This window comes from Chelonoidis abingdonii, chromosome 4 (assembly GCF_003597395.2).
Source record: "Chelonoidis abingdonii isolate Lonesome George chromosome 4, CheloAbing_2.0, whole genome shotgun sequence".
Taxonomy (NCBI): Eukaryota; Metazoa; Chordata; order Testudines; family Testudinidae; genus Chelonoidis; species Chelonoidis abingdonii.
This window is the reverse complement of record NC_133772.1, coordinates 37,437,425-37,581,603: the sequence shown is the minus strand read 5'-3', so window position 1 is coordinate 37,581,603 and position 144,179 is coordinate 37,437,425. Positions and strand designations below refer to the sequence as shown.

At 45.8% G+C, this 144,179-nt stretch overlaps 2 protein-coding genes and 1 long non-coding RNA gene across 7 annotated transcripts in view; 1 reads left to right on the top strand and 2 right to left on the bottom strand.

The window, feature by feature from the left end:
- LRRC56 (leucine rich repeat containing 56) overlaps positions 1-19,902 on the bottom strand; it is a 109,466-nt gene extending 89,564 nt beyond the window's left edge. Inside the window, exons 1-3 of the mRNA XM_075065068.1 lie at positions 19,727-19,902; positions 15,002-15,076; positions 613-778 (exon numbers count right to left, since the gene is read on the bottom strand). Coding sequence (XP_074921169.1) covers positions 613-768 — 156 coding nt within the window. The 5' untranslated portion in view covers positions 769-778; positions 15,002-15,076; positions 19,727-19,902. The remainder of the gene's footprint in view (positions 1-612; positions 779-15,001; positions 15,077-19,726) is intronic.
- A 23,176-nt stretch (positions 19,903-43,078) lies between these two features.
- Positions 43,079-59,123, bottom strand: LOC116820758 (uncharacterized). Its single transcript, XR_004372719.2, has 3 exons — positions 58,977-59,123; positions 50,960-51,090; positions 43,079-43,764 (listed from the first exon to the last, which is right to left on the bottom strand). It is a non-coding gene; the product is annotated as an uncharacterized LOC116820758 (long non-coding RNA).
- Positions 59,124-59,289: 166 nt separating this feature from the next.
- Positions 59,290-135,476, top strand: HRAS (HRas proto-oncogene, GTPase). Of its 5 annotated transcripts, none has more exons than XM_075065062.1 (7): positions 59,290-59,706; positions 98,756-98,825; positions 117,296-117,449; positions 125,518-125,696; positions 128,859-129,018; positions 132,119-132,243; positions 135,196-135,476. In XM_075065062.1, the coding sequence occupies exons 3-6, from the start codon at positions 117,339-117,341 to the stop codon at positions 132,236-132,238; spliced, it is 570 nt and encodes a 189-aa protein (XP_074921163.1). In that variant the 5' UTR covers positions 59,290-59,706; positions 98,756-98,825; positions 117,296-117,338; the 3' UTR covers positions 132,239-132,243; positions 135,196-135,476. The 5 variants fall into 5 exon arrangements, with proteins under 5 accessions (XP_074921163.1, XP_032629314.1, XP_074921162.1 ...); XM_032773423.2 differs by lacking the exon at positions 98,756-98,825 and adding an exon at positions 110,442-110,588 and having other exon boundaries at positions 59,350-59,706; XM_075065061.1 differs by lacking the exon at positions 98,756-98,825 and adding an exon at positions 64,757-64,801 and having other exon boundaries at positions 59,350-59,706.
- The last annotated feature ends 8,703 nt before the right edge of the window (positions 135,477-144,179 follow it).

Below are 144,179 nucleotides of genomic sequence, written 5' to 3'. Positions count from 1 at the left end.
ATTTCAATGCATCATTCTCTTACAAGAGGCTGCACCAAGATCATTTTCCCTTGTCAAAAAGCATAACGGCTTTCAATTATACTTTGAGAGAAGTGGAAAACCATAGGCACTTTGATAAATATAGAAAGTACGTAAAATACTTTCAGTACTTTATAATTGGCTCTCAAAACTAACATATAGGCAAGTGAGAGTGGCGTTTGGATGATTTTACTCTATTCAGGAATAAAAATTAATTTAAATTACATTTCCAATTTCCACCACACAGTCCATGTAGAAATCCCTCTTCTGATGTTCTGATAGAACTCAGTGCACTTTAGAAAGAATTAATTAGATTTGGTTTGAATTATGATTATGCTACATGCATTATTTTATGCCTGCCTCACTAGGTCGATAACAAACATGGAAGGAACTACATGGGTCATATTTATATATGAAACAGACAAATGTATATGTTAAATGATCTTAAGATAGAGGTCACTTTACATGAAATTCTAATTGTCAGCTATTCCATATTTATGCAATCTTGATTAAAGTCGTTAACAAGCAAGGATAATGTGACTATATGCTAGTGCGCTCCTCGCAGCTGCATTACAAAAACAAGAGGCAACTCACCAGTTTACTGGGGGAAAGGTATTCATCCATAAGTAGCTCTCCATCATCTTTAACCAATGGGCTAGGATTCAGGAGACCTTGCCACCTCAAATCAGTCACCCGGACTGTGGCTGAACCTGGACGGAAGACTCTGCCAAGGTTCCAGTTTAGTTCCATTTCGATATGGCTTAAGCAATAAAACAAAAACAAGAACTAGTTTTCTTTTTCAGTATTTACTACATACTCTTAGCAAAGATTAATTTGACTTATCTTGAGAGTTGGCAGGATTTCTACAAGGCACTATAAATGATGAAAAACAAACAGAAACTAAACTGATACAGAATATGATACCCAAGCAACTTCAACCTTATTCCATTACACACATTGAATCTATTTCCCTCATGTTAAATATCTTGTCAAACTGTCTTAAATGGGCTATCTTGATTATCACTACAGTTTTTTTTTCTCCTGCAGACAACAGTTCATCTTAATTAATTAGCCTCTTAGAGTTGATTGGGCAACTCCCACCTTTTCATGTTTTCTGTATGTATATATATATCTCCTCACTATATGTTCTATTCTGTGCGCCCGATGAAGCGGGCTGTAGCCCGCTAAAGCTTATGCTCAAATAAATTTGTTAGTCTCTAAGGTGTGTGGCCTGGTCTACACTACACATTTAAACCGAATTTAGCAGCGTTAAACCGATTTAACCCTGCACCCGTCCACACAATGAGGCCCTTTCAGATCGATATAAAGGGCTCTTTAAACTGGTTTCTGTATTCCATCCCGACCGAGAGGAATAGTGCTCAATCGGTATTGCTATGTCGGATTAGGGTATAGTTGGCTGCAAATCGACAGTATTGGCCTCTGGGGATATCCCACAGTGCACCACTGTGACCGCTCTGAAAGCCATCTGAACTCGATGCACTAGCCAAGAGACAGGAAGCCCCGTAAACTTTTGAATTGCATTTCTGTTTGCCCAGCGTGGAGCTCTGATCAGCATGGGTGGCGATGCACTCCCAATCCAAAAAGAGCTCCAACATGGACCATACGGGAGATACTGGATCTGATCACTGTATGGGAGATAAATCTTTCTATCAGAGCTCCGTTACAGAAGACGAAATGACAAAGCATTTGAAAAAATTCCAGGCTGTGATAGACAGAGGCCACAGCAGGGACTCGGCACAGTGCTGGTGACAAGCATAACAGAAGCCAAAAATCAAAGGACGCTCGTGAGGAGGAAGTGGGACTGAGGACTCCAACTATCCCACAGTCACTCTGAGTCTCCGAAAAGCATTTGCATTCTTATCTGGCTCCCAGTGCCTGAAGGGTCAAAAACATTGTCCGGGGTGGTTCAGGGTATATCTCGTCAATATCTCCCCCCCCTCACGCCCCGTGAAAGAAAAGGGAAAAATATCATTTCTCGCCTTTTTTCAATGTCACCATATGTCTACTGCATGCTGCTGGTAGACGCGGCTGCTTGCTGAACGCAGCATCCCCTCCCCTCCTTTCTTGATGGCAGACAGTACAAAATGGTGGCAAACTGTCATCAGCCCGTGAGTGCTCCTGGCTGGCCTCAGGTAAAATGGGAATGACTCCCCGTCATTCCTGCAACAGTGCAAAAATGCTGGTAAACCGTCCTCATCATAGCAGCTGCCGCTGAGCTCCATCGGCCCCCTGCACCTTTCGTGGTCTAAAGGAAAGATTCTGTACATCCCTGGACTCATAGCAGTTGGAGGCTGCCTCCCCTCATTTTTTTCTTGCTAAAATCAGCGTTTCTTATTCCTGCCTTCTTTATTAATTCATCACACATGGGGGACACTGCCACGGTAGCCCAGGAGGGGGTGGAGGAGGGAACAATGGGGTGGTTGTTGCAGGCACCCCTAGAATGGCATGCAGCTCATCATTTCTGCGGGATCTCTGGGCTCTGACCCACAGTGGCTGTGCTCTCTGGCTCTCTAGCAGACTTGCCCCATATTCTAGGCAGGACTGACTCTATTTTTAGACAAAACATAAGAAGGGAATGACCTGGGAGTCATCCCATTTTGTCCACGCGCCCCGACCAATCTCACGAGGCCAGTCAGAAGCACCCATGACAGCAGCAGATGATACAAATTATTGATAACCGTCATTCATCGCCAATTACAATGGCAGACGGTGCAATAGGATGGTAACCATCTCCGTTACCTTGCAAAGGCAAATAATGCTCTGTGTGTAGCACTGCAGTACCGCCTCTGTCAGCAGCATTCAGTACACGTATGGTGACAGTGACAAAAGGCAAAACAGGCTCCATGGTTCCATGCATATGGCGTCTGCCAGGCAATCCAGGAAAAAGGCATGAAATGATTTCTGTCCGTTGCTTCACAGAGGAGGATTGAGTGCGACATTTACCAGAATCAGCCCGACACATGTTTTTGCACCATCATGCTTGGGATCTCAACCAGAATTCCAATGGGCGAGGAGGATTGCGGGAACGATGGGATGAGCTACGGATAGCTACTCACAGTGCAACGCTCCAGAAAATCGACAAGCCTCGGTACATGACGACTACACTACCGCATTAATGTGGTTAGTGTGCCGCGTGCACTCGACTTTATACAATCTGTTTTACAAAACCGGTTTATGTAAAATCGGAAAATCCCATAGTGTTAGACATACCTGTGACAAAGTTCTCCTCTACCTGGTGGTCCTGCGCTTTTTGGCAGGTTTCTCACCTCAGTGATCTCCCACAAGTCTGGGTCAATCCTCCTGTGTCTGATCAGGAGCTGGGAGGTTTGGGGAACCCGGGCCGCCCTCTACTCCGGTTCCAGCCCAGGGCCTGTGGATTGCAGCTGTCTATAGTGCCTCTTGTAACAGCTGATGACAGCTCAACCCCTGGGCTACTTCCCCATGGCCTCTCCAACACCTTCTTATCCTCACCACAGGACCTTCCTCCTCGTGTCTGATATGCTGTTACTCCTTAGTCTCCAGCAGCACATCCTCTCCACTCTCAGTCTCGTGCCTCTTGCTCCCAGCTCTCACACACACTTCCTCTCCTCTGGCTCCTCTCCACCTGACAGAGGGGATGGAGGAGATCCTTGTTAAACCCAAGTCCCTGATTAGCTTGCCTTGGATTAGCTGCAGGTGATCTCATCAGCCCCCTGTCGCCCTTATTGCGTTTAGCAAGTTCCTTTTATTATCTAGGCACCCGGCTTGTCACTCAGGGAACAAAAAACTACTCATCCAGTGACCAGTATATTTGCCCTCTATCAGACTCCTGTACCACACTGGCCTGGGTCTGTCACAGGTGCCACAAGTACTCTTATTCTGTATGTTCCATTTCTCTCTCCTCCTTTAGCCTATAGTGCTCTTCTCTCAGGTCCTGTCTTGCCATGATCAATTTAGACTGTAAGTTTTTTGGGGCAGGGACTTTGTCTTTTACTAGCTATATAAAACACTATGCTCTATACACAAATGTTCTTTAACAAGAATAAACTTAGGATATTCATGTGAAGGGTCTTCCCTCCCACTCCTCCCATTACACTCATCTGCCTCCTCCAATAATAGCATAGCCCATTTCCCCGCCCGCCACCTCTGCACCTTACCCAACACCACTGAGGATTGTAAATGACACAGAAAAGAACTCATAGAAGCTCATACTGGCAGTGTAAATACCAAAACATACAATTGCTTTTCTCCAGCTTCTTAAGCTTTAATCATGGACAAAACAGATTGCAGTATAGGATGTTCTGTACTATGTGAAACAGATATGAATTGTTAATGACTGCTCTTTGGATCAGTCAGAACATGTCGACTAGTTCCTACTGCTGGAAACGGTCTTTTTTTTTTAATAAACAAAACAAATCAAACCTGTTTCAAGGGAGGAATAAGATAAAGTTTAAGGTGATAGGATTGAAGTAGTTGTCTAAATTAATTCATACTGAACCAGATCATTATTTGGTTCCCAGATCTACTACTCTGGACAAAACTTATAGCAACTGATTTTGAAATATCAAAGTCAACAGAGTGCGTATATGTGTGCAGGCTTACAGGGAACTCTTGTTCAGGTCATTTATCATTTTTCTGTGTGAGTTCATTTGGGAGCATAGTGATTTTCTCATTTCCCCACAGAGTTGTTATTGAGGCATTTAGTGCACTGGAGGAGGTACACCACATATTGTGATAGGCATGCATAAGACCTATGGATCTTGAAAGGTGTATTGTGAGTGGTATTGATCATTGTAGCAGTAGAAATATTGCTGCAGATTTTGTATCTGTTATTATGGCAGGTCTGGTGCCACTTTGGATTAGTGTCCTACATTACATTCTCAGAGGCCAACTAGGGAAATGGGGTCTAGATGAATTCACTATAAGGTGGGTGCACAACTGGTTGAAAGACCATACTCAAACAATAGTTTATCAATGATTCACTGTCAGACTGGGAGGGTGTATCTAGTGCGGTCCTGGGTCCAATACTATTCAATATTTTCATTAGTGACTTGAAAAATGGAGTGGAGAATGCGTTTATTAAATTTACAGAAGACACCAGGCTGGGAGAGGTTGAAGTGCTTTGGAGAAAGGATTCAAAAGGACCTTGACAAATTGGAGAACTGGTCTGAATTCAACAAGATTAAATTCAATAAAGTTGGGGCAAAGTACTTCACTTAGGAAGAAAAATCAAACACAGAAGTACAAAATGGGGAATGACTGGCTAAGATGTAGTACTTCTGAAAAGGATATAGCATTTATAGTGGATCATAAACTGAATATGAGTCAACAACGTGACGCAGTGGCAAAAACAGGCTAATATCATTCTGGGGTTTATTAACAGGAGTGATGTATGTAAGACACGGGAAGTATGGTAATTGTCTCGCGGTACTCAGCACAGGTGAGGCCTCAGCTGGAGTACTGTGTCCTGTTCTGAGCATCACATTTTAAGAAAGAGGTGGACAAATTGGAGAGAGTCCAGAGGAGAGTAACAAAAATGACGAAAGCTTTAGAAAACCTGACCTATGAGGAAAGGTTAAAAAAAAAAATGGGCAAGTTTAGTCTTAAGAAAAGAAGACTGAGCTGAGAGACCTGATAACACTCTGCAAATATGTTAAGGGCTGTTACAAAGAGGATGGTGATCAGCTGTTTCCATGTCCACTGAAGGTGGGAGAAGAAGGAATAATCTGCAGCAAGGGAGATTTAGTTAGATATTAGGAAAACATTTCTGACTATCAGGGTAGTTAAGCTCTGGAACAGGCTTCCAAGGGAGGTTGTGGAATCCCCATCATTAGAAGTTTTTAAGAGCAGGTTGGACAAACACCTGTCAGGGATGGTCTAGTTCAGTGGTGGGCAACCGGCGGCCTGCAGGCCAAACGCAGCCCATCAGGGTAATCCGCTGGTGGGTGGCCAGACCATTTGTTTACATTTGCACAGCAGCCTGCAGCTCCCAGTGGCTGTGGTTCGCCATTCCCAGCCAATGGAAGCTGCGGGAAGCGGCGGCCAGGCCCACACCGTAGTATAACCTCCAAGTCTTGGTTTTGTTATATGGTTGGCTCTTTCTTACGTGTTCCTACAGAGGAGAATTCCAATGATCATGAAAGGCAAGTTTTAACTTGAAAACTAGGGTCAAATTCCAGCTGGAACATAGAAACACAAATAAACGGCTCCCCAATGTACATAGGTCCTGTACTGCTGCAAATTACACCCATGTTATTGCCATGACCAGGTCTGTACACAACCCACTGAGAATTTATTCCTAATAAGTATAAGAATAATTTCTGTGAGAATGGGATGGGGTCGGCAAACCCTATGTTAGATCTGAACAGGAAGATATTAATGGTCTGTCCTTGGCCAGGGAGTATGTACATATCAGTGTGAATCATGAACTCTGATTTCCAGGCCATGTCAGGTAACACTCCTCTGTCTCCTTTTCATCCAAGTTTTGTGAAGTATCCTTACACCACTGTTTCAGATACGCCAGAAATCAATTCAATCAGCTTTGATCCTTCTTCTTCCTTGTTCAGTGTGGGTTTTCTTGCATACTCCTATGCAGACTGCTGGGAAGAATTTGGTCCAATTAGCCTAGACAATGTTAGCTTTATCCAAAACTTTGGGTAATACCAGTTCCCAAATTGTTCAAAAAAGTCAGGTCTTGCTGATATGAGGCAGAACAGAAGACTAAAATAAAAAGACTAAAGTAATAGAAGGAAACCTAGTTTTGCTTGGAGAATTGATTGTCCAGTGTTTGACTAGGACTACAATGTCCATTGTATGGATGTATGACCACATGGACGACAGATAAATAAGTACAGTAACTCCTCACTTAACGTTGTAGTTATGTTCCTGAAAAATGCGACTTTAAGTGAAACTATGTTAAGTGAATCCAATTTCCCCATAAGAATTAATGTAAATAGGGGGGTTAGGTTCCAGGGCAGCTTCCCCTATTCTGCAAGCACCAGGGGCTGGAAGCTCAACCCTGGGCCTGCCCACTCCACCCCTCCCCCCAAGTCCCCATCCTTGACCCACCTCTTCTTCCCCCCCACCTCCTCTCCCTTTACTTGGCAGGCTGCGACCTGGCTTCTCCCCCTCCCCTCCCTTCCCTTCCCTTCTAAACGCTGCAAGTCAGCTGACTGCCATGTTCAGGAGGCAGGGAAGGGAGGGGGAGCCTGCACGTGGAGTCCTCCCTCCTCCCTCCAAAACACTGCAAGCCAGATGATTGCCACCAGGAGGCAGGGGAGGGAGGGGGGAGGCGCGCCGAGTCCTCGCTCCTCCTGCCTCCCTCCTGCCTGGGACAATCAGCTGGCTTGCAGTGTTTAAGAGGCAGGAGAAGCAAGGCTCCTCCTCCCCCCCCCCGCCTCCTGCCCAGGGCAATCAGCTGGCTTGCGGCGTTCAGGAGGCAGGAGAGGGAGGGGGAGCCTGCGTCCCAAGTCCTCGCTCCTCCCCCCTCCCTCCTTCCTCCAAAATCCCACAAGCCAGCTCATTGCTGTGGGCAGGAGGTGGGAGGAGGAGGGGGAAGGTGCCGATCCGCGGGATCTGCCGATGGATGGGAAGCACTAGGAAGGATGCGGGAGGGAGGCTGCCAGCTGTGGAGAAAGCAGGCAGCCAAACAATGTAAGAGTGGAGTATTGCACAACTTTAAATGAGTATGTTCCCTAATTGATCAGCAACTTAACAACGAAACAATGTTAAGTGGGACAACTTTAAGTGAGGAGTTACTGTATGGCTGTTTTGTTAGATTATTTATAAAGGTTTATAGTTCCTTTTAATTCTAGCAAAGATATCACCATCAGGTGACATGTCTGCCTACTGTATACATTCAGTATGTTTTTCTGGAGCTGTGTAGATTGAGAGTCCTGAATTATTGATGTGATCCATCAATGCAAAATGCAACCATGCTAATAGCAAGAGTGTGAAGACAATGGCACTAAAGAGTTAACCCACTTACATAAAAGAAATGATTTATCTCATCATTTCAGTCCATCACTACATTTCAAAATGTCCTCCCATCTCTGGCACATGTGTTGATGCAGCACTTACTTAAGGTTTGACAAGCAGATCAATTTGTGGTTTAATATCTGAAGTGATGCTCCCAATTCTGTACTTCCTGCTATTGATCTGTTACTTATATCTACTGGAGTAGTAAAGAGAACAATATTTTCATTATAAATTGTCTGTGTTGAAGCAGAGTTGTTGTCAGTAAATAATATCAATCTTCTAGGGTGCACTTCAACCATCTTAAAACTTCCTCAAGAGACAGAAATTTGAGGAATAATGTCCAAAATGAGAAATACAAGACTGTGATGCAGGAATCCTAACAGTGAAGTACACTGCTCAAACAAAAATCCAGTTAATCCCAGAAATATGTGCTGGGATAGCTGGCAAAACTACCGCACCCACAGGAGGTATATGCAGTATATGGTAATAGAAGTTCCTTTGTCCAGGTGAGAAGTAAGAGGGAAAAATTAGGCTAAAGAAAATGATGGAAAATCATGGTCTCTGTGATTTCTGTGAGCACATGCTCCTGTGCTACTTTGTGTACAGGTCAACTGTGGGAAGACAGTAGCCAGCAGCAACAGCAAAAGTCACTAAGCATCTGCCCTAGGGTTCCTTATAACCCTACTGATATCCTAAAGCTTCCCTAGGGTTCTCCTCTACTCCCAGCACAGACTGGCTGCTGAACTCCTTACACAGTTGCAGGCTCTACCATATCCTACACAACAACATTAAATTCTGAAACAGGTAAGGTAGCTCAAGTACAACTACCCTCAGCCCAATCAAAGAAACAAAAAACAAAACAGGAAATCCACATTATGAGTAATCCTCCTGACCTCAGAGGGATTACTTATCTGAATAAATGCCATATTAAGAATACGCATCAGTGGTTGCAGGACTGGGGACACAGGTCTTTATTCAGCAACGGATTTAAGTGGATGGCTAACTGTAAGCACATAACTAGCCCCACTGAAGTCAATGGTTAGGGCAGGGTAGGCAACCTATGGCATGCATGCTGAAGGCGGCACATGAGCTGATTTTCAGTGGCACTCACGCTGCCCGGGTCCTGGCCACCGGTCCGGGGGACTCTGCATTTTAATTTCATTTGAAATGAAGCTTTTTAAACATTTTAAAAACCTTATTTACTTTACATACAACAATAGTTTAGTTATATATTATAGACTTATAGAAAGAGACCTTCTAAAAACATTAAAATGTATTACTGGCATGCGAAACCTTACATTAAAGTGAATAAATGAAGACTCGGCACAGCACTTCTGAAAGGTTACCGACCCCCTGGTTAGGGCATGGAGTCAGAAGTTCTAATCTCCCAGGCACTTACTGAGTAGTGTCAACAAATCACATCACTGGCTGCATTTTAAAAAGGTGGTGATAATACTGACCCTACCTACATTCACTATAGGTGTGTTGTGAAGATCACTTGTACAAAACAATGAACATGTAAGGTTCTTCAGTACATAAGCGATAAGGATTATTACTAAAATTGTCCTTGGACTATTGTGTTATTAGAACTCCCTGTAGAACAGACTAATTAACTCTCTTCTGCCAATTTCTTCCTAGTAAATTGATGTGATTCGGTCCTGGCAAGTTGGCAAAGCTCCAAGACTTTGCTGTCTTTCTAAAAAAATTTATGAGAGTGTTAATGAGGCTGTAGTGCATTCTTCATTAAATATATATAAATATGCATTTCAGACATGGCAGTTACCAGAAGCATATGCCTCTACGTTAATTCCCACCCCACTCCTTTTTTATCCTGAAACCTGGGAAACACCCTTCGGACTGTGCCTAGCCATTAGCACTTCTAAGCTCATACATCAACATATTAGCAAAAGCTCTTGTCCACGTAATTTAAATAGGCTGTTGTTTTTAAAAACATCTACACAGACTGATCCAGCTTTCTGCCAGGAAAATGGATAGATCTACATATTCAAGCTGTTCTAGCAAATATAAACATAAATACAGCTGAATGCCCCAAATGTCCCAGGGGAAGACGGGGGACACAGCACACCAGGATTGAAAGTTTTACTATTTGCAAGCCCCTCGATGTCACTGTTGCTATCTTCTGTTGTAACTCCTCAGTATACATTGTGCTAGTGTCATCACATGAGCCACCAAATGCCACTGAAATCCTGAGACAGCCCTAAGTGACAAACTGAAATCTTTGGTTAGCTCTTAGTGCCTTCTGGACCAGTGAAATAGTCCCTATGGTTCTTATCTGAAGAATGGGAGCCAAAAACCCTCGGTTTCCATCTCTCTGCTGTCAGTCACATCCCTCCTTGTGCTTCTACCATTCCTTTCCCTCCCATCTCCTGGTTAAGCCTCTCTTCTCTCCTCTTCAGGCTCTTCCTTAGCTACCCAAGGAAGCAAAGAAATCAGTCAGCACCCCATAACAAGCACAGTCCTGTTCTCCCAGGCCAGCCACTGAAGAAGTAGCCTTTTCTGCTTTTTGGCTGCTCATGCCTTCAAAAGTTACTCTGAGCAGCAGGAGCGGCGCCAGGGTTTTTGGCGCCCTAGGTGGGGGTCCTTCCGCGCCCCCAGTCTTCGGGGCACTTCAGCGGCGGGTCCCGGAGCAAGTGAAGGACCCGCCGCAGAACTGCCCCGGAAGACCCAGAGCGCGGAAGGACCCCCCGCCGCCAAGGGTGGCAAAATGCCGCCCCCTCCCAAATCCTGGTGCCCTCGGTCGCCTAAATGGAAGCGCCGGCCCTGCTGAGCAGCAATGAGTCTAATTTCAGGTATGGCACTGGAGTTCCATATTATCTTCTTCCTATGCTGCAGGTCTGAAAATTCTCTATAAAAAACATACTGCTGTCTTCTCAATACATGGAACCACATTTAAGTATTTAATTTTTCCTGCAATCCATGATTATGTATTATTCATTTAACTGCAGAATCACAAGCCATGGCTGTGCTCCCAGCACTACCATCGTCACTAAATGAAAACAAAGAATTCTGTGTTTCCCAAGGATTCAACTCCAAGTTACGTTTAAAAGTCCTAAGGGAAAGGTAAGTGCCCTTTTAAGAATAATTCTGTGTAAGTGCACTGTAGATAACCTCTTCTGGAAAATGACTGTTTGGGCAGCTGGAATCTGCTATGATGTCATCAGGAAACTACCGTTACTTTAATCAATCCCTAAAGGGGAAAAACAATTCCCTGCAACATTTATGTAATATGCAGCTTCCTACACTACTCTATTTTAGCAGGTGTAATAAAAAAAAGTTAAAAATGTTTTTTATTTATAGCAGTCACCCTCAACAGCTTTTTACCTTGGATAGCTAGATGTTACTGCATTCATCTTTTGTTATTCTTAAGTACAGGGAAAGAAGTGACCACTGCAGTAATGCTATCTAGTTTTCAAAGACAAAATTGTAAAGGGCTAAGAGCAATTACCATATAAAGCATTAATAATCATTCCATTCACATAGTCCCTGACACGTCTCTTGTTTTCATAAAGAATCTGGACTATCAGGCCCCGATTCTCCTCTTGCCTACAGCATTGAAAACCCAGTGGCTTTAATGTAGTCATATCCAATTTACACAGGTGTAACTGAGATCGGAATCAGGCCCTCCTCACTCTACATCTATATGAAGGCTCGATTCAGCAAATCACCGAAGCGCACACTTAACTTTAAACACAGTCCAACTGACATCAATGGGAGAATTTAGCCCATGCTTTAAATTAAGTATGTATCTAAGTACTTTGCTGAATTGGAGTTTGAATTCATTGGGCCAAATTCACTCATGGTGCAAAATCTGATTTGGCCATTGTTTACATTCTTCCTGTGTGAATTTACTGCTTGTGAAAGTTGCCCAGTCCTCTATTTATCCACAGGACTGAGACAGCCACAGCAAAAGCTTCCTCACAGCATCTTAGCAGTGTGCATAAACCCTGATCTAGAGATGCCACCGGGGTGAAACTTCCACTTGAATTCTAAGAACAGGCAGTAAGTGATACCTAGCCTTTATGCAGCCGTCTGTGTAGGGGTGAATTTCACCCTGAGTGAGAGGCGTGTTCAGTCTTCATGCTCATTCAGAGTGAAATTCACTTCTATGCAGCAGGCCCACACTATTAACCCAGACTGGATTTGAACTAGCAACTTGGAGGTGAAAGCTTTGTTTCATTTTCTTATAAATGTAAAACAGATAAATAAAAAAGCAGTGTATTTTAAAACCACAAGCTTATATTATATATAAATATAAAACAGAAGTTTGTGGCTTTTAAGTGCATATATAATGCAAAGCCTGCACACACACACACTGCATGTATAAAGAGCAAGATGTATAATACTTTGCCAGATCTCTGATGAAAGTGAGAAATTTTTATAATATGTGCTGGAAATGCCTCTAAATTAAATAATTCTGTGATTCGTTGCCAAATGTTGTTCTTTCTCCATTATATGTGCTATTAGCAATCAATGAAACAGTAAATCACAGTGGAATCAATTGGTATAGTTTTTATTGTTAGCAGCCTGTGGAGGTAGAATACTAGAAGGTTATGCACTTCTATGTACACCACAGAATGAATATAAGTCCACAATCTGTGGCTACAAACCACCAAAGTGGGGGTGCACAAACTACATCCCGAGGGCCAGATCCAACCCCTCAGGGCTTTGGATCTTGCCCGCGGGATTGCCACCCTCTGACACCACAGGCCCTGTGCCGCTCCTGGAAGTTGGTGGCACCATGTCCCTGCAGCCCCTGGGGTGGGGGGAGGGCAGAGGACTCCACGCACTGCCCTCACCCGTGGATTCCGCACCCGAAGCTTCCATTGGCCGCGGCTCTCTGCTCCGGGAGCGGCATATGGCCAGGGCAGACAGGGGGTCTCCCTTAGCGGCGTGGCATCGCTGTCATCCTGGAGCCACTCCAGGTAAGCGGCGCCAGGTGGGAGCTCACATCCCTCCTGCAGCCCACACCCCAACCCCCTGCCCTGATCCACCTCCTGCACCCCAAACTCCTGCTCTGGGCCTCCTGCTGCACCCCACACTCCTCCCGCACCCCAACCCCCTGCCCTGAACCCTCAACCCCCAGCCCTGAGCCCCCTTCTGCACTCTGCATCCCTCCCTGAACCCCAACCCCCGCCCTGAGCCCCCTTGTACACCCCACACCCCTCTTCCACCCCAACCCCTTGTCCTGAGCCCCTTCCTGCACACCACACCCCCTCCTACACCCCACACTCCCTCCTGCACTGCAACCCGCTGCCCCAGCTCCGCATTCATGGCCCTGCATGCAATTTCCCCATCCAGATGTGGCCCTCAGGCCAAAAAGTTTGCCTGCCCCTGCACCAAAGGATACAGAGCTAGATTCAATGGCTGCTGTGGCACAAAGTGGCCAGAGTGTGCTGGTAGAGAATTACTCTTGCACAGGGAGACCATCTGGTAGCAGAAATCTGGCAGAGGTGGCTCTGTTTGCTTCTGCACCAGCCTCTTCCCACACCTAACATAAGGAAAGGAGAGGGGCTTTCTGGGGGAATGATGTGGACAGCAGGGGTGGTGGTCGAACAGAGCTCTTCTATTTCTGATCCTTCACTGGTGTAAGACCTTACACTAGTGGTGGAGGTCAGCACTGCCCACCCCTTCCTGTTCTAACTTCCACCACACAACCAAGGATCGGGGAGCTATAATTGGCTTCCCATGGCTGCTACCCTTCACTGCATCTGAGCGCAGCTTGGATGTAGTGGTGAATCAGGGCCACAATGTTTAAAGTCTCCATATCATCATGGATTAATAGCTAAAATGCCAAGGTATACAGAAATTAAGACATCAGCTAATTGTGTTTATCATAAACACATGGTACCCTTACATGGAGGATACACCAGGGATAGAGTGACCAGACAGCAAATGTGAAAAATCAGGACAGGGATTGGGGGTAATAGGAGCCTATATAAGAAAAAGACCCAAAAATCGTGACTGTCCCTATAAAATTGAGACATCTGGTCACACTAACCAGGGAACACAATATTGGGGAAATAATTAAAGTTGCGGAGGAACCTTAATTTTATTTAAAGAAAAAAAAATAAAAAAAAAGTTTGTATATCTAAACTTCAACCATATTCCTCCCACACATTCCCAACATATAGGTATTAATTTCAGCCTTAACTCCAATTTTAATGAAGTCTTTTGCCTGGGAGTACTTAATATCCTCCTTATTACACCCCAGCTCCAAAATCCTCTCCAAGGGATGGAGTCTACAGATAATTGTACTCTCTTGAGCTGAGTAAAGATTTGATCTACAGTTCAGTATTCTGCAAGTTCTCTCAATATACATTGGATCGTCTGTGACATTTAAGGGACAATAACCCAAGTACTAATTTCGCAGTTACTGAATATTCTCAGGCTACTTTCATGTACTGAAATATTATTAAAGGTGAAGATGCACCCATCATGCTAAACACTTTCCAAGCCCAGAAGAAGACACAGCTCAACATTCAGTTTTAGGCCCTGATCCTACAAAGGCTTATTCACACACTTAACTTTACACACAGTGAGTAGTGAGACTATTCACTGTAAGTAAAGTTAAGCATGTGAGTAAAGTTTTGCCTAAATGTGGCCTTAATAATTTAGAATACAAAAAGCCATCCCTGTGAGTTTCCAATGCTTTATATTCCTTCTTCATAGCAACTCTATCAGAAAGAAGTCTGAAGGTCTCCCCGTTCCTAATCAGCCATGCCAAGTTAGCATAAAGTCTCATAGGTCTAACTAAAGTTGAAGTTAAAGTTGTCTCTGACCTCATTTCCACGTAGACTTAGGAATTAGACTTGCTTTCGCTTACGAGACTTAAAACACAAAATCCAAGATCTGAGACTCTGATGCTAGGACTGGACTGCAGAACTGCGACTGAGTAGTGCTGAATGCACCAGAACACCATAGCACATTCCATTTCTATCCCTACTCCATGTTCAGATCTTTGTATACTGGTGAAAAGCAAAGTTACCTCCAGGGTTCTCTTCTCTTACATAGCAGATTTAACAACTGGGAACAAAAAAGTGTTGCTTCCTCAGCATGTAGCCTGAAAAATAATATACAAAAATTATGATTTGCCCATATTCTAGAAAAGAAAGTAACATTTAGGAACATGTTTTAAAGCCCAATCCAGTGCCCAAAGAAATCAATGGGAAAGCCCTCACTGACTTCAGAAGGCATTGGATAAGGCTACTAGACATGATATTTTATGTGTGCTAAGAATCAGAGCAAGATCAATCTCTAATTAAGGGAAACCTGTTTGTCAATTAATCTGTACTGATTCTACAGAATTCCACCAGTTGCTGCACTGAATATAAAGTTGTATATGGTTCAACAACAGACTGCTTGTAAAATGGTGAAGATTAGGAACAGTACTTGCGCCCATCAATTCAAACCCCAAATGTGACCTACTTTAAAACTGTTATATTCAGGCTGGGGATAATCCTCAAGTGAATAGTTTTCTTAAAAATATCTTGTCACTAAGAAATAAGAATAAACCGAACTAATCCCAGATATGCCTTAATAATGGAGTGCTTTATAGCTATGCTTTATTATTAATTATCTGTACTGCAATGGCACCTAGAAGCCAAGGCCCTATTGTATATCATACAAACATATAATGAAGAAGCAGTCCTTTCTCAAAAGATCTTACAGTCTATGGGAAGGCAGGGGAGAGCACAAAGTAACAGTGCACTTTAACCACAGAATCTTTCATTTCAAAGATTATCAGGTAGGAAAGAAGATTAAAACACCCTCACAGGAAATAACCATTACAAGAGAGACACAAACCCACAGCTATATTTAAAAACATTCACATTTATTTGAGAATTATTTATATCAGGTGAAAAAATCAAACTTGTCCATGTTTGAGCTATGCACTCTTTCACTTGATATCAAGCTGATAACATGATCCTGACTATACCAACAAACCTTTGGCGATCCAGGAACAAATCCTGAACTGGTGACAATCGTCTGGAAAACCTACCTTCCCACTCAAAGTGAGCGGAACTTGTAGCTTTATATGCTCATTAAAAAACAATAAATTAAGAAACTACAATGCCATTTTTACTATCTGTTTTCAGAGAGAACAGCACTTTAAATAATCTGATCTGAGAGAGAAAAAGAAGAGAGAGTTGGGAAGGTAAGAGTGTGAAAAGCAGATGGGCACAACAGTAAAACAAAAACCAACACAAAATCTCCATCTTTTGGCATTTGTGGGAGTGCTTTTCTGTCCCCAAAAGGGATACTAAGGTTTAGAGCCCCACCATTTTACTCCCTCCTCCAGAGCCAGAAGCTTAACATCCTTATAACCAAAGGCAGTCTGGACTGTGCGTGGTAATTATAAAGCAATACAAAACACTCTCCCAATGCTAAGAGTATGTCTTCATTGCAGAGTTTGCTTTGGCTCTTACTTTGGTGTTGCACAAACCCCTCACCCATCCACATACAAAACCCTCTCACCTGAGTTTAGTGGTATTTTAAACTCGGTAGGCTAAAACCCAAGTGCCATTTTAACTCAATAGACTGGTAACTTGCCCACATGGCTGTGAGGTCACAGACTAAATCACTTGAGGGCTGATAGTCCTCCAATGCCTTCCCACAATTCCCTTCCTGCCTACCCCCAACAAATGTGCCCACAAGGACAGACAAGTTTTCCAGTAATTTACTAGGAAAGAATTATAATGCAGCTTAATTTACTGCAGCACAAAGAATCCTGGGATATGCTCACAGAAATCCAAGGAACATAGAAGGGTGAGCGCAGCACCAGAGAGGACATAGTAACTCAGATGTGGCTTTGCAGTGTGGCTGCCCACACCCAGGTGAGATTTACGTGAGTGCCAGACTGCATAGTTAACTCTGCAGTGAAGGCACACCTTAAGTGTGCTGCCTTCAAAGCATTTTCTAGCATCCACAGTTTGGGAATGAAACACAGGTATCTCATAAAACAATAGGGCAGTAACAAGGGGCCCAGTTAAAGGAGAGCTTTTTAGAACTAGTGCCACATTGCATTTATACTAGGGCTGTCAATTAATCGCAATTAATTCACATGATTAACTCAAAAAAATTAATCATGATTAATTTCAGTTTTAATCACACTGTTAAACAATAGAATACCAATTGAAATTTATTAAATATTTTTGGATGTTTTTCTACATTTTCTAATATATTGATTCCAATCACAACACAGAACACAAAGTGTACACTGCTCACTTTATATTACTATTTTTTACTACAAATATTTGCACTGTAAAAACGATGAACAAAAGAAACTATTTTTCAATTTACCTCATACAAGTACAGCTTCCTCCCAAACCCTGCACCCCCAGCCCTGAGCCCCCTTCCGCACCCTAAGTCCTAGCCAGACCCCACATCCCAATGTTTTTTTACATTTTTTTTAAATAAAGCGCTCTTATCCAAAGTGCTTTACAATAGTTATCTAACAGTATAAACAATATTTGGAAAGACCATTAAGTGGTCCTCCGAGACCTCAGTGATTTTCAAGTGGTCTGTGGAAAAATAAGTTAGATTACAAAAACAATCAAGGTACCTCACTTTATTTTCATTTACTTTCTATTACTTATAGGAGGAGAATGAAGAAAAAAAGAATGAAAAAAACGGGGGAAGGGGGGAGATGAGAGAATGTTCTTTTTCTTGGCTGGGTCCCAAGGAGGGCACCCAAAAATGAAGCTGAGCACAGGGCCCCACCAATTCTAAATCCGCTACTGAAGAGAGGTCATATGAATTGTGGCCACGGCCACAAAAGGAGTCACTTTGAGTGTTGAGATTAGGACATAAAATGTCCTCATTTCCAGTACTGTGCTTAGACCAAGTTTTCTGGTAAAGAAAACCAGGTCCAGCAGAAGTCAAAGGAAAACATCAGGGAACAGAAAATGGCTCACGTTCACATTTGGGTACAAAATGCTCCCAAAAAATTGGCAAAGGAAAACAGTTTAAATTTAAAAGAACTCTGTCAAATCAATTTAGGTATTGTATACACAATAATCAAACAAAATGTTTCCATTTTCAATCCAAACACTACAGTATACTGGTATTGTATAAAAAGGAGGACATGAAATGGATTAGTAACCAACTATAAACAAAAGTGAAATTGTCTAAGATCAATGTAATGCAAGAAATAAACCAGATATGTGGTGAAAAGTAAGTTACACTTTTAACATTCTTCCAGTTTTAGTAACCTGAGATGTTAATAGTTATACAAGCAAAGCCATCTGTTTTTTTTTAAATATCCATTTTTAATCAGACAGTGCCCTTTAAAAGAGCTTAGCTCCTGAGCCATGCTTTTCCATTTTTAATGCAGTTCTATTAGCCTTTATATGATACTTGCCATGGCAAATCAAATTCCAACTTGTATTATGGCAACTATGTGTAGCCCATGTCATATCATCAAATACTTCTTGGTGGATTTGTTACTGTGTTCTGTGAACATGTAATGGTAACAAAAACACTAACCAGACTCAGTTTTTCTAGCAAATTCAAGTCAGTTGAGTACTTCTAAATTCATGTTGGTGAGTTGCTCAAGGATGTTCTAACAAGAATAACATATCTATAATTCTCAGAAGTAAAAAATCAAACCTTTCACATTAATAAGAAATGTAGTAACTCCAAGTTGAGGAATTTTATTCATATAATTTTGTAGCATTAACAATTTTATACTATTGCAGGTTGAAAAGATTGGATGCTGTATTCTAGTTCTGTCCCAAAATATGTTTCAGTTAGACAGTGGAAAAAGTAGTTACCCACTCTGGAGAAGCCAAACTCACATCTGGTCAAAGGACACCTTACATACTGAATCTGATCCATAGTGTCGTGAAAGGCGGCTTGCTGACATCATAGACTTTTTTTTTTTTTATTCTTTCCACTGACACTTGAACACTCCAGCGAGGAAAGACACAGACCAAAAGATTTTGTTACAGATTCATTCAATAGGACATCAGATCCTTACACCAGAAACTGCTGTTCTCCCACTTCCTGCTACAGAGGAGCATATGATCGGCAACTACTCCTCCAATATATAGGGGCGACTCTAGCTTTTTTGCCGCCCCAAGCACGGCAGGCAGGCTGTCTTCAGCGGCGTGTCTGTGGGAAGTCCGCCAGTCCCACGGCTTCGGCATACCTGCTGCTGAATTGCCACCGAATCCGTGGGACCGGCAGACCTCCCGCAGGCATACCGCTGAAGGCTGCCTGACTGCCGCCCTCGCAGCGGCCGGCAGGACGCCCCCCATGGCTTGACTACCCAGGCACGTGCTTGGAGCGCTGGTGCCCGGAGCTGCTGCTGCCAAGATGTCAGGGAATGCACACGTCAGTCTTCAGCAGCATGAATCTATGCAATCCTATCACTGAAGAATACACTTTACAGCCACCACACTTTATACCAGAGCCAGGGCTTAGGTCATTAGTTCTATACATTATTTGCTCTTCCTCTGTGACTTGCTGGTAATAATGAAAATTATCTAAAGCTCAAACATAGGGAGAGACCGCATCAGCAACGCTTTTAGATTACAACAATCCTGAATTTTGACATGACTGCACGCTGCTTTCTTATCCAGGTACTTGATTAGAGGATGGAGGGTGGAAGAAAGAGAGAGTGTTATACAAGAAGATTTTAAAAAATGCAGAAGCTTGAAACATTGTGCTTATTTTGTAATTTTTTAACAAACAAAGTAAAGTCGTTCACCCCTAGCTTTTATCTTTCACCTTTTCTTTTCTATCCACCGTTGTTTTGCCTTCTTTTCATATCCATCTCCCACTCCTCTTATGGAAATTTTCTTTTACTAGTCACACTTTCATCCATCTCCATTGGTCTTTAATAGCAAATGGGCTTCTAGTGCAGTGTCTCATGTGCCTGTTCCATGTCCTAGTAAAACAACATTAAGATGCTTGTCTTCAATAAAAAGAAAATAAAAAGGAAAGTGGACTCTAAAGGCTGGGGTATTCTGTAATAAATGGGAGAAAAATTGTTGCTTCATCAGCCACAACAGCAGAGGACTATGCTCAATATATCATAAAAATATGACAGTACCTAATCGAATATAACTTAAAACAGCGTAAAGAAATAAAGACTGAAGGCAGCTTCCAGAAGTAATCAGGACAAGGTAAAGGATTTAATAAAGTACAACTGATGCGCCCGGCAACAGTTATTTACTGAACGCCAGAAACAATAGCTGTCTTTGTGGCCATAAGAAGCAAACTGACTCAATGTGGTAAGAAAAGTGTTTGTTTTAGCCTAGCATTGGACAAAAGGCTGAAGTCAACATTTACTGCATGTTCACTGCAGAAAGTATTGTCTGGAAAAAACTGTCAGAATGAGAAATGCAATAGATGATTACATTAGAACAGTCACATTTGTTCTCATGAAGAAAACAACTAAAGTATTCAGGCAATTACTGCACAAAATAGGTACCCAATATGAAGGCCTTCTGTATTACATAGAAGATTCATGGCTGAGTGCTGGCCACATTCCCTGGAGCATGCACTCTCTAGTTGGAAATCACAGGCACAATGTACCATCTTGCCTTGAATAGGTGGCATCCCAAACACTCTCCCAATAGTGCATTGGGAGCATACTGCACCTGAATAAACTATGTCTCAATCCTGTAAAGTGATAAGCACGTCCAGCATGGTGCTGAACTCCCAGGAAGGTCAATGGGCGTTGAGAATGCACAGCACCTATGCAGGATCAGGCTCCTAATGCGCTACAGGACCAGCATTTGCAATTACTAAATAAATAAATGTCTTTGTCCATTTCAGAAGCAGCCAAAAACTATGAACAATAAATTATTCCCATCTCTTAAAATAATCAGGGATAATTCCCTACATTTTGGGATTAGCCTGGGTTATTTATATGTCAATATGCTTCCTCTCAAAGCTCCACAGACTTGTACAATTTAAATGCGCAATTAAAAAAAAAACAGATTAATTGTCAACCTTGAAACAAGCAGAGAACATCAAATATTCTGTATAAAGGATTTTTCCCCCTCCAATATGGTAGATGCTCTAGTACAGGAACACAAACTGTCTTCAGTCTTAAAACCTTAGATTTTTTTAGACAAATTCACTAAAAAAGATTGTTTCTTATTCTGAAAGGCTTGTCTAAATCAGCGTTCCCAGTCTTTTCAGATAATTGTATGAGTTTAACTGTACCAGTCAGTGCCTGCTGCCTCCTGTTCAATTGGGCATATGTTACTAATAAATAATAATAATGAATAGTCCTTTACACTTCATAGCATTTCTATTCTCCAAGCAGTACACAAACATTAAATAACTTTCAGAACACCCCCATCAAGTCAGCAAGTGTTATTACCCTCATATTATAGATCAGGAAAAAGAGGCAAAAAAACAGAGGGATTTGTCTAGGGTCGCACAATAAATAGAGCCAGGATTAGAATCCAGGAGTTTCTGGCTTCCTGTCTGGTGTTCAAAATGCAATGTCTCAAAATCACAAGATTGGAATTTTCAGGAACACAAACTTCACAGCAAATGGCTTGGAAAGCAGATAGCAGCCCGCAACATGTGCTGCACAGAGACATATCATTAAGATACAGGTAGTGGAAAGCTAAGAGTACCAGCAGGGTACCATGGCTAAGATATTTATGCAGTCCCGTGGTCTGACACTACTTTGTTATATTATAATGATCTTGCGCCAGGATACAAGACCCCAAAGACAGAATCATGTTTGCCCAGACTGGGAAACAACATGGAGGTCACCCCTCAAAAGTGAGGAGAATCCCACAAACACCAGGCTGGGCTTCTCAGTGGTAGCCATGTTAGTCTGTATCAGCAAAAACAAGGAGGAGTCCTTGTGGCACCTTAGAAACTAACAAATTTATTTGGGCATCAGCTTTCATGGGCTAAAGTGAGTTATTGCCCATGAAAGTTGATGCCCAAATAAATGCATTAGTCTCTAAGGTGGCACAAGGACTCCTCGTTGTTTTTACCAGGATGGGCAGCTCCTCTTCATACCCAGGCACGAAGGGGCTGAAGTATGGCAACACCCATCCCAGTGCCTGCTTGGGCAAGGGGGCGCGCTATGGGCACTGGAAAGGCAGTTCCTGCGGTTTCCCTTTTCTCCCGCCCTAGGGTAGCTGTGTCTCCCCTACAGCCTCTGGTACAAACATGCTCCCGGGGGGCAGCCAGCCAGCCCCTGGGTTCGGACTCCTACCTGCTATTCATACTCTAGTCACTTGACGCAGCCCTCCCTCCAGGCGGCGAGGAGAGCTGTGGCGAGCGTATTTCCCCTCAGCCCAGCCTGGGGGCGGGGGTTCTGCCATGGCAGGTGCTGTCTTCGTGCTGCTGCTTCTGCGTCTCGCAGGGCTGCCAGTCTTGGGAAATGCCGCCAGCAGCCTAAGCCTAGAGAATATGCGCCCCCGCTGTCTCCTCCCAGCCCCAGACTGCAGCTTCAGAGGGGAATGGGCTAGCATCCTCCCTCCGCCTTTGCTACCCATCCTGCCATGTGTCCACAGGACCGGCGTAGGGTTTCTTGCGCCCTAGGCCGCACGGCCATTTCGCTGCCCCCCGCGCTGATCCAGCGGCTCTGGTGGAGCTGCCGCAGGCATTCCTGTGGGGGGTCCGTTGGTCGTGGCTCCGGTGGAGCTGCTGCAGTCATTCTGCGGAGGGTCCGTTGGTCCATGGCTCCGGTGGAGCTGCCGCAGTCATGCCTGCGGGAGGTCCACCGAAGCCGCACGAGCAGCCGACCCGTCCGCCGCATGACTGCGGCAGCTCCACCGGAGCGGCGGACCAACGGACCCTCCACAGGCATGCCTGCAGCAGGTCAACTGGAGCCGCCTGCTGCCCCCCCGGCAAAATGCCACCCCCCGAATAATCCTGGCGCCCTAGGCGATTGCCTAGGCTGCCTAAACGGTAGCGCCGGCCCTTTGCCCACCTCTTCCTCTCCTCACTCCAGCCCCGTCCAGTCCCCCCCCTCCACTCCTGCATAGCTACCTCCACAAAATTCCCCACTCTTCTTGTTGTTCCAGCCAGCATCTACCTGGTCAACACACCTTCCCAGCCCTCTCAGTCCTCCCCCATCTTCTGGTCTTCTCCATCTGCGCATGCCCACTGCCCCCATCTCTGCATTACGCCTCTAGCCAGTTCTCTCAAACCCAGCATCCCCATATCCATTCCCACCCCCAGCCTTACTAAGGCCTCCTCCAGCTCCATTCCTCACCAGACATACACGTGTACCTACCCAAGCTCCAGCCCCCTCTTTACCACCCCATCCAGTCCCCTTCTGCCCCTCCCTGCATCAGTTTATGCAGGCCCTAGCCTTACTATGGTCACCATTGGTCCCCACCTCCCCCACACCCTTCTGCTTATTGCCTCATCCAGCTCCCTTGTTTCTGCCTTTACCAGCCTCCCCCTCCAACACACACACCCCTGCTTTTGCACACAGTTGCCCAGCTGTTTAGAGCCCTTTGTGTGATATCCCTCACAGATATGAGAGGAGTGAGCAAGACTTTGCATGTGGCCACATTGTTTTTCCTCTCCCCCAATTCCCAGCTTCTTCCATTCCCCTCCCTGAACTGCCCACCAGTGTGATGCTACAATAGCCAGTGCCAGTCACCATCTCTGCCAGCCAGCCAGCCGAGAGCAGCTAGATGGGAAGAGAAGCAGCTGGCCTAGCTGCTTTACAGGTACCACAGCAGCTCTGAGACCAGGAAGAGGTTCTGCATGGGGAATCCCTGCTGCCTCACTGCAGCCTGCAGTGACTGACACCTCATCAGGGCTGTGGGCAGGCGTGCCACTTGTGCATCTGGAGCCCTGTCATCTCTAATGCCTGACACTTGCAGTTCTGCACATACCCACCATACACAATTATGGCTGTGACTGGTACCTACATCTACACCTACAAACACATACACACACCCTCCTCACTGTGGATCTAATTCCCTCACCTCTGTGTCCCCATACTCACACCCACATGCCTTACTAGAAACCTGTCTGATCCTGTGTCTACATCCAAAGCCGCCTCATTGTGGCTGTGTTCACCCCACCATCTCTGTATCCCCATACCTACACCCAGTCGTCCTCACTACAGCCCAGTCCAGTCCTCCCCATCGCCATATATCCTAACTGTACATGCACATATACAACCTCCTCACTGTGGCTCCATCCAGTCCCCCGACTTCTGTGTATCCACTCCACACACTTTACAAAGGACCCATCTCCTGCCCACCACCTCCTTGTATACTCTGTATACATCCAGCCCCTTCATTTCAGCCCTGTCTGATTCCCCCTACTTCAGCATACTCTCATCTAACTCATACACACCCTCTTCTCACTGCAGCTGCATCTAGTCCCCTCACCTCTGTGTACTCATCCTGCACACTCAGCCATCTCATTCCTCTGCACTTCTGTATGTACACCCCTCTACGTACTTAGACCCAGTTGCTTCAGTATGGCTCTATCTGACCTCCCCTGCCTCCACATATCCACTCAATTGCCTCAGTAGGATCTCACCCAGCCTCCCCTCCACTTCTTTGGACCTAACCCCACCGACCTCTTACGTGTTCCCAGTCTCAGCAGGGCCCAGCGCAGTTCTCCCCTCACATCTCCTTTTAACTCCATCCAGGCCTAAAATATATCATACCGCAAAAAAAAAAAATGAAATATTTAAGGTTGCTATACACATAGTACGCCTGACACAAACCCACAAAACCAAGGAAATGAAAAGTTAAGCCATATCACAGTATTTACCCTCTACTTCACCCAGAGGAAGGGACTTTACCACGGCATGCATCAGTCTTAACTCTGCCCTCATAGGGATGCCAGACTTCCAGCACCCCCTTTACCAAAACACCCCCCAGAAGATTCCTCAACTTTTCCTTCTGCACTCTCCTTCTGCACCCTCCTTTTTTATTATTTATATTACAGGACCACATAAAGGCCCCAGCCGGTTCCATTGTGCCAGGCAATGTAAAAGCACATAAGTAAGAGACAGTCCCCGTTCTGAAAAGCTTGCAATCTAAAGAGACAAAATAGAAAAAGAGAAGGAGGAGAAACAGAAAGACAAATTGACTCACATTCATAATAAAGCTAGGAATAGACTCCAGGTCTCCTGAGTCCTAGTTCAGTACCCTCCTGCTTGGACTACGCTGCTTCGGCCTGTCCCTTGCTATCAGTTGTGGAAGTCTGGCATGCTTAAAAGGTGAAGTTTGGTAAAGGGTGTACTGGCGAGTTGGTATCAGTAGTAAGGGAGAGTTAAGGTTGTGATGTGTGACTTTTGTGTACAGTAGTTGTGGTAGTGGTATGTGTTACCTGAAATTGGGCCAGGTAGTAAGCTTAGGGAGGACTAATGACCCACCAGAGTTTGGCAGAAAGCAGCACGTTTATTATACTGAGAGCTAAGCTCAAGGGGAGGAGCGTCACACTCACACTCGCATACTCACGCTCCTAGGACAGGCACGGCGCTGGAGATGTCAGGCTCCTTCAAGGTAAGTGTCCCACAGTGCAGAGATGGACAGTGCGATGAAGGCAAATCTTCCTGAGGCACGATGGAATGCAATGCAGTGCAATGCAGCGAACCACTGGCCAGGCAGTCCAGGCAAAGAGGTTTCACGTGAGATATAAGCTTGTGAGTGCATTCCTGAGCACATGGCCCGTTCCCATTTTCAGGACAGGTAGCCACTATGCTTCTCGTGCAAGGAGATGGTTCCCTCCACTGGCCTGCATCAGTGGCGATGTCACACAAGACAGTGATCCAAATACAGGAGGATACTCAGCTGAGGATTTCCAAAGGGTATTTTTATTGGAGTTGGGCGCCTAACCCCCTTACATCCCTTTGAAAATCTCAGCACTAGATGCTAGCATGCTGCAGCAGTTTTCACTGCCTTTATCCTAGACTGGGCTCCAGACTGGGTTGTGTATAATGTCATAAAAGCTGATTATGGAAGGGAAAGTAGAAACAGCTACTGACAGCCAAGGTTCTTCTGATAGACCAAAACTGAAGCTGTAATCTTTTGGGCTTGTTCAACTTTAACTTGTACTTGCTGACATTAAGCCAGAGGGAGGTACAAAGAATAAGTTCAGATTAAGTTTCTAGTAGTTTACGTAGAGTGAAATTCACCCACGGGTAAAGGAGTTGTGGAAAGCCTCCAAGGCAGAGGAACCACGATGTTCTGACGTACAAGGAGCTTATGAACTCCAAAGTGGACTTAGGTTCTGTTCAGCTCTGCAAAACCCGGAACAGGGAGTCTGGGAAGACGGAGGTCCCGGAGTAATGGTCATAGGACATGATAAACAGATCCAGTTGCCACAACACTTGAGTAGCGGTGTACAAGGGTAGCAGCCCTCTGTCCAGTCTGAGCTAGAGTAGTCCACAGCTGGGGATAGATTCTTCCCCAAAACTGCCTCAATTCCTTGCATAAAGCCCATTCCTTTGTTGAGGACAGACACTAACTGCAGAAAATTAAACTTCCCACTCTCAGCTTGCGTCTAACGGTTTTATCACACTGTAATAGTGAGCCCTTGTGCAAAGCATTAGTGTAAAACTGGACTGTCTTATGAGGTGGGTATTCGAGAAAGCTCACGCTCCAAAAGGGGGTGTTTTTAGTCTATAAAGTTGCACGATTATCTGCTGCTTTACAAGTCAGTAAACTGCGTCAGCGTGCTTTCAAATGTCCAAAGCACATTCTACCACCATCCTGCACTTGTTCAGCCTATAGTTGAACTGCTTTTTATTACTGTCCGTGTGCCTGTGTACGCTTCATGAGCCATGGATTAAGGTAGGCTGGGTCCCAAGGATTACTATAGGCATTCAACATCCCCAACAGTAATATTCAGTCTGGGAAGTAAGTCCCTTCCTGCAGCTGTTCAAACAGACCAGAGTTCCTGAAGATGCAAGCGTCATGCACCTTTCCTGGCCATTCCATGTTGATGTTGGTGAAACGTCCCTTGTGACCCACCAGTGCTTGCAGCACCATGGAAAAGTACCCCTTGCGGTTTATGTACTGGTCGTCCCGGTGTTCCGGGGCCAAGACAGGGATATGTGTTCCGTCTATCGCTCCGCTGCAGTTAGGGAACCCCAATGCATTAAAGCCATCCACAACGGTATGCACATTTCCCAAAGTTGCTACCCATGAGAGCAGCTGGTCAATTCTTGTGTTGGCTGTCAGGCGTTGCAAGCTTCCACAGGACTATGGCCACTCACTTCTCAACTGTGAGGGCTGTTCTCATTTTGCGCTTCAGAGCAGGGGACAGCAAGTCACAAAGTTCCATGATAGTGGCCCTACGCATACGAAAGTTTCGCAGCCACTGGGAATCATCCCAGACCTGCAACACTATGTAGTCCCACCATTCTGTGCTTGTTTCCCAGGCCCATAATCAGTGTTCCATGGCATGAACCTGGCCCAACGCCACTATGATCTCCCAATCGCCACATGCCGTGCTTCTAGGAATGTCTGTGTCCATGTCCTCATCAGTACAGTAATCGCAGTGTCGTCGATTCCTCGCCCAGTTGTGCAGGTACTGCACATACTGCTGGATAATGCACAAGGTATTTACAATGGTCAAAACTGCAGCAGAGATCTGAGTGGGCTCCATGCTTGCCGTGCTATGATGCCTGCATGGGTAATCCTAGAAAAAGGGCGCGAAACGTAGAAGAGCAGAATGGCAGCAGAAGAGATGCCGTTCAGTTCACGATAGCCAAAAAAGGTGGGAAATGGTTGTCTTCTGTAGCTTTCACAGAGGCAGGAGCCCAGGACAGACAACATGGAGAAGCTCAGTAGCGCGGCAAGAGTGGGAGAGCAGAGTTGGCAGCGGAAGCTGTGCTGCTCGGTTCACAATGGCCGAGCAGAGTTGGCAGTGGAAGTGGTGGATGAGGAAGAGAAAGAGTAGATATTTATAGAGATTACATAGAAAGGCAAGAGGAAATGTGAGGTGGATTCATAGTAGCAGGAGAGAAGCGGTGCACCATACTGCACTGTCTGCTGAAAGCAGTATGGTGTCTGCATGCCAAAAAAGTGCGAAATGATTGTCTGCTTCAGCTTTCATAGAGGGAGGAGCAACTGATGACAGACACCCAGAAACACCCACGAGAATGTTTTTGCCCCATCATACACTGGGAGCTTAACCCGGAATTCCAATGGGCGGTGGAGACTGCGGGAACTGTGGGATAGCTACCCACAATGCACCCTCTGACATTTGATGCTAGCCTCAGTACTGTGCACGCACTCCACTGAATTCACGTGCTTTAGTGGGGACACACAAGACCGAATGTATAAAATCGCTTCTGAAAATTCAAATAGAATCATTTTGAAATAATTTCGTACTGTAGATGTACCTTTATTGAAAGAGCTAAAGGAAGATAGAAAAACATGGGGTCAATAAGTTTATTTTATTGCAACTGTTCCTTGTTTTCGAGCTGGACCCAATGTGAGAGTCCAATTTAAATCAAGTATCAGGGGGTAGCCGTGTTAGTCTGTATCTACAAAAACAAGACGCCCAAATAAATCTGTTAGTCTTTAAGGTCCCACTGGAGAATTTAAATCACTTTCCCTGATACTCTGAATCAGGGCATTTGTTTTAGCTTTTGAGAAGAGCATATTTGAATTTGTAAATTGTAGTACGAATGGAAAAAAATTTCAGGAAACATACAGAGTATTGTACTAAGCCGTCACCTTTCAGGCCGAGCTGGGCCTGGGAAAACTTGCAATAAGAGTGTCAAGGGTATTTTTAATCCAATTTGGAGCGGTGGAAATATTCATCTCTTCATGGTCCTGCTCCTTCAAACAAATAAACCAAGACATTAGTTTGTTGAAGCAACCCAGAAATACTGTTCAGAGTCAAGGAGCAACCAAGTACTTTCCAGAGGCTACACTGGGGCCAGAGCTACAAATTAGTTCCTGCCCTCTCACTGTTATGTAGTTTGGCAAGAGAAATGTAAACCCATACTTCACGCTGTGGAAATGCAAGGCAGATTATCTGGGTTCTAAACAACAAAACAAAACAGGAAAAGATATATACTCAAAGAGAAATGGTTTCTAACAGCAAAACTAATCTATATGATCGGTTTAACACCTCAGGCAGTGATCTGGGCAGATCTCCTTAGCTAAAACAGGGCTGAGCCTTCTCACTATGAAAGGAGATCCCCAAGGAAAATCCACTCACTTCAGAAAGTCGTGCTGGTCATTCAGTAGGTGGCACTCTTCACTCAGTCAGTTTCAACCAAGGCACCAGCCTAGTGTTAGGGATGCTGTGAGTTAAAGGTCCCATCTTCCAGGGAAGATGTAAAACCAAAGGTCTGTAGTCAATAAAGAACCCCTTGGCTCTTTTTGGAGTTAGGGAGTTATAGATCAGTTATAGATTTCACCTTAGATGATAATTCTGCCTCTCTCAACTGCTCTTTAATGGGTATGATTTTGTTTTTCACTTGTGTACTGTTGCTGTCTGCTGCTAAGCATCTGGTGTATTCCATCCCAGAAGTGACAGCATTTCATTGGTGGTTGAAGTGATTATTTAGTGTGAAAGGCATATTGTATAATAAAGGCAAGAAACTGTACTATGTTAAGTGTGACCCATTAATTTTGAAAAACCTTTTAATTTCTAAGGGTCTCTCTTCCATATCTGCCATGAATTTAATTAATGGTTTAAATACCAAAATAACTTTTGCTGTGTCTTTTTCTCCCTTCCTATCTATACAGGAAGAGAGGAACAAATACATTCTATAGCTGGGAAGTTATTGAACATTGAGATCCAATGTCAGCTAGTTTAGAAGGGGAAATTTCTCTGGTTATATCTTCTCCACCTCCCAAGGGGAAATGTCAGTATATAAACTAAATCTTTGGAGGAAGATCAGATTCGGGATGGTTCCTCAGAAACTCACAGCAGATGGGAGATATCCTCTCTACCCCCTGAAAATTGCCAGCTTGTGTTATTTTTCTTCAGTACAGCTACATTTCCAGATTTCCTTTGAGCTAAACCATTTCCTGTGTGCAAAGCCCGAATATGCTGTATTTGCACAAATGCTTCCCAGGGGAATGGAATCCTCTCCCAAGCTCAAGAGCACCTCTAGAACTGCTCTGCAGCCATCATTATGATTGCTGTGCCTCTCATCCCACACAGAGAGGTTTGCCAAGAGGAACTACAGATCCTGAAACTATTTTTATTATTGTGGTAGTGCCTAGGGGTTTCAATCAGGGCCCCACCGTTGCTAGGTGCTGTGCAAATGTATATCAAAAGATAGTCCCTTCCCTGAAGAATTTACAGTCTAAGTAAATTGTAAGAAAATGTAACTAGTGAAGATTCAGGCATTTTTTAAAAGAACTCTTTGGTATGAACTGTAGCATAAGTCCTTGTGGGACACAGGAGTCACTTGGTGATGCTATTTATAATTTGCACCTGGTTCATGCTATAGGTGGTCCCTTGCCCCTCTTCTGGGATAAATTCTATTGTTGATGATTGAATTACAACTTTGTTTTCAACATTAACCAAGAAAAACAAATGAATTGCTTTTGAAAGAGAGTTAGGGTCACTGGCCATACCTTGTTTTCCTATCATTTTCAGGAGAATCACTTGTTCTCTGCCGTGCAGAGGAACTTTATGTCGTCACAGCCTTTGTAGTTCTGGCATCACACTCTTTCCATAAGAACTTGTTTTGCCAAGCATGCATAAGCTGTGAAATTCACCTCCCTGTCTATATGTAGGGCCTGATTCTCCAATGATCTGATTCATGTGTCATCATTTATATCAAGGCAAAGTAAATGTGAAATGCTACCAGATCAGAAAGGCACCATTTTACACTTCCTTTTCACCAATGTAATTGACAACAAATGGAGAACAGAGCAATGGAGAATCAAGTCCTGATTTTTAGCCAACAATGCAGAGCCCTAGTATACACCCAATTTATACCAGTGAAACAGTTTGCCCTGAGGTAGCTTAACCCACATCACATTCCACCCGCATAAATCATGTTTACACTAGGGCTGCCAATTAATCAGTTAACTCACGTGATTAACTCAAAACAAATTAACTCGATTACAAAAATTAATCGTGATTCATTGCAATTTTAATCACACTATTAATCAATAATAGAATACCAATTTAAATATATTACAAATATTTTTGGATTTTTTCTATATTTTCAAATATATTTTGATTACAACACAGAATACAAAGTGTGCAGTGCTCGTTTTATATTATTTTTATTACAAATATTTGCACTGTAGAAGAGAAAAGAAATAATATTTTTCAGTTAACCTCATCCAAGTACTGATGAGCGTGAAAATGCAACTTACAAATGTAGATTTTTTTTGTTACATAACTGCTCTCAAAAACAAAATAATGTAAAACTTTAGAGCCTACAGTCCACTCAGTCCTACTTCTCATTCAGCCAATTGCTAAGACAAACTAGTTTGTTTACATTTACAAGAGATAATGCTGCCCACTTCTTATTTACAATGTCTCCTGAAAGTGAGAACAGGTATTCTCATGGCACTTTTGTATCCAGCATTGCAAGGTATTTACATTTCAGATATGCTAAACATTTGTATGTCCCTTCAGGCTTCGACCATCATTCCAGATGACATGCTTTGATGCTGATGACACTTATTAAAAAAAATGCATTAATTAAATTTGTGACTGAACTCCTTGGGGTGAATTGTTTGCTCCGTGGTTTTACCTGCATTCTGCCATATATTTAATGTTATGGCAATCTTGGATGATGACCCAGCACATATTGTTCATTTTAAGAACACTTTCGTTGCAGATTTGACAAAATGCAAAGAAGGTACCAATATGAGATTTCTAAAGATAGCAACAGCACTCAACTCAAGGTTTAAGAATCTGAAGTGCCTTCCAAAATCTGAGAGGGACGAGTGTGGAAGTATCAGAGGGGTAGCCGTGTTAGTCTGGATCTGTAAAAGCAGCAAAAAATCCTGTGGCACTTTATAGACTAACAGACATTTTGGAGCATGAGCTTTCATGGGTGAATACCCACTTTGTCAGATGCATGTAGTGGAAATTTCCAGGCAGATATCTATGCCAAGCAAGCTGGAATAAGGTGTTCAATCAGGAGGATGGAGGCCCTCTTCTAGCAGTGAGGTGTGAAAAACCAGGAGGAGAAACGGTTTTGTAGTTGGCAAGCCATTCGCAGTCTTTGTTAATCCTGAGCTGATGTGTCATTTGCAGAAGAACTGAAGTTCAGCAGTTTCTCTTGAAGTCGGTCCTGAAGTTTTTGCTGCAGGATGCCACCTAAGGCTGCTATAGTGTGCCAGAGGAGTGAAGTTTCCTACAGGTTTTTGTATATTGCCTTCCTAATATCTAGGTTTGTGTCCATTTATCCTTTTCCATAGAGGTGTGAACAGCTGTCCAAAGTCTTAAAAGAGCCATGCTCCGATTCAGAAAACTATGAACTCGACACCAAACAAAAAGAAATCAACCTTCTGTGGCAGCATCTGCTCAGATGATGGAAAAATCAACATGTGTCAGTCCATATTGCTTTGGATCGTATATTCGAGCAGAACCCGTCATCAGCATGGAAGCTTAGCGATTGGCTTGAACCAAAAAAAAGTCAACGATGAAGGGGGGAACTTGGTTAAGGGGCTTTCTTAGTTTTTTTTTTAACATATGTGCATTCAAAAATAACAACAATCTACATTTGTAGTTAACTTTCAAATAAAGAGATTGCACTAAGTAATGTGAGGTGAATTGACAAAATACTATTTCTTATCTTTTTTACAGTACAAATATTGTAACTAAAAATAATATAAATAAGCATTGTACACTTCATATTCTGTGTTGTAATTGAAATCATACATTGAAAATGTAGAAACATTCAAATATTTAAAAAATATATTCGATTATTGTTTAACAGGCAATTTAAAAACTGTGATTAATCATGATTTTTTAATCATTCGACATCCTATTTACACTAATGCTTTGCAGCAAAGGGCTTCACATTACCTGATGGATACAAATCCAGTATACAAGGTCTGAAGTTTGGAGTTTAATTTCTCATAGTGGTCTGTCCGTCAAACAAAGGAATGGGCTTATGGAAGAATTCTGAGGCGGTTGTTGGGGAAGAAATCTACCCTCCAGCTGTGGACTATCTTCTAGGACTCAGATGGATCGAGAGCTGCATACCCTGTACACCGCTATCAAGGTTGGTGGCAAACTGGATCTGTTTAATGGTCCTCTCGTACATGCTCCAGGACCTCCGTCTTCCCAGACTCTCTGTTCCGGGTTTTGCAGAGCTGAACAGCAGAACCTAAGTCCACAATGGTTGAGTAGCTCCCTGTGCGTCAGGCCATAGGATAGTTCCCTCTGCCTTGGAGGCTTTCCACAACTCCTTTACCCGTGGGTGAATTTCACTCTACGTAAACTACTAGAAACTTAATCTGAACTTATTCTTTGTACCTCCCTCTGGCTTAATGTCAGCAAGTACAAGTTAAAGTTGAACAAGCCCAAAAGATTACAGCTTCAGTTTTGGTCTATCAGAAGAACCTTGGCTGTCAGTAGCTGTTTCTACTTTCCCTTCCATAATCAGCTTTTATGACATTATACACAACCCAGTCTGGAGCCCAGTCTAGGATAAAGGCAGTGAAAACTGCTGCAGCATGCTAGCATCTAGTGCTGAGATTTTCAAAGGGATGTAAGGGGGTTAGGCGCCCAACTCCAATAAAAATACCCTTTGGAAATCCTCAGCTGAGTATCCTCCTGTATCTGGATCACTGTCTTGTGTGACATCGCCACTGATGCAGGTCAGTGGAGGGAACCATTTCCTTGCACGAGAAGCCTAGTGGCTACCTGTCCTGAAAATGGCAGGACAGGCCTGATTTCTGAGCATTATTCCTGCAGCCCAGTCTTTGCAGGGCCCCAAAAATAAGATAATGCTCTTGGCTGTTGCAGCAACTAACTTTAGTATACAATGAGAGAAGACACAAGATTGTTGGCAGGCTCCTGGACTGCACAATAAGTATATTTTACAGCAACGGCTAGAGGTTTTGGTATAAAGATAAGATAGCTCTGATACATAATTCACCAAGGCAGGGAAAGATCAAGGAAACTGCTCAAACTATATCTCAGAGCATCCACAACCATAAAAAATAGTTGAGCCCATATAGACTTCAGACCGCCAGCATGTTTAAAATGCTCTTGTGTAGTGGCTCACTGCCTAGTCATGTGTTTTTTAATAAAGTTGGGTCTGTCAGCAGCCTATCTGCTATCTTATGGTTTGTGAAACAGCTCATGTTTAGGGCTCCATGTTTGTCACAGAAGTCACAGATTATGTGACTTTCCCTGACTTCTGCAGCGACCAGAGTGCTTGGCCTGGGGGTCGCCTAAGCAGCTTGGGCAGCCCCTGGACCAGGTGCACCAACCACTGCTGGGGCAGTCTCGGTCCTCCCTATCCCACAACAGCAGGAGTTTGGGTGTGAGGGGCTCAAGGCTGGGGGTTGGAGTATGGGGACTTACCTGGAGGGGGAAGGCTCCCCGGGAGGGTGACAGCAACTCCCCTCCCTCAGCTCCTAACTTCGCATGGTGCCTCTGGCTGCAGGCATCGCCTCCACTGCTCCCACTGGCCGCAGTTTCCTGCAGAACCAGGGATTGGGGCAAAGTAAAGGCAGTATGTGGAGCTAGGAGCTGGGGTTGCCGCGTCCCAGCAGCCGGGTAGGGTGTCTGCCCTAGCCCCACCAACCCACATCTCCAGCACCTGTAGCAACCCCTGAGCCATCCCCCTCAGCACCCACGATGCCCCCAGGGCTGCTCTCCTGAGCTGCACCTCCAAGTTTTAGTCAGCGGTATATAGTAAGTCATGGACAGGTCATGGGCCATACATTTTTGTTTACTGCCCGTGACCTGTCCATGACTTTTACTAAAAATACCTGTGACTAAAACGTAGCCTTAATCATGGTATATGTTCAGACAACTCCACTCCTGCCTGCAAGCCAGTTGCTAGTGCAGGGGTTCACCACCACTGTCATTTCATGAACATACATTTGGCTATGTTCAGCTGTTCCTCTAGCATCCTGGGAGGCCCTATTGGAATCTTTGCAATGGTTTATGGGAAACTCCTGGTGCCTGAGGAGGATGGACTGGCCATGGCTGAGCAAGCCCACTTCATTAGAAGATTAGAGACAGGGAATGGGAACAGTTATAGAATTACAGAAATGTAGGGCTGGAAGGGACCTCGAGAAGTCATCCAACGGGCCTGGCCACCACTTCCCGCAGCTCCCATTGGCCAGAAACGGCAAACTGCGGCCACTGGGAGCTGCAGGCGGCCGTGCAAATGTAAACAAACGGGTTGGTGGCCCGCCAGTGGCTTTCCCAGACGAGCCACAGATTGCCCACCACTGACCTAGACCATCCCTGACAGGTGTTTGTCCAACTTGTTTTTAAAAACTTCCAACGATGGGAACTCCCCAACCTCCCTTGGAAGCCTATTCCAGAGCTTAATTACTCTTATACTTAGAAAGTTTTTCCTAATATCTAGCCTAAATCTCCCATTCTGCAGATTAAGCCCATTAGTTCTTGTCCTACCTTCAGTGGACATAGAGAACAATTGATCACAAACCTCTTTATAAGAGCCCATAACATATTGGAAGACTATCAGGTCCCCCGAGTCTTCTTGTCTCAAGACTAAAAATGCCCATTTTTTTAACTTTTCCTCATGGGTCGGGTTTTCTAACCCTTTTTATCATTTTTGTTGCTCTCCTCTGGACTCTCCACTTTGTCTACTTCTTTCCTAAATTGTGGTGCCCAGAATTGGACACAATACTCCAGCTGGGGCCTCACCCATCCCAAGCAGAGGGGGACAATCACCTGCTGTGTCTTACATACAACACTCCTGTTAATACACCCCAGAATCTTATTAGCCTTTTTTTCAGCTGCATCAAACTAATGACTCATTTTCAGTTTGTGGTCCACCATAACCTCCAGATCATTTTCAGCAGAACTACCACCTAGCCAATCATTCCCAATTTTGTAGTTGTACATTTGATTTTCCTTCCTAAGTGAAGTACCTTGCATTTATCTTTAATCAATTGAATCTTGTTGAATTCAGACCAATTCTTCAATTTGTCCTGTCTCCAAAGTGCTTGGAACCCCTGCCAGCTTAGTGTCATCTGCAGATTTTATAAGCATATTCTCTACTCCCTTATCTAAGTAATTAATAAAAATATTGAATACTACCGGACCCAGGACTCACCCTTGCAAGATCTCACTAGATATGTCCTTCCCAATTTCACAGCAAACCATGAATAACTATTCTTTGAGTATGATCTTTCAACCAGTTGTGCATCCACCTTATAATAATTTTATCTAGATCACATATCCCTAGTTTGCTTATGAGAATGTCATATGGAACGGTGTCAAAAACCTTACTAAAATCAGGTTATATCACGTCTGCTGCTTCCTCCCTATCCACTAAGTCAATAATCTTATCAAAGAAGGAAAGCCTTATGAACTTGACTACTGATGACCCCTGAGGGGATCATGACTCTCCTGCCGTATTTATAGATCTCTTCTTTCACTTGCTACAGGCATCCATGGAGCCACCTGAGTCTGAGAAATGACCTGACAGTCCCAGACTTATCCCCATGTTAGAACTAGAGATGGACCCAAGTCCAGACCTGGATTGGGATTCAGATCCAAACTTTCCAGAAAAAAGCAATCGGAAGGGGACAAACCCAGTTTGATCTGTTCTCGAGATGGAGGACAGTAGCAAAGTTAAGATCTGAACCTGAGCTCCCCCAGAGTTGGGGAGTATTTGGATATGAGCATTGATTCACAACAATGCCTCACTTCAGTTTTACATTGGCACAGGTTCATTCATTTCAGCAGAGTTACACCAGTATAAAACTGGAGTAATACATTAGTGAAATAGGCTCATGGAGTTTACATTCAATGCCTCTCTGATGGGAACTGACTGCCAACTATCCATTGTTTGACTCGTGCTATTCTGCACTGTAGAAAAATAGGAAAATGGAGGCTAACGTATACAGAACTATCCAAAACTCTATTAAACAATGCTGCTTAATGTATGCCTTCCCCATGCTGCATAATGCACACTTTCCCCATGCCATGCAACACACACCTCTGCCCAGGCTGTATAATGCACATCCTTCCCAGTGTAACATAACATACATGCTAACAAATTGTCCAAGCAAAGGTTATTACTACATTGTCCAAGAGAAGTCTGTCACACAGTGGGTAATAGAGTAGTTCAAGTTAGCAGGCTAATAATAGTCTATGGAGCAGATCAGAGTGCCAGTTAAGTTCATGCCAAGATTACATTTTCTAGTTATATCCTTTAAACAGTGATGGAAGCAAAGTTGATCTGTTGCGTGTGCATCTGTGTACAAGTGTTGTCTGGTTAGCATCTAGTTTCTGAAGGAGGTTGCATGTTTATATTCCAGAGAATTGGGTGGATCTCTTAACCAGGAGTCCGGAAGTGTGTCCAGAGTTATTTGGCATTTGGCACTTCTTTCCCCCATGAGACATTTGCTTTACCATGACGAAACAACCCTTGTTGCTGGAGAGTGAAAAATAAAGCCTGAGAAATCAAATCACAGGATGTGATCCAAAGCCCATTAAAGTCAGTAGGAGCCTTTTAGAATAGGCTCATAGACTCTCCAGTGAGGAGGTGCAGAATATTGACTAGGCTACTGGGCATTCCAGATGTATGATTGCACTGAAGAACATCATTTTCAGAGAACTCCCATTAGCAACTCCTGGTAAATGACTGTGAAAAATATCATGCTTATTACTGTAGTATGCTTGGTGTAAAATAGGGGTAGCAACCTATGGCACGTGTGCCAAAGGCAGCATGTGAACTGATTTTCAGTGGCACTCACACTGCCCAGGTCCTGGCCACTGGTCCAGGGGGCTCTGCATTTTAATTTAATTTTAAATGAAGCTTCTTAAACATTTTAAAAACCTTATTTACTTTACATACAATAGTTTAGTTATATATTATAGACTTATAGAAAGAGACCTTCTAAAAATGTTTAAATATATTATTAGCATGTGAAACCCTAAATTAGAGTGAATAAATGAAGACTCGGCACAGCACTTCTGAAAGGTTGCCAATCCATGGTGTAAAAGGTTGCCTAGTGCATGCATAGGATCATTAAATTTAGCACAGGGGTTGGGACCCCTCAGGTGGTCATTACACAGAATATCAGGATTGGAAGGGACCTCAGGAGGTCATCTAGTCCAACCTGCTGCTTAGAGAAGGACCAATCCCCAGATTTTTGCCCCAATCTCTAAATGGCCCCCTCAAGAACTGAACTCACAATGCTGGGTTTAGCAGGCCAATGCTCAAACCACTGAGTTATCCCTCCTCCACATAGGGGATTGTGAGCTGTCAGCCTCCACTGCAAAGCCCGCTTTGCCTCCAGCATTTATAATAGTGTTAAATATATAAAAGACTGTTTTTAATGTATAAGGGGGGTCGCAATCAGAGGCTTGGTATGTGAAAGGGGTCACCAGTACAAAAGTCTGAGAACCCCTGATTTAGCAAGTGAAAAATCCTATTCATGACTATTCAATTCTCCTGCAAAGGCAGGAGTCTCTTAAGAGTGGATACATATCTTACAAATACACCTTTATGTTTGTAATCTTATGCACAAATTACTTCCTCATCATTTACACCGTAAGCATCAAGGGAATATGTTGAGTGAATATCTCTTGAGTATTTGCAAACATAACTTTGTGATATAGCAGGTTTTTGCTCACGCAGGCATCTGAACCTGATCAGAAGACAGAAGTGGCTTGCAAACACAGCACCCTGAGGGTATCTGTGTTATCTTCTGAATCTTTGTTGCTGTAATATGCAGTGTGAAGTGAAATCCCAGGGATCAAAAAGTTACAAGAACATCTGCAGACACAGGAATTGTTAAACTGTGATGAGGTAGCCTGCCCCCTAGAGTAGGAAGAAAGAACAGACAGTGTTTCATGCTAGGAGGCTCAGTGGGCTGAGCAAGATGGCCAACAACTCAGGAGTTAGGAAAGACAATCTGATTGTCTGAAAAGGAGATAATGACTTGCACGAGGGACAGTGAAAGAGTCCTATATCTGGATGGCAGTAAAATGAGGGAAAGTAGATAAAAGCATGAATTAAACATAAGGAATGTTTCAACTACTGCCTCTGAAATGCAAGGGGTAAGGAAAGAGCTTAGAGTAGAAACAGATGCAGACTTGGACATGATGGAATCTGAATACCTAAAACTCAAACTCCTTTCATCCAGGAAATGCTTAAGAGTGTTTATGCAAGAACTTTATATTATCTTACCTCCTGGAGTGCGGTAGCTGCTTAAGCATGACATTTTAAAATACTTTTTGCATACTTGAGACATGCAATATATAACTGAGTGGAAACATTTAGATCTCAGAACTGCCCTTTGATAGCTGCCTGCATATCAATGAACAGCTTGCGACATTAGCAGCGAGTAGATGCTTCTGCAAGCCTGTATATAAAGGTGCAGTAAAGTGTTGTCCAGCTTCCGCAGTCATTACTTATGGATTATGTTGTCTGCTAGACTAAACAGTTTTCTGTAGTGGCATGAGTAAGAATAAAGTGGTTTTAGGATCTGGAAAAGTCAAGGAGAAAATAGCTCAGAGGAACTGTAATCTTGAGATAGGGAGCTGGCTTTTCACTGCTAGATCAAGGCCAACTGTGTGAATGCAATGTATTGACATGAGAGAAAAGTGTATTTTCTGCTCTCAGAGCCTGATCCAGAACCCACTGTATGCAGCAGGAGCCAATCCAGGGTCAACGGATTTTGGCTCAGGTCCTTACCTCTTTGTGATGTTAAGGTACTAGATTGCATTAAATAACTGTTCTCTTAGCCTACAGCTGATCCTGTCTGCCCAAGATTGCAATGCATGGACAGTGTGGTGTGTGGGATAGCACATACTGCTACTGTCCATGCTGTATCTGTTCTATGGAGAGGAGTCACCAGGCCATGCTTCTTCCCAGCCTCAAAACATGCACTGCCACGCCCAGTCTTTGGCAAGGAAGTTCATTTTCTTAGCCAAGGTTGGCAAGCAAACAGGAAAACTGTCTTTTAACTTCATCCTTAGCCTCAGGCCCATCCTTCCCCTAGGGTCTCTGGCACTCCTGTTCCTGGCAGCCTCCCAGTTTCAGTTAGCTCTGCTCCCTTCCTGGAGCAGCAGCCTCAGGCTGCTTCTCTGAGCCCCTGTGCCAAGGACCCACCACAGGAGCTAACTCCACTCTGTTGTGGCTTCCCTTCTCCCGGGCACAGCCGATCTCAGTCCATCTCCCAGCTGCCCATTAGCAGGCCTTTAGTGGCCCAGGTGCAGCCCAACCCTCTTTAATAGGCTGGATTGGATTCACCTGCTCTGGGCTGGGGCACTGGGCTTAGTCTACCTACAGCAGGGGTGTGCAACCTTTCAGAACTGCTGTGCTGAGTCTTCATTTATTCACTCTGATTTAAGGTTTCGCGTGCCAGTCATACATTTTAACGTTTTTAGAAAGTTTCTTTCTATAAGTCTATAATATATAACTAAACTATTGTTGTATGTAAAGTAAATAAGGTTTTTAAAATGTTTAAGAAGTTTCATTTAAAATTAAATTAAAAAGCAGAGCCCCTCCGAACCGGTGGCCAGGACCCGAGCAGCGTGAGTGCCCCTGAAAATCAGCTTGCATGCTGCCTTAGGCATGCATGCCATAGGTTGCCTACCCCTGATCTACAGGGACCAGCTACCCCATGACAAGAGGACTTGTCTAGGTTTATCAATGTAGCACCTTCTACAAATCCTAAATTTGCTTAAAACATATTCGTAAAGATTTGTCACAATCAGTCTTGGTGGATGGCATGTAGCTGCTGGGTGCAAGGAGAAATCTGACCTACTCAGTCAGTGACTTAAGGTAAATCCTTAATTTATATCATTATCTCTGATATACTGGGTGTGCAGCTATAAACAGATACACAAACATACCCTGATATCACAGGAATGGGATGTAAAATAAGATTTTATACAAAAGGGAAGTATAGATATATTGGTATTTATGTAAACATGTACATAATTCCGTACTTGTGGTAATAATAGCCATGTGATCCATTTCTGCAGCCATGTGATAAACTCTACCACCCTGGTGATAAACCAATGTGATGCTTCCCAGCGATATAAGGCATCTCACCACCACCTGTCCATAGCTTGCTTGTGCCTTTTGTGGATCAGCTCCCTGAAACCACCAGCTTCTGGCAACACAAGCACTGCCTTCCAGGCTTCCGCAGGCTGATCTCTCTGTACAGGTAGTGATAGGCACACACCAACTCCCAAGAGTTCCCTGCAGCGTCCAGTCCCTTATCCACTGAATGCTCATAGAATTACCAGGCTTGCTGGTCCCAAAGGAACAATTCACTGCAGCTTATTAGATATACCTTAGAACACAGCTCTGCAGAACACAAAGCACTTAGATATATTTATAATGAAAACGAGAATAGGAAAACAGGGATAAGTTTATTATCAAAGAACAGAGATTGAAGTGATAGTGAATAAGAATATTGGCAATAAATGGTTACATATACAACAAAACCATAACACGCGCTCTAAAACTTAAACTTAATTAACAGGATAACTTCTTTAGAAAGGAGGTTTTCCTCACCCAAAATATTTCCAGCATATTTCAGCCATGTTAGGCTATGATCTTCCTTTAATGAAACAAGCAACACTGTCGCTTGCTGCTTCCGTGAAAGAAACAGCCTTAGGGCTGGTCTCCACAACAAAGTTAAGTCGGGTTAACTACATTGCTCAGGGCTGCAAAAAAAATTATGGCCTGTGCAAAGTAATTAAGCTGACATAAGCCCCACTGATGTAGACACTGTTAGGTCGATGGAAGAATTCTTCCATTAACCTAGCTACTGCCTCTTGGAGAGCTGGATTTACTACAGCAATGGAAGAACCCCTTCTGTCGCTGCAGTATGCATCTATGTGACAGTGGCGCAGCTGCAGCTATGTTGTTGTAGTGCTTCTAGTGCAGACATAACCTTACGTGAAGTCTACACTATAATCTTACTTCGGTAAAACTACATTGCTCAAGGGTGTGAAAAATCCACACCCTGGAGTGCCGCAGTTATATTGACCTAACCCCCGGTGGAGATAGCGCTATGTTGATGGGAGGGCTTCTTCTGTTGTCGTAATCCACCTCCTCAAGAGGCAGTAGCTAACTAAGCCAATGGGAGAAGCTCTCATATCAGTGTAGCAATGTCTTCACATTAGCACTATAGTGGCACAACTGCACTGCACTGTTTTAAGTGTAGAGCTTCCCCAAGTCTCTCTATCTACCCAGTTATATCCTTGAAGTTGATTGTTTTCACGTGTAAATGGGGATCCCCCTGCTGGTTCACGTCTTCCTGTAAATTTCATCTCTTTGGGGATATTGCAATCTTTTGCTAGCATTTGGCTCAGTGCAAATGGTTTCCCATTCTGAACCAGACAATACACAATTTACAGATAGATGGATAAACAGATAAATGGATAAACATTTCTTGCCTGGAAAAAAACTGCTTTTCATCTTTCCTGGTGACCAACCCCCTAGTTGCATATCTTAAGAACTTTATTTTAAGTGTGTGTGTGTGTGTGTGTGTGTGTATATATATGTATATATATACACACACTCCTTACACAATATCTGTACACACATTGCACAATTATGATGATGATCAGTGTGACACAGACTTTCATTAGAGACCTTACATGTCACCCTTTGGTGAACTATTGTGTACACATCAAACTCTAAGGATTCCTGTAACCCCTATGTACCCCCTCTGTGCCCTTTGCCAGTTGATATTAAGAGATTCCTGGGTCACAACCATGTTTACCACACTTCTTTGACCTCCCCTGGACTCTGTCCACTAATACATCTCCACTGGGACTGCTTTAGGCATTTTGCACTGCCTAAAGACCACTGTGTTTTGTAAGTGTTTTGGAATTATCACTTTGATTGCCCTGGAAGTTTAAAGCATCCACATTTTCAAAGTGTAAAGCCAAAACTTGAACTTTGATTTTCAGAAAAATGCATCATTCTTTCCCATATCAGAGTTCAATTCAAAATGTGATGGATCATTTTCCATAGATAATTTTTAATAATGTCCTCATTACAGTGGTGAATGAAGCTCATGCTCCAATATGTCTGTTAGTCTATAAGGTGCCACAGGACTCTTTGCTGCTCATTATAGTGGTGAATGAAGCATCAGTTGTTTATTATCTGGCAGACAACATGCTACAAGAGCGCTAGGCAATAACATGCTAAAGACGATTCAGGAATAAGTGATGAGGGAGCTTTTACGCTCCCACCTGCTTGATTACTCCACACAAATGGCTGAGAATGGGGCATTTAGATTTACTGTGTCTTGCATCTTTGTTCTGGTGACTGTTCGATTCATTGTCTTAGATTGGTTGTGTTCATTTACTTTCTTCAGTTGCATGTGTGAATACATGCACACAAAAAGCTGCAACATGGTTTAGCCAGCCCTCCCTCTGGCTGGACACTGCCCTTACCCTTCTGCTCTGTCTATGAAGGTTAATTTCTCTTTTGGACTGTAGTCAACACTCCTTGGTCCAGTGGGTGTGGTCCAGAGAGTGGTGCAGGAGAATGGCAGTCAAGGCTCTGGGATTCTACTGCCAGCTTTGCCTCAGACTTGCCTTTTTCCTTTTCTGAGCCTCAGTCTACCCATCTATAAGGCAGGTATAAAGATATTTACCTTTGTCATAGGGATGGTAGGAGGATTAATTCATGTTTGAGATAGATGAAAGCTGTGATAAAAATACAGATTATTACTGCATTGTTATTATTTTCTAAAGTGACTTAAAAACATAGACTATGCTAGCCACTTCCACGGTAATCCAGAGTGAATGCTCCACTATTGCCCCTTCAAAGATCCTGAGGTGAGGTGGGACTCAGGGAAAATCTGCTGGTGCTAGTGGTTGAAGTGCTACAGGATGTTATGGGTTCAGTTTCCACTTAAGTTTCATTTTTGTTTGTATGGATAGAGACTTTCAGACAGGATAGGAGCACTGCAACAAGGTACGTGCTTCCAGGTCCCCATCCAAAGCCCACGGAAATGAATGGAAAAAATGCCATTTGTTGGGTTAAAGTTCACTTACTCAGCAGCTGGATCTACCAAATATTTATTATGGCAAAACACTCAGAGTAGCGATCAGTTACTCACACATAGGAAGCTAATCAGGATGATCTCATCACAGTCACCTTCAGCACCAAACAATACAGCTTCAACCTCCCTTTATCACACCAACTTAGGCTATGTCTACACTGTGCACCGTACAGCAGCACAGTGCCGCTGTAAGGCATGCACCGTATCCGCTCTTTGTCGGCAGGAGAGAGATCTCCTGCTGACAAAATAAAACCACCCCCAATGAGGGACAGTAGCTTTGTTGGTGGGAGAGCGTCTCCTGCAGACACAGTGCTATCCACACTGGTGCTTTTCGTCGGTAAAACTTTTGTCAGTCGAGGTATGAAAAGTCAGAGGTGTGTTTTTTCACACCCTTGACCAACAAAAGTTTTAGCAACGCAAGTACAGTGTATACATAAGCTTAGTTATAACTTTTTGGGGTTTTTTTACACATATGTATTAGTCTCTCATTTCTCTGTTAACTCTCTTCTCCCAGCAGTGTAGGTTTAGTGTTAGTTCAAACCGGTCCTTTCTAACTTTTTAGTTATTTTATCTTTTCTTGCTCTCACAAACATGATTGCTCTGCAATTTGTTACTCATGTTCAACACTAAATACGATTATTCTGCAATTTATCAAACATGCACTTCTTACGCTTCTACTTATGGTTACGCTGTTAAATGTTATCAGAACAAACTCTTAAAATATACAGCAGGCTTCTGTCAGGCCTAAATATCACTTCACTCCCTCCCAACACCATTGACTTCAATAAGCTCTGGATCAGACCCCCAGTGAACACATGAGAATGCTCCAAACAGACAGACAGGGGCAAGCTCACTGAGCATGCACATACTACTGCAGGAGAGCTGCTATCAGGGCCAGCTCCAGGCACCAGCCCAGCAAGCAGGTGCTTGGGGTGGCCATGGGGAAGGGGCGGCATGTCTGTCTCTTCAGCGGCAATTCGGCGACGGGTCCCTGACTCCCTCTTGGAGCGAAGGAGCTGCCGCCGAAGACTGAAGCGGAGGCGGTAGAGCTCCCGCAGATTGTGATCGCGTTTTTTGGGGAGTTTTTGCTGCTTGGGGTGGCAAAAACCCTGGAGCTGGCCCTGGCTGCTATCACAAGTATTTTCGTCAAAGTGATATAGTCTAAGGTTAAGAGGCTGGGGGAGGATTCACACAGCACCTTCCTAAGTCCCCCCATTTCAGAGACCAAGCATATCAAACCTGAAATATCCCATGTCTATTAGGAGCTGGACAGTCCTGAGGTCAATTCCTTTCCCTGAGGTCTATCATATAGCATGACAGAGAGACAGTATTGCATGTTGTTTAATTCTCTTTGTGATCATTTAAGTCCCCCAGATCCCTTTGCCAGGAAATTCTGATGATTAAACAGCATACTGCAGGGAAACTATATTTAACACCTTCTTCTTTCTTTATTAAGATGTGTTACTAATAAATACTGGAAAATCAGTGTTAGTACAGCATCTGTAGATTAACATTAGCTTAGTCACATATTTTTATAAGGGGCCAAGGGCTGGAATTCAATCAATCACTTGAATTCACATGGCCCTCTTCATGGGAACGTCATGCTTTGCCAGTCAGAGCAAACAGAGGCAGCTCAAAAATTCATGGCCAAGATTTACACAAGTTGTTAGTGGATTTTGGATGGTTCAATTTTTGGATGCCCCCAAACTGAAGGACCTGACTTTCAGAAAGCCAGACCTCTTTAAAGCGTCTCAAATTTGGCCTCTCAAAATAAATTAGTTACTTCTGAAAATGTGGCCCTAGCTTTTAAACTTACATTTAAATGAAGGTAATGGTGCTACAACCATGTGGACAAAAAGTGTCTTCAGGTCCCTTGTGCCTGGATCACAGTTCTGGGAGAGGGGGAAACTTTTCCTTACTGCAAGAATATGTTTTTCTATCTACAGTGAGGCTAGCTTTGGAATTAGCATCTCACTCTGCCAGGTTGGGGAGCAGAAGGAGAAAAAAGGGGGATAATTGAACTGGGAACAGAAAGGGGGAAAACAATTATCTCCATTATATGGCTCTCTAGACCCTTCCTGGAAAGATCTTTGGGGCAGAGAGGGGGATGTAAACCCATGGCTACATGTATATAGCTGTCATAATCATGGACAGAGGGATCAGAGATAGAACTCAGGGCCTCTGACTCTAAAAAACACATGCTCCTACCACATGAACTAAAGGAGGATCTCTGTTACACATGCCTAGTATTGGGGTTGTTATCTCCTGTGGCCTCTAACGGCTTGAGAGCAACATGAGGAAGGTAAGAGAATTCTGGCGTTCACTGAGCAGGAGGGGGAGAAGCTTGAATTTCATGTGGCAGAAGAAGGAGCACAAGCACCATCACTAAGGCTCAAGAAGAAGGTGGATATAGTGAGAAGGTTGCAATAACCAAAAGTGGGAAATTATCAGAGCACACATTAAGGCAGTGTTTCCCAAACTTGGGACGCCGCTTGTGTAGGGAAAGCCCCTGGCAAGCCGGGGCAGTTTGTTTACCTACCGTGTCCGCAGGTCTGGCCGATTGCAGCTTCCAGTGGCCGCGGTTTGCCACTCCAGGCCAATGGGAGCTGCTGGAAGCAGCATGGGCTGAGGGATGTGTGGGCCAAGGGATGTACTGGCCGCCTCTTCCAGCAGCTCCCATTGGCCTGGAGCGGCGAACCGCGGCCATTGGAAGCCAAGATTGGCCGGACCTGTGGACGCGGCAGGTAAACAAACCGACCCAGCCCGCCAGGGGCTTTCCCTACACAAGTGGTGTCCCAAGTTTGGGAAACACTGCACTAAGGCTTGGGTAATAGGGATGGAAAAGCCCAGAGGAAGGTTGGGCAGCATCCTTCATTGCCTTGCATGTTGTGTAGCTATTTATACCTTTGCCATGTAGCTATTTAAATTGTGAGTTGGTACCATATTACACCAACTGGGTGTCGTGTGTAACCATTTCCCCCTAGGCAAAGTGAGAGCAATGCAGTGGAGCATCAGGCTCCTTGTTGAGAAAGGAATGACAGGATTTTGTGGGGCACTAGCTGTGAGAAGATAAAAAAAATGATACTAAGATTATAAGCGTGGGTGATGGGAAGGAGTGGTATGGTCAGAATTGGCAGAGAAAGGAGTGAGAGTTTAGCCACTACATTAAAAGGTGACCAAGAAAAAGAAAACAGCAATTTAGCAGGATACGTAGGTCTTTAGAACTGTCTGTAATTTTACTACCAGTGCATGAATGGATCAGACAATAAAATAGAACCTTGCAATCTTCATGTGACACGAATTTCTCCAACAATTGTTTTCTTCAGTGTTAATTTGAGGGGTTTTGAGAAACTAGCAGAATAAAATTTGTTGAATCAGAGTAAATGGGTGATTTTAAAAAAATCTTGTATTGATTCTTCCAGGGGAAAAACAGGACTGGTCAAAGGTTTAAACGTGGACTCATCTGGTACAAAGAGGCCTTCAAGGATACAAGGATGAATCTGTTTGACCATCAGATGTGGACACTGCCCAAAGAAGGCTGAAAACTCAATTAGCGAATGGGCCTGTTTACAAGTCTGGAATTCAGACTCCTAGCAGCTGACTGGACCTTGTAAGTAACCTTAACATTCTTTTTCATCAGTAATTTCTTTACTGAGAGGCATGAATTTAGAAGTATTATATTAAACTGCATTTGCACTGAGGGCTTGTCTACACCAGTGGTTCCCAATGTTTCCAGACTACTGTACCCCTTTCAGGAGTCTGATTTGTCTTGCATACTCCCAAGTTTCATATCACTTAAACTACTTGTTTCCAAAACCAGACATAAAAATACAAGTGTCACAGTACACTCTTAATGAAAAATTGCTGACTTTCTCATTTTTACCATATAATAAAATAAATTGATTGGAATATAAATATTGTACTTACATTTCAGTGTATAGTATATAGAGCAGTATAAACAAGTCATTGTCTGTATTAAATTTTAGTTTGTACTGACTTCACTAGTGCTTTTTATGTAGCCTGTTGTAAAAGTAGGCAAATATCTAGATGAGTTGATGTACCCCCTGGAAGACCTCTGCATACCCCCAGAGATATACATATCCCGGGTTGTGAACCACTTGTTTAAACTACTGCTTAAGTCAATGTAACTTACATCTTGCAGGGGTGTGAAAAAGTCACCCCCCTCAGTGATGCAAGTTACATCGACCTAAGTGCTGTTCACACTAGTGCTACGTTGGCAGGAGACGCTTTCCCACCAACATAGCTTCCGCCTCTTGCTGAGGTGGAGTTCTTCACCAGATGTGCGACAGTAGTAGCGCGGTAGTGTAGACTAACCCTGATTTTAAAATGCAGAGCAAAGGGGATTGGATGATTCAGGGGATTGTTAATGGAATACAGAGACTTCCACCTCTGAAGGCCTGTTCTGTTGCCCATTAAAGTGAATAGAAAGCCTCCTACAGCTTTGAATCAGCCATAAGTCAACACTTGAAATCTAGCTCAAGTTGACATTGGCTAAAAGTCCTTACCAACTGTTGGCCTACGTACTATGAACTGGTGGCATTGTTGTAGCACCAAATGGACAAGTTTCCACCAAAATCCACCAATAGAACTGATGTTTCTTGGCACCCTTAATGGCAGTCTCAGCAGAGAGGCCTGAGATTCAATGGACATGGAAATGAGACAATTCTGTCAACTGCAGTGTTGGTCCCTCTTGGGGAATGTCTGCCCTTCAATCTGGAGATGTAAGTTTCAGCTCAAGGAGACACACCTGCCCTAGCTCTGATCAAGCTAGTATACTAAGGGTAGAGGGTAGCTGCCGAGTATGTGCCTAGCATCTAAGATGAGTACATACGCAGGGAAGCTAGTCCCTACTGCCACCACAGCTACACTCTTTAGTGCGCCAGCTCAATGAGAACTAATGCAGGTACATTTCCTCAAGCTGAAATTTACACCTGCAGCTTGAAGTATAGATATGCCACTGCTGCCATCACATAAGTAACGAGAAACCTGTACAATAAGCCTAATATGCAGGGACTTGAACTAAAGTCTACGAAAGCAACTGGGACAGGAGTCTTTCCATTGATTCAATGGGCCTTCCATCTCTCTACCCAACGTGAAAGCTAGGTCATTGGGTAGAGAGAAGCAACTTCTAAATACAGTGTCACAAACACAAATGACTTTCTTTCTAGTTCCACATGCTATTGGCTGTGGAGTTCCGCCCCCCCGTCCCATTTGGTTCAATTCAGCGTTAAATCTAATACATTCGGGCATCTGCCTGGGTTAGGTCTTCACACTAGAAATAGGTTTCTATACAAAATATGCCGTTGGTATGATTGTTCATTTCTAAAACACGTTGGCCCATAACGTTGGCCCATAACGAGAGGCTAGTTCTACCATCTCCTTCACTTCTCCCAAAATTATGCTCAGTCTTTCTTTGTTTTTTAAATGGGAGGGTTTTACTTATCAGCATTCATTCATATTTTAAACATTGGATGTCTCTCTGTTTCAGTCTTTCCTCTGCCTTACTGATTATAAAGTCCTTGCTCTCTGTGTTTTCAGGGAATCGTCTCTCTCAGTTTCTATTTTCAGTTTATGATTGGTAAGGGTCTGATCCAAAGTTCATGGAAGTCAATGGGAATCTTTCCATTGATCTCACTGGGGTTTTGTTTCAAGTACTAACTCCATATGTGGGGAAGGTCTGCCTGACTTTTGTGTCTTGCACTGCAGAATGATATTTTGTGAAAGGAATCAACAGTACATCAGCTTCTTGGTTTTGACCTGCCCTTCCAGAAGTCTGTGCACTTTATTTTTAAGGGTTTGATTTAAGGGACATTTGAGTATTATTTGTTTTTCAGTAGGATTGTTTGTATCGTGGATCTCAGTGTCACTGTTTTTTGGGTCTCAGAGCAAAGCTGCATAGGAATGAAGCGTATAACAAATTTCAGGTGTGGGTCTTTTAGTGCTATATGATGAAGGGAGTGGGTGATTCTGTAAACTGAGACGGTAATAGAAACCATTTTAAATTGTTTGTTAATTAGACCACGGAATCCTTCTAGTTCTGCTCAGCATCCTTTGCTGGTAGTGTCCCAGAATGGCTTAGGAGCACAAGTCCTTTTGGTTTTTCTCTTGTCTCTGTGCATTTTCCTAATGGCACTTTTGCTCCTAAGTCTCTTGGACAATTTTGAAAAAATCCCACTCCCTCTGAATGTGTAGTACTTGTTTGCAGAAATTCATGCTGTTTCTCCTAGGGCTTTGTCCTTTTTGGTACAATCTGCAGCTGATCCTCAGACTTCTCTTGTATAACAGAATTAATTGAATTATACTATTGAATAATTTTAGTGGTGTTTTTATCAATGGGTTGCATTTATCTCGTGGTTTCTTTATGGTGTAGAAGACTCACAGAGCTTTTCCTTATACAGTAATACTTTTACAGTCAATTACAATACAGTAATTCATTTTATGCAGTAAGCTAGAGCTTGCATCTCAGTATAGATTTGCTCCACACATAAAGAACCTACATAATAGCACCAGTTGGAAAGAAGCCTATCGTTACAGCTTGTTATCTATGAGAGTTTTCTCTACAGCCTCAATGAGAAATTAGGAAAGGAGCTGTCATTAGCCACTATAGTTTTATCTGCAAATTCAACAGAGTCCAAGTGATAGAAAAAGGTTGTCTGTCCTTTCTCGAGCTTTGTGAGCTTTTCCACTGCATAAATAGCCTAAACTTTAAGGGATCATTCTTCAGTAAAAGAGAGAGCTTCCACTTCATCCCGACATGCGGGATATGGGATCCTAATTCCAGCTGGTATCAATAGCATAGTGATCATAAAACTTACCCGGTGTCTAAGAGAGATGAAAGTTTATCCACCAGTGAGAGTCTGGTTACTGCACATTACTTCTTCCAGGGGTGTACTCTTTCTGGGTATCATTGGGAACAAAGGCTTCCACATCAGAGACACCTTTATGGCTGCATAAAAACAACAGCTGCCTAAGAGGATGTGAACTCACAGCTGCAAGTCTCGTGTGGGCTTATTGGTCTCCCATCTGTTTCTTTCAGGTCAAGAGTGCCCCTGGCTACTGGTATTAACTATGCACTTATGCTTTTAAGTGCACACAGAAGCAGACTCCTAGGCCACTGGCTCCTCCTATTTGCATGTCAGTCAATGATGCTGATAACTTTTCAGCCTATGAAATCAACCAGAAGAGTATATGCTTCTGTTGGCATCTTCATTTTAATGGAAAAGAATCTTTGCATTCTGACTTAATGCTGGGTTTTGTGAACAAGCAACGTCCTCACCCCATTCTAGCACAGAAGAAACACACACTGGGTTAGAACTTGATTCTGCAGACACTTATGCACATGCTTAACTTTAAGCATAAAGTGAGCGAGCTCGGTGTAGCTCAAAAGCGTCTCTGTTTCACCAACAGAGGTTGGTCCAATAAAAGATATTACCTTAGCCACCTTGTCTTTTTCATATCCTGGAACCAACATGGCTACAACAACACGGCATATAATTAAGCATGTGAACAGTGGGACTACTTGTGCTTAACTTAGTGCCCAAATTCACCCTTTTCCTAGGCTGTGTTTGTTAACTGTTGAAATAACATAATAAGATTCAGCCTAAACCACCCCCCAGTGCAAGTTCTGGGGTTCCACATCCTCCCTTTCTGTCTTGAACCAGTTTCCTCTGCCCACTCTCACTTCCCAGAGTGGAGTTAATTAGCTGAATTTTCCACAGTGACTCAGGAGCAATCAGTATTTTCAAAAAGTCCCAATACATGCTAAGAGGGTGAGTTAACAGAACAACTATGCCTGCCTAGTCTACCTTGAGGCAACAAGAACTCTATGGCCAGCCTCATCTCTCAGGTCTATTGAGAGGAGCTTTCCCATTGGACAAACTTTGGAAAAGAAGATCCTAAATATGAAAATTGATAATGATGGTATGTCTGATTCAGTTCTGGCGTAAGCAGATGCAGCTTCCAATGATATCAGCAGGAGTTGCACTGGCTTACACTAGGACTGAATTTGGCCCTGTATTTCTAAGAACCCAGCCCTGTCCCTGCCCTCGTACGCATTTCCTTAATTCCTACTGATGACTCTGTTTCAGTTTTGATCCATGTGCCAGACAATGCAATGCAAGCCCGCTGTCTTACAAGCCTAACAAAGATTTTTTTTTACTTGGACTCTCCTGCCTAGATGATGCACGGCCACCAATGAACAAAGAGGAAAAGGTCTCAGCTTCTCTCCTCACCATAGCAACCAAACACATCATGCACCAAACACTTTTCTGTTTCATAAGCTGGTTGCCATGGCAAATTACTTATGTCAGAGGGGAACAGGAAGCATTCTGTGTTCTCTAAAGATAACAAAACAAATGTTTAAACTTTATTTATTAGTTCAATTTTTGCCATGTTGCAAGTGACCCCTAAGCTCTGAGGAGACCCACGTCAGTGAAGTGGCCACAGTCTTCTGAATATATTAAAGGTACCCATGATTACTAATGTGCATCTGCAGGAGAGTTGGATTCAGGGAACCTAAGTTATCTGGGAAGAATAGCAGCAAAATGATATTGGGGAGTCTGGCATTTTCATCAGGGAGACCAGTTTTCTCAGTATGCTCCGGAGGAGGAAGTTCTGAAACCAAGCAAGGCACGAAGCTGCACTGACATTAAGAATGGGTCGGACCAAAGGTCCATCTAGCCCAATATCCTGTTTTCCAACAGTGGCCAAAGCCACGTGCCCCAGAGGGAATGAACAGGTAATCATCAAGTGATCCATTCCCTCTCGCCCATTCCTAGCAACATTCTCCTCTCCTTCCCACCCCCGCAGATGCCCCAGGGAAGCCCTGATTTCAGTTACACAGAAGATGGCTAGGCACACTTTGAGAAGGGACCAAATGAACCTGTGGTAAGAAAAGGATGGAACCAAGGAAATGAGCAGCAATGTTCTGCTACCTAAAACAACCCAAGCTAAGCAAAGTTAGCCATGATGACCCACAGTGCACCTCAACCTTAAATTGTTCCTAGGAGACAGTAAAGGATTCAGTCCAGCTACTTGCAATCTAGATGCAAATGGCATCAATAATTCTCGTCAGTGTCCAGGACAGGGGGGCAGGCTTTGAGCTCCTTTACAACAGTGTAAAGTCAGCCTAACTCTATTAACTTCACTGGAGTTACTCTGGATTTACATTGGTGTAACCAAGGGCAAAATCTGGACACACTCACACTTACATCCCTTGGAATCTAGCAAGTTGTGGTGTTTGCTATGTCAGTGAGAAAGTTATCATGGAGAAACAACTTCTGTGATTAGCTGAAGGGCAGGGCATGGGGGAAGGATAGTGCAGACTTCAACTTGGCTGATTCCTAGGTTTCTCTAGTGGAAATAGATAAGTCAAAGGTACACCCTGCAGAATTATTTAGGATGATCTTCATCTATGATGGGACTTAAAGACCATTTTTAAATTGTACCGTGTGTGAAGGTTACTCTGACATAGGGTGGAAATCATGCCAAGCTACCTCAGGATACTTACATGCCTGTTTAAGGCAGAGCATAACTAAGGAATGACAGATCTAACGAATTTTTTTTAAGTTACTCTTAGTGCTAGTGAAGTATAATCATGCTGTCCCAAGACTAAACATCTGCTTGTCCAACATGCCACTCCTGGGTGGGTTGTTAGCAGAGAATATCATACTGGGGCGTTGTGGATCCTACAGCATACGTGGGAGTAGAAGACCCAATCCTTTTTGCAAGAGGCTGATATCTTCTATTTATCCAGAGAACACATACAACATGGGCAGCACAGGTGTAAATGTCCCTACACTGCCTGGCCAGAGTACCTCAGTACCAGTGGGACCACTTGTAGGAAGGTGGTTGCACACTCATTCTGTACTTTCCTCCTTTCTTGCCACTGGCATAACCAGCATCCATTTTGGCAGTTATGGTGGTTGCTTTGTAAACTGAATAGTTATTGACGAGGAACAGGATTGAGGTCATCAAGGCAAAAACTTAACCATGAGATGGTAATGATTTTCACTGACTGTAGACCATCTCCAGGTGACCAGTGATAATGGAAGTACAGCTATCACTGGTCTGCTGATACAGCCATTGTGCACTATACTGTGCAGTGAGACAACAGATCTGAATCTACACTGGCAAAATTCAGGACCTGTAATTCACCACCAGGGCAGCTCCATTGTTGGCAGCGACTTTCAAAGCTGTACATCAGACAGTTGCACATGTGTTTTTACTAGGGCTGTCAAGTGATTTAAAAATTTTAACAATATGATTAATAGTAGAATACCATTTATTTAAATATTTTTGGATGTTTTCTACATTTTCAAATACATTGATTTCAATTACAAACACAGAATATAAAGTCTACCGTGCTCACTTTGTTTATTTTTTATTACAAGTATTTGTACTGTAAAAAAAAAGTATTTTTTTCAATTCACCTATTACAAGTACTGTAGTGCAATCTCTTTATCATGAAAGTTCTACATTTGTAAGTTTAATTATGTACCAAAAAAACCTGCCTTAAAAAATAAAACAATGTAAAATTTTAGACCCTGCAAGTCCATTCGGTCCTACGTCTTGTTCAGCCAACTGCTCAGACAAACAAGTTTGTTTACATTTGCAGGAGATAATGCTGCCCGCTTCTTGTTTACAATGTCATGTGAAAGTGAGAACAGGCATTCACATAGCACTGTTGTTGCCAGCGTCGCAAGATATTTATGTGCTAGATGCACTAAAGATTCATATGTCCCCTTCATCCTTCAACCACCACTCCAGGGGACACGTGTCTATGCCAATGACAGGTTCTGCTCGATAACAATCCAAAGCAGTGCAGACCAATGCATGTTCATTTTCATTATCTGAGTCAGATGCCACCAGCAGAAGGCTGATTTTCTTTTTTGGTGGTTTGGGTTCTGTACTTCTCACATCGGACTGTTGCGCTTTTAAGATTTCTCAAAGCATGCTCCATACCTCATCCCTCTCAGATTTTGGAAGGCATTTTGGAAGGCACTTTAAATCTTGGGTTGAGTGCTGTAGCTATCTTTAGAAATCTCACATTGGTACCTTCTTTGTGTACCTACAAATCTGCAGCGAAAGTGTTCTTAAAATGAACTACATGTGCTGGGTCATCTTCCGAGACTTCTGTAACATGAAATATATGGCAGAATGCAGGTAAAACAGAGCAGGGGACATACAATTCTCTCCCAAGGAGTTCAGTCACAAATCTAATTAACACATTTTTTTTAACAAGCATCATCAGCATGGAAGCATGTTCTCTGGAATGGTGGCTGAAGCATGAAGGAGCATAAGAATGTTTAGCTTATCTGGCATGCAAATATCTTGCAATGCCGGCTACAAAAGTGGCATGCAAATGCCTATTCTAACTTTCTGGTGACATTGTAAATAAGAAGAGGGCAGCATTCTCTCTTGTAAATGTAAACAAACTTGTTTGTCTTAGTGATTGGCTGAACAAGAAATAGGACTGAGTGAACTTGTAGGCTCTGGAGTTTGACATTGTTTTGTTTTTGAGTGCAGTTATGTAACAAAAAATCTACATTTATAAGTTTCACTTTCATGACAAAGACTGCACTGCAGTACTTGTATGAGGTGAATTGAAAAATACTATTTAATTTGTTGATAATTTTTACAGTACAAATATTGGTAATAAATATACACTTTGATTTCAATTACAATACAGAATACAATAAATATGAAAATGTAGAAAAACATCCACATTCTTTAATAAATTTCAATTGGTATTCTATTGTTTAACAGTGCGATTAAAACTGCGATTAATCATGATTAATTTTTTTGAGTAAATCGCATGAGTTAACTGTGATTAAGTGACAGTCCTAGTTTTTACCTCTGTCTCATGCAGCCATAATCTGAGCAGGGATAGATAGGACAACACTAAAAATGCCCAAGCTTCCACCAACAGAACTGCACCACTAGTGAATTTTGCGTCCCATTTCCCCTAGAATAGATGATGCCATGCTACAGAGACTAGTGGAGCTGATATGTTACAAAGGAGACAGTCTTTCTTCTATAACTCTGGCAGAAGCAGTGACTATTTCCTCTTTAGGCTCTTGCTCTGGCATATTAATAAAATCAAGTGAATGCCAGGATGATAGAAGTCCTTGAGTTATACCTCCCTACTGCATAGATAATCACGATAGTGGTCAGGAAGGCAGACGAATGAATGGGTAGACATTGGTATTCTCTGTCCACAGGGCACGGTTCTCTTTAATTTGAGATCATGGGAGCATGCTGAAATGCTCCCCATTTCTCCCCCTTTATGTTCTCTCATATCAGTAGGCCCCATGTCTAACCAGCCTCCCTTCCAGTTGAGGAGCACAGCCCTATACTTCATCTTAGCTAGCCAGTGCCACTGCAGGTTTGGTTGGAAAGGTTTCTAGAAAGCTGCATACCCTGCCCTCTGCAGTCTAGGGCTCTTCCAGTGGGGTCGCTCATCAGCAAGAGCACCTCCTCTTGGCCAGACATGGTACAGCAGCCTCTTCAACTCTGGCCCCCTCTGTCAACAGTCCCTCCAAGCCTCTGGTGGTTTGCCCCTTCTCACAACTCAGCCCTCCATCCAGGTACTTATAGTCTCTGTCCCTTCCAGAGTGGTAAGGAGTCCAACAAAGAAGTCTAATGACCTTCTGCCAGCTTTTCAGCCCCACCCTGGACTCAGTAGTCCTTGTCCCCTTGCATCAGGGCAGCTTTTACATCTCTTTTCCACGTAGCTGGTAGGAAGAGCCTCCTGTAGTCCTCTGGGTTCCAGCCCAGGCACCCTGTTTGAAGCAGCTTAGCCTGTTTCTTCAGGCTCATTGCTGCTTCCCTGGGCCACTTCCTACCTTCATCTGCCTCCCAGCCCCTTTCACAGAGAGATTCATTCTAGTGCTTTGTCCCTGGACGGTCCAGCTGCTTCCTGCCAGCTTACATTTGATGCAAAGCCATCCCCTTCTGCCTGGTCCATAAGCTTTTATCCTAGCTCTTGATAGTCCACCAGTAAGCTGCAGCTGAGGAGGTATTTATTCTGTCTCTTAACTTCTTAGTGGCTATGGCAGGATAAGGTTTATATACCTCACCATAGTTCTACAAAGAATGTGCAAACTGCATCTGATATCTGATTGATGGCTGGTGAGGTTTCAGACCAGTTAATATTACTGAACAGGTATTCACATCATAGAAACCATCATCAAGGCGCCCTTGTTGGCAGTCTCACTATGGCCAGGTCTACACTATTACTCCTGGGGGAATTCTGCATCACTGCACGTGCACAGAATTCATGGCCCCCACAGATTTCTTTGCTTACCCGCAGAAAAATGACTTCTGTCGGGGAAGTAAAGGGAAGTCACAAGAGCGGTCATACACCCAGTACCTGGCAGTGCAGACAGGTTGGTTTGGGCATCCAAAGCAGCTGGTAAATACACAAATCACTACTTGGGAGGAGCGGGGGCTGGGTAGTCATGTATGTGGGAGAGACAGAGACACTCTATCCCTCTTGCTAACTCTTGCAGCATGATCAGCATGGAGGGGCAGGGTTTGGGGGGTATTTCTGAAAAGGTAGGTGTGGGGCAGGCTCTGTTGCCTCAGGGAGAGGAGAATGTAGCAGCCTGCCTGCTTAATGAATTGTTCCCATTGTTCTTAGTGAATTCCCTCAGGAGTATAAAATAGGTGTAAACATTTTAAGGCTCCATTACATTGCCAGAGTGGTGTAAAGGAACCGTATTGTAAAGAACAGTATGTCTGCATAAATGCTTATGGTGCTTTAATGACTAAAACTGGTCTACATTTCGACAGGAAATTTTTTCAGTCCAAAATGTGCTCCATGAACTGTTTGCTACTGATCTTTTTGGAGATGGTCAGTAGCCAGTATAAATTGCGAGTTTAAGTCCCCAGCCCTCACTTGCTTTTCAGGTGCCCATGATGACTAATAACTAGATGTAAAGAGTCAATACTAGCTATATTACTATTAGACAGAGGGGGTTTGATGATTTCCACCAATGCTAGCCACTCCTATTCTCCATCCATTGTATTGTAGTTTAAATAAATTACCAAAATAGTTGAAACTAGCAGGATTATACGATATCATTTTGTCAAAAAACATGCAGAATTTTAAAATAGTGTTCAGAATTTTTAGGGGTTTTTTTGTTGCAGAATTTTTAGTTTTTTGGCACAAAATTCCCCCAGGAATAACACTATAAACTTACATCTGTATAACTACATTATGAAAAATCCACACCCCTGAGCGACAGTTATACTGACCTAAGCCCTGCTGTAGACAGCGCTGTGGTTCTTCCATCAACATAGCTACCGCCTCTCACAGAAGTGGATTAACTATGTCCACGGGAGAAGCATCTTCACTGAAGCACTGCTGGAAGGTTTTAAGCATACCTTGCCCTGTGAGTAGAGAAGCCCAGGAGTGTCCTAGCACAGGGACTGAAATACCCTAAAGCACTAACTGGCAGAGCAGCATGGGAGTTGCCCAGGCCCTTTATGTTCTGTGGCTAAACAAAAGACTCCATCCTCCAGGGTCATCAAACAGACCAACACCTTTCACCAGCATTAAATCCAAGTTACAAAGAAGTGAGGGAGGCTGGCAACACAGGATGCCTTGTTGCTGCAAATATAAAAGGCCAGCTCTTCAGCTGGTGTAAATCAGCACAGCTCCTGAAGTCAGTGGAGCTAGGCTGCCTTACGCCTACTGAGGATATGGCCCTAAATGTGTTTTTATTTAAAAAAAAATAGAAGTGGGAGGAGACCAAGACTTATTAAACAACGTCTAGGTCTGTGGCTGGACCATTTGTGTTATCATCCTGATGTGTGGTTATCACTCACCATTAGCTGACCAAGTTCTTAGAGCAGCAGCCTAGAAACAATCAATACTCCCTAATGCCTCTCTAGTCCACGGGCTGACACCACAGGTTGAGCTAGGCGCTAAAAATAAGGGCTAAACAGCAATTCCCCCCCCGCTACTGCGCCGTCCTCCAACCCCCAGCCCTCCCAGTGCCCCCGCGGAGGGGAAGGGAGGTGCCTTTAGCGTCGGTGACTGACGCGGCCCCCAGCCCACCAGGAGGCCCGGGGCTGTGCGCCGGGGTGCCCGGGCTGGCGCGCAGCGCCTATCAGCGGCGGCGGGAGGCGGTGAGTGACTGGTGGGCGGGGAGCGGAGCCTGGGCGTGTACCGCTCGCTGCTGCCGGGGCTCGCCGAGCGGCCTCTGGTGCACACACACGTACATTGTCCGAGTGCGCTGCCGCCGCCGCAGCGAGAGAGCGCCCAAGGGCTCGGTGCCAATGCGGGGTGGGCGCTGCAAGCTGGGGGCTTCTCCACCACCCCAGTGGAAAGTTCACCTTCGCCTGGGCCCGCCGCACCATTGATCCAGAGCGGCCGCCGCCGGGGAGGGAGGCAGGACCTGCGGCTCTGGCCGGGAGGGGGGATTTTTTTTTTTGCCTTTTCCCTCCAAACTTTGTGTGCGCACCTCCCGCAGAAGCCCCCTGCCCCCACCGAGGATTTGCCTCTCCCCCGCTCTCTGCCGTGCAAGGAAAGCCGCCGGGGCGGGCGAGAGCGCTGGTAAGTGCCCCCCATCCCCTTCGCTTTGGGGGGCTTGGAGGTGGCGCCGCAGCCCCGGGCGTTGTTTTTGTGGGTGGTTTCCAAAGTACGGGCAGCGGCAGGAGGAATGGGCGGCCGGGGGGTTGATCTCTGCCTGTGCCCCCTCCCTCCCACGCAACCCCCCGGGAATGCACAGGGCGGCGGGCGTGCAGCAGGCACTGCAGTGGCACGGGCAGCGTGTCCCAGGGAACATGTGTGCGCGGTAAGGACTGGTGGCTGCAACCGGGCATTGCAGAGCAGAACTGGCTTTCCTGAGCAGGAGGCGGTGGCTGCTGCTGCTCGGGGGGTCGCTCGCTGGAGCTCCGTTGATCCTGCACCAGTTGTGATAGTAGGCTCCAAAGTGAGCTGGGAGGATCAACCCATCCCTCTCTGGAGTCGGAAAGCAGGTGTCTTTGATAAAAGTGTGTGTGGGAGGAAGTAAGAGGGGAAAATGGTCCATGTGTGCCTGCCTGGATGCATCAGTTTGGGAGGGAGCACTTGCATAGGAGGGAGGAGGAGGGGGTTCTGTGTTCAGAGCTATGCTTGTGAGGGGGCAGCAGCAATGGTAGGGGTTACATCTGTTTGGGGAGAAGGGAGACAACAGTGGGTTGTGTCTGGGAAGGGGCCTCTGGGTTGGTGTGGAAGAGTAGCTTTGGCCTTGGGTGTGTCAGGGGCTGCACCTGGGTGGAAGAAGGTAGTGAGGGGAGAGGGGGTAGCCACCTGTTGGTGTTTGTGTGGGGAGGCTGCAGTTTTTCTTCCCATGATTCTCTGAGCGTTTGCAAATTTGTTCTCCCTCCATCCCCCAAAAGCTTTCACCCTTCCCCTTGATTTTCAGACCCTCTTGTTTTGTGAAAATCAGGCCCCAGCAGCCTGCTCCGGAGGCCACCGCGGTGGTCCTCATACCTTCAGATTTAAAAGCCTATGTGCTAGCGGAGGGAGATGATGGCATTCATGTATGTGTCTAGGCTGTTCGGCAATGGTATAGATTTCTCCTCATGTATGTCCCAGCCCAGCTGCCCTCTTTCTGCTGTGGCACTCCACATCCCTCTGCACCTTTTGCACCAGGGAGGCAGAGGCAATAGGATCTCAGGGCACCAGCTGATGACTTCTGTGCTATCTTCCTTTCCGGTTCTTCTCCTTCCCCAAAATGTGACGGGACTTCCAAACGGGAAGGGAAGGGATGGGGGAGAATCACCTGCTGGCCTGCTCTCCCAGTCTTACAATGACTCTGCTTTCTGTAAACACTTCCTGCCAGTCCAGAAAACATGGGGAAATAAATGGGAGGGGCTCTGCATCCTCCAGGAGAATACCACAGCCTGCTGTCACGTTTCCCTTTCCTATTTTTTTCCCTGCGCTCTCGTTTTTCATCTTTCCCAGATCCCTTGGTATCGCTATACTGATGCCTACAGTGATATCACTGTCAGCAGCAGCTTTAGGGAGTGGTCTATGATGATAGCACAGCAAGACTTCTAATAGCTGAGCCTGGGTGGCCACTGTTCTTTCAGTTGTCATGTGCCACTGAATTGGTGCAGTAATAATAACGCCTCTGAGTGCCTTTCGTTCCAGAGAGTCCAGAAACCCGTTACAAGGCAGGGTCTAAAACAGAAATACAGAGGGTGGGAGAGCAGAAGAGAGGAGTCTCTCTAGGATCCTTCCTCCTTCCAGGGTGTGTCTTGCTTTCTAGTCTCAAGTATTATACCGTGGCCACACGCAGGTAGAGGAGAGATGGACACATCTGCCAGTGCAGTGTCACTTGAGAATAATGCCAGGAGAGCACTTTATAGTGCCAGGGTGAGGCTTGCTGTCTCTGCAATTGGGAGGGAAAGCCAAATGGACGTCCGAGCTGGGGTTAGCAAACTCTGAGTGGCTGATGGTCAGCTCTTGAAATGCCTTGTGCAGTGTTGTACATCACAGTGGGGCACATGCTGGGGTTCTGAGGCTGAGATTTTCAAAGAAGCCTAAGGGAATTAGGTGCTGAACTCTCTTAGACCTGGCTTACACTCACAGTTGTCCACTACAGGTGTGCTTTTAAATGGACTTAAACAGGCAGAAACACTTGAGTGGATACACTCTTTGTATTGGGCTAGGGTGACCAGATGTCCCAATTTTTATAGGGACTGTCTGGATTTTACAGTCTTTTTTTCTTATATAGGCTCCTATTACCCCTCCCCCCACCCTGTCCTGATTTTTCACATTTGCTGTCTGGTCACCCTATATTGGGCTGAGCTTGTCTTATATCAATTTAGCTCGCGTTGGTAAATTTTATAGGTGTGAGCAAAGTTGATATAACCCGTTTTAAACTGATAGAACGGGCGTAGGCAACCTATGGCACGCGAGCCGAAGGCAGCGCACAAGCTGATTTTCAGTAGCACTCTCGCTGCCCAGGTCCTAGCCACTGGTCCAGGGGGCTCTGCATTTTTAACTTAATTTTAAATGAAGCTTCTTAAACATTTTAAAAACCTTATTTACTTTACATACAACAATAGTTTAGTTATATATTATAGACTTTTATAGAAAGAGACCTTCTGAAAACATTAAAATGTATTACTGGCACACGAAACCTTAAATCAGAGTGAATGAATGAAGACTCCGCACACCACTTCTGAAAGGTTGCCAACACCTGTGATAGAAGCATGTCCACAAGGGGTCTGCCCTGGTGTAACTGAAGAGTTATTAAAGGAGTCTTAGGCCCCTTTGAAAACCACAGCCTAAATGCACAAAATAAGCAAGAAAATTACAGGCCCAAGGGGGGACTGGTTGGCTCCAGCGGTTGGTGTTCAGATACACAGATCCTTTATATGTCTAAGACCTTGTCTACACAGGGGTTTTAGCCAACGATGTTGCACTGCTTCAACATCCCCGCCCCGGCAGAGATGCCTTGCATTTGTGTAAACAATGACTTGCATTGGTGCAGCGTATGAGGTCATAGAGTTTAAGGCCAGAAGGGAACACTAGATCATCTAGTCTGACCTGTATATCACAGGCCACCAGTATCCACCCACTAAACCTAACAACTAAAACTAGACCAAAGCGTTACAGTCCATAGGACACGACTATAATGTGCCACAGGCAGAGAGGAAGAGGGACTGAGGTGACTAGTGCCAGAAGCCTCTACAATGGCATGGAATTGTCTGAGAGAGAGGGACCCAGTTAATCCTGGCAAGTGATTTGCACCCTATACTGCAGGGGAAATGGGGTGACGGGGTGTGGGGGGCCTCCAAGATCATTGCCAATCTGACCTGGGGGAAAATACCTTCCTGACTCCATATATGGCAATCAGTTAGACCCTGATCATGTCAGCAATAACCAGCCAGTTAAGCATGTGACCAAAGGAATGCTCAGTGCCACCCGAGAGCCCTGGCCCATCCAGTCAAATGTCCTATCTCTTGATAAGGTCATTTCTGTTGCCTCAGAGGAAGGAGACCAAACTGCTACCTACTTCCACGAATACACGGGGTGGGGTAGGCGGAAGAGGAGAATCCCTTCCTGACCAGGGTAGATTGATTTAACTCACCCAGTGGAAAGTCTTGATTTAAATCATCAATTTTAATCAGCTTTTCCATTTGGACTTCATTTATGTCCTAAAGAAAGATTCATTCTCATTGATGGATATCACTATTAAAACATGTTGATTTACAACTAAATAGAGCCTTTACACTAGATTTGGTACATCTTTTTGCTATCTAGGGAGTTACACTATAACTACACTTATTTAAGCAAGTTACGTACCTTAATATTTTCAGATTCTTCATTGTATATTTTAAGTAAGTTAGAAAATGGTGAATGATATATTGCTTATTTACTAGATCATTAACTTTCTGCTTGTGATTTGTGTAGAGCTGCATTAGGATGGTCAGTGGAATTTAATTACACACAAAACAGCATGTAAAATTTATTTCTATTAAAACAACTGTAAATGTTTTGAATACATAAACTTCTGTTATCAAAATGTGTTTCACATTTACAACTTATTTATTAAACAGAGGTGTTGATTGTAGTCAGTGGATTAAACTAATCAGTCCAGGTCAGCCTGGGAAAATTTTCAAATATGCCTAAGTGAAAGTGACTGAAGCTTAAATTCCTACTCACCTAAGTCTCTTGAAAATGAGTTTCCCAAGATACTTAGGCTGTCCTTCAAACTTTTAAAACTAGTAGATCTCATCCCCTCCCTCTTTGTTCATAGACTGGAAGAGAGACAAGTTTTCCTACTTTTTTCAACTCTGTATTGATTTCTCAGCTTTGAATGAATTAGTCCAAATGAAGAAAATATTTTTCTGTGCCTGCAGAGGCAGCTACTGCTGTCAAAAGCTAGTTTAGCACTTCAAGAAACTCTCATTCCAGGTGCTTAGCTAATAACTTCCACCAGTTCAGTAGTGCGACTTTCTTTAAAACATCAGCAAGCATGCATGTACTGCTTGAATGTTTCACCCCCAGCCCTGAAATTTATTATGGTTGGCACAATTGATGGGTGATTAGATGCCCATGTCATAGCAACAGCATCTTCAGCAGTTAGACATCTATCCTGATGCTATGGGTTGAGAATATTGGCAAGAAAATGAGGTGGAGTAAGTGCTCGATCCATCTGCTGCTTGCTATTTAACTTTGTTGTTGGGTAGTTTTTTCTCCAGTATCTTTTGAACTTCTTTCCAGATTTAAAAGCATCAGCAATACAGCAGCAGTCTTTCTGTAGTTTGTCCAAGGCTATGGAAATATGCTGAAACCTATCTTCTACTTAATCCTGACCCTGGCAGGTGACTGTCTGAACCATAAATCAGGAGGGACCGTCAGAGTTGCCAAGCCCTGCCCCCAGCATCACAAACAACTGCATCTTACTAATCCACTCATAAATTTGTCCAGCTCTCTTGAAACTCATTAAGTTGAATCAGCAGGTCCAATCTAGTCTGGGTCAATGGTAAATAGCTTTTCATTGGTCTAGTTGTCTTACGTACTTATATAGTCCCCATTGCTGCAGTGCCTCTCTGCCTTTTATTGTATTTATCCTCACAGCCTCTCAGTTATCCCTGTTTTACAGGTGGGGAACTGAGACAAAGAGTGGCTAAGGCCCAAATCCTCAAAGGTATTTTGACTCCTAACTTCCATTGAAATATCTTAGCTCTCTAAATCTGAGCCTAAGTGATATGCTTAAGGTCACCCACTAAGTCTTTGGTGGATCAGGAACTTGAAATGCCGTCTCTCCCGGGTCCAAGGGCTACTGCCTTTAACCACTGACCTATCCTCCTCTATTCATCAAAGATCTTCTCCCTTCTGTTCCTAAAAGACAAACTTTTCTCTGGCAGAAGCACTAGCACAACTGCTGCTAATTGATACCCTTGTTCACAGTTTCATTAGAGAGGCCAAGGATTGGCTGGGCCTGGAGAATAAATTTCCTCTTCCTAGAGGAAGTTCCTCCATGTCAGGGCAGAGTCATGTTTGTGCAGCACCAACCGTTGTGGCACATTTCATCAGAAGGAAATGCACTTTATTTAAAAGTGAAAGATGAAGGATTATTTTTAAAAAAATAAACCGCTTTTAAATTAGCAATAATTACCTCAGTGTGGGGCATCTCTGGAGTGGTAATGATCAGACAGGGCTTAGGACCTGAAGTGAACTTTTCTAGCGGGCATCCGGTCCCCAGAAATGTCCTGAGCTTGGTTCTTCAGTGCTTAGCTATGGTAAATTGTTGCTATTACAGAGTAATAACATGAACAGCATTTGATAGCCTAATATGTTGGCAAATTGCAAAGTGCCGATTTCCCAGACTGGTGCCCTATCACTTTGAAAGGGCTGTACTCTACTGTACTCTCTGATTGCGTATAAAGAGGGAGGTTGTCGGCTTATTATATTAGATCTCCAAAGGAGGTCTGGAAAAAACTAATAGTGTGTGCATCAATTTCCATGTAATTTCATCTTTCGTCTAAAAAACAAATTACATTTCTACTGTTATAATTACTTAGATAATCATACAAATACGAAGTAGTGCAGTGCTGGCTTCCTAAGTCTGCAGGCAGACAGCTCCAGTGTCTCTTCTGCTGCTTATGCAGACTGAAGACATTCCACAGGTTCATGCCCAATTCTTCTTTGAATTCTTGCAACCTAAAATGCATGTACCCAAGAAAGCTTCCAGCTTGTCTTATGAAGGTATATGTTTCAGACCCTGGAGATATTATGTTATCCTGACCACAGTAAGGTGGGACTGTAGGGTTGGTTCATTCTTTGCTGATGATGAAGATGGTGGCTGTGGGCATGGTAAAATAACTTTTATGTTCTTAGTATCACTGTAGTTAGTATCTTGAGCTCTATGGTCATACATGTTATGCATGTTCATTGAGACAGATTACAACAGAAGGCACATGGTTTCTGTAGTGCGTGAGGTCCTGCATGACATTCCCCATGGTGAAATGGATAAATGCCTAACATCTATGTCTCCCTTTCTACTCTGGTAATGTCTTATGCACTTGACTGTAGAGTTCCACACCTTTTCTTGTAGCAACCAGTATAGTCACACTACACTGTTTGAAGAAATCAGCTTCATCAGTGTATGGTTCTTGTGTAGGTCTATGGGGGAAGGAAGGAGGGCCAGCTAGGACGTATTCCTCTGCCAAACTAGAGGGGCCAGTTGTCAGGACTTGAAAAGAATTACCAGATACCTACTAGCTAGGGTAAAAAATAACTGCAACCTACAGTGTAAAGCAGAGGTGGGCGAACTATGGGCCACATCTGGGCCGCGAGACTGTCTTGCCCAGCCCTTGAGGTCCCAGCCGGGGAGGCTAGCCCCCCGGCCCCTCCCCCACAGTTACGCCACCATTCAGCTTGTGCCCACTCACCTCCCAGGCTTTCCAGTAAGCCAGTCCCGCTGCTCTGAGTGGCATGGTAAGAGAGCAGGAGCGGGAGGGGGGGTTTTAGATAAGGGGCAGAAGATCCTAGGGAGCAGTCGGATGGGGCGGAGGTTCCGGGGGCAGGGGAGAGAGGCGTTCAGGGAACTGGGGTGGTTTGATAGGACCGCCGGGTCTCCCACAGCTATCAGGGAGGCGGGAGTGTGGATAGGGTCAGGGAACGGGGGGGGGTTCGACGGGGTGAGGTCACAGGGGGACGGTTAGGGGTGGGGGATCCTGGGAGGGGGCGGTCAGGGGTCAAGGTGCAGGGGGGGTTGGATGGGTTGGGAGTTATGAGGGGAGTAGTCGGGGTGGGAAGTGGGGGGGCGGGAGCCAGACTGTTTGGGGAGGCACAGCCTTCCCTACCTGGCCCTCCATACAGTTTCACAACCCCGATGTGCCCCTTGGGCCAAAAAGTTTGACCACCCCTTGTTAAAAGGAACAAGAGTTGTGTATTAGACTGTATCTGACTGTATCCTGTTGTCATGCATCTTTCTACTTAATGTTTTAAAATGTAAATGTACAACCACTGCTCATCAAATAGCGACAAAAAAAATCTGAATATATTTGAAATCAACCTATATTATTCTAATATATTAGTAATCTGATGTCTAATATACAGCTGGTCAGATTCCACAGAGTATTATTTGAATACATTATTTGACGAATACAGATAAAATTAATCAAATGAATTATTTGCTGAGTGCTGTTTAACCATCCTGCCTTGTTACATTTCTCTTGGTTGTTTTTAGACCTTCTTTTTCTTCCTGTCTTCACTCCACTTGTTTGTATGATAAACTGTGGTGTATCTTTTCCTGAGCGCTCCTCAGTGTCTTTTCTTCCTTTCTTCCCCTATCCCTCCATTGTTCTTAACATCTTCCCATGTATCTTCTTTCCTTTTTTCTTCTCCTAAAACCTTTCTCTCTCTTACTTCTTTTTTCTGAGTTATCCCATTATTCCCACTTTTTCCCTATCCCCTCAGAGGAAATAGAAATAATATCAAATGCCTTACGGCCAAATGAACTAAATCTACTAATTGCATATGAATATGAAGTCTGGGAATGACCACAGGGGCAATTCTACTCCATCTTTCTTTTGGTTTCCTGGCTGTTGCAGGGAGGGTGTTTCTGCAGTTCTATATCTCTTTCAGCATTCGTATTTGGTTGGAGATAAATTATATTAGAATTGGAAAAGGTTCAGAAAAGGGCAACAAAAATGATTAGGGGAATGGAACAGCTTCCCATATGAGGAGAGATTAATAAGACTGGGACTCTTCAGCTTGTACTAAGGGGAGACATGATTAAGGTCTATAAAATCATGACCTGGTGTGGAGAAAGTAAATAAGGAAGTGTTGTTTATTCCTTTTCATAACACAAGAACTAAGGGGTTACCCAATTAAATTAACAGGCAGCAGGTTTAAAACAAACAAAAGGAAGTATTTTTTTCGCACAACGCACAGTCAGTCTGTGGAACTCTTTGCCAGGGCATTTTGTGAAGACCAAGACTATAACAGGATTCAAAAAAGAACTGAATAGATAAATTCATGGAGGTTAGGTCCATCAATGCGTATTGTCCAGGATGAGCAGGGATGGTGTCCCTAGCCTGTCTTTGCCAGAGTCTGGGAATAGGCGATGGGGTGGATCACTTGATTACCTGTTTTGTTCATTCCCTCTGGGGCACCTGGCATTGATCACTGTTGGAAGACAGGATACTGGGCTAGATGAAGCTTTTGTCTGATCCAATATAACTGTTCAATGAATATCTCCAATGCCTGCTTTTGCTGTTGCTCAGAGATTTTCTTGTCAGCGGCAGAATGAAATTGACCAGATTCTTGTAATTTTCACTGCTGCCCAGAGAGAGCTTGAAAACAGGTAGTGAAAATGGATAAATCTCATCAGTTTTCACTCTGGTGCTGCATGTGGGAACTCTGAGCAGCAGTCACCACATATGAATTGTCCGCAGGCTCAGAAAGGCTGTTTTGTTTGTTTGGAAAGTTTTCTTCACATCCATTAGAGATGCGTTACTTAGGGCTTGTCTACAGTTGGGGGAGGGATCGATCTAAGATACACGACTTCAGCTATACTGTTCGCCTAGCTGAAGTCGAAGTATCTCAGTTTGACTTACGTGGCTGTCCTCACGGTGGCGAGTCGACTGCCACGGCCCCTGTCAATGCTGCTTACTCCCCTCCTGCCGAGGTGGAGTACAGGTGTCAGTTTGCGGATCGATTTATCGCGTCTAGACGAGACGCGATATATTGATCCCCAATAGATCAATTGCTACCCACTGATCTGGTGGGTAGTATAGACGTACCCTTGTCTTAAAAATTAAAATCTTGATTGTGCAAAAGAAGACTGCACTTGTACTGGAAAGATTCTGTCTTACCCTGGACTAGTGGATTTTTTGAAGACTTACCAGTAGATCCCCACCTCCTTCATGGGAGAGCAGGGATCTACTTCCCCCAAGAACTGATCAACTTACAAATTGCTTTTTAAGTGTCATTTTTGTTTGTGTGCTTTCTTCAGTGTGCTCGCTAGTTTTTTTTAAAAGCTAGGGTCCTCTTTAGGAACATAGGACGTGCCAGACTGGATCAGACCAGTGGTTAATCTGGTCCAATATCTTTTCTCCAATGAGTTTTGATTGCTTCAAAGGAAAGTGCAAAAAATCCTTCTTTAAGCAGTTATACCCTCAAGGAAAGAGTTCTCATGACCTCCATTAGTTAGAGGTTGGCTCAAGCCCTGAGATGCACAGGTACCACAATAATGGAGCACTGTATAAAAGCCTACATAGATAGAAGCATGAGGGCTTCTGTTACTTCCAAAGCGATTTTAATTCTTAGTATTGTAACTCTGGATGCTTTGTTATGCATATAAATGTCCAATTCCAGCTCTTGGACACCATATATTGTGACAGTGATTTCCACATGCTAATTCTGTTTTGTCTAGGGAAAGGTATTTTAAACTTTCTGCCTTTAAATGTCGTTGAATGTCCTTTTGTTCTTGTATTACTTCACAGAATGAATAGTAGCATACAATATATTTTCTTTGTCTTATTCATCTGCTGTCTAAACTAAATAGTCCAAGGAAGAACTTCCAAATGAAGAGAGACTTGCTGTGTAAAGGATTGGAAAGCTTTAAGAGGCTCTTTCCCCACCTCCTTCCCCCGTTTGCTCCCTGTGTATGGTATTAGAGCTCAGGAAGATTGCTCTTGGAAGGCATAGGGAACTGGTGCTGTTTGATCTCTTGTGGTGGTAGGACTTCGAGCATCTGTGGCCTTTCTGACCTACTGTTTTGAGAGCACAGGTAGGAGTGGGGACAGGTTGTTGTGCATACTTGAGGCAAAGACTTTGGAAGAACACTATTATCCTCCCAATGGTGGCCTGAATATGATGCTCTCCATCTCAGGTTAAGCTTGCCTCCTGCATTACTACTTTGATGCTTCCTATTATCCCATGTTGCAGTATACTGGAAATGTCCTTTTTCATAGAGGTCATTTAAAAAAAAAAAAAAAAGCTTTGTGTTTCGGTGAGGATTGTCTTGTCTTGGATGCGTCGCTCAGCAGCTGAGAAGAATGAATGCAGTCTGCTTGGTTTACAGCAGAACAACAGGGAGAGGGAAGTGTTCGGGTGATGTCTTGTGTGCCAGTGCCTCTCTCAGCTGTTAATCACAATGTTGTTAGCTAGCTGTGAGCAGGAGGCACTATACGTTGTAGCCTTCTGATTTCAGTACTGGGAGTTGTACAATGACCTCTTCGTACCCATAAGGAGACATCTCTGTTTCACTTGAGGGGGAGGGGGTGGCTGTATGTGGTATGAAATTTTGGAACAATAGTCCAGTGAATAGCCACACTTAAAAAGTCAAATAACATATATTGTATGCTAGAATTTGACCTGGGAGGATTTTCCCTGGCAGTTAATCACCCATGATGGGGACAGGATGAAGCTGGCGGTAGTGGTTATAAAAATCAAGAGGAAAAACCTGTTTTATCGTCTAGAAAAGTCAGAATATGACTTGTGTTGTGCCATGCTCATGTTCAGTTTCTAGTATAGAAGTGTCTCTAGAAACTACAGGCCAGTACAATAAGAAAGCAAAACTTCATTTTCATCCTCCAGTTGGAATGAAGCTTTCAACTACTGCATGGGCAACAGAACAGTTAAGAATCTGTGGTAGAGAGAAGGGGGGTGTGTACTGTGGTACTTTTGGTGGGCATCCTAATGAGACAGGACGTCTGGGCGGTTCATCTGTCTAGGACAGGAGGTGACGCATGGTTTTTGTGGGCGAGAACTGAGAATGCAGGTCTCTGGGCTTCATTTTCAGCAGTCACAGACCTGATGTGTGACCTCACTGTGTCTCTTCCGTAAAATGGGAATAATACTGAACTGTTGATCAAGGTGCTGTGAGGATTAATTCATTAGCATTTGCAAAGCACTGGAGTGGAGGGGGGTGGGGGAATTGGATGGAAGGTGCTATATGAATGCAAAGGACAAAAACAGACTTGGTCCTTGAGTAATAAAGAATGGGTCCAGCTGGAGTGACTTTGGATTTTTATTTTTGCTTAAGCAAAATCGGTGCAGTTCAGATGCTGATCCCATTTTCATTTGAACCCTGGAAATTGGGGGCATCTGGTTAAAAGACCCCAGTTTGGCCCATCCCTAGGGCAATAGCTCCAGCTAGAGCTCTCACATAGGGATGTCCTCACTGCTGCCTGTACATCTCCCTGTTTGTTTAGCAGTGGTATGTCTGTAATTTAGTTTCCAACCTGGGGAAGATGTTATGCCCTGTGCAACAAAGAGGATGTTTTACTGTTACTGGGAGGAGGAAAGAGCAAGAACTGTGAGCAGGTAGCTAGGAGTGAAAGGAGAGAAGGGTGAGGCTTGTGCGAAGGTGTCTGTGATGGTAACCGGTTCCAAACAGAGACAGATTCTCACTCACACCTGGGATGATCAGAAGGAACATGTCTGAGTCTGTTTCAGTAGCTCTCTGCAGGAAGTAAAGTGAAGAGCGGAGGGAAGGGACGCTCCATGGGAAATGCCATTAACCAGGCTGCTGTTGTGTAACAGGTACAGCCGGCCATCCTGCCAATCCAGATTGAATCAGTTTACAGACAGCTGAGAGTGGGAGTATTCAGTGAATGTCGCCATGAAGGAAAGCAGAATCCAGTGAAAATATTCCAGAGAGATTCTTCCTGGTGAATGGTGATGTCTGGGGTGAGAAAGGACCTTGTTTTGAGCCTTACAGAGGTACCTGGTTCAGGAATGCTTTGTTAGAATGACAGATTATGCACATGCGAAAGAGACAGAGACCTTCTGTATTTGTCAGAGGTTGATTATATTCTGCTCAGGGGAGATTAACAGAGTGGTGGTTTGCTTTAGCAGTCAGGACTTCTTTATCAACCTGACCCAAAACAAAGAGGAAAGATCAGGACAAAGGGAAGGAGGTGGGGTCTGATTTGGGGTCCTGGGTAACTTTGCCTAGGCTTTTGTACTGTGGATGACCCACTTATACTGGGATACCTCTCCCTTGTCCCTGCTAGCTCCAAAGGAGATGCTCCTTGGATGGTCCTAGCTCACTCCTTTTTCCAGACACTGCAGAGATTGTGGCGTGTGTGTGTGTGTGTGCTCTCTCCCTGTACAGTACGCCCAATTTAGGCAAAAAAAGAGATGCTCGTGGTCTAGAGCTGTGTGGCATTGTTAGTCTTCATCTTCAAAAATGTGCACTTGCAAAATCAAGTATCAGGGTAGCCATGTTAGTCTGTATCCACAAAAACAACAAGGAGTCAGACTCCTTGTTGAAAAATCAAGGCATTCATTTCTCCCAAAACTTGTAAATTTGGAGCCAGGCCAAATATGTGTCCATTTCCCCCTGTGAAAATCACCTTTCCTGGGGGAAAGTCACAAGAGCTTGTGGCAAAACATGCTAAACCAGCAACTAATTTCACATCATGAGCCTTAGGCTGTAGCTATGATGCTGTGACAGCTCATGCCACCACGTATTACAGTGTTGGAGTCCCTCCCGGAACTGCTTGTTTCTAAGTTCATTTGGCGCTCTGGCATCTTTAACCCTTTGAGCGCAGACGCTTTGCAGCATGCAGGTTGAGCAGATGCTGGAGGGAGTGTGATATCTGTGTATGTGTGAGAGAGCGTGCACATGCACTGCATACTATTTTTGTAATGTCTCCAAAAGGCTAATAGCACATTTCTCCCCTAACCATCCTGTTTGAGTTGTGTGCAGAGAATGGAAGTGACTTGACCCTTGCAGTATTTTTCCCACACTCATTACCCTTGCCTCTTCCTGATTTGCATGAGGAGATATGAGGCCAGCAAACTAGCTTTTTACTTGAGGGGCTGTCCCAGTTTCCAAGCAGCCAGCCTGCGGCAGTGGCCTACTTCATGACTTGCTTTGATAGGCAGTAGCTGGCTTGTTGCTCCATTGATGTGGGAAGAGAGATGTAGATACCCATGCAGGACTGTGTGGGAAGGGTTTAGCTTTAGCTACCTGCACCAGGGCCTTGCTTATTGACAAGGAGTCTGAGCAACTTCCCACTTTGGGGTTGTCCCCTTCCTTTCTGCTTCTGCTGGAGATTGTCTTAGAAGGGTGTAATGATGTTCATTTAAACACTAGAGTGCCCATCTCATGCTCGCTGAGTGCTCTTTACAATATGTAAAATGCTGCAGTTGCCACCACTTTGTACTTAAAAACACCTGCTGTCCTGACATCAGATGAAGAGGCATTGTCTTTTTCCACCTAAAACAGACCCACTGGCTTTACCAACCAAAAGGGATGTGGGCCTCATCATGCACAGATGCCAGCACTTCTTGACTTTCATTGAACATTTCTGGTTGCAACTCAGGCAGAGAGGAACATCCGTTTATCCCTTGGAGACGTTGCCTCAGACCCACAAACGTGGCAAGCTCTGTCAGAATCTGAGCGACTTAATCTGTGGAGCAAATGGTTCGTTCCTCATGGCAATTCCGCTTTCAGGTGAAGGCAGCTTGGATTAATCATGCTGAACAGGTCTGCTGTGTACTGTTTAGCAGCTGCCATCATTTCAGTTGCTTGGAGTTGGATTGTGACTTCTGCCAGCTGGCTTCCAGCTGCCTTCCCCTCTTATTTAAACCATCACTAGTCTTCTGTAAACCACACTGGCCTGTGAGGGAGGAGCTAGGGAAAAGGCTATTTAAGAACAACTATTAATAGTGGTGGATACCAGGTTTGAATCATGTGCTGCCCGACCAATGAGCATGGTTATTTGGTGCTGCCACACATACCTCAAAAGCTTCCGGGACCCTCTGCCTGGACTATGATACTGGACCCTTGCCTCGAATGGGATAGTGGTGACCCAACCTCACACCAGAAGAGACTATGCTTGGTCCATGACACAGGTCTATTTATAACCTCACCTCGCTGCCTCCAATCCCTAGATCCAGAATGTGGCTGGTTATGTGGATTGCGTAGGTAACCACTTGGGATAGCCCAGTTCAGGTCACAGTAGCCATGAACTCCTGAGTTGATCTTAAAGAATCATCACCTGGGTGGATCCTGAAGTCACCAAACACCACCATCCATCTGGGCTTAGTACCTGTGCTGCTGTCTTGTCTAACCAGATCTCAGTTGTCGTTTATAATCTGAGCATGAGCTACAGCAGCTTTTATTAGCTGCTGATTTTGCATTCCTACATCACTCTGGATTCCTAACACACACAAACGTTGTTCTACTTTTGTGGCCATTGAAAGGATATAGCTGGCTTCCTGCATAAGAACCCCAGAGGCTGCAGAAGTCACCTGTGTATTCCTTCCTTGCCCTGAAGTCCCTACGCTCCTATCATATTGCAATTGCCCATTTCAGCAATCTGTCATTCCATGCAGGTATAACTAAATAACCCACTGGAGAAAAGTGTTCGTTGTGTTCTTATCTCTTTTCCCTAAACAGTCCTCTATCTGCCACTGTTGCAGGATGAAACTACAAAAGAAGTAATCGAAAGGAAACCCCAAGACCTTTACTCCTCAAATAAGGGTCCCTAAGGAATATACTCACCTTCCTCCCTATAATGAATCCCCCCAATTATCCCAACTGACCACAAGAGATTCTCACTTTCAAGGCCCGACCAGGTATTCCTCATTCTCAAACTTTTGCCTAGAGTGAGATAAAGGGAGCTGTAACCTTAGTTTATGGAGGCAAGAAATAGAGAATATTTCCTACCTATTCAATGCACCTACCTCCCCGCATCCCTGTGACAGACGCACCTACAGCCACTTCCCCAAATGCCCCACTCATTCCAATGTGGGAAGAGTCTGCTCCTCAGTTGTCCTCTGCTCATCTCCAGACTGAACTAATAACTCCAGGTGCCAAGCCATAGTGGTGTAGCAGCAGGAAGTGGAGTCACAGGGCTTGTGGGTAGGTGTGTCTCCAGAGGGCTCCCTGCCATTTTGCAGGTGGCATAGGCGGAGTGTGAGTGGAGTGAGAATGCTGTTGCTCCTTTTGCCCATCCACTCATTGCACGATGTCCAGCCCTAATTGAGAGGGAGACACCTTAGCGTGTGCTGTGAAGGAGCAGAATCCTGCTCTCCCCCCTGCCTCCTCACCTTCAGAAAATGCTCATCAGTCTTTGCAAGTTCACCTGCGGGTGGGGAGATGGTGGTGGTTTTAAGCCTGAGTAGCAAGGGAGAAAATCAAGGTTCAGTCTCCAGAGAGCAGGTCACATCCTGCACTTCGGTTCCTCTTCTGTTGTGAGGAGTGGACAGGGAGCCAAAATACATTTCTCGGAGGTGGCTGCTTAACCTGTAATCCTCCACTTCATGTTCCTTTCCAAAGCTGCCTAATACACTCCAGGCTGAAAGCAGCTCTCTGAAGCCTTTGTGAGGTGTGACTCATCGCAGTCTCCAGTGCACAATGAGTGTGCCCAGACCCACAGACAGCCACTCTTCCCACTGGACCAAGAGCTGGTGCATAAATTCTGTGGCAATTCTAACTGGTACTAGGCGCTTGGGGTGGTGAGGAGCTGGCAGGACTGAGCTGGGGAACAAGGAGATGCTGGAGTGGGGTGTCCAGGTCTGTAAAACATTTGATGGGAGTACAGTGGTTTCACAGCTGGGCTGGGGCTTGGATTCTCTGGTGAATCGTGTGAGACGAGTGTGTGCTAAATGGGACTGGCCATGAGAGAGTTTGCACCTGCCATTACTGTCCTGAGGATTGGCTTGGTTTCCACTTGCATATATCTAGTGCGGAGTGCCCTAGTAGATCTGTCTTAGAGAGAGAGAACTGTGGGGTTAAGTGGTACTTAAGACACTATGGGTTGCGTCCCATATTCTAGACACATGTTTATATACAGGACCTGGAGACTTCTCTAATGCCTGATGGACTTAGTACCCCAGACTGCCCTCTGTCTTTGAAGAAAGATTGTTTCGAGAGCCTGGGAGCTTAACACGACTTAGAAATCTCAGAGAATGTAGCACTGGTCCCAGGCACCAGCTGCATGGCAGGCATCAGGGCTCTGTGGGGCTTGCTCTTGTTGGCTGCATTATTGTAGCACCAAAGGGTCCCAGCTGTGGATCAGGGCCCCGCTCTGTTGGGCGTGGCCCCAGGTATAACAAAGACAGTCCTTGCCCCAAAGAACTTACCATCTAAGTATAAGGTGAGACAACAGATGCATGCAACAAACGTGTGGAAGAGTGCAAGGAACCAATAAGCTAATGCTGGTCAGCATGATGAGCAGCAATTATATTGCTTAAACTGCAGTTCTGGTCTGAAAAATGACAACGCGAGTATCCCAGCCTCTGATGTGCCGTTGTCAATTTACCCAGGCAGCAGGCTGAGGAGACGGGGTATTTCCACCAGGCCTGGCTTTTGCTCAGCCACGCTGTATGAAATGGCGGCATTATTTCGTGGCATATGCAGAACTATAGGGAAATGTGGTCTGTGACAGAGGCAGCAATCTCCAGTCTCTGGCATGAAAATGAATGCTGAATGGAATTGCCTAATTCCTTATTGTCTAGTTGCATAATGGCACCACCTACGGGTCCTAACCAAGATGATGGCCCCATTGTGCCAGGCAGCGTACACACGCACAACGAGAGAGTCCCTGCCGCAGGGAGCTTGCAGTCAATACAGACAGGACAAACAAAGGTTGGGAGAGAAGAGATGATATCCTTATTGTACATATGGGAAACTGAGGCACAGAGCAATTAAGCGACTCACCAAAGGTCACACACAGAGTCAGTAGCACAGTTGGGACTCAAAATCAGGTCTCCTTTGTCTCAGTCCATTGCCTTAACCATAAGATCACTCTTCCTCTTCTGTTAATAATCAGTGAACTTTAAAAGTTTCAGAATTCAGGTTCAAAGTACCCAAATGTTTAGATTCTTAAGTATTCCACTGAAGCACTGGGTTGCTAGGCTGTTCTGACCTATTTTTTTTCTCATGGTATTTCAGCATTTACACTGTGGCCTGAACTCAGAAGGACAGAAATTCAAAATAATTGTGGAGAGGAAGAAGTTAGATTCTACGAACTTCAAGTTTAAAAAAAAAAAAAGTATTTGGACAAGTACAAATATAGATATGCATATCTGGACTTAAAAGTAATGAGAGAGGGGCCCACTTTCTGTGCAGATTCAACAATCTATAACCAGAGGACAAGTCTTTAAGAATAAATGATAAATGACAGCTGTGTGAATTGGTAATCTTGCTCTCCCATATACTAGAACTATACTAGTGCTCCTCCTCCCCCCAGCAGCTCATGTGAGAAACTCTGAAGTCCTTCAGCCTAAGACCTACAGACTTTATAAACTCCCCAGAGTGTTCTTACACTTTGAGGTTAAAATATCTGTAGCAAATAACTCCAAAATGAACCATGCTCCTATCCCCCAGATACTTCAAGGCACTCTTTACAGAGAGGCTAGTTAATTAAAACAAATGTGGGATAAATGGACCAAGTCTTTTATGAGTAATGGCTTTCCAAGGAAAAGTTAGATCTTCTAGAAGCTAAGTCTTTCATTTATTCAAACTCCTCTCCCAGTCACTTTGGTTGATTAAATGGGCACTTTCCAAAACAACACCCCTCCTAAGTGAAATTTTTCACATGTGAAAGCAATTTTTTGTGCAAGGTAGAGTGTAGGTGACAACTTGGCTTAGAATAGAAAGCTATATATAAACTTAACTATTGAATTCTTACCATGCTTCCACGAATAAGCCTCACAGCACCTTTCTGAGGTAGATTGGGGATATATAGTGATAGCGTGTCACACCACTGAAGTACACTGGCCTACTACTGAGCAGCTGTCTAACAGCACAACAGTTTAGGAGACACAGTGAATAAAGGTAGTTCATCTAGATGAAACCAGAGAGTGATGTTGAGCTGCTCAGAGATGTAATTACCCGAGAGGGAATTCGGCTAGAATTTTGGGATTGACATTTTTATTTCCTTTGAAAGTGTCTAGGGCAGGGGTTCCCAGACGGGGGGTACATGAGACATCTTTGAGGGGTATGTGGGAGAAATTGTGTGATGGTGGATTTTATTATTTCATTTCATTTTCATAGGCTACTCAGGTGAAACTTTAAAACTCTGTGGGAAATTGTTATATAAAATACAGTAGTTAATTTACTTCAAGATGTACCAGTGAGAGAACACACATGCTGACATACAGAGCCCTCACCTCCAATCATCATACAGTGTAGGTTCAATTGCCCAGCAACTATGCAGTGTAACAGAGGTCAGAACTTAGTGGGGCAGGGGTTTTTGGTTGTATATGTTGCACTATACATCTGCACATAACAGTGAAATGTGGGCAGATGGCTAAAGATAGTTGGTGTTAAGAAGAACTCACAAAGTATCAGTGATGAGAAGGGTAGGGGGGATGCGGGCAGCTGGGAGATCTAGAAGGGGATATGCAGTAAGAAATGTTTGGAAACCGCTGGTCTAGTGGAGTCTTTAATGACCATAAGTAGCTATGGTGTTGGTGTTCTATACGTCCTAAAAGATAGGACCTCTCACTGTATGGTGTTTCCTTGTACCTTGCTGAGTCAGTTGGTCATTGTGGACTCAGTAATAGTTGTTCTCTGGTGGTCTCCAACCCAAGTACTGACCAGGCCCATACTGTCCAGCTTGTAAGATGTGATAGGTTTACAGGGTAAGGTGGATGGCTATAGGCCATAATAAAGGCAGATATGTGTTCTTAAAGACTTGTACTTTGGTTACAGAATGTCTGAATTTGTACAAAAAATGGGCCTCTCGCTGTTTTATCTTACTGGTGCCGGCAAATAAGAAATGAGGAGAAAAGACTCTCTTGTCTGCCCCTACTTTGGCCTCTAGTACATGCAGGTACAGTTCTGTATAATGTGGACCTGTCCCTCCAGCTCTGTCCTCTTGGGATAATGTGATTCAGATGCCAGACTCTTTAAAGAGAATAGTTGCGCTGTTGGTCCCCCTTCTCACAGACTGTGCCATGCTCCAGACTGCATTGTTACAGCAGGTAAATGGTGGTGCAGTCTCTGGAAAGAAAAACTGTTTTGCATTATCAGACTTGTGTCAATGGACTTTCATTCAGGGCTGCAAGGCTGGAATAAGAAGAGGGTGTTCAGAACTTGGAGGGTTTCCTGGAGGCAACAGAGCTGCCTTATTTATATGAAGTTGGCTGATGGGCCATGCTGTACAGAATTGCCACCTCTATGAGCTACTGATTCTCGGAGGCAAGTACTGTCACAAAATCTTCACAACCTTAAGCAGCAGGCCAGGAGTACCTGGCAGATAGTATTGGGACATGGAGAGGAGGTATACTGAGACTTAGAGGAAATGAGGTGATTAAAGAGAAGGAAGCTTGTGGCTGTTCCTATAGCCCAGTATCAGAAACACTGAAGAGGAGGGTTGCACGCAACAGATCAGTGGGAAGCATGGTACAAAGTGCATCTGGACCATTCTGCAGGTGCACAGTCATGGGTCAGACTTGGTAGTGTTGCACTGGGGTCTGATCCGCACGATTGGGTCAGGCCAGTAGTCAGCACAGTGTCTCATTTAAGAAGTCATCTGAAGTTTCCATCTCTAATTTTCCCATTGAGATGCCTAGAATCAGGTTTATTCATTGCACAATCTAAAACAACACTACTGCAACCCCAGCATGGATCTCTGAAAGTCAGATGTTCCTGCTCGCTATCAGTGAATGTTGTGGGATCAGTATTTGGTTGGCAATTGTGTTGATATGCTGGGCTAAATGGGTCCAACTCTCTCTTCTGCAGCTGTGTTGGCTCTGCTGGGATGATGGGAGAAAGCACTTGTTTTTTTTCAGCACGTTGAAGAGACTCAATTTAGAGTCCGAAGAGATACGAGGAAGCCAATGAGGGCAGGAGGAGGTGGTGGTGGTAGGGGTGGGGGAACTTTACTTGCAATAATAGACTCTTTCTGGGAGTTTATTTGAACCTGGCCCTTCCCTTTTGTTTTCCTCTGAAGTCTTCAATACAGTCTCTCTCCAGGCAAATGTCGTGTAGTCCCTATGTTTATTTTTCCTGTTTGGAGTTGATGGCCTCTCTTAATGGTTTATTCCACATGTTTATCCCACTGTCACAGGAAAAATGACTCTGCCTGCACTCCCTGTTTGCTCTTAATTTCCTCATTTTCTGTAACATCAGGGCTGATGGCTCAAGAATCGTTTACAATAACTTCTAAATCTCTCCTGGCCAGTCCAGCAGCATGACACTTCCTTTTAATGTGTATTCTCTGCTTTGGCTTCGTGCCCCTAGACTCATCATTTTACATTTGTCTGCATCAAAACTACAGTGTTGCCAATCCCAAAGGATCATATATCAGAAGAAGTAATGAAAGGTAAAAAGAGAGACACACCCTGAGACCAGTTTAAAAATCTGAGGCCCCCCTGGAGTGTCTTTTTAAAAATTTTTTTTATTGATATTGTCTCATCCACCCAGCATGCATGTTAATTGTATCTTCCCCTTCTCCCAGCCCTGTTCTTCTGTGTCTGTCTCTCCTGCTCCAGTCTATGAATTAACATCTGCCAAGTAAACCTACCAGAATCTCCAGACACCACTATTCTTGTTGCACATAGTGGCTGGAGACCTGTAAATTTCACTATTCCTACTGTGGGCTCAGAGGGGAGGTTACACTTGCAACAGTTTTCAACTTAAGTGTCTCCTGCTTGCCCCCTACCCCTACCCCCTTGCCAAATGACCTAGATTCCCTCTGAATCTTGTTACAGGGGAAATCTTGCTGAATATTCTCTGTATAAAATAGGACCGTTTCCAGGCATGACCTGTCTTGCTATTTGAATTACAATAGCACCTAGAGGCCCTGCTTGGGGATAAAGACTTTTGTGTTAGGCACTGTACACGCACAATGAAAAAATAGCCCCAACCCCAAGGAGAGCGTACAGTCCAAGATGAAAGACAGTGGATGGATTCAGTAAATAGATGAGGATAGTGCAAGGTGACAGTGAGACAGTTAGGGACTTACTTAGAGGCTTCCTCTTCTTGTCCTTTCTGAGCTCTGTGCATCTTTCCATCTGCTCTTCTTGCCTTCCCTCCCCCAAGAGGCAGTTTCCTCATCTGGTGACTTGCTAGCCCTGAGCCAGTGGAATGTTGGTCCTGGACTTCACTAAATATCTCCTGGGAGTTGCTGCCCTCCTCCCTGTGTATGGCGCCAGTGGGGAGCTCTCCCAGTGTCTGAGTGCATGATTATTTTTTTAAATCTGATTTAAACTCATAAATGGCAATAAATGTAACCTAATGAGAAACACAGGGACTCAGTTTCCTATTCTAGCTAAACTATGTTCAGTGTTCTGCCACTCTTGCCCCTCCTTGTATTCTGGGATTGCCCAGCCCTGGCATAAATTAGGGTAGCCTCAGGGCTGCTGTAATTTGCACTTTGCTGCAGTGACACCCTGAGGGCCAGTGTGGCAGGTGGGAATAGCAGGAACGCAGTGGTGGTCTGTCCATGTTCCTGCCACTGTGGGTGAGGAGGTGTGGTGGCGCAGAGCCAAATATACCAAGGAAGCCCCTAAGCTAGGGATGTTGCTCAGAAAGCAGATCCAATGTCTCCATGGCTGCATTGTGCAAAGAGAGAGGGGTAAACTGGCTTTAGAGCAATGGAGACTTAGGGCTGCTAATACTGTTTACTGTGGTTTTACAGCCTGTTAGATCCAAGCCATCACTTATTGCTCTGAAATCCCTGTGCTGCTCGTGCAGAGCAGCTGGCGATAGAGCAAGAAGCCTCAGGTATCAGCCCTCTGACTTTTGGTGGATTTAAGTGAGTCCCTCATTGTAGCCTCTGTCCTTGCAGTGAAAGGCTGCATGGTGCTCCCTTCAGAGCGCTCTCTCATTCTTGCTTCTCGCCTGAGACCAAACCTGCTGCTTCCCAGTACTGCCAGCACCCTCTGGTTTGGGTAGCAAGCTGCCAGGAATGGAAGACTAGGATCGGGGTGTGAGATGCTGAGAAGATGCACTTTCTGTATATAGACTTGCAAGGCATTTCCTGCAAACATCCCTGTTGTGTGAGGCACTGTACAGACACACAATGAGAGACAGTCTCTGTTCCCTGGGTGTTAAGTCTTAATAATAAATTATAGAAGGATGAGTGTGCTGGCAATGTCAAATTTTTTTGCAAGAGCCGGAAAAGGATGTAGAGCTGGATGGTGGGGCAAGACCTGGTAAAATGAGTGGAATTCTGCTGGCTGTATGAGTTTTCCCTTTGATCAAAAGCACTTGTTCCATCATGCCTGTTTTTGCAAAGGTTAGCCCAGTGGGCATGGCGGCAGGAATGTGGTGCACCAAGCATTTTGAAAGGAGTATTGCTAAGGAATCTGCCAGGGGAGTAAACCTATGGAGTTCAGTAGCTAACCTCTGAAGACTTTTTCTCTACAGTGGATAATACAGCTGGCATCATCAAATTGCATTTCATGCCAGGGGGTGGTGCCAAGTTGGTCATTTCACCCCGAGTGTCATGTGTGCATCACTAGCAGGATCAGAGTTGCAATAGAAACATGTCTCTTGGCATCCAGCCTCTCTCTCTGGTGTTAGGTGGACTTGTGCCAACCCAAAGGTGCTGGAGAGATTTCATTGACTCATGTCTTCCTCCAGCAATCTTAGTAATACTTCTAAAAGGGGCTTTTACAAACCTTTCCCCTCTCTCCACCCCCACCCACCTGTCCCTACTTGCAGTCAGGGCACGGATGAGCACGCTCCCCTCTGCTTCCAGAATCTATCTGCCATGGGACAGAGAGACCTTGTGCAATGAAGGGTGAAAACATAAGACAGCATTCGGTAAGGAGCACTTCAGGGTGGTGGGTGGGTGAGCGTGAGAGAGTGTGTGTGTGTCAGTCATTGCCCAATAGTTAAAAAAGCCTGTGTGTGTTTCTGCTTTGATATTTTCACTGTTGTCCTTCCCCCACTGAACTCTGGTACAATAAATAGTTTTGTCTTTTGATGATTCTCACAGCAAAGTGGTGTCTGGCAAAGCATCAAGTACTCTGAGACATGCACATAGCCCCTCAAGGATGGGGAGAACCTTCGCTTCATTTAGTCTGTCATCCCGTCACTTGCAATTCCTGCTTCTTACCAGGTGGATCAGTGGACAATGCCTATAAGCCCATCTCTTCTAGCAGTTCGTCTATATCTGCTGCCATCATTTCTCCCAGTTAAATGGGGAAAACAAATGGCCAAAGCCACAGAGAGACGTTAATTCAGGCCTTTTGGTTTACAAGACCAGTGCTGTAACTCCTGAGCTCTCAACCTGTTGTGTATGATTGCACAGTACTCTGCTCTGCTCTTTTATGATGCCATGCCGATAGGCATTGTGCAAAAACTTAAGCTAGATCTGTGTAGGCAATGAAAGGAGCATAGTTCCTGTAATTCTTAACGTTGGCCATGGCTGCATAGAGCTCATTTTTGTTGGTAAGGAAAATTGTCGTTGTTGGGTTTTAGCCTTTTGGCCTGATCGTTGTTTTAAATTTGCTTCTGTTTGGATATGCCCTCCAGAATGTGCTTGTTGGGTTATTCATTCCTATGGCGTCAATTTAAAAAAAACACCAAAAACCTGTATGGGAAGACAGTAGAAACTAGTGACAGGACAATTTGTAAGATAATGGGAGATGCTTAGTGACTTAGCTAATGGGTCAGATGCACTGACATTTGATAAATGGTTGGAATCAGCATGACCTGAGCATAATTTGGATAAGAAGGTAGGTGTGTGTGGGGGAGGGGGGAGAAGATTTGGTTGCTACCTGAATCTTTTCCTGTGCTTGTTGAACCCCTGGTATAATTCTGTTACTACAAATAAGAGGGCAGTGCCAAATCTAGCCAGAAAAAACTCCTAGGACTTTATCTTTAGAGGTGCTGAATGCCAGCTGTCCCTACCATAGGCAGTAATAGTTGCACCTTCTGTACAAGGGCAGAACTGAACCTGTAGGAATTATATAACACTTTGTAACTTTGAAAGAGGGGAAGGGATGGTCCGGTAGTTAGTCTGGGACTCCGGAGACCTGGGTTCAGTTCCCAACTCCACCACAGACTTCTGGTGTGACCTTGGGCAGGTCACTCGGGCTGTGTGGCTCAGTTCCCCCATCTGTCACATGGGGATAATAGCATAGGTGTGCTGAGAGGATAAATGCGTTAAAGATTGTGATGTGCTCAGATGCTATGGTAATGAGAGACACATGAGTAACTAAGATAGAAAGCAGTTTGCAACCATTAGCTGAGGTTCCTCAAAACCATATGAGGTAGGTCAGTATAATCCTGTTTTAAATAAACAAAAAAGGACTGGAAGTGGATGGAAAGCTTAAGTGACTTGTCCAATGTGATAGACTGAATCAGTGTCAGAGTCTGAAGTGGGTTTTCACCCACGAAAGCTCATGCTCCAATACATCTCTTGGCCTTAAAGGTGCCACAGGACTCTCTGTTGCTTTTTACCGAGTCTGAACTGAATCTCTGTACATTGGGGTGGGCGAACTTTTTGGCCACGTCGAGGTTCCAAAACTGTGTGGAAGACTGGGTAGGGAAGGCTGTGCCTCCCCAAACAGCCTGGTCCCCGCCCCCTATCTGCCCCTCCCATTCCTGCCCCCCCTCAGAACCCCTGACCCTCCCTGTTCCTTGTCCCCTGACCGCCTCGATTCCTATCCACACCCCTGCCTCCTGACAGACCCCCTGGGATTCTCATGCCTATCCAACTCCCACCCCTTTACCATGCCACTCAGAGCACCAGGACTAACAGCTGCGCTGCCTGCCTGGAGCCAGCCACACAGCCGCGCTGCCTGGCAGGAGCTTGCAGCCCCACCACCCAGAGCACTGGTGGCACAGCAAGCTGAGGCTGCGAGGGAGGGGAAGGGAGCTAGCCTCTCTGTCCGGGAGCTCAAGGGCCGGGCAGGACGGTCACGTGGGCTGGATGTGGCCTGCGGGCAGTAGTTTGCCCAACTCTGCTGTAGATCCCAGGGAGAGGTTCTTGCTTTAGGAGGCTTTTGGTTGATATTTTCTCTCTCACAACTCTTATCCCCGAGGTGTAGGTGGATTTTAACTTTAATTGTTTAAAGGCAGGTGTTTGTTCTCTCTCTCTGTCTCTCATGTTTACTTAAAACACATCGTGTGCTTTTGTTACCATTGTGCCATTGGTATTTCTCATCACTTTGCTATTTTGAACCAGCCTGCTGTGGTTGGGAGCAACTTGTTGTTGCAGGTTAACCCTCATAGAGAGTGTCAGGGAGCTTTTTTCCTCTAGTGGTTGTGGATGGGAAGCCATTTAATATACATAGCACTTACAATTGCTCTTTCTATGAGATCTGCCAGGTGGAGTCTCTGCCAGCCAATCCTACTAGCAAGTTCATTTACTGGTGTGTGGCTACCAGACCAAGAGGTCCCTAAACCACTCAAAGAGCAACAGGTCTAGTAGTAAAGCAGTGAGCTGTCTCACTCCTTTACACCAAATGTCATCAGAAGATAGTGTAACACAGTGGTTCTCAACCTTTCCAGACTATTGTACCCCTTTCAGGAGTCAGGGTATGCAAGACAAATCAAAGTTTCACCTCATTTAAAAATGACTTGCTTACAAAATCAGACCCGCAAATACGAAAGTGTCACAGCACACTATCACCGAAAAATTGTTGACTTTGTCATTTTTACCATAGAATTATAAAGTCAATTGGGATATAAATATTGTACTTACATTTCAGTGTATAGTCTATAGAGCAGTATAAACAAGTCATTGTCCATATGAAATTTTACTTTGTATTGACATTGCTAGTGCTTTTTTTTGGTAGTCTGTTGTAAAACTAGGCAAATATCTAGATGAGTTGATGTGCCTCCGGGAAGACCTCTGCGTACTCCTGGTTGAGAATCACTGGTGTAACAGAAGTAAAGTTATTGTAGCAGAATGTTGTTGCAGGATCAGTGCCTGCTGATTTGGAAATAAAAATGCAGGTCTGTGCTATCTGAGCCTTGTTCACCCTGGACATAGCATAGAGCTTTATTTTTAAAGCATCCTAACCCATCTTATCTCACTTTATGATTTTGTACAGTCTTCCACCATCATGTCTCCCAGTGTCTTTCATGTTAACTAGATTGGCAGTTAACCAAGTCCCAATCTCTTTTTTTTTTTTTTTTTTTCCAGGTTATCGAAAGCTCTGCTTGAAATAGTATTGTCATTTTTATTTAAAGGGTCAGGTGTGAGGAGGCTCCGAAGAACTGGTTGATGTTGTAAATATTCTTGTTTCAGTAAACAGAAAAAAATCAAATAAAGCAGCTTCTTTGCAGCAGGAGGAGGCCGTTACCCTTTGATGCATCATATTCTGTGTCGCAGGCTACTCCGTTTTCTGAAATGAAGCGGTCCCAGCAGAGCAGGGCTCAAGGATGCTGTCTGTGTACAGTTATCTGCCTCCCTAGAAGCTACAGGTAGCCTTGCCTAATTTAAATAAATACTAAATCAATTCATTCTAATAGCCGATCATGGAACATTTCAGTACATTAACTTGAGGGTGCTTCCCAATAAAACAGATGGACAAAGTTTTTTGCCTGAGGGCCACATTGGGGAATAGAAGTTGTGTGGGCGGGCCATGAATGCTCATAAAATGGGGGTTGGGATGCCGGAGGGGGTGAGGGCTCTGGGGGTGTGGGCTTTGGGGTGGGGCTGGGGATGAGGAGTTTGGGGTGTAGGAGGGTGCTCTGGGCTGGGACTGAGGGGTTCGGAGCAGGATCAGGGCTGGGGCAGGGGTGTGGGAGGGGGTGAGGGTTCTTGGGTAGGGCTGGGGATGAGGAGTTTGGGTGTAGGAGGGTGGTCTGGGCTGGGACTGAGGGGTTCAGAGGGCGGGAGGGGGATTAGGGCTGGGGCAGGGGTGCAGGAAGGGGTGTGGCTGAGGATGAGAGGTATGGGGTGCGGGAGGGTGCTCTGCTGGGATCGAGGGGTTTGGAAAGTGGAAGGAGGATCGGGGTTGAGGCGGGGTATGGGACATGGGGAGAGGCTCAGGGGTGCAGGCTTTGAGTGGCACTTACCTGAAGCGGCTCCCAGAAGCAGTGGCATGTCCCTTCTCTGGGTCCTAGGCGTGGAACAGCCTGCGACCCTCTGAGTGGGGCCATGGCATGGCTTCTGGGAGCCGTGTGATGTAGCCCCCGATCTGGCACCTTGGCTGGAGCTCGTGGGCCGGGCCATAGTTTGCCCACCCCTGCAATAAATGGTTATTGCAGCAACTTAAGTTTGGCCAAAACTTTGTATTGGTCCGGGGGAATATTATGTACAGCGTAAGATCCATAGAAATGTTTTCACAATTAAAAAAATCTAGTGAAAAAGGTGGCTTCCAATTAAATGCACTTTTCCTTGCAGTGTTTGAAATCCAGACATCGTAGCACTGAGAATTTGTGGAAGAGAGACTGTCATCATTGATTTTTCCCCCCTCTTGCCCCCCCCCAAGTGACGTGCGATATTGATAGTAAATAGAGTGACAAGCAAACTGGATTTAAAAAATTACTGCCATCTCAATAATTGAAGGTGTTACTAGTAACACAGATAAAGATGCTTGTTTATGATTTTGGGTCGAATGTCCCTTTTAACAGGGTAACAATCATAATTGTAGGCTAAAAAGTACCCAGGTTTGTCCTCAGAGGGTACATCTACGCTGCAGTAACAGCTCATGTCAGCTGACTCAGGCTCATGGGGTGTGAGGCTATAAAATCGCAGGGTAGTCGTTCAGGCTTGGGCTGTAGCACAGTACTGCAATGTTTGGGGATGCACGCACTGCTTATGTGGAAACAAAGCTGTGTTCACTGAATTTATTCCTGTACTTTTTAAGATCCATAAAAACATTTCTAATAATAATATTTGGCTTCATAAAAAATTAACCAGAAAACCAAACCTAGAATTTTAGGCTTGCGCCATCTGACAGTCTTAAACCCTTCTGCATGTTTATGGAGAAGGCACAAGGTTTTAAATTTCCCAAAGGAAGGGAGAGGCTGCAGCCCGACATGTGAGTTTAAAAGTCAGAACTAAACTTGCAAGTGTCCGATGAGATTTGGCAATGTAAAATCTGCCAAAGGAAGATGAGTGACCTGAAAGGGATACGTCCTCAGCTAATTTACACCAGCTGAGAATCTGGCCTAGCATATTTTAATTCAGAGCATTAGTCAGCCTTTATGCTACAGGAGGTTTTAAGAGACATTCTTACAGTTTCATTTTGTTGTTTGTTGTTTGTATTGCTGTAGCATCTAGGGGCCTCGTCCTAAAATAAGACTTCACTCTGTGGGACACTGTACAAATAGATCGAGACATCCCTACCTTGAAGATTTTACAGTCTAAAAAGTCAAGACAGCAAAAAGATGGAAGGGAAAATTGAGGCCCAGAGGGTGCCCAAGTTCCCACAGCAGATTCCAGAGGTACGATTAGGACCCAGGTCTTCCAGGGTCCTATCTGCTAAACTAGGCTGCCTCTCAATTTTATATTCATTTTTCTCATCTTTAGTAAATAACAACAGCAGAAGCTGGGATTTTTCAAAAGACACAGTAGATGTTTTTCTAGCTTCCCATACCATGATGATGTGGAAGCCAGAAGGTGAAACTGAGAGCTGCAGAGACATTGAAAGAAACCCAAAGGTAGCAAATATAAAACCAGAAAAAGGAAATAGTTTCTGCCCACTATACAATTCAACGGTGGAACTCATTGCCACAAGATGTCATTGACACCAAAGAGCTTAGGAGGACTGTGGAAAAAGACTTGATGATTTTATGGACATAAGAACATCTGTAGTAAGAACTTAATTTCTGAGCTCTTTGGGACAGGGACAATGTCTTTATTCTGCATTTGTGCAGTGCCTGGTGCAGTGAGCTACTGGTCCATGACTGGGGTTGCTAGGCTCTACTACTAAATAACAACAATCCTGGGTTCAGAAGGGGTACAGACTCTCCTGCTTCATGCACAAGTCAACTTCTACCTAATGGGGGTTCAGGAAAAACTTCCGCAGTAGGCCAGTTATACTGCGGGTTTGTTGCTCCTTCCTCAGAGCAGCTAGTACTGGCACATGATATTGAGGTAAGTAGTCCAAAGGACTGGTCCCATATGACCGTGCCTGTGCTCTTAACCAGTTACCCTAGAGAAAGTATCTGAGTTGGGAGCTGAGTGAACTGCCATTACTTCCTCCCCACCCCCCACAGACAAACCATGGTAGTGAAAAGTATATTAGTTTGAAAATTCCTTCTGTATTTTTAATAATTTGATGATGTAAGATGGTGGAATATTAATACAAGGGGTGTGTGTGTGTGTAAAATTTGACAGCATTCCTACCCATCACTACCTTAGTCCTGTGGCATTGCATCTTGCCTGTACTAACACAATTAAAAGGAATATTCTACCAAAAATTTTCTCTCTATTAATTTCTCTTTCATTTTTCTTAATACGTGAACAACAATCTCTGTCTGGTTAGCAACCACTCCCCTCCATTTTCTTGCTTCCAGGTTGGCCGAAATATTTAATTCCTTTCCTAGAAAAGTGGGTATTGGCTTGACTCATGCTGGAGATGCATGTAGCACTGGGGCTGGCTGGGTCCCATAGATGGTTGAAATGGGGTACAGTTAGAGTAGGATTGCTCTTCATTTCTCTGGGTGACCTGCCTGCGTACGGCTATTGGGGGGCAGGCTCCTGGATCAGACATTGCTGCTGAAGGGGAAACCGTTCACGAACCAGACATTCCATGGGAAGCCTGCAACCCTGGAGCTCTATGATCTGGTACTCTGTAAATTGGGACCATATGCAGTGTGCATGAGTATATTGTACGGTCGCTCATAAAGTTTCCCGCGGGGGTGGATGCGAGGAGGATGGGGGCAGGGAGTCTGTTTATAGGTTGTCTGTAGAATTTAGTTATCTGGGAGACATATTTTGACTTGGCACCAGTAGGCTTTAGGAGGAGCACTTACTGGTGCTTCAGGTCTTCTCTGTGCTGTGGCTTCCCCCAAATAGCTGCACGGGACTTTCCTCTTCTCCAAGGAGTTCATTGTTTAGAGGCTGAAATTCAGGCTTCTCTCAGAATGATGCCTTTGGTCTGTACGGGTCAAAAGGGAACTGGATGAGATCAGCTGTTGTAAGTGAACTGGACTCCGAAGATCACCCCAGAAGCCTTATCTTGAGTGCAACTCTGACCCTGTTTCCTCTTCCTGTTCCTTTTGGCAGTGCCTGCATCCTTCTACTGGAATGGCTGATAATAGCTCTGGCCTGGAGGGACTGAGTTGCTTCAGACAGTGCTGACCACTTGGAAAGGCCATTGCTAATTCCTGTTTGTTTGCTGGGGAATGTATCCTCCCCTGAGTGGCCCTGTCACTGCAAGGAAGGGGCTGCCACACAGGAAATGGGGAAGTTTGTATTCATAGGTAACTTTTGCTCTTCCCAGTAGTGGAGCAGGTGGTGGAAAAGGGGAGACCAAATGTGAGAGAAAAGCCTATGTGGGGAAAAGAAGAGGAGTCAGAGATGTAGAGTAGGATTTCAGAAATTGGACCAGAAGCTAAAAGTGGATCAGTAAAATGTCCCCAATCAGAATCCTTTTCTAAAGCAGCAACGAATCCTGTGGCATCTTATAGATTAACAGACGTTTTGGAGCATGAGCTTTCGTGAGTGAATACCCACTTCGTCAGATGCATGTAGTGGAAATTTCCAGGGGCAGGTATATATATGCAAGCAAGCTGAGATTAATTTAGTAGTTGTTCAATCAGGGAGGATGAGGCCCTCTTTCTAGAGTTGAGGTGTTGTAAACCAAGGAGGAGAAACTGGTGTTGGTTAGTTTGCGCAAGCCATTCCCAGTCTTGTTTATCTGACTGTTGGATGTCAAATTTGCAGATGAACTGAGAAGTCAGCAGTTTCTCTTTTTGAAGTCTGGTCCCTGAAAGTTTTTTTGCCTGCAGGATGGCCCCTTAGGTCTGCTATCTAGTGTGCCAGGGAGTTGAAGTGTTCTCCTACATGTTTTTGTATATTGCCATTCCTAATATCTGATTTGTGTCCATTTATCCTTTTTCCGTAGCTACTGTCCAGTTTGGCCAATGTACTAGCGAGGGGCATTGCTGGCAATATTACATTTGTGCATGCAGGTGACGTGAACGTGATGGTGTGGCTGATCTGGTTAGGTCCTGTGATGGATACGACGTGTCGCTTTGGTTGTAGATACGTGGCAGAGTTGCATCGAGTTTAGTTGCATGGATTGTTCCTGAGCTAAGTTACTATGGTGCGGAGAATGTGCAGTACTTGGTGAGAATATGTTTCAGGTTGGAAGTTTCTGTGGGTGAGGACTGGCCTGCCGCCCAAGGCCTGTGAAAGTGTGGGATCATTGCCCAGGATGGGTTGTAGATCCCTGATGATGCGTTGGAGGGGTTTTAGCTGGGGACTGTATGTGATGGCCAGTGGAGTCCGAGACCACTGGCCATCACATACAGTCCCCAGAAAATATTATAATGGGTTTGTACAGCACCTGGCACAACGGGGCCCTTATTTCAAGTGGAGTCTCTAGGTGCTACTGTAATTCAAATACTAATAATCACAGATTAAGCATCTGTGAGCAAAGTCCTTTCTTTAATTTAAAAAATATTCTACAGTAAACATTCCCACACACTATGCTAACAGTCTGTTAAGCTGATAGGTGGGTGTTTAAAAATACATATTGCTTACACATTCTGTATAATAGAGAGAGAGATACCTGTGTCATAGAACTGAAAGGGACCTTGAAAGGTCATTGAGTCCAGTCACCTGCTTTCATTAGCAGGACCAAATACTGTCCCTGAGGTGGTTGTTTGTTTTTGTTTTTGTTTTGTTTTGTTTTTTTGCACACCCCAGATCCCTAAATGGCCCCCTCAAGGATTGAAATCACAACCCTGGGTTTAGCAGGCCGATGCTCAAACCACGCACATCAGTGGCTTTTTGGGTAGGAGAGCTAGGAGCAGACTTGAAAGATGTCTTGTCTTAGGATAAGAGGGTGTCTTTACCCTGGCCTAGAGGCTCACTTTCCTGTTTTGCCTCAAACCTTGTTGCATGTAATCATGTGCCATGCATGAACCTTGCATATACTGGTCAGAGGGTGCTTTCATGGAATGTGCGTTCTTTCAAATTACGCCATTGCCTCATGACCTGTATCATGTGAAGTGTCTAAGGATCAGTCTGCCGTGTTCTGTGGTTTATCTAATAGTGTGTATTACATTCACTTTTATAAATGTGCTTACAAATGAGCACAAAGGGTTTACTTTCAGTCCTGCTGCCAGTAGACTTGAGCCCCCTTTCCTTTTTGTGTCTTCCCTTGTATACGTCCACAGATTTCATATTGGGATTGATGGTGAGGATAGAACAGGTGGGCTTATACTTCATGGGTGAGCATAGTTGCCTAAAATGCACTAGACTAGATGTACAGGTCTTTCCAAGGGAAATCAAGCAGCAGGTTCACTGCTTTGTTTGAACTCTCCAGCTATTTTACTCTAGAAAAGACTTGACTTACATAGGCCCTGTGACCAGAATAGCAGGGTGCCACGCCACCTATTTCTTCATTTTTTCCCCCTTTGCTCCCCTTTCCAGTTTTTTTAATTAAAACTTAAAACATTGACTAATTTTTTAATGAGGTAGAGCCTCATCCCCTGGAGGTCTGGGGCCTTGCTTTCTGTGTGTTCTGTTCAGCTTTGATCCATCTCTGCATGTGCTGGCTGGTGAGCCTGGCCTAACCCTGCATGTCATCGCTGCAGCATGTTCCTAAGGAGGCTGTGGGTGGGGGGAAACCCATCTTTGCTGACCATGGAGATTTATAGGCAGATGCTGGAGACTGGCTGGGGTAATGGAATGATCCTCTTTCTTGCAATGCTCTTGTCTCCTGTATAACTGATCAGAGCCATTGACAAGGAGGGCAATCTTGTGGTTAAAACCGGGGCTTGGGTAATCAGAAATCCGCAGTTCTGCCATAGACCTCCTCTGCGAACTTGGACAAGTCACTTTAATCTCTCTGTACCTCAGTTTCCCATCTATAAAATGGAGATAATACCTTTGTCTGTCCATTTATAAGCTCTTTGGGGTGGAGACTATCCCTTTGTATACGTGATGCCTACCACGATGGGATTTCAGTCTCGATGGAGATGCTACTGTAACACAAATCATAAACAATGAACAGATGAAGGTGTCTGGGTTGTCTTACTATGTTGATGTCACTACACCTGATGGTGCAGAGAGCGGAAATCGGACCACTTAAATTGGAATCATCATGAAGTGTCCCCGTGCCCATCACTCCAAAACCAAGCGGGATATCCATCCTGTTTCAGTGCCAACAGATCTCTGTAAGTCTGGGAGCAGGCAGCCACACTGATAGTGGTTCAGGTCTGTGCTGAGAATCCTGAAGGTGAACTAAAGGGAAGAGGGCAAGCTGGCCTGGTAATGAGAGATGGATTCTTTGCTCTGTCCAAGCACCATTTGAATCCCAGAACAAGCTCCACAGTAGTAGAAGTACGAATACTTTCTGCTTCTATAGCAGCTTACATTAGAATATCTTGAACTGAGCAGATGTTAATTGAGCCTCACAAGACCGTTGTGGTTGGCTATTTTACAGATGGGGAAACAGAGCGATTATGGGGTGAGATTTTCAGAAGCATTCTGCGTTGTCCTTACTCCACTCTCAGCTAAATCCATGGTAAAACTCTCATTGACTTCAGTGCAGGGTGGATACATTTTAAATCGGAGATTTAAATCACCAATTTTAATTATGATTTAAATCAACAAGCAGAAAACTTTGATTTAAATAATTGATTTTAATCTTGTTTGTACTTTTTTCTCTCTTTAGTTATTTTATTAAAAAAGAAGTTGATTCTCAATAGTAGGTGTAATTTGGTGGTACTTTTTGCTAAGCTGGAGGGAATACACTATATTCTCAAACTTTTTTTTTCTTGGACCACTTGAAAGTTGCTGAGCGTCTCAGTGGACCACTTAATGCTCTTTCCAAATGTTGTTTGTACCATTAGCTAACTATTGTAAAGTGCTTTGGATAAAAGCACTATATAAAAACCAAACTTAATAATAATTAACGTTTTTTTGTTCTGCAAATAAAAGCACATAACTCATATTTTAATATCTAGTCTTACCTTTGTAATGTGATGGATGTGCCTTTTCTCTCCCGCCACAGAGCTGAGGCTGGGAAGGAGGGCCGTGTCTCTGGCAGCCACAGCCTGGAGCTGGGGAAAGTCTCACCTCTTTCTCTGGCCGCTGCATCCCTGCATGTCCCAAATTCCCCCTACCCCCGCTTCTCACCCCACTGCTCCCTCCCACCTACCCCTTATTCCCCCCCAAGGCAGCCACTTCACCTTACATGAGGGTCTTCTCAGGGGCTAGGCACCTAATTAGTGAAGCCACACCTGTATGGCTCCACTAATTAGGTGGGTGGCCCTTCATTCTCTTCTGTGCGGCCGCCTAGGTGTGCACCTTAGAGGGAACTATCCACGGACCACCTGAATGGAGCTCGTGGACACTGGTGGTCCATGGACCACAGTTTGAGAACCTCTGCACTATACACATTTATTTAAGCAATTATATAGCTTAAGATAATTTTATTCAGATTCTTTTTAATTTTTATTATGTTAGATAATGGTGAATGATGCATTTCGTATTTAATAGGTTATCTTTTTATTTGTGATTTGTGTCCAAGCTGCATTTGGAGATAATTATACCGAGTTCCTTTCTGAAGTGCTTTGAGATCTATGCTGAAAAGTGCACTATAAGAGCAAGGTACTATTATTATGTCATATTTGGATGGATATTGGAATTAAAAATCGGCATTTTAAAATTTAAAATTGGAATTAAAAAGCGGCATTTTAAAATTTGTTTTTTATTAGTTAGTTAAATCTACCTTAAATGTGCTGGATCTTTAAAGGAAAAAATTATCCAAACATGTTTTGTATTTAAAACTGACATTAAACAAAAGTATTCTCTATATTTAGTGAACCGTGTGCAATCAGAAAGGAGCAATGCTGGTATCGAAGTGAGGAAAAAGGGACAACATTCATCAGCGGGCAGCCTCTAGTGTTGATTTCAACACCTGGGAACTGGAGGGGGAAAAACCTGTTATGACTTCAAGTCATAAAACAGACCCTATTAAGTTAATTATCTAGTCAATAAGCAATATATCACTCACCATTTTCTGACTTACTAAAAATGTACAGTTAATAAGAATCTAAACTTTAAGCTATATAATTGTGTCAAATGTATATAGTTATAGTGTCCCCTCCAAGGTGGCAAAAAGATGTACCAAATTTAGCATAAAGGCTCTATTGAGTTGTAAATCAACATGATTTAATGGTTATATCTGCTGTTGAGAGTGCACCTTTTTTAAAGACAATAACTGAAGTACAAATGAAAAAATTGATTTTAAATCAGTGATTTAAATTGAGGCTTTCTGTTTGGTTTCAATTATGATTTAAATCTGTCCTGTGAACTAGTCATTGAACCGTGCTAGTTTCATCAACTGAAATGAAGAAGATATTCTCTCTGTACCTGCGGAAGAGGCTACTGCTGTCAAAAGCTGGCTTAGCACTTCCGCAATCTCAGGTTCCAGGTGCTTAGCCAGTGACTTTCACCCGTTTGGTATTTTGAGTTTCTTTAAAACTTTGGTAGCAAACATGTACCGCTTGAATATTTTTCTTAATTTAATTGAAATGATTGGAGTGGATGATAGTAAGTTTAGGCCTTAACATAGGTTGCCATAATTTCAAATTTAAATAATAAATTAAATAGGTTAATTTCATTTAAATCAGTCTTTTATAAAACAGGTTTTTTTAGTGTATTAATTGATTTTTATCCACTCTGCTTCGGTGAGCATGTACTTAGACCAACACTGAGGGCCTCCAAAAATCCAGATATTTGGTTTACCCAGGGCTACAAAGGGAGGCTGTGGTATATCTGGGAACAGCACTTGGGAGTCTCCTGACTCCCTGTCTTGTGCCTTAACCTTAAACCCACCCTTCCTTCCCCTTTCGAGCAAACGCTTGCTGTGGCTAGCCTCTCAGTAGTGCACACACGTTGAGACAGTGGTATCTGTCCAGGACGAATTAGCAATTGGATCCTTGAGCAGTGCTCTGAGCTGCATGAGTATGGAGATTTAATTGCTTCCTGACTTCTAGAAGTGGTCCCCCCAGCCCGATGATGATGCTGGCAGGCATGGCCGTGAGGTGGAGCTTACGCTGCTGCTGTGCCTGTTTTGACATAGCCAGACAGAAGATTCAGGGTTGTCAGTCTGGCACCTTTTGCCAACAGTAACCCTGTAGAGGTGACTGGGAGCCCTGGAGCCTGTGGACTCTGATGTCCCTTCCAGGTACTCTGCCCCATCTCGCCTACTCTGTGCAGCATTACACAGGGAGGAGACTCTTTGGTGCATCCCTGGGCTGTTCCAGACAGCCCCTCACCCATCTCTTTCTCTGCTTTGCATTTAGTGATGGAGTAGCTGTCTTTTCTTCCCATCCCAATCCCAGTGTTCTGCGTTAATTCATAGCACCTGTCAATGTAGGGCAAAGAGGCCAGCGTGAGCATGTGGGGAGTGAAAAAGGGATTTGTTTAGCAATCTCACTCGGCCTGTAAATCAGCAGCGGGCATGGGATCAGCAGCTACATAATAACTGATGCATATTCATGCTTGCTTGCTGCAGCAGAGTCATTCAGCTGGGGGATCCTTGTGTCCCTGTGTTAATAACGTATTCCAGTGGGAAAGAGGGAGGGAAAGGAGGGATCCCAGAGGCAGGTGCCTGACTACTTGTCTTTATCTCCTCTCCTAGCTGCCCATCCTTCCTCTGTGTCCTGAGATGGGGGCACCACGGTTCGCTTGCTTTTCATCTGCATTTCCCCAAGCCTTGAAGCGCACTGGGGCTGCTTTGGGACTCCTCCGCAAGAGAGATTTTGTTGTTTGCTGCTCTAAATCACTCCTGTCATATTTCCATCCTCCCTTCCATCTCTGAGCTCATAACCGAAGATATACACCAGCGACTAAACAAAAATAGATGGATCCACCTACTTGGCATAGAGTTGCTAAATGAGCATGGTCGTGTTAGTGTGGAAGGGATTTGATCGTGTCAGATGACTTTTTTTTTTTTTTTTTTAAAGAGAAGTCTATGAAAGTATCTAGAATTTAACACACAATATGAGAGATTCCCCCTCGCATCTCTGCCAGTGCACTCGTTCCTAGTTTCCCCTGTTGCCCAGCTGCCGATACATAAATCTGCATCGTAATCCTGACCTATGGCACTCCCTGCTTCTCCCACCATCAGCTCTGACAGTTCATCTCCAACTGTGCTTGTCTCAGTCCTGGGCCTCTCTTGAATGGAGAGGCTACTGTGGTGCCATTATTTCCCCCTAGATGGTCCATTAGAGATTGAGATGAGACCTCCCTGGTCCCTGACTCATTTCCTCTTGTGGCCCAACCCTGGAACTTACACTAGGCTCTTCTCTCTGGAGACCACAGTTCATCTAAGGATATTTCCAGGTCTCCTGAATCCTACTCCAGTGCCCTATCCACTAGGCCACTCTGGTGTAAAAGAATGTGCAAGACCCTGTATTGCTGAGAGGGACACAATTTACTTCTCAGTAACTCCTCTCACAGACTGCCACAGACAGCAATCCCAATTGCACTTCTTCCACTTTACACTAGTGGTACTCCACTATCTCTAGGTATTTGTATGGCCCTCATCACTGAAGTATCTGAGCTTCTATAACACCCTTATAGCAGGGGTTGCAAGTAACCAGATGTGGGCGCAATCAGCATAACCCAATTTTGAGAGGCAGTGTGGCCCGGTGCATATGGGACTTAGAACACTAGTCCCAGCCCTGGCAACTGACCTGCTGTATGAGCTTGATTGGCAAGTCACTTCACCTCCTTGTCTCTCTCCCTTCCCATCCTTTCTCTAGTCTTTAGCCTGTGAGCTCTTCAAGGTAGGGACTGCGTGTGGTGCCTTGCACAGTTGAGTCGTCTTCTCAGTTGGGGCTTCTAGAAGCAGCTATAATACAAATAATTAATAATGATAAGTAGGCTTGGAAGGATTAGTTTTTTATTGGTGTATGTGTCGGTATCCAACCAAACCAAATCAACAAATATTTCCATCAATAAGCAAAATAAGGAAAATGCTGCTGGAGAACTTCCTAGTCAAAATCCAGTGATTTAGACTTTTGAGTTAGGCTGATTACAAATGGACTAGCGAATGGATAGTAAAAACAGGTATGATTTGTTGCTTTAAGGGTTAGTTATTTTGTATATTTTGACACGTGATGTTGACAATTTGTAATGATTTAGAACGTTTTTAACTTTTTGAATCTCAGCGTCGATCACTAAATAATTATATAACCCCCACCCCCCATATTTCCCATAACTGTGAAAATTTAAAATCGATAAACATATAAAATCTTAAAAATAAACATTGAAATTTATCCATTAAAATAATTTTAAAAAGTAAAAATTGAATGCTGCCAAGCCTAATTATAAATTGTGTTGAGAGTGTTTGTCAGAAGCTGCGAATGAGCGATGGAATGTATCACTTGATGATTACCTGTTCTGTTCGTTCCTTCTGAAGCAGCTGGCATTGGCCACTGTTGGAAGACAGGATACTGGGCTAGATGGGCCTTTGGTCTGACCCAGTATGGCCACTCTTATGTTCTTAGTGGTACCCTCTCCACAAAACCAGACCTCATTGTCTTCTCTCACTCCTTTTCTGTGTTCTTTCTCAGAGGGAATTGAGCCATCCCTGACAACGAGGGATCCACCACTTTCTACAGGGCCAGAGTGGCCATCAACAGGGTGAGTGGCGCACTGGGGTTTGGGGGATGAAACCATCTTCGCTCTGGAGGAAAGCGGTGTGCTGAGACACTCGCCTGAAATGCTTTTGCTTTGTTCCTGACCAACCATCCCCTTCTTTCTTCCTTCCTCCCCAAGCTCCATCCCTGTAGTTAGTTGTGTGGACCTTGCTGTCATGTTGGGAACAGAGGGATGTGGTACATACTACATGAGCTGGTTTGTTCCTTAGGGGTAGAGCTGGTCCAAATGTTTGGAATAAAAAAAAATTCCATCAAAAAGTGAGCTCTTGATCCATTTATTTTAATCTAAATTTTTCATGGAAAAACAAAACATTTTAATGATGTTTCACAAAAAATGTAATTTAAAAAAAAAAAAAAGCGCTACTAAAATGGTTACCCAAACTGTTTGGTTGCAAAAACCCGGTGTCAATAACATTTTGGGTAATGTTTTCAAATACAAATTTCAAAAATACCAAAAATTAAAAAGGTTCCATTTAAAATGTCTCTCAATCAGAATGGCTGAGATGTTTTTCATGAAACTTTTCAGACCAGCTCTTATTTACAAGTTTGGATGAGGAGAACACAGATGAAAGTCTTTTCCATGGAGATTGGATGCCTGTCTGGGAGGGATGCTGTAGTCAAGTACAAATTAATATGCTCAATACAGGGGTAACTGGAGGAAATTTATGGCCAGTGCCCATGTTCCCTCTAATCTTTTATGTCCATGTGCTGAATGAATTTTGTTATGTGCACCAATATGGAGGTGATGTGTGGCAGGGGGTGGGGTCAAGGGGTTTGGAGTGTGGGAGGGGGCTCAGGGCTGGGACAGAGGGTTGTGGTGTGTTTGTGTGGGGAGGAGGGCTCTGGCTTAGGGTGCGGGCTCTGGCGTGGGCCTGGGGATGAGGGGTTTGGGGTGCAGGCTGGCCTGGGGCTGCGGTGGGGAGAGGGGGCTCCCTCATCCTCTCGCCAGAGCAACCTGGGGCCGGGGGAGAGGCACCTCTTCCCACCTTCACAGCCTTTGATAGCCTGCTGTGTGGCCACGCAGCTTAGAGGGAATTTAGCCAGTGCTATACAGGATTCAGATTAGCTGATTGTAATGATCCCTTCTGGCCTTTTAAATCTCCGTTTTTGTCACAGTTTTTATTGAAAACGCTAACCCAACCGTTATTGAAAATGAGTTTTCATACCTGAAAAGGTTTTCTATAATGCTTTTAATCCATTTTTTTAAATTTAAAAGACTCGGTGTTCAGTTATGAACCCAGCAGTCATAGGTTCTTTGGGTGAGGAAGCCAGAAAGCAACCTCTCAACCCCTGATTTAGCCATTTAACAAACCTGTGCTGTAATACTTAGTGGCACGTTTCCTGGTGATGCACTTAGTGGCATGTAGAACAGACTGCTGGCTGCTGAGTATGGAGCTCAGATTTTATTCTCTGGTACTCAGGAACACTCTACAGTCATCCCGGAACAATCTGCAATCTTTCCGTGTAGATGCTTGTTCTTTGCCCCTAGGTTGGCTGTGTAATGCTGCTCTGTTTGATGCCTATTAGCTTAAATCCTTCTGCAGTACAGGCCTGCATGAATGGGAGCTCACTGTTTATATGAACCCCTCCCAGCCTGAAAATCATTTTGCTTATTGAAATATCTCCATCTTCTCTGCTGTCTGCCATGTGCCAGCTGGTGGCTCTTTGTGGAATCACTCGAGAGCTGCAGGGACTGTGCACTGGCTTGTCACTCAGGTAGGATAGGCTCCAGTGTGTGGTTTCAGGGTAGATTGTGAGTGCAGGTGCCTGAAGTGTGTGTATTAATGTCATGGTTCCGGAACCCCTTCCTACAACATATGCATGGTGCGGATATCGCCAATGTGCTGTCTGTGACCTACACAAAGCAGCTGAAATACTGTCTGTTTTGGTGAAGTTCTGTTAGTTGCTTCAGCTTCTGTGTACAGGTCAGTTCAGTTCCTTCTTCAGCTCTTGTTGCCGTATCTTATTGGTGTGTTGGTGCACCCATCCCTGCCTGCTTGTAACATCCACCCTTGTTCCCCTTATGATGCTGCTGTGATTTGATTGAAATAATTGGGGAGCAGGGCCCCTTCTTGGATCCAGCCTTACATTCCCGCTCTGTGATTTGCTTTCCCATTAGAAGTGTTTGCGCGGGGAGGGGGAGGCGGCGGGAAGCTCCTTCACTACAGGGAGGCTGTCGGCTCTGATGAGGGGAACACAAAGACCCAGCATTAAACAAACGGTCGTTCCAGCCAGAACCTATAAATGGAGCCTTCCACCAAGCAGTTGTTGGGGCAAACTGCATTTGCAGCATGGCCTAGCAGCTAGGATACAAGATGCAGAGTGAGGAGACCTGGATTCAATTTGAAGCTCTGCTGCTGACTCCCTCCAAGACACTGAGGGAGATGGTTGGCTGCTCTGCCTCGATTTGCCCATCTTTACGGGGGGATAAGGATGGAATTGCCATATTTACAGTGGCCAGCAGCAGATGCATCAGAGGAAGATGCAAGAAACCCGACAGGGGACAGTTTTGGAATAACCTCTTGCAAGGAGGATGTTTCTTCTCAACCTCCATCAGTTAGTGGCTGGCTTCTGCCTTGAAGCAGGAGAATTTATATCCCTGTTAACAATGATACCTGCTGTAACTGCAGATGTTCTGGTGAGCCAGATAAATGTCTGCTCATACTTTTATGTTCTGTTCAGAAAGGGCTAAAAAGTGATTAATAGGTGTTTAATAAACAGGCACTCGTGATAGATTGTTTCCAAGTCCAAGAGGTTAATAGCCTGCTTATAATCATAGCTTACAATAATCTACATTATCTTCTAGCAATGTGCTTATAACCTTCTGTGACATGCCACTTCTGTCTGTAACATGCTTAGAGAGTCTACATAAGACTTTGCTACATAAGAGCTAGATTTTATTATTATTATTTATTAACCAATTTATAAATGGAACCGTAATAGTAAGTATGACTAAAAGTCTAATCCTCTCTCGAATTCTCCTAAACTATTGGCCTCAGTGGCTGTGTGAAATGAGTATTTCATTAGTGTTCTCAAAGCACTTTGAGATTCTCATACAGAAGTAGCTACTCTTTGGGCATGTAAAGTGTTGTTAAGCGTTGTAGTTGGGAGATGGAGCTATTGTTCTGAATCATCTGCTTGGCCCTGTTGGGCAGAAAGGGCAGGCGAAAGCTGAGGGGGTGTTGAAGCACCTTCCTGTAGCATGGATCCAAGCAGTGAAAGCTTTCTCTCCTCCTCTGAAGCAGCAGCAGAACCCTTAGGACTTATCTACACAAGAAAGTTGCCCTCGTTCAATTTTAAGAGGTGAATTTAAACTTCATTTAGAGTTATGCTGTGACTTAAAGCAATGCAAATAGGGAGATTCTTATTTTGGTTTAAACAAGGTTTATTTCAGTTTATCTAAATTGATTAGAAACTGGTTTAAAATAAACTGCTATAAGAGTGTCCGCAAAGGGGATTGCACTGGTTTAACTAAATTGGTTTTAAAAGAGATTGAATTTAAACTGGTGCTACTTTCTTGTAAAGACAGAGCCTCTGAGAGGAAGGGCTGTAATCAGAGTGATACCCCCATTTTAGGTAGACTGCAGCCCTTACCGCTGCCTTAGCCTTTCAGAACCTTACAAGCCATCTCTTGCTGACAACCTGTCCGACCCTCAGTACCTTAGGCCTGGTCTACACTATGCGTTTAAATCGATTTAAAGAGCGTTAAATCGATTTAACGCTGTACCCGTCCACACTACAACGCCCTTTATATCGATATAAAGGGCTCTTTAAATCGATTTCTGTACTCCACCCCGACGAGAGGAGTAGCGCTAAATTCGATATTAACATATCGGATTACGGTTAGTGTGGACGGAAATCGACGTTATTGGCCTCCGGGCAGCAGCATGCTGCTGCTCCTCTCCACCCACACCGCTAAGTCCTGCTGATTATTCATCACGCCGGAGGCGCCTCCCCCTCTATTTATGTCCACTAATCAGTGTTTCTTCCTGCATTCTTTATTACTTCATGACACAAATGGGCAGGACACTGCCCACGTGTAGCCCAGGAAAGGTTGGGGAGAGGGAAAGAACGGGTGGGTTGTTGCAGGGGCACCCCCTGTGAATACTGACACGGAGCAGCTGTTTTGCTCTCTGATACACTGCGTCTTAACAACTTGCCCTTATTCTAGAGGACCGACTTCTATTTTTAGAAACATAGGGAGGGATTGACTCGGGAGTCAATCCCAATTTTGGCTTTTGCGTTGCGCCCCGCGGCCGATTTGCAGCCAGGGGGCCACTTTTCATCTGGAAATTAGCCCAAAGCGGAGGGAACCAAGTAAACCGAGAGGGGAGAAAGATAACGTCATTCATTGCCATGTTTACTCCGGCAGTAGACGGTAATAACGACTGTAACCATCTTGCTATCATGCAAAAGCAAGTGATGAATGCTGCTGTGTAGCGCTGGAGTATCGCCTCTCTGTCCGCGGCATCCAGTACACATACGGTGCCGGAAAAAAAAAAGCTGAACGGGCTCCATGGTTGCCGTGCTATGGCGTTCTGCCAGGCAATCCAGCGAAAAACGTGTGCGAATAGGATGTCAGCTGATTTTCCCGGAAAGTTGTTTCCCGGGAGGAAGGAATGACTGACGACATTTACCCAGAACCACCCGCGACAATAATGATTCAACCCAGAATTCCAAGGGGCGGGGGAGACTGCGGGAACTATGGGATAGCTACGGAAGAGCTACCCACAATGCAACGCTTCAGAAATCGATGTTAGCCTCGGACCATGGACGCACAATGCCGAATTACTGTGCCTAGTATGGCCACATGAAATCGAATTTATAATATCAGTTTTATAAAACCGATTTTAGCTAATTTGATATTATCCCGTAGTGTAGACGTGGCCTTAGAGACACCCATTCCTTCTCTGCACCCCAGTGCTTCCTTCCTTCCCTTCCACAAATACCCAGTATGTTTATTGCTGCTAATTCCACTCCGTCTTAGTTCTTTACATCCGTAAGTCTAGGCACTTCACAAAAGAGGTTATGTAGCATTGTCTTCATTATAGAGATGGGGGAAACTGAGACACAGGGAGGTGACGGTCTTTGCCTAAGGTCAGATGGCAGGTCATTAGCAGAGCCAGGTCTTCTGAGTTCTAGACCAGTGCCCTATCCACTGGACCATACTGTCTCCTACTTCCCCAGCCTGTCTCATAGCTCCTATGCCTAAGCTGCCAGGCACCTCAACACAATAATTGAGTCACCCATGAACAAATCGTTCTTTCTTGTGGGCAGAGCCACGTAATATTGAACAGGACACCATTGTAAACAAGGTGCATCTCTTCCCTGGAGGAGCAGCTGCTACTAAAAATCATAACTGACTGGGTACTGGTTGGAAGGTTGAAATATGTGTGCGCGCTGCAGGGGGGAAAGTGCCACATCCTAAGTCTTTGGTTATTTTAAATGGCTAGTCCTGCCGGCTGCCCCTGTGCCGGTGTTCCTAGAGAATGATGTTGATCCCGCATGGTTGGGATGTTAAGCCATTGTGTTTGGTTTCAGGAAAGGGGAGCGTTTGTCAGCTGTGGGGTTTCTCCCTAGCAGTTCAGCAAACTGATGAAAACCTTTTCCCCATTCTGTGCCCAGCCCTTCCCCCGACTTTGGTTTTGGCTCTTCAATCCCTTCCCTGGTTTGCTGGCAGCTCGACCTTTGGGGGTGGGGATTCCATTTTGGCTCTAGATGTTACTTAAAGACCAGCTGTTTGCCTGGCTTACTGGTGAGACCAACCCTCTGCAGAGAACACTGTGGGCCAGCCTTCTTTGATTCAGGACATGGGGATGGAAGGACTTGACACAGGCCCCTCTGTGACTTTGGTGCATTCCTAGCTGACCCCATCAGAGTCACAGGTGGGGCCCTGAGACACGGATATCTGGATTCGTGGGACGAAAACATTGATTACCCAGACGAATCTTGCATTTCTTTAAAAGTCATGTATAGGGGTTGCTGGACAACATTTGACCATTGGGCCAACGAGTCCAGTATCCCACTGAGGAAAACACACCCTGCGTTGCACCTGGCCTATTGAACAATGCTGCAGGTGCAGAGGGGAAAAGGCTTTCTGCCCTGCTACAGGAATATTTCATAGACAATGACTGGATCCATCCACCTGTCTATCCCATTCATAGGTATGAATATGCTGAAGGAAATAAAGAACAGACCCTGTGTAACTTCGTGGAGGATGCAAAAGAAAGATAGGAAGAATAGTAAGAGGCCAGCGTTGCTCCATTAGGAGCTGCTTAAGGAGCTGAAAATCAAACAAGAATTCTACAAAAAAGTGGTTAACATGGACATATTGCTGAGGAGGAGTCTAAAAGAATAACACAAGGACGTAGGGATGAAATCAGAAAGGCTAAGGCACAAAATGATTTATATCTAGCAAGAGACTGAAAAGGCAATAAGCAGAGATTCTATAAATACATTAGGAAAGATGAAAGAAAGTGTCGGTCCCCTACTTAGTGGAAAGTGAGATCTAATAACTGATGACATCAAGAAGGCTGAGGTGTTTAATGCCTATTTTGCTTAAGTCTTCACTAAAAAGGTTAGTGGCAACCCAGTATTTTACACAGTGAATATTAACAAGGGGTAAGGAATGCTAGGCAAAATAGGGGAAGAACAGGTTAAAGAATATTTAGGTAAGTTAGATGTATTCAAGTCATGAGGGCCTGATGAAATTCACCCTGGGTTACTTAAGGAAATAGCTGAAGCAATCTTGGAACTGTAAGCATTTATCTTTGAGAACTCATGGAGGACACGTGAGATCTCACAATACCTATCTAAACATAGTACCTATCTTTAAAAAGGGGAACAAGGAGGACCCTTGGGGAACTGTGACCAGTCATCTTAACTTCAGTACAAAGATACAGGAACAAATTATTAAAGAAGCATTTTGTAGGCACCTGGAGGGTAATAGGTAATAGCCAGTGTGGATTTGTCAAGAACAAATCTTGCCAAATCAACCTAATTTCCTTCTTTGTTACTGACTAGTGGATGGGGGATGTAATACATTTTGATTTTTAATAAGGTTTTTGACACAGTATCATTCTTATAAGTAAACTAAAGAAATGTGGTCTAGGTCAGTGGCTCTCAGCCTTTCCAGACTACTGTACCCCCAAGTTTCACCTCACTTCAAAACTACTTGCTTACAAAATCAGACACACAAATACAAAAGTGCCCCAGTACACTATTGCTGAAAAATTGCTGACTTTTTTCATTTTTGCCTTATAATTATAAAATAAATCAATTGGAATAAAAATATTGTACTTGCCTTTCAGTGTATAGTATGTCATTATATGAAATTTTAGTTTGTACAGACTTCGCTAGTGCGAACCCCAGACCAGCAGCGAGCTGAGCAGGCCGGTGGGGTAAGATCAGCGTTTTAATTTAATTATAAATGAAGCTTCTTAAACATTTTGAAAACTTTGTTTATTTTACAATACAACAGTAATTTAGTTATATAATGTATAGTCTTAGAGAGAGAGACCTTCTAAAAAACATTAAAATATATTACCAGCACACGAAACCTTAAATTAAAGTGAATAAATGAAGACTCGGCACACCACTTCTGAAAGATTGCTGACCCCTGATCTAGAATGAATGCCCAAATGATTGAAAGGCTGTACTCAAAAAAGTAGTCTTGGTCCTCTGTCAAATAGGGAGGACGTAGCTAGTGGGGTCTGTTCTGGACCTAGTAATGGTTGATATTTTCACTAATGCCTTGGCTGATGGAGTGGAGAGAGTGCTTATAAAATGGGCAGATGACATGAAGCTGGCAGGGGTTCCTAGCACTTTGGAGGCTGGGGTTAGAATTCAAAACAAGCTTGATAAATTGGAGAATTGGTATGAAATCAACAAGACAACATTAAAAAATGCAGAGTACTACACCTAAGAAGGAAAAATGTACAACTACAAAATGGGGAATAAATGGCTAGGCAGTAGTCCTGCTGAAAAAAGATCTGGATCACAAACGCAATGAGTCAACAATGTGACGCATCTGTGAAAAAGGCAAATATTCTGAGGTGTATTAACAGGAGTGTTGTATGTAAGACACAGAGGGTAATTGTTCCACTCTACTCAGCACTGGTGATTCAGCTGGAGTAGTGTCCAGTTCTGGGCACCACATTTTGAGAAAAAGGTGGACAAATTGGAGAGAATCCAAAGGAGACCAACAAAAGTGATTAAAGGTTTAGAAAAGCTGACCTATGAGGAAAGGTTTAAAAAAAAAAACAAACCCCCAAACCCAACAACCTGGGCACGTATTGTCCTGAGAATAGAAGAGTGAGGGGAAGACCTGGTAAGTCATCTTTATGACCACCCTTAACATAATAGAAGATGGTGATCAATTGTTCTCCATGTCCACTGAAGGTAGGACAAGAAGCAATGGGCTTAATCTGGAGCAAGAGAGACTTAGGTTAGATATTAGGAAACACTTTCTAACTATCAGGGTAGTTAAGCTCTGGAATAGTCTTCCAGGGAGGTTGTGGAATCCCTGTCTTTGGAGGTTTATAAGAACAGGTTGGATAACCACCTGTCAGGGATGATCTAGGTTTACTTGATCCTGCATCAGCACAGAGAGATGGATTAGATCAGTGCTCCAGTCTGCGAGTCATCGGCTGCTAGTCCACGGTGAGTTTCCTCATAAGAGGTTGAATAGGATAATATGACTCCGGTCCCTGGCACAATGGGGAAAAAAAATTGCTGGTCCCCTACATCAGATAGTTGAGAAGCACTGGACTAGATGGCCTCGCTGGTCCCTTCCAGCCCTGCAGGTCTATGATTCTGTGCTCTCCTGAGTATATTTAGAATCTAGCAAAACAAAAATTGTGTTTAGTATTGCTGTAATGCATAGAGGCCCCAATCTCAGTTGAGGCCTACGCTGTGCTAGGTGCTGTACATATGTGAAAGTCAGAAGCAGTCCCTGGAGAGCTCAGGTCTGAACAGACAAGACAAGGGGACAGGGAAGGGGAAAGTGACTTGCCCAAGGTCACCCAGCAGGTCGGTGGCAGAGCTGGAAATAGTACCCAGGTCTCCTGATTGCTTTATGCACTGTGCCTTGTAATGAGGCCTCGTGAAGTGGTGGCTCTGGCTGACCCAGTCTGTGTGGGATGGCTGGGCTAGTTGGACGTCTCCCCATTGGAGTCTTCCCTATGCTCTGGGTACTGATTCAGTGGTTCCCAGCCACTGGTAGTTTTGGCCTGGGTTTGTTATGGTCTCTTTGCTCTCCCCTCCCTATCTTAATGATCAGCCCCTTGGCTGGGCTTTGGTGCATGGTCGCTGCTCACCCACTGTTCAGCTATGCATTTTCTAGTCCACATTGGAGCCTGGTCTGGAGCAGGCCAAGTCCTACAGGTGTGGGGAGTGAATACATGCATTTGAATAGGGGTGGAGGGCGTAGCCAAGGTCTGATAAACTGGAACGGTTGCCTGTGTGATAGGCAAATGAAGGGTTAAAGGGGCAAGCTCTCTGCACTCCTTCCCAACATAATCCTCTTATTTTGAAGAAGAGTGCAGGCTGGGTAACCCCACCCGAGGCCTGGGGCAGAGAGCCTCATTCTCATGGTCCCTGTGCGTGGCTGGCAGATGTTTCTTGTTTCCTGAAGCCGTGCTGCTCCTACTGCCTGGGAAACCCACAGAGGCGGGGGAGGATCTGCGGGCTACTGGACTGGGAGCGGCTGCTGCCAGGCGGAAGTGCTTAGTTAGTTAGGTTTTCCTAGACAGCTTTGAATGGGAGCCAGCAGCCCTCATGCTACAGGAGAAAATCCACGAGGACAGGAAATCCAGCAGCAGCTCCATATCCGTGCTAAGGCTGTCTGCTTGGCATTGCTGATCCCATCCGTTCTTTCCACCTCTCTCCCCGAACAATAACCTCCAATGGCTTTTGATTCAGTATCTTGCTTGACTTCTGATGTACATTATTTGGCATCGTTCTGAGGTATCTGCATGCAGGATGTTAGTTAGGTGATGAGGGCAGAGAGGGTTAGAGTGACTTGAACTACAAGCACTTGGGCTCTGGCTTTTCCAACTCTGCCATGTGTGCTCCCCAGCATCCAGCATGGAACAGAGAAGTGGAGATTTTAGTAGTTTTTTCTATTTGTCTTTGCTTTAAAGTCACCCCTGTTTGAGAGCTACAAACTCCTCTCTTCCAGAGGTTATTTTTTTAAGGCCAGAAGGGACCCCTGTGACCATCTAATCTGAACTCCTGCAGAACAGGCCCTAGAATTTTCCATCCAGCCAGTCCTGCACCGAGGGTAGGAACTGATGGTAACAGTTACCACTCAAGCAAATGACTGCTGCTATACTGTGGGCAGGTTACAGACTGCTAGCTAGCTAGACCCTTCGCACCCACCAAGACCCCAACACCCGATGAAGGCTGCCTGCAAAGATGTGTCCTTCTGAAGAAGGCTTCTTGGCTGTCAAAAAAGGGGGCAGGGAAGGAAAGCAATCTCCATGAGTAGATACGCTGTTACATACAGCGTGAGCGCTGCAGTAGTATCTGTGCTTCCTAGACCTAGGGCAAGACGGGGTAAATGGAAACTGGCCGTCCCTAAAAGAAATGTGACTGCAGCAGCATCCCATAAAACTCAGCCTGCTGTGGTCTATAGGCCTGCTGTAACCTCTGGCAGCTGCAGGACAGTGCCTTCTGCTGCTTAATAATTAATGGGAACGTCCCCCATCTGCTTTGTGAACAGAACAACTTGGGTACTATAATAGAGAAACTACTTTATTCCTCCTTACTCCTCTCCAAACCCCCCCCCCCCCCGCAAGAGTTCCCCTCCCAGAGGGTTGTAGGAAGCACTCAGCACCCCATCTTGTATTGGTACAGTGAGCCTGCTAAACATGACCTACAATGGGGGGAAATAAATTAGGCTTATGTCTTTTTCCTTATGGTGATTTTGAGGCCCTCTGAAAGGTTTTGTTTAAAAAGGAGCCTGCTTGTTTCATTCCTTGAGACACCCAGGTCGTGTGGACCCTGGGAGACTCCATGGTGACTGGAAGGCTAATTAAATGATGACCTCACTGGAGAAGAGACTGAAAGCTGAGCAGAGAAGGGATTTTTATGCTGTCTGTATCAGGCTCTAGCTCTGATTGCAGTGATGAGTGGCCTGAAAATGATGTAGCGCACTAGGGGAAACCCCATGTGTCGGACTCCATTTGCATCTCATGCTTTCCTTGTGTAAAGCTTAGGGTTTGCACTACTGCACCTATGTTAGTGACTGCCAGAGTGCTTGTGATTGGAACTGGGGCAAATTCCCAGTGTCGACAAGCCCTCAGTCACTGTTCAAAAAATTCTTTGGTTTTTAACACCTTTATCTCCAATGTAGAATAAACTATTCGGAGAAAAGAGGTCTCTCTGTTAAAGAGTCAATTAAGGTGAGAGAGCTCACAACACACAACCTCTGAGAGGCCCAGAAGTTCCTCCAATTCTACCAGTCTCAACACTCTTGATATTTTTAAAGTAAAAAAGCAAGCAGAAATCGTGGTTTTGTTTTTTAAATTACTTTGCAGGCTTTTTCCATAAAGGTGGAGGAAGGGCAAAAGCCCACTGTTTGACATATGTGTTGCAGGTAGTCCTTAATGGACCAGTAAGGAGAGGTGTCTGTCCAATTGGTTTCTGGAATTTGGAAGGTGCCTAAAAGGAGCCTGCAAGTGAGAGCAGCAGAGGTGCTGGCACCTGGTGAACACAGAAGTTGGCACCGAGCACACCAGTGCTGGTATGTATATGTACTGTTAGCAGTCTGAATAAATATGATTGGTGTGCCACATAAGGGAAGATCACCGTTGATCTGAAGGGGTAATCTAGAAGATGTCAACATATGTTGGCAAACAACTCAACTCCCTGTGTGGACACTTCTGTTTTTTGATTTGAATGGCTTATTTTATTTTTACTTAAACCTGTTCCTGATTGAACTCTTAGATTAAACTGAAATGAGTGTCCACACAGCTTTTTTCACTAGTTTATTGAAACTGGTTTAAAATAAATCCTTTAGATAAGCACATGCCACTCTGTGTGTAGATAAGCTCTTGGAGCACATTTTACATTAAAACTGATTAATACTGGGGGAGGGCCCTCAAAATCCAATCACCTCTTTACTGGGGGATTATTGAAAAGAGCTAGATCATAATTTTAGTATTAGAATTTGGTATGTAGCCACCTGCCGCCCGGCAATATGTAATACGTGTGGCTGGCACCATGGAAATCTCTCCTCCCCTCTTGTGCCATTCCTATGGCTGTTAATAGTGTTCATATTTCCCTGGAAATAATCTATCTTGACAGCCTCCTGTTTGGTCCTGCAGTGTTTGTAAGTACTTCTCCCCTCCTGATGCCACTGGGAAGCCATTTTCCAAGCCTGTGGTGGCAGATGGCTCTTTTCCATTGCAGATCTCCCCAAAATTGGAAATGATCTACGCAGTGCACCTCAGACTTTTTACCCCACCCTTTCTGCACGCACAGCAGGGATCATGTCAAAAGTGGGAACCTGTTCTAGACTGACTCCCTGTGCCACTAACCTTCAGCATGTATAGCTCATTAGCATGCAAATGTCCAACCCAAAGTGTCAGTCCTCCTGCTCCCATCACATATGTGATAGGCTGTTCTCTGACTAGGAGACACACGGGCATTTGTTTGACTTCCCTTTGCATACTGACGTGGGGCCACATTGACATGGTGAGGGCACAGTCTGGAATGGGTGCACTGGCTTCAGTTGAGTTACTGGTGTGAATCTGGATTGCAACAGAGAACAGAATTTGACCATGGAATCACCATCTTCTGCCCACAATTTTCCCATACCACCTGTGCTGTGTTCCTCCCAATGTCCTGCAAAGAAGGTGCTTTTAGGATGAAGACTGTTGGATGACTTCGGGAGAGGGAGGCTTCCTGAATGTTGATTTAATACAGTAACTCCTCACTTAATGTTGTAGTTATGTTCCTGAAAAAGTGACTTTTTAAGTGAAACAATGTTAAGCGACTCCAATTTCCCTGTAAGAATTAATGTAAATAGCGGGGGTTAGGTTCCAGGGAAATTTTTTCACCAGACAAAAGACTGTATTGTCTGTCAGGTATCAGAGGGGTAGCCGTGGTGTGGATCTGTAAAAAGTGACAGAGTCCTGTGGCACCTTATAAACTAACCGAAGTATTGGAGTATAAGCTTCTGACGAAGTGGGTATTCACCCACGAAAGCTTATGCTCCAATACTTCGGTTAGTCTATAAGGTGCCACAGGACTCTTTGTCTCTTGATATTGTGTGTCCACACACTCTCTAAGTTTTAAACAATTTAAATATTGGTACACAGCGATGATGACTGTGAAGCTTCGTTGAGGTGGTGAAGTCAGAGGGTGGGATATTTCCCAGGGAAGGCCTTACTTCTAAGTGATGAACCAGCAAACTAGCTCAGGGGCCGCAGGAGCGTGTTGGCCCCTTCTGTGAGTGGCGTGGGGCTGGGGTAGGCAGGGAGCCTGCCTTAGTGGCAGCCACGCTGCACCGCTGACAAGGAGCTGCCACAGGTAAGTGCTGCCCAGCAGGAGGCTGCACCCCCAGCCCTGAGCCCCTTCACGGAGCCAGCACTCTGAACCCTCTCCTGTGCCCCAACCCTGACCCCCCGCCCCCCCCAGAGCCATCACCTTGTACCTCATCCTGCACCACAACTCCCTGCCCCAGCCCAGAGCCCCCTCCTGCACCCAAACTCCCTCCCAGAGCCCACACTCCCTCCTGCACCCCAACCGTCTGCCCCAGGCCGGAGCTCCCTCCTGCACCCAAACTCCCTCCCAGAGCTTGCACCCCTCAGGCTCACCCAGAGCCTTCTCCCACACTGTGAAGCCCTGTGAGCCCACACCCTCTCCCTAACCCCAACCCCCACCCCAGTCCGGTGAAAGTGAGTGAGAGTGGGGGAGAGGGAGTGACTGAGAGAGTGGGGGATGAAGTGAGTGGGTTGGGGCTTTGGGGAAGAGGAGGGGCCTCAGGGAAGGGGCGGGGGTAGATCCTGGGTTGCCCTTAAATTCAAAAAGTGATCTTGGGTGTAAAAAGGTTGGAGACCACTGGTTTAAAGCTTGCTCAATGCACATGTCAGTCTGTTCTCAAGAATGGCAAAGTCCTTCTCCTGTGATGTGATGCATAGATCACTGGTGTATATAAAATGTCTCATATTGCTCTGTATGGGCTGGTCATTGGTATCTATAAGAGGATTGGTGCTAACACATTGCCCGGTGGGAGGCCATTTTGTTGTTTCCTATGACTCTGTTTCTGGCACAGTTCTGGGCCTGGGCAGAGCAATGGAAGAGGCAGAACTGGAGGAGCAGGTGGTGCAACGGCTCAGCTCTGAGGGGTCCAGATAGGGTTGGGGGAGGAGGAGGTGCAATAGCTCAGGGCTGAAGGGCATGGGCAGGGCTGGGGGGCAGGAGGTGCAGTGGCTCAGGGCTGGCGGGCATGGGGGAGCTGTGGAGGGAGTGGCAGGTCTAGAATGAGGCTTTCTTTTAAATGTATAAAACACTCTCTCATCCAACAGACTCCAAGCGTGCGCGCGCACACGGTGTACAAACTGTTACTGATGACGACAAACTATAAATGATCTCTCACCTAGCACAAAACCTAGCTGTCCCTCCCCACCCCACCACACACGCACAAGCAGAAGCCTGAGCGAATACGCAGCCTTGAAGCTTAGCAGATTTTGGCTGTGGGCCAGCATGAGAAGTGAATACCAGAGGCGAGGGCCGGAGCGAGCATGTGGCCTCCAGTGCCTGGATATGTAAATCCAGGGACTCGTCCCAGTAGATCACGACTCTCCTGACTGCTCACAGGATCTCGGGAGTTCCAGCCTGAGATTGAGGGGCATCCAGGTTTAGCACTGCAGGGGGAAGGCCTGCTTGGTAGCAGTGTCCATGCTGCCTGGCTCCTCTCCCGGGGCACTAGGTTCGATGGCAGAGCTTTAAAAACAAACAAGGAAGCTTGAGTGTCTGATTCCGTTTGTGTGGAAGCCAGCAAGTGCCTCACTGTTCCAAAGAGAGAGACGGTGAGCCGGGGGGAGACGGGCTTGAGGATTGGCTGGCGTTACGGCTCGCTGCTTGCTGATCCTTGGCTGACTTCTGGCAGGTGGTAGCCATAGTCTGATGGGGGTGGATTGCCATTTAAACGGTCAGGGTTTTGTAATCTTCCTCTTGTACGTGCTGAGTCAGAGTTCCTCTTTCACAGTGAAATTAGGACAAAAATAAAGTGTGTGTAAGTAAATAAAGGGTGCACTCCCCTGCCCACTGCTGGTAATGGTAATGCAGGTTTCTGCCGAAGCCTCACTTCCCAGCAATACTGATCACAAGTGCCCTCTGCCAGCACCTTTAACATTGCTAATAAGTCAGACTGGCTGCAACTGAGGAGACAAATGCATGATGTTCGCTCAATTCCTTGGGAAAATTAATGAGCCTTTTTGAAGCATCGTTCCCAGCTCAGGAGCACAGAGGAGATGGGGAGGGGCTGTGGAGTTGGGCCCTGCTTCCTTACTGTTGCTCCTCAAACAAGGCTTCAAGTAGCCAATATAGCAATAGGGGCTTATTAGCTTAGCTGGCTAGCACAGGGGTTCTCAGACTTCTGTATTGGTGACCCCTTTCCCATTCCAAGCCTTTTGAGTCTGACCCCACCGTGTACATTAAAAACACTCTTTTATATATTTAACACTATTTATTATAAATGCTGGAGGCAAAGCGGGCTTTGGGGTGGAGACTGACAGCTCGCGTTCCTCCCATATAATAACCATGTGACCCCCCTGAGGGGTCCCGACCCCCATTTTGAGAACCCCTGGGCTAGCAGCTAATGTAGGTGCCTTGCCCTCTGATGTGTGAATCCATGGCGGAAGGCTGTAACCTCTGTAGGCCCTTGAGAAACCTGACTACCACGTTTGTGAACAGACAGAACAGTTATCGATCTTGGGCTGGTACCACATGACAGAACAAGGAGTAATAGTCTCAAGTTGCAGTGGGGGAGGTTTAGGTTGGATATTAGAAAAAACTTCTTCACTAGAAGGGTGGTGAAGCACCTAGGGAGGTGGTGGAATCTCCTTCCTTAGAGGTTTTTAAGGTCAGGCTTTACAAAGCCTTGGCTGCGATGACTTAGTTGGGAATTGGTCCTGCTTTGAGCAGGGGGTTGGACTAGATGACCTCTAGAGGTCCCTTCCAACCCTAATATTCTATGATTCTAATTGTTTAACTCAATTCCGAAGATGGTGGCATATAGCCAAAAAGCTTGCTTAAAAAAAAAAATTGATAGTGCTGCCTAGTGATTAGGGCAGGGGCTGGAAGTCAGGACTCCTGGGTTCTACTCCCAGCTGTGCTGTTAATATTAACAACATTGATTTGGTTAAAATCAGAGACTTCTAGGCCAAGATTTTCAAACCTGACTAGTGATTTTGGGCACCCAACTTGAGACCTCTCTAAAAGGGCCTGATTTTCATAGGGCGGGTACTCAGCACTGTCTGAGAATCAGGTCCCTTTAAATTGGGCAAGTTAGGTGCCAGTTTTGTCTTTAATCTATTCCTCAGCTTCCCCATCTGTAAAACAATGCCTTCCTTACCTAACCGCTCAACCCGTGAATGTGTGCAGTCTCATTGAGAGCATCGGATGGCGCATGCTGTAGAAGTGCACAGTGTTCTGTTTAGGATAGAATTTGTGAATGGGTTTTAATTCAGACTGATTTTTTTCTGATTATTTGAAGTGACTTCTGTTACTGATGATGGATGCCAGATAATAGGTCTTACCGCCAAAGTTCTCTATTTTAGATGACTTCTCCCCTCCTGCCCCCTCTCCAGTTTTAAGCAACATTCACATACTTTTTAAGCAAGATGAATTCAGATTTAAATTTGAATGAATTTCCATTCAAATAGAAATCTGACCATAAACGCAGAATAAAACCATCCAACCTCCAAAGGCAGAGCACTGTGTGACAGAAGGAAAAAGGTATGAACTCAGATAGTGTGAACCAGTGGATTCTAACCCACCCCAGGGAGTTTGGCAGACAGTCATGAGGGTGAGCTGGCCCTCCAACAAAGCCCCAAATCCCACAGCCCCCAAAGGTACTCAGCCATGGCCAGGTAGGCTGGGATGACCTGACCGCCACAGACATGATGGGGGGAGAAAAGGAAGCCAAAGGGGCTGCAGTGGTACTTAGCAAAGAGGTGTATCTGTATTTGGGTTATCATCTACACCCAGTCTTTAGTTCCACTTCCCCATATGTTCTCTTACATCTCCGGTAAGTTCGGAGTTTCCTAGGGACGCGTTTCCAAGCCTGTGCCCAACTCTCCCCAAACTCTGTACCTTGTTCCCAATGTGTGTGCCTCTTTTCCGGCCCATCTCTGGAGCCATTTTTTCCCTTGGTGCTCCTTCAGCTTCCAGTTATCTTGGGTGTTACTGTCTCTCTCTGCCATCAATTGGGTCTGGCTTATATAAACTCCATGTCCCCCCCTATTCCCAGCAACCTCTGAGAGGAGTGGTTGATTGAAGTCAGCTACTTGGGTGGTTTTTTTTCCTTCCCATGTGACAGTTCACTGTGTCACATATGGATACATTTCCAGGGAATTTTAGTGGCACAGGAAAGCATAAAAGAGGTTATAGGTCCTTAGGATTTTCTTTCCTAATTTGATTGTCTCGCAAGTGAATATTTGGAGGGTGGGATGGTTTGCATGTGTGGGGGCAAAGGGAGGGTAGTGCAGTCTGTGGGTAAAATTTGTCCCTGCTGTAATTCCATTGACTTGAGCCAAGTTACACCAGAGAACAATGTAGCCATGGGTCCCCCGGTGATTAGCTTTCTTCCAAAGGAAGGTCACATTGCTGTTGCTTCTACTGTCATCATCATCTGAAACTCATTTTCAGAGGAGAATGGGTTGGACAACAGCATCATACATTCACGTGCCTGCCTAAGTGTAGTGTCCATGCATTGGAAAGCCTTTTAAAACACTCTAGAATGGGAGGCAGCCTGGGCTTTTAAGGCCCTGGACAGGAACCAGGAGATTTGGGTTGTGTTCCTAGCTCTGTCACTCACCTGCTGTGTGACCTCGGGCCAGGCACCTTACTCCTCTGTGCCTGTGTTTCCCTCACACACTTTGGCTGTCTTGCCAAATTCTCAGATTCTCTGACTCCATTTGTACAGCCCCAGTTTCTGTGGGGGCACATAGTTCCTACTAGAATACAAATAATAAAAATCAGTAGTAGCTGGCTGGGTTTTGTGGGAATGGGAGACCCCAGATACTCATGCAATGGGGTTATCGTTTCACTCCCTTCTAACCGCAGCTGCCCCCACTTTGTACCAGTGCCTCTTGCTGTGTTGCTGTGCATAGCCACTGCTGGCTTTCTCCTGCCTGGCTCTGGTGCAGCAGTGGCAAAGCTAGGTGGCAAGAGAGAAGCACTGACCTAATGTTGATGGTGTCTGTATCTCTGTCCTTGCAGGTGTTGCTGCTGCTGGAGACCCTGAGCCAGGGTCAGCAGGAAGATGACTGAGTATAAGCTGGTGGTGGTTGGAGCAGGTGGCGTTGGGAAGAGCGCTTTGACAATACAGCTTATTCAAAACCATTTTGTTGATGAATATGACCCCACGATAGAGGTAAGCAGCCTGCAGACTCTGAGATGGAAGTGAGTCTGTGAGTTTTTTATATGATCTTCAACTTTTTAACTTTGCAGTGAATTCCAGGGACTGTTTGTTTAACCAGAGAATTCAGAGTTAAAACATAGAGAGATCAAATCTGAGAAGCCAAGCCTAAGACCTGAACTACAACTCCAGTGTTGGCTCTAGCCCTGTAGTTCTGAACCTTTCCTTTACCAGGCCTTCCCAGCTAGGTGGGACACCTCTCCCAGTAGAAAGATGGGAAAGGGCATTTGTAATCTGTGCCTCCCTGCAACTTCCCCGTTGAGAACTCACGCTTCAGCCATAGGAGATGAGGTTCAGCTTTCCTAACGTTTGATTGCTTATGCTTCCAGTACACACATTCTCTTCTTGAAAGCACAGTTGAGCTCGAATAGGTAATGGCAGAGGAGAAACAAAGGCCAGATCTGGTGGGAAAACTACCAGTTGGAGGAGTGAGAATGAATGAGAGTGTGTGAAAATACAGAATCTTGTATCCATCCCAGGCTTCTGCAGCTGGTGGAAGGATCAGTTTCCTTAGTGTGGCTGGCGCTCCCTTAAAATCAAGAGCTCCCTTTTCTGGGGCTGGGCAGCTAATTCTCTGACCTTCCATCCTTGGGGAGCTGGGTTCAAATCTCGATTCTGTCCCAAATTAAAATGCCTTGAGTTTGGTCTCAGCGTAAGTCGCCGGGGGATGTTCCTCCACTTCACAAAGCTACCACATGTTGCCACAGAACCCATAAGTGAGTCAGGGGATTGCAGTGACCTGACTTGGGGCAGGTGACTGTATCTGCTGAGGAGAGGCCCTGGGCTGGAATAGCGGTAGGTGGTGCAGGTCAGGTTGTTGGATGGGCTGAATAGCAGAGGGAGTTGGGGGCTAGGATTGAGGTGTGTTTGATGGAACTTCTGCGGGGGGCCTAAAGGGTTGGGTTTGTATGAGCTGCTTCAGATCAGGACTGAGGTGCAATTGAAGACTTGTGGGCGGAAGGAAGTTTGCATAAGGTCTTTAATGTCTGTTTGTGTCTGTCTTTACTCCGGATGGTGACTGACTCTGTTTCCTTTGGGAGGCAGATGGGACTCAGTGGACAGAGCACTGAACTGGGACTGTTCCCAATTCTACCATTGGCCTGCGGGATGACCAAAAAAGGCATAGAGGGGTAAAGAGACTTAGTTTCCCCTTCTGTAAAACGGGAACAATGATATTGACTTCCTCTGTGAAGCGCTGTGAGATCTGCTGATGCAAAGTGCTATATGAGTGTTACTATATTGACGAAAGAAAGGATTAACCCTTCTGAAGTGCTCAGATTGTGGTGAGGGATGTGGCATAATCTCCTGAACAGAACTGCTTTGCTTCCCTTCAGATAATAATGAGCTACTCTGCTTTCTTTAAAATTCAGCCCCCTGCCCTTGCTATTGCCACCAGTCCAGCTCACCAGGAGCCGCAATGGCGAGAGCACTAATGTAGACAAAGTGCTGGTGGCAGCAGAGTTTTAACCACTCTGTCACCTAACCTTGCCGAGAGTAGGTCTGTGCAACCTTATGCTTGAAATGCTGGTGGACGCTGGGCCTGTCCGCTCTGTATCTGAAAGGGTGCTAGCAATTAGCCCTAGGAATTCATAGCCCAGAAATGTATTGTGTTTCTCAGACAAGAACTCCCTGTCCTCACTGTTTGAGGAGTTTGTACTGATGTCTAAACATGGCTTTTTGCTAGTATCACTGTTATATGATGCCTTGAAGGCCCCACTTGGGGTCAGAGCTCTGCTGTGTCAGGCACTGTATGTACACAGCAGTTGCCTTAAAGAGCTTGCAACCTATACAGACGAACTGGGAGATAAGGCAGAGAGAGATTAAGTGACTTGTCCAAGGTCGCACAGGGAGTCTGTGGCAGAGCCAGGGCTTGAAGCCAGATCTCTTGAGTCCCAGGCCTACAGCTTAACCACAAAGCCTTCCCTCCTCTCTGTGGCTTCAGCTACCATGTGGGCAGAATCTAAAACAGAGGTGGGCAAACTACAGCCCACGGGACCGTCGTGCCCATCCTCCAGGCAGCGCGGTAAGGGGGCAGGGAGCAGGGGGGGATTGGATAGAGGGCAGGGGAGTTTCGGGGTGGTGGTCAGGAAGTAGGGGTGTGGATAGGGGTCGGGGTGGTCGCGGTGGATGGGATGGGGGTTGAATGGGGGTGGGGGGCCAGGGATCCCAGGGGGGCAGTCAGGAAGGAGAGTGGGTTGGATGGGATGGCAGGGGGCAGTCGGGACAGGGAGCAGAGGTGTGTGGATGGGGCAGGGGTCCCGGAGGGGCTGTTAGGGAATGGGGGAGTTGGATGGGGCAGGAGTCCGAGGGGAGGGGCAGATAGGAGGTGGGGGCCGGGCCACGACCCCCTCCCCTAACCAGCCCTCCATACAATTTACAAACCCTGATGCGGCCCTCAGGCCAAAAAGTTTGCCCACCCCGATCTAGAATGACTGTGTGTGGCAAACTGAAGTTAAGAGTCCATCTCGCAGGGTCCTAGGGCCTGGGCTCCAGTCTGAGCCTGAAGATCAGCAGCCCCTGAGCCCAAGCCTGAATCACCTGCTATGGGCCAGCCATGGTTTTTAATGGCAGTGTAGATGTACCCTTAGGCTTTTCTGCCCCAGCCCCTCTTCTGAGTTGTTGCTGCAGAAGCTCCCACGCTTTCTTAGAAAGCTACTCTAGGTCGTTTTGCGGGAAAGCGCCATGACAGCCCAACGTGACAGGAGATGTCTGTGCTGGGAAGCAGAGGTTTCCACAGCAGTCTGAGGAGCAAAGCCCTGCTCTTCCCGTGGACTGGGAGAGGTGGAAACGGCTGCTCCCCTCACCGGATAATGGACAGTAGGGGAGAGTGCCTTGACCTTTTCAACCTCTGTTGTCCCCTCCAGCCTCACAGCCTCGACTGTGGTGTGCCTGCTGCACTGTTCGCATGTGCTGCAGAGATTTGCTCCATGGAAACACGGTGCTGGGAATGTAAACCCTGAGCACTGTCCCCTGCCGTCGGCATGCTGCTACCGTCCCCTTTCTAGCGCACGCCTGCACCTCCTGTGCCTCTGAAAAACTTACTTTCCCCTCCTCTGCTACATGCTGGCCAGGCAGTCCTCTCCCTTAGGTATCTAAGGTTCCTCCTGCACCATGCCCTCTGCCACTTCATACTCTAATAGGAACCTCAAACCACTGAGGCTTTCACTGCTCTGATAAAATAGTTTTCCTCCTTTCATTAAATATATTTGCCTGCTGCTTCCCTGTCCCTTGTGGAGTTAAACTAGTATGCTGTGCCTGCGGATGTCAGCAAGGAATCTCCTTTCAGTTGCAACTGCATCTTCCTAAAAATACACCGTAACACCCTCAGCTGGGGCATTATGGGAGCTTTATCAACCTGCCTCTGAAGAACTGGGTAGAAGCAACAATTGGAGGCAGGATACTGGACAGGATGGTCCTGTGGTCTAAGGGGCATAGTTCAGGGATTAGGTACCTGGCTCCCATTATTGATAACTGGAATGAACACACTTAATGTCCCCCAGTGAAAATGGAGAATTCTTCTTGCTGCACTTTGCATTCATCCTGTATCTAGGCCCTGGGTTGGACTACTACAGTAACCGCAGCTCCCTTGCTGAGGAGTCCTCAGCTCCATTCCTGTGCATCAAAACTAGCCTTCAAGCTTCCTCTCCGCTATGAATCTCCTGTTATAAATGAAACTCACTGAGCTAGGCTCAAGCAGATACAGCAAATTCCCTGCCTGCAGATTTGGTGCTGAGCTGAATTGCTGTGAAATTGTGCTAGAGGGTGCGTTCCCTTTAGCTACAGGAGAACCGTGAGCCTCAAGGAAACCCTGCCTGGTGTGTCTGGGGATGATGCCCTTTTCTGGGGGTTGCATTCTTTCTGCACCTAAGAGGAGTTGTACTGGATGAGAGATGTTTGGAAAGCATGCAAGCCAAAGTCTCCCAGTGCACTGGAACAGGTCCTACATGTCACAGTCCGACCCTTCGAGCTCTCCCACTGGGTCTCTTGCTTAGCCTTTCTGGCTGTGGCTTCGGGAAGCTCAGCTGTCTGAGCTGCCTGGGCTACTGTCAATGTGCCTCTGGGATATGACAAGTATCAGAGGGGTAGCTGTGTTAGTCTGGATCTGTAAAAGCAGCAGAGAATCCTGTGGCATCTTATAGACTAACAGACGTTTTGGAGCATAAGCTTTCATGGGTGAATACCCACTTCGTCAGATGCATTGGGATATGACAAGCAGCTAAGCTGCTGTTTCTGTAGCAAGGGTGTAGCAGTCTGTTCTGTCTTGCTGAGCTCAGCGCATATGAAGTGGGAGGGGAGTCTTGGTCACTGTTCCTCCGATGAGCTCAACTCAGCCTTAGATGAGCCCCTTTCTGTAGTATATGGAGTGTATGTAGGTAGTGTTGTCAGGTTTAAGGGCTCTTAGAACTGGCAAGTTTTGACATGGTGGAAACTGCAGGTGGCCGGGATCCTGGCTCCAGTTGTCTGATACATGCGTGCATGCCTTGGAGGTGCTGCCAAGTATAATGCCAACCCCTGTTACGACAGCGTCTTCATGACTTGGCAGCTGGCAAAAGGAGGGGCACAAATAATGGTGCCTGGTTTAGGGAGGGGATGAAGCAGAAAGTAACATGAGCAATGAAAGAAAACTCCATGGCATTTTTGGTTCAAGCTGGGCAGAAAACCAGTAAATTCTTCCCTTGAAATGATTTTCTGGTAATATCTCCTGGGAACCTTAGATCCCATCTTACCCTGTCAGACCTGAAAAAATGCAAAACATTCTCAACAAAACCTCAAGGAACTCACCTGTTCCCTGGTTCTATTATGAACTTGAAACTGAGCCCCAGCTTTGTTGAGAGTTAGGAACCTTTCCAGGTGACCCTGCGTTCACTGCAACCTCAGGCCAAACTTAGAAGTTTAGCTGGAGTTTCACTTGGAGTTTTTGGCTCCCTTCAGCCATCCTTCCCTGGGTAGTGAACGGAATGTGGATACTGTCTTGTCAGTTAATGAAGGATCCGGATGGTAGTAACCTGACATACACAGACTAATCTCTGAAGGCTTCCTCCCTTGCTGCCAGCACCAAGAGGAGGTTTGGAATGGTTGTGAAGATGTTGTTTAATTGTGGAAGAGCTAGTGATCGTTGAATGCTGACACACTGGCCCCTGGCTGCATCACTTTCACGGGACACCTTAGTACACAGGAGGAGATTAAAGTGGCTAGGGAAAGCATATCCCACATCCAACCAATGATATTGCTGTAGTCTAAGGGGAAAAGGTTTTTTTCTCATCCATCATTGGATTCCCCCCCACCCGCCCCCAATGTAGGCAAGCAGGACTGTTCTGTCTGTGTGGTGAACACCTTGCTGAATCTGGATTCTTTCCACTCAGAGACAGATCCAAGCATTTCTGACTGCAGATTCCCCATCTCTTTCCTGGATAAGACCAGCTTTGATAGGAGTTGGTTAAGCCACTTCCATGGACAAGCGAACTGTGTTTGCAGGTGGAGTTCCACCTGTTTATACACCCAGGGCCAGTGGAGCAGTGGGCTGTGATCTCAGAGACCAGACCCGTGCTTCCCTTGGCTAGTGAAAGGCATCAGGCAGGCTTCAGGTACGTTATTGATGGAGAATGTGAATGCCTCCTTAGAGGGCAGGATGTCAGTCACCTTTACAGTGGCTGGTATCTTGCCAAGCAGTCACTCAACATTGTTGGTTTCTTCTGCTACTGCTCTGTCTCTAGCCTTCCCTTTTTGGGAAGGAATATTGAAACGGTCACAGCTCTGGATTCTTTTGACTTCTTGGATCCCTGTGGATCTGGTTTCAGGCCTCACTGCAGAGTATGGAGTGTTTATAAGGTGTTGGTTTATAAGGTGCTTGGTGGTTGATCTCCTAGCCATGAACAAAGGGAATGTTGACTTCATTACCTCAGTCTACAGCCTTCGATCATGTCACTGACCTCTGCTTCTGCTGCTCTTTGGCCAGAGACCAGTTTTTCTTGTGAAGGGGTTATAGCCCATCTGTTTACATTATGGTGGCTGAACCTTAGCAACTGAAAGAGCTAAACATTGAAATTTGGTTTTAAAATGAAGGCTTAGAATTTACAAAATATCACAGAACGCAGCCAGAGCTGCAGAACGATTCTTCAATCGTAGGATCTGCAATGATTTTTTCCCCCCAACACCTGTGATTTCCCTCCCACCCCTTTTCTTGCTATGAAGGCATTTGGTTGTGTGCTTTATGCTTTTGAGGTTGGACTGGTGGGAAGAAAAAGACTAAGCTGTTTCTGTGGTTTGCATGAAACATGACAGTCCTCTTTCCATGCAGATTGTCCCTGCAGCATCCCTGGTAGTCAGACTAGGCAGGGAGGAAGTGTGATGTTGTCGCCTAAGAGGCAGGGCTTTATGAGGCCCTGCTTTTAAAACTCATGAAGATTTGCAGTGGGAATCTTAAAAGTGCCTTTTTTTAAATTGCTTGTAACTTTTTCACACCCAAACATACTTTCTAAACTGGAACACTCCAGAATGAGCCCATTGACATGACGCATCAGATTTCAAGGTTCAGCCATTTTTTTCTTCTCCACGTGAAAAATGGGTAGCAGCAATCAGTTCTACGAGGGGGAAGGTATTTGGGGCTTTTGCATAACTGAATGGATTTTCCTTCAGCTATCCAAACTCTAACTCCTGTCCAAACTCTAACTTTGGACTCTGTGGGAAGTGCCCGCTGCCCAAGGAAATTTTTTGAGAAGTCTGAGTGAAAACAAGGGGTGATAATTAAAACCAGTTGGCAACCTTAACTATAGTGTTTGCTACCAACCAACAAACATTCAGGCAAAAGGGAGAGACATTAGTGATCTTGGATGCCCAACTTGAGGTGCTTTTATTATGTGCCGGATTTGCAGATAGTCGAGCGTCTTATGACACCTAAAATCATTAGTGACGTCTGGAAATTTTGGCAGCTCTGAGCTGGCTAATGGCTGGCAGCAGTGGGCTGGATTTCGAGAAGGGAGTACAAGGAAAATCTTTGCAAGTGAGATGTCCTAGGCTCGGGAATTCCCAGGGGAATTGCTGGGAGGTCTGGCAGCTGGGCCAGTCAAGGCTAGAATGGATGAGATGTGGTAGAACATCTCCCATAGGGAGTAGTACTATGTTGGCAAAGGCTGGACTGGATGATTTAGCAGGTCTTCTCTGTCTCCGATTTCCAGGACTGATTAGCTACAAGCTGCATTAGGGTGTTATGAGTGGAAGTGGTTGGGGGTGTCAGTTGCTCACATGAACTCCAGCCCCTAGTTGCCCACAGTCTGATTACTTGTTTGCATGTCCCTAGGCCTGGCCACAGGAGGTGGGTGACCCACCACTGTGCCTTGCCGCTCCCTAAGAAAAGCTGCATCAGAAAAGGAGGCAGGAGGAGGGTTTAATCTGTACTAAATAAAGTTAGAAAAATAGCTATCTGGGGCTGGGTGGCACTAGTGTGAAAGGCACACCTTGTCTGCCGGGAGACAGCGCCGGAAATAGACGGAACAGAGGTTGTGTTAGCGGCTGCTCTGGCAGCAGAGGGGAAATCTGTTCTGCAGCTCCCCCTCCCACCTCCCCACTTCCATTTTTAAAAGGGATTGAGTCAGTATTTAAGGCTGGCTAGAGCCAGGCGTAACGCAGGCAGAGATTGTGTAAGTCCCCTCTGCACAGCATAGCCGGTGTGCCATAGTCCTGACTGGCAGCACCCTCTTCTATTCCAGTCCTGGGCTCAGAGACGTGCTGCCAGTGCACCATAGTCCTGACCTGCAGCACCCCCTGCTACTCTGGTCCTAGGTTCCTACACACCCAGGCCAATGTATGTCTCCCTGCCATTCCAGTCCCTGCCGAATTGAGGCTCCTAATCATGGCAAATGGGGTGGGAGTGGGGTGTGTGCAAACATCCACTGGGGGCGTCTAGGGTGAGATGAAACTCCCTTCTGTTTGTTAGCTGCAGTATGTCAGGATTGGAACCCAAGGCTCAAGCAGCGGAAGACACACACGCACCCGTGTTAACTGTCCCTTTCTCTTGGCCCTACAGGATTCCTACAGAAAGCAGGTAGTCATTGACGGAGAGACCTGTCTGTTAGACATCTTGGACACGGCGGGTCAAGAGGAGTACAGCGCCATGCGAGACCAATACATGCGGACGGGAGAGGGCTTCCTGTGCGTCTTCGCCATTAACAATACGAAATCCTTTGAAGATATTCACCAGTACCGGTCAGTATCCCCTGCAAAACTCTTCCCTTATGTTGCCTCCCATTTTAAAGGGCAGGCCTGGCTGGTGTTCTGTGCCGCCTGCCAAGACCAGGTGTGTCTGCTGTGGGAGCGCTGGCTGCTAGCAAAGACAATTACCTCAAGCTGCCGTTCCCCAGGGAAGGGAAGGAGCAGGCTGCTAATGTCAGTGGCTCTGAGAAAATCCATCCGCGGGGGATTGCTCGTGGCCTTGGGGGAATTGGTAATGTAACGTTTAAGTGTTTACGATGACTAAAGAGAGCTGATCCCTTCCTATCCCCCTCCCTTCCATCTCTAATTAATGGCATTGCACTGCGAGTGAAACTGATCTCAGCAGCTCCTGCTGTGCAGGAAAGCTGACAGAGGAGGAAAGCTGACAGAGGAGGGGAGAACAGGCTAGGGTAAGGGTGAGGAGAGGCAGGGTGCCTGATAGGCAGGACTGCTTCAGCCACTTGCTCGATCTGCAGAGCATACAGCTAGGGAGAGGCCCTGAAGAGTGTATAATGTGAACAAACAAGACAGATAAAGGGGGGCGAGGTGAGTTGCCTGCGGTCACCCAGATCATCAGTGGCAGAGCTGGGAGTAGAACATAGGTCTCCTGGCTCCCAGACTAGTGCCATATCCACTGCACCAGGCTGCCTATCCTGTTTTATACCCAGACACCACACACAGTTTGGGGGTGGGAGGGACTAATGTACCCAAGGCGATGGCCGCTCTCTGGTTGCCACCCAAGGAGCAAGTGGCTGGCCCAGTCTGGGGAGAGTGAGATTTTGTGGTGTGGCCCTGGCGTCTCACCATAACCCAGCTGCCTTACACCTTCTCCCCAGGACTTGATTCAGCGGTAGGAGGGGCTTTGTGGATGCAGCCAGCAAGCAGTCTGTTTGCAGTAGGAATTGCGGGAGGGGCTCTTTGTAAGCACATGTTTCACAGGCCTGGGAGCAGCTATTTCTCAGGCAGGCAGGCAAAGGAATAGGACGCTCCAGAGAGTGAGGCAAGGAGCATGTACAGCAAACATCTGAGGCAGTGAAAAAGTTTATGGTTTATTGGGCTCCCAAGGATCAGGCCCTCCTAGAAGGAAGTGCTGAGTGACAATGCTCCAGCCCTGAATGCTTAGAACAGTAGCATCTTTGACTGCTAGGAGGAGGTTGCTCTGCAGGGTGGTGCCCAGCACTCATTCATGCTGCATGACCTGGAGAGGCTGCAGGAGCTGCAGTCTGAAAGCCAAGCTGATAGAGTGGAACTGTTCAAACAGTGGCTGATGCACATGCACAAAGGGCTGCAGGGAGCTAATAGTTACTTATGGGCTTAGCTAAGTAAAGGGTAGATTGACACTGTGCAAGGCCTTAGCAGCTCTGTTAATGCACCTCAGTCCTGACCGGCAGCCCCTTTGCGATTCCAGCTCTGCCAGTGCACCTCAGTCGTGACCTGCAACCCCTCTGCAATCCCAGCTCTGCCAGTGCACCTCAGTCCTGACCTGCAGCAGCCCCCGTTGTCCCAATCCTGAGCCCCAGCCCACAGCTCTGCCAGTGCAGTTCAGAACTTATTTGTAACACCCTTTACTGTTCCACGCCAGCCAATGCACCTCAGTCCTGATTTGCTACCAAGGCCAGCCCTAGATTTTTGCCAGAGTCCTATATGAAGTAACACTTTTCAGGCCTCCTCCAGCCCCTACCCCCCACGTATGACCAGGTTCCCCATTTCTGTGAACCCATCACTCCCTCCAGTGACGGTTTTTGTGCATCTGGAAGCCTCCACTCCCAGCCTGTGGTGACCCTCATTATCCTTTGTACCACATCTCTTCATCGTTGTATTCCAGGGGTTCTAGCGATCCCCTTCCATCCATGTGGTCAGTGGCTCTTGGTGTCTGCCACAGCTCCCAGGCGATGGGATCAGACAGGAGTGTGGAAGGAAAATCCGGAGGAGGGGGAATGGGGTGTGTATGTATGCAGGGACCCTGGAAGATCAGGATCCTGTGAACCTACATTGGCGTAAGGCAGCAACTGCCTGCAACATCCCTTGTTATTCCAGCCCAAGGTGTGTCTCTTGGAGTAGATGAGGCTGGTTATAGAGACCCTGATTTAGCCCAGCACTTAAGCATGTACTTAATTTCCCCTGAAGCTGAGGAAAGTTGAGCACATACGTACGTGCCTTGCTGAATTGGGTCCATAGTGCAGGCTGTAGTTTTGCAATATGGACAAATGGGAACTGAGATGATGAGTCCGTTCACTTGTGAACATCAGGATTTGAAACCAGGCCTCCAGGATTGAAAGGCCAAGAGGTCAGTGTGCTAATTTGCTGCTTCTCACCTCCAGGGGATTCTGAACATGTTGAATGAGCATCCGAACTTGGGGTGGAATAATGAGATTCACAATGCCTTGTTTGGGGGGGAGGGGGGGAAGAGTGGCATGGGTGTAGCTTTTTATTTAGACCACACGTCTGTTCTCCCAAGGGGCACAGTCATTGCCTAGGAAAAACACCGCAGAATCCATCAGCTCATGGTCCTGAGCATTCTCTTTCTCTTCGCTCAATTCAGATTGGCCAGCAGATCCCAGCCAATGACTGCGGCACTTGGGCTCCGTGTTCATTGCTTTGCCTTTCCATTTGAGCGAGTGAGACTTTGTTCCTGCTGCGGAATAGGGGATGTTTCTGTGCCCCTGGACAGCTGGCTGATGGCTCTGGGATTACAGCACTGAGCCTGGCTGTAGTTTTGTTGCTGACAGAGGGAAGCTGTTCCAGATAAACCCCCAAGACCTTGTGACAGGTCAAAGATAAGCACAGCTCGTTTATCCTGGAGCCAAAGGGGCCACTTTGGGCTGTGGGCTTTGCCTCTCGTCCCCAGCCTTCCAATAACAAACATGCCCCATGTAATCATTTTTAAAATGTACGAGCTTGTCTTGGCTCCACAAAATAAATGGACAAAGAGTGGGATTTTCATAAAGCACCTAAATGACTTAGAAGCACAAATTCTGTTGACTTTCACTGGGGCTTGTATTAGCGGAGCGAAATTCTGTTCCTATCTATTACAAGTGGCACATGCTCTGCTCCCACGAGGATCTCTCTGAAACTAGCTGCTGTTGTCATTGTGATAATGAAATGGCTTCTCCCCTGGCTTTTCCTCTCCTCACTTTGGCATCTCTGTCTCTGCAGAGAGCAGATCAAGAGAGTGAAGGATTCAGACGATGTCCCCATGGTGCTGGTGGGAAACAAGTGTGATCTTCCAGCCCGGACAGTGGAAACCCGGCAAGCACAGGACCTGGCCAGGAATTACGGGATCCCCTACATAGAGACATCAGCAAAAACCAGACAGGTAGGAGGAGAGATGGTTTAAAATGTGAACCAATAGCAGTCCTCAAAGGCTCCCTTTTCACACACCTACAAACCCTTATCTCCATGTCACCCATCTAAACATTCCACTCTCAGCACTTAGTGTAGGTCCTACTCTATTTCTCTGTGGTGACAGTCACACTGGGTTGTGTATGTTGGGGCAGGTGGGATTTCTGCACAATTCCTCTCCCCCTCCGCCGCCGCCGCCCCCCCCCCCGAATCCAGGTAGGAATATCTGGTAATGCCAGAGATGGGAGTGTGGATACAGCATATCCTGAAAGCCCAGGGCTCTGGGATTGGTGCCTGGAGAGCTGCCCCAGCACCAAACAGCTAGACTTGTAAGGCTTCACCAGCCTGTCTAGTTACCTCCTGTTCAGTGTTTCATTCCATTGTTGTGGGCTGTAAACAATTGCCTAGCCAGCTCGGCCAGAAGGAACCACCTTCTCTGCCCTGCCCCTCCCACAGCTGCCATTTGCCCCCTCCCTGCGTTGTGTGAGGAAACAATCCCTGAGCCTGCCTGCCTGCCTCCCCCTTCACACAGCAGTTCCACAAGCCCTGTGACTGACAGCAGCATGGCCGATGCACAGCCCTGTTGACAGAGCAACATGCATTTGCTGTCAGGCAAGTAATGCTCCAGCTGCTAATTACACAGTGTGCTGCGTCTCCTCTGACAGCTCTGAAGTGCCAGTGAGCAGGGGAGTGAGCATGAATTAGAACAGGCCAGCGCTGGCAGTGATTTACCACAGTCGGGATGCTGGGATAAAGCTGCCAGGAAACCCATCTTGGGGGCTGGCTGCCACCTGGGTGAACCACGGCCGGATCTCTGCCCTGCACCCTTCAGCCCTTTCCAAGGCTGCTACTTCTGTCCTGGCCAACCACGCTGGTTTGCTTTGTGATGATCCGATGCTGCGTCGCAGCATGAAGGCCCATGTTGTGTCAGTGCACAGGGGTGGGTAGTGTATCTGTGCTGCAGTCATCACTGTATTACACAAGTGCCTTGCAGGATTAAATGGGCCCCCCAGGAATCTGATTAATGCCACCCTTGCCCTACCCGCAGCAATTCCCGATGGAGCTGTGTCCCCCGGGTGCTAGGCCTGGGAGAACGCATGAGGTTCTGGGTTAGTGGCTACCTCTTCTTTGCCTCCCCTTTCTAAAAAGAAGTGTCTTTTTGTCTTGCCTGCTCTCTCCCTAACTTCTCGGTGCCAGTGCCTGGAGATGGCAGAGGCGACCAGTGAATTATTGTGGCGGTCGCGTGCTGTGTAGATTGAAGGGGAGAAATGCTCATGGTCAGAGGAGTCAGTTGCCGCCTCAAGGCTGAATGTTCCAGCAGAGAATTCCTCTCCCTATTCCAGTGAGCTGGTCAAGTCCCCCGCGCAGTGGGGGCTTGCCCTGTGTGTGAGCTCTGGAGGGGATGGAATTTAATGCACAGGCTGGAAAGGAGTGGCCACAGGGTAGCCTGTGTGGAATCAGTCTGCACCTCCAGAGCACTTCCTCGATTGGCATTAATGGGAGCTCCTGTTGGTAGTCTCAGCAGAGAGGTCTGGGGTTGAATAGGCCTTCTTGCTGCTTGGTCCCCGCAGGTCAGGGCTGAGACACGCTGGCAGAGGGTTGTAAGGATGCTGGTTGCCCTTTGGACAGAGGGAGGACTTTGTCCTTCAGGGGCCTTGATCTGGGACATATGACCAGCACCCAACTCATGGGAAGGATTACAAAAAAAGGGTTTAAAAGGCACCCATGTGCTGCAGTTGGGCTGTCCTAGGCTGGCATTGCCAGCAGATTGTTTGTTTCCAATGCACCTTTGTGTAGCTTCCTGTTTCATTCTCCTAACTCTTCATCCTTAGGTGTATTCTCGGGTCACTGATCCTGCAGACATATGGGGGGGGGGGGGAGAGAGAGAGGAGAGAGAGAGGAGAGAGAGAGACACACACACACACACAACACTCTCTCTCCTTCTCATATCGCCCTAGAGAAGAGCTGTGTCTCCTGGCTGTAGGAAGGGCTACATCACAGGCTTGCACAGCTCCAAGTGGTCACGTGGGGTGTAGGGGAGGCTGTGTGGTACATAAAGTCCATAGAAGTTAATGAACGCCTGCAGCCCCATGTGATTTTAATTGCACCTTTGATCTTCAACTCCTTTGGTCTCGTAGCCTCTGCTGCTGGTTCTCTTTTGTTGCGGCCATGCTGCATGGTCCCATAACACCTGTCGGGTCAGTCTGCCTGGTTGTGAGGAAGACGCCCAAGAAGTGGCTGCAGAAGGGCGAGAGGGCACCTATAACAAACGGCTCTTGATTGCAAGCCCACAGGGGCTAGCACAGAACAAGAAGAGGATCCTCTCGGGTTTATGCTACAGATGAGCGCATGCCCAGCCCCACACTGAAATATAAGAGAATGTGTTAACCAAACCCAGTTCACGGCTGAGTCCCGGCTTCCAGCTCAATCCAGAGGGAGGGACAGGAGTTTGTGCTCCTTGGCCCAAGGTGGCTTGCTCCTGGGTTTCCCCATGTGCGTGCCTTGGGGGGGCGAGAGGTGTGTTAAACGGTTGGATGTTCAACAGAAGGGTGTTGCTGTCTGCTGAACTGAAACAAAGCTTTCTGCAGGGCTGTGGGCTAGTCCTTACGTTCACTGCCTAGCTTGGATCCTGAGTTGTTTTGCTAAGCTCCTTGTCCTGCCGTCCATGGGATGGGCACACGTTACGGACGGGTGCGGGTTCTGGGGGGAGTGCCCCTGGTTTGGAGCATTAGAGATGGGAAAAAGGCAGTCGGCTCAGGGCTGTTAGTTCACGTACAGTTTCTAGTGGGATGTCCAGTCTCGTTTTAGGTGTCCCTAGAGATGGAGCCTCCATTTCCTTTGGTAGCATGATAGTTTTGTGCCGCATTTTGCCAGGTGGAACCATTTCCTGGGATTTCTCCGTGATTTATTTGCAGTTTCATCCCTTTAACTCGAGTCAAAACCCACTTGAACTACACTATGCAGTTCTCTGCAGGGGACTCCTAGTGGTCCCCTAGATCCATCTGCCCCCACCTCCACTCTTTTTCCGAGCGGCTGTGGCGCTCTTTGAGCAGAATGTTGTGCCTCTCTTCCAGGGTGTTGAAGATGCCTTCTATACCTTAGTGCGGGAGATCCGGCAGCACAAACTACGCAAGCTGAATCCACCGGATGAAAGTGGCCCAGGTTGCATGAATTGTAAATGTGTGATATCATGACCAAGGTGAGCCCAGTGGGAGGGAGAGGGGTGTGCCAGAGATGGGTGCGGGCTGCAGCCAGGCATTCCCAGAGGCAAGGATTCATTGACAAGGTACCAGGCTGCAAATAAAGCAGGTTGAAATGATTTGATTGAACCCTTTTTTTCCCCCAACAAAAAAAAAACAGCCTATCAGCCAAAATAAATATTTTCCTCAGAAAACACTTGCTTTTGGTCAACATTTTTTATGGTGGTTGTCTGTTTTGTTTGTTTTATGGAAAAACCGAAAATTTTCGTTTCAAAAAAGCAGGAATTTTTTTTTTGGTAAAGATTGTCAGTTTTAACCAAAAAAACTGAATTTTTGCTGCAAATCAAGTCAGGGTTACCCCCCCCCCCCACACACACACCCACCCCCCTCCCACACCCCCACCCCCGTGGCAACAGCAGGGAGGTGAAGGGAGTGGGCAGCTCTGTGATTCCCTTGTACCCCCTCTCCCTACAGCAGTCTGGATAAGTGGGGCTGGGACTGCATTTCTAATTCAAAGTTGTTTGCAGGGCTGTTGTACCCATGTTGGTCCCAGTGTGTGAGGGAGACAAGGTGGGTGAGAGGCGCGCGCGCGCTCTTTCTCTCTCTGTCTGTCTCTCTCTCTCTCATTGGATCAACTTCTTTTTGGAGAAAGAGACAAGGGCTGTGGAGCTCAAGAGTTTGTCTCTGGCACCAGCAGAGGTTGGTCCAGTAAAAGAAATTCCTTCCCCCTCACAGCTAGGGCGGTAATTTACCTCCCTAGCTCCAGTGAGACATGCTGCAAACAGTCTCATGAAAGGGATGTTTGGCTTTATACATCATACTAGTCAGAGCCAAAGTTGGATGTTTGGCTTTCTTTTTTTAAACTTTTGATTAAGTAAAAGGGTCCTGTGGAATCCAGCCCCGGATGGCAGCGAGCAAAGGCTGCTATCAGCTCTCTCGTGGCCAGCATGGAATGAGCGTGGTGGCTTTAGTCCACTTCCCACTGGCCAGCTTTCCATGTCACCAAAACTACTGTAGTAATGAGGCTCTCTTGCAGCAGTGTCAGCAGAGAGAGCAAGGGCTGGGTGAGCCAGAGAAACTGAATTAGCCTCTATCCCCGAAAGGCTGGGGCTGAAGTGTGCTAGTCAGGGAAGCGTGCACTGCTGCTGCCGCTGATGTGCCTTTTCCCTGGAGAACAGAGGACTCCAGGCACCAGAGCTGTTCCTTCATCTCCTTTAACAGGTTCTAAGTTCCCAGGGGAAAAGCTGGGATTATCCAGTTCCAGGAACTGTGCTAAAGAGCGGCAGCTGTCTTCTTCCATTTTATCTCGAAGCACCGCCTCTGGCAAGGCTGTGAGCTCAGCAGAGCTCTTCCCCAAGGCCCCCCCCTCTCACCACCACCACCACATTCTCTCTTTTTAAACAAAAGTAGTGGAGTGCCCCGCCCCATGACCCTCTGCTGAGGGGAAAGTGGATCCTGGATGGGATCTCCCAGTGGAACTGATCCTCGTGCTGGGCCGAGTGCAGCTATTGTTATGGGAGGTTTCCAGATGTTCATATAATCCAGATGTTCGGAAGCATTTCCTCCGGATGGGGATATGAGTGGTGGGGCTCGTTTCCTGCTCTGGCGGTGATCGTTTTCAGCTGAAAGCACACACACAGCTCAAACATCTTAAACTACCGTTCCCCTCTGCCTCACCAGGGGGCATTGTGCTGCCGAAGCAGGATTGGGGCTGGCATCTGTCACTGATATGGACAATCTTTCCAAAGGGCCCTTGAAAATGTTTTGATCTAACTATTCTGTGAGTTCCCCACATCCCAGTGGCAATGAAGAGCCTTTACCATTTCCCAGCAATGACAGAAAACTGATACTTAAATACCGAGCGGACAGCAGAAATCCACATGATGCTGCAGGGTGTCTGTCCAGCTTTTTCTCTACGTGGAGGAAAGCGGAGCCTCTTTACCTGTATTTATTTGCATTGCAAACCACAATACAGCTTTTAACTGGGAGAGCGTCTTTCTGACACACTTTGCCAAAATGTTTCAGGGAATTGCATAATTCAGCGCAGCAGCCGTGACCAACAGCAGGGGAGTAAAATCAGAGCTGTTTTATCAGTGAACTTTGCAGTGCCCCGTGATGTAGATCAGGGGAAGTGCACCCATTTTTATGATGAGTAAACTGAGGTACAGAGCGGTGAAGTGACTTATCCATGGTGCCATTAATCAGTGGCCAAGGAAGGAATTAGAACCTAGGCGCAGGGTCCTCAGCTCCCTATATCTGGTAAAGGCCAAGAGTAGAGGGGGAGTAAACCAGAAGTGCCAGGAAAAGAGAGGCAAAGATGTATTGGTGGCTGGGGGCAGATGAGGCCTGGGAGTCGAGATGCCTGGGTTCGATTCCTGACTCTGCTCTTGCCTCATTGTGGGACCTGATTTGTCAGAGGTGCTGAGCACCCACAATCCCCCCTGAAGCCCAGGGAGCTGCATGTGCTCAGCTTCTCTTTGGCACCCAGCTGTGAATCTTTTAGCTAGCAATATAAAAGGTTTGCCTTGCCTGCGCTCCATCTGGGAGAGGAGATGCTGATATTTTCCCACCTTTGTCCAATAGGTGGAGCTTTGTGGGTGGAACGTGCCCTGCAAGGGTGCAGCACCAGCATGCTCCTCATCAATGTTAAAATGCCCCTTATCCATAAAGGCTGGAGTCTTGAAAGGTGCCTAAGGGAGTTAGGTACTCAGATCACAGCCTAAAGCCCTGTTCAGCAAAGCGTCTCTCTTAAGCGCATGTTTAAGGTCAAGCATGTACTTTGCCAAGCGGGGGCTTAAACTCTCAAAAATGAACATGTTCTCGCAAGCCCTGTGTAACATTGAGTTTGCTCTGCAGGAGGTAGTGGGAACTGAAGGGCTGGGTAGCGACTAGCGGAGGGTAGCATAAGGATAGCTGCTGATTCTAGTTCCTCCTCCCCCTTCTCATTTCAGTTGACCGGACCGTGACTTGGAGGGGTTTCCACTGTGCGGAGCACGCGGACAGAGGTGAAACAAAAGAAGCAGCAAACGGATTCAGGGGAGGAGTATGGGGGAGGAGGGAGACCAGAAGGAGGGTATCTTGAGCCCTGCACGGACTGTCTCAAACTTCATCAAGGCCTGTGTGACAAGCGACTTTTTTCCCCCCTCCTCGTATCCTTTTGCCTCCTCTCCCAGCAACTGTACAAAGCCACAGATTGAATCACAGTAAATTATTATTTGATGGTCTCCACAAATGGTCTCTGTGGCTCTGTCCTACTTCAGAGGTGGCTGCTGCTGCTGGATTTTTTTGGGTGGAGGGTGTGGAAGGTGTGTCGGGGGGTGAATTGCCTTCTTGATTAGTTGAGGTTCTATTGGCAGCCAGCTGATTTGAAGGTGGCTTAGCTGAGCATAACCCATCTGTTCTGGAACCTGTCTGTGATTGTCCTGGAGATATGGGGCACCTCAATTTTAGAAAAGGCCGTGTGGTGTGAGGGCCAGTATGACTATCCCTTGGTCTCCAGAGGGAAAAAACCTCTTCAAAGCTCCCCACCAGAAAGGTCCTATCCAGGGTTACTGCAAGCCTATAGCGGAGAGAGAATTAGGATGGTCATTCTGTGCCCAAAGGGCCTGGGTGATTTTCTGGAAAGATGGTTGGGGTGAGGTTGGGATTTGAAGATAAAATGTGGAGATGCTCTGTTTATAGTAGGTCCTACACGAACTGAAAGTCCCCAGTTCCCATGGGCTGGTTTGCTCTGATCATGTTTTGTGAGGCGTATGCTGCTCTGAAGACGGCAAGTTGTCTTTGTAACCACCGTCACTTCTATAATGCTTCTTTCTCTTGCCTCTTCCTAGGAAGAGTCCAGTGAATGTCTTTGCAAGGAGCTGAGTTTTAGTCTGGTGGGAGTTCACTGCGTGCCTGGGTCTGCCCTCAGAGTGATGGGGGAACGATGCCCGTCAACATGTGCCATGTTATATTTCTGTGGGGCTGAGAGAGCTTGTATATAAATCACTGCTCTGCACCTGGTGGGGTCGCATTTGATGTGAATTCAAAGCCTGGTGTTTTTCTGAGCCAGCACCAGGATTTACTGTGTGTTGCTTTCTGTTGCTGCGATTTGATTTCTCCTGCATGGACACTTTCGAACAGTAGGAGCTGTTTCCATTCCCCAAGTAGGAGCTGTGCCCAAAGGGAGCGGGTGAGGGAAAGAGTCATGGGAGAGTAATTGTATATACCGTCAGCTCATTGATTTGGCCACTTTCAACTGCTCTTGCCTGGGATGGGGCTGGTTTTGTCCATGTGACTGTTTTGAAACGTTCGTATGTTCTGGAGGCAGGATGGGGCCCCTCTGCCATAGATGTGTCTGCGTCTGTTCCCTGCTAGCCTCCTCTTTGGCAGCAGCTGGCTAACTGTGACCCCACTATGCCTGTACAGCTTGGATCTTGTGGCAGTCACGTATATTGCACGTGTACGTAAATCTGTGACTATACCTAGTGTGGCTAATTACAGGTGAACCAAGAGCAAAAGGAATCTACTTACTGTACTAAAGCTCCTCGCAAGTCCCAAACCAGATGCGCAGCAACCACTGACAAGGTTAAAGGTCAGATGTCCACAGGCACTTAATGTGGCTTTATGTGGCAAGGGGGGTTGTAGCTGCTCCAGTGTTGAACAAACCCAAGCGATGCATTGAAAAGTTATTAAATTTTCTCTTTCTCAAAGTGCTTTTATTTAGTTTTCCTGGTCACCTGCTTGTCCCATCGGCGCGCCTGCTGGATTTGCATCTCCTGTGATACAGCTGGGTGCATGCTTCGGGCAGCTGCCGTGTGTGCCCTTTGGGACTGGACCCAGGCAGGGTGTCTGCCTAGTTTGTCAGTGGTTGTGCATCACTGAGCCAGTCCTCCCAGCAGGGGATTCAGCTGGTGCTATGAGGCACTCAGGAGTGGATGAGCTGATGAGATCTTAAATTCCATGAGTGCATAAAGGCCCCCATTGGCATTGTGGGCCGGGGGTGAAGTGGTGGTGCTCTTCCACGCTCCGCCCACAAAATAAGCTTCACCCATGTCAGTTGCCAGAAGGAGCCATCAAGTACCATAAATTGTGCAGAGCTGTGACCCTCTCCTCATGTGAGGAGTGAAAGGAAACCATGCTGACATTGGCGGGTATATCTATGCTGCAAAGAAAAACCTGTGGCACCGAGTCTGAGTGTGGGTCAATAGCAGTGCTGACATTCCAGCCAGGCTGGAGCCTGGGCCCTGAGACCCTCCCCTCTCGCTGGGTTTAAGAGCCGAGGCTCCAGCCTGAGTCCAAATATGTATGCTGCTGTTTTTAACCCCATAGCCCTAGCCCAGCGAGCCAGTGACTTGGTGCCGCAGGCTTTTCTTTGCTCTGTAGATACCCTAAATTATCACCATTGAGTATCTCAGTTAACTCCTTGCTGAGATGATTGGGGCAGTTGACACCTCTGAGGGCTCAGCACACTCACAGACCTCTCTGCATCTGTTACGCTTGAGTCATGACTTGGGGGTGTTCTTTAAATCTCTAGATTTTATGGTTGCCATGTTTTCAAATGAAAGCGGAGATTCGATATTACACGGCAGCAGCTTCAGCAAGGAACCGGTACACCTGACTGACTGAATCCAAGCCCTGAGGGCCCCACTCTGCGGGGTGCTGTACAAACACAGGCTGTGTCTGCAAGCACTCAGAAAATGCACCAGCAAGCTTTCATCTAGCTAGTGCAGCTAAAAATAGCAGTGATGCCATAGCTGCACAGGCTAGTCAGTGTACTCCGGATCCCAGGCAGTATTGTGCTCGGGTAACTAGCCTGTGCCACAGCCGCTGCCACAGCTTCACTGCTATTTTTAGCTTTGCCAACGAGATTAAAGCTAGCACAGTATGTCTGCCCATAGTATCAGATGATGTCGTGGCATCACTCGTTCCCATGTGGCTGAGGAGTCCGATGGGTGAGGAGGAAGGTGGCAGACAGATATCATGTAGGAATACGTAGGCTCCCATTGAAGACTTGGCATGAGGTTGGCCTTTTTTAAAAAAAAAAAAAATCCATTTTTCACATCTGCCTTCCTCAAAGTGTTTAAAGCCTTTATTGATAGTTGCTCTCCATTCAGATCTGTCTGGGCCTGTCTTGGAAGTAATTGGTGTTTAGGCTGCATGAGGTGAGATTCTGCTTGCCGGGGTGTCTGAAGCCTTTTCGTTGTCCTGCTGTGCTTTCCGAGTTTCAGCTCGCCAGGGAAAACTTTTTTCAGGAGTCTGTCGTTGCCCAGTCTGACTACGTGACCTGTCCATCTAAGAAGAGCTTTGCCGAACATTGCCTCAATGTTGGTTATTTTTGCCTTTTTTCAGGATGTTAACATCAGAGACTTTGTCTTGCCAGTGGATCTTCCAACTAGAACGGAGACAGGACAAGGGAAACATTTCAAGTTGCTTAATGTGTCTGTGGTCAACTCTCCATGTTTCACGTCCCTTAATCAAAGGGATGCTAGCACTGCTGCATTGTATATCCTCCGTTTTGTTGCTTGTGTGATAGTGTGCCCACATGTGTGGCAGTCACGCCTCCTGAATGCTGTGCAGACACAGAAGCTGTGTCCAAGGCCCCCTACCCCAAAATGCTTGTAGACTAACCAGACAAGACAGACAAAGGGTGGGAGTGGAAATGGATGTACAGTGATTCACCCAAGGACACCCAGCAGGTCAGTGGCAGAGCTGGGAATTGGAACCTGGGTCTCCCGAGGCCCCAGTGAGTGCCTTAACAACCAGACCGTGGTTTGTCTCAAAAGACTGGCTTCCTTTTATAGAGAGGAATGAACAGTTGCCAGGATTCGGACCAAACTTGGATAAGAAAAGGGAGAGGAAGTGACATGTGTCATCTTAAAATTATTCCCAACCTCTGCATCAAAGGTTTAACAGGCCTTCAAAAGAGAAGTCTGCTGTCAGTGACCACCCCATGTCAAAGCCCAAGCTGGTGCGTGTGCGATGCTCTCTGGCATTTGTGCCAGCTGATGTTGTAGGAATCCTGCCCATCAGAGTGAAATCTTACCTGATTTTAACCAAGCCCCCCCCCCAGTATGGACAGGATGAGCTAAAGCGCCATGCTTCAAAACCAGCTTGAATGGCAGATGGCTCTGGGAAGTCACAAATGCAGCTGTCATGGAGTCCTGCAGCTTTGATGCTGGTCACAGGAGCACTCCTCACTCTGGGCTTGCTCCAAAGCCATTTGAAGTCAGTGAGAGAGTTTCTGCCGATGGCAGGATAATTGTCCGGCTCTGTCTCTGAGCTACGGTCTTTCTGGAAATGGAATTGTGCTGAGCTGTGCTGTTTCTGGGCTCGTTTTGCATTTCACAGGGACGCTGGCAATGGCGGCTGTAATTCCCTGCAGGGGAGGGATGGATGGATGGTGGCAGCAGCGCTGGGACTGGGCAAGGGCTGTAGGGGATTAAAAAGCAGTGGTGTGTTTAGAGTGTGCGTATTTTTCGTGGTGTCCCAGGTTAGTGAGGCTGGGAGGGAGAGGGGTAAAGGGGGTTTACTAATCATCTAGGAATTATTCCCCACCACTCCCATGTGCAAAGGGAGAATGACACACACTAGCCCATCATATTGTCTCCACCAAGGCAGCAGGGAATGAGATTGTGGGGCCCTTCCAGTTGCATGGGATGCCTGCATTGTACCCTGTGTTACTGGAAAGCCTTAGGTTGCTACAGGCCAAATCAGGGCCTTCTGTCCTCTCTGGAGTGTGAGCAGAGACAGACTCCCAGGGAAATGTGCTCTGGTTTGTCTGGTTCTTGTTTCCCCAACACTGGGTCTGAGGAGTTGGGGTGATGACTAATTAGCCATTTGCTTTACCCTGCTGACGCTGGGCTGGGGAGTTTGGGGCACTGGGGGTTCAGAGGGGGGTGAATGCTGGTGCAGAGGGGTTGCCCAAGGAGAGCGAGTTCAAGGTGGAACTATGACTTCCTGGGTCAGCTTGGGCCCTCAGAAGCCTGACAGACTTGGGTCCCACCTTCCAACTCAATATATTGTGTGCAGACCCCTTGGAGAACAGCTGCAAGGACTTGGGATGGGATGTAGCAAAGTACACGAAGTCTCCACTCTGGGTGATGGTGCAAGGTGTGTGTATACTGAAGTGGGGCCCCACAGAGCTCTGTGCATCAGCTAGAGGCACCTGGGAACCTGCACCTCTGCTGGCCTGGGTAGCCTCGACTCGTTCTCCCTTCTTGCACGTGGAAGCCTAGCTTATGGCTATATCCCAGGAATCCCTGGGTGCAGGGAATCCTGTGGCCATTTGACATGGAGTTTGTTGCTGTGTCTGAACCACAGAGACCTACTGGTGGTGTGGACAGGCAGTTGGCCCTCAGGATTGCTTACTCCAGGGCTGTGTTGCTCAGGCTGGTGTGCAGCAAGGCTCACTGTTAGAACAAGACTGGCCATGACAGGAAGGCTTAGACCGCAGTCCAAGGTGGGGCCAGCCTGAGCTGCGGTGCTCACAGCTTGTATATCTTACAGCCCTGCAGTGCAAACGCCCTGCCCTGGCCCCTCTGGCTTTGAGCCTCGCTTCTGTGAGCTGTGGTGTTTCTGTGGAGTGCAGCTGCGGTCATGAGATAGGGATGTAGACAGACGGTTGCTCAACTGGTGATCTTTATCACGGTGTTTGCTGGAGAAAGGGTGGTCGTGTCATGCCGAGGGGAGACGGGTGACACGCTGCACTTTGCTGAAATACAGGCTGCTGTGACTCAGAGGGAAGCTCTGACAGAGCTAATCTCAGGTGCCTGCAACTGGTTACTGGCAGGAGACATGGGGAGCCTGTGGGTTTGGGACTCTTTGGTCTCGCAGCCAGTGAACTGCAGTGGCTTCATTTACACCTCGAGGAGGTATCTCCCATCATCCTAGTGCATGCAGGCCTGGCACGCACAGACAGAACAGGTTGTGGAAAAGCATTTCGACCTAGGATTTTACCTCTAGCTGTGGAAGGGTCTGATTGATCTTTGGAGCTGGGATGGTTATTGAACTGGGACAAAGTCTCCTCTCCAGTGCAGTCCTGAGGCAAGAGGAAGGGTAGTGACAGGAAACGCATGCGCACTCGCTTCTGGTGCAGCTTGCTGCCCTGTGGAGCTATCTGATCTAATGTCAGAGCCCCTCTGTAGCTACAAGCTGCTTTGTTCAGCACCTGCTCAGGCACTAACTCATGGAACCTTAGCAGGTACATCCATCCAGCACAAAAGACGAGACCTAAGAATACTGTATTTCCCAGTGTTTGTGTACCATGCCCAGTGGCCCCAGGCATGCACCCTGGACCCGTTTGGCTGAGACTTGCTTTCAGCAGGGTTGCCTGCCAGGTTAGTTGTTGGTATGACAGCAGCATCTAGAGGCTCCAACGGAGATTGGATATCCATTGCACTAGGCACTGTCCATGCCCAGAGTGAGAGATGGGCCCTGCCCCAAAAAGCTCACAAGAGCAGGGAAGGAGAGGGGTGCCCAGGCAAAGTCTGAGCCCAATGCTCAGTGCTGTGTCTGTGGCAGCAAAGAGCATCCACCCAGCTCTGGAAAAGAGCTGGTGGGTAGGAGCTCCCAAAGCAGGGAGGGATAGCTCAGTGGTTTGAGCATTGGCCTGCTAACCCAGGGTTGTGAGTTCAATCCTTGAGGGGGCCATTTAGGGATCTGGGCAAAAATCTGTCTGGGGATTGGTTCTGCTTTGAGCAGGGGGTTGGACTAGATGACCTCCTGAGGTCCCTTCCAACCCTGAAAATCTGTGAGTCTATGAGCCTGAGAAACAGAGATCAATCCTGAGTCCAAACTGAGGTGCTACCTCCATGCAGCCTTCAAAGGGCCTCTTTACCTAGCATCCCTCTCCTAGGCCTCTGTGTACCTCTGCAGTGTCCCCTTCTGCCTACTGACTGACCCCTGGTGTGCCACATGTCCCCACTTCCCTTTGCAGGGTTCGAGCAGGCTGCAGAAGCCAATGACTGTGCGACCTATTCTGGCCACGTGGAACAGGACACGGAGCTGCCCTTCCTTTCCCTGAGGCAGGCCCAGCCTCTGGAGCCTGACATAGCCCAAAGCTTTGCTTTCTAGCTTGGCTCCACTCCAGACTCCACTTAGCATCAATTATTTAGTGCTGACTCATTGATTTATGAGGGTGGAAGGCCGCAGTCAATAAGCTCATAGCAACTGTGGGCGGGGCAGGCAGAGGTGGCAAGGCAGGGGGCGCAGCATGGGCTGATGGGGCTCAACAGCATTTGGTTCTGCTGCCGCTGTGTCCCAGACTACAGGGAGCCTATGAGAAACGCATAGAGACTCATGGTCAAGGTAAGACCTGACCTCTCATGTCTGTTTCTCCTCATTGCTGAGGCTGGTTCAACACCTCTGGTGTGAGCCACGGCAGGAACCCTCGAGTGCTCCGGCCAGTAGAAGGGATGGCTCTTTCCCAGAGCTAGAGCGGGGAACCGAGGCTCCAATTGAAATAGCATGGAACATGCCTCTGTTGGCCAACCACGGTTGAACACTGGGCTCTAACAAAGTTTGACCCCTAGCACAGGCAGAACCTGTATGGCTGGGAGCTTCCTCCCTGCAGCACCTTACTTAGGAGGGGGAGACTTTACAATCTAAACCTAGGGTGGCTGAGGGCTATTTCCTGCAGCATTTCCTAGGGTGGCTAACACCTGGGACAGCGGGACCTGGGCCTAGGCTTTTATGAGAGCTCTGTGCTGAGCTGCTCCCATTGAGACGGATGGAGGATCCCTACCCTAGCTGAGAACCTGCTTCTGTGATCGTCTAGCTCCTACTGTACATAGGGCACCAATGTTTATAGAGTATGGATCTGCTCTGTGCTGGCAGCCCCAGCAGCTGCTCCCCTGAGCTGGACTTGGCTGAGACTGCCAGGGGCTTACCCCTGCTCTTACAGCTCCCACCAGCTTTCTAATGAGCACAGCTGGTCTGGATCTCCTCTGAAGTGTGAGCTAAGGCAGTAAGGAATGGGACTGGACAAGCCAGTTGTGTTTTGAAAGTGGTTGGGCTTGTTCCATGAGGCCTTCATTGGTACATGTCCCCTCCCCTCTTAAAGGGCAGGTCTCAGACCTAAAGCTCACTCATGCGTCAACACTACAGGGTCACCAGTCCTCTAGTACAAGGGGGTGTGTGTGTGTGCGTGTGTGTGTCATAGGGGGACCTCTCCCCCTGCTTCTCCCATATTGCTAAAAGGGAGGGGGTGGAGAACTAGTGCACTAAATGGCCAGCACCTGACTGGAAGAAGGAACATGGTAAGGGAGAAGGGGACAGGTGTTTTGTGTAGGGGTCAGTGGTGCTGCATGGAATAGTTCTGGGAGCTCCTGCATCAGAGAGGGCTTAGTGTGGCTGTGGTGCCATCTGTTGGCTGTAATGTTGCAAAGCGTTCTGCAGTTCGCACTAGAGCAGTGGCTCTCAACCTTTCTAGACTAGTGTACCCTTTCCAGGAGTCTGATTTTGTCTTATATGCCCTCACGTTTTACCTGACTTGAGAAGTACTTGTATTTTTGTCTGATTTTGTAAGCGAACAGCAAACTGTTACTGAAAATTGCTTACTTTCTCATCTGTGCCATGGAAAAATACTGTAGTTACATTTCAGTATATAGAGCAGTATAAACAAGTTATTGTAGGACATTTTAGTTTGTACTGACTTCACTAGTGCTTTTTCTGTAGCCTGTTAGAAAGCTAGATGAGCTGATGTACTCCTGGTTGAGAACCACAGCCCTAGAGCATGGGTTTTCAGTCAGTGCCTACACCTAGGTAACATTCGCTGCTGGTCAGGGAGGGGCTGCTGTGTGTGTGATATTTGCCTCCTTCCTGCCCCTTAAAGCTTCCAGCTGACTCCAGGCCTTGGGGGTACAGCATGAGCAGTTCTGGGCCTGAAGCAGCCATGTCACACTTAGAGGTGAGGGGAAACAAAAGGGAGCTGTAAAATATCTATTGCACATTACAG

Excerpts from the sequence above, each read along its gene's own strand:
- HRAS (XM_075065062.1), top strand. The coding sequence starts at position 117,339 with ATGACTGAGTATAAGCTGGTGGTGGTTGGAGCAGGTGGCGTTGGGAAG. Across the intron at positions 125,697-128,858 it reads GAAGATATTCACCAGTACCG|AGAGCAGATCAAGAGAGTGA; the intron begins GTCAGTATCCCC and ends CTGTCTCTGCAG. Across the intron at positions 129,019-132,118 it reads CATCAGCAAAAACCAGACAG|GGTGTTGAAGATGCCTTCTA; the intron begins GTAGGAGGAGAG and ends CCTCTCTTCCAG.